The sequence below is a fragment of the Carassius carassius genome, chromosome 1 (assembly GCF_963082965.1).
Source record: "Carassius carassius chromosome 1, fCarCar2.1, whole genome shotgun sequence".
In the NCBI taxonomy this organism is placed as follows: domain Eukaryota; kingdom Metazoa; phylum Chordata; class Actinopteri; order Cypriniformes; family Cyprinidae; genus Carassius; species Carassius carassius.
The window spans coordinates 18605303-18749481 of record NC_081755.1 but is presented as its reverse complement, the minus strand read 5'-3'; the positions used below and the strand labels follow the sequence as shown (position 1 = coordinate 18749481).

At 37.9% G+C, this 144179-nt stretch overlaps 6 protein-coding genes across 11 annotated transcripts in view; 2 read left to right on the top strand and 4 right to left on the bottom strand.

The window, feature by feature from the left end:
- LOC132140764 (NACHT, LRR and PYD domains-containing protein 12-like) overlaps positions 1-35977 on the bottom strand; it is a 52833-nt gene extending 16856 nt beyond the window's left edge. The window contains exons 1-7 of one of the 4 annotated variants that reach the window (XM_059549726.1): positions 35439-35977; positions 32305-32388; positions 30159-32096; positions 18491-18664; positions 9931-10089; positions 8605-8778; positions 6845-7003 (exon numbers count right to left, since the gene is read on the bottom strand). In XM_059549726.1, the coding sequence (XP_059405709.1) occupies positions 6845-7003; positions 8605-8778; positions 9931-10089; positions 18491-18664; positions 30159-32096; positions 32305-32388; positions 35439-35962 (3212 nt within the window). In that variant the 5' untranslated portion in view covers positions 35963-35977. The remainder of the gene's footprint in view (positions 1-6844; positions 7004-8604; positions 8779-9930; positions 10090-18490; positions 18665-30158; positions 32097-32304; positions 32389-35438) is intronic. The other 3 variants (XM_059549735.1, XM_059549752.1, XM_059549743.1) reach the window with 3 other exon arrangements.
- Positions 35978-77072: 41095 nt separating this feature from the next.
- On the top strand, positions 77073-93401 carry LOC132140930 (serine/threonine-protein kinase SBK1-like). The gene is made up of 4 exons (XM_059550010.1): positions 77073-77294; positions 84430-84657; positions 88974-89176; positions 90404-93401. The coding sequence occupies exons 2-4, from the start codon at positions 84483-84485 to the stop codon at positions 91256-91258; spliced, it is 1233 nt and encodes a 410-aa protein (XP_059405993.1). The 5' UTR covers positions 77073-77294; positions 84430-84482; the 3' UTR covers positions 91259-93401.
- A 7515-nt stretch (positions 93402-100916) lies between these two features.
- LOC132140854 (uncharacterized) lies at positions 100917-109640 on the bottom strand. 3 transcript variants are annotated; one of them, XM_059549887.1, is made up of 6 exons: positions 109435-109640; positions 106135-108041; positions 105680-105773; positions 102862-102911; positions 102603-102691; positions 100917-101746 (listed from the first exon to the last, which is right to left on the bottom strand). In XM_059549887.1, exons 2-5 carry the CDS (start codon positions 108037-108039, stop codon positions 102647-102649), a joined length of 2094 nt encoding a protein of 697 aa, XP_059405870.1. In that variant the 5' UTR covers positions 108040-108041; positions 109435-109640; the 3' UTR covers positions 100917-101746; positions 102603-102646. The 3 variants fall into 3 exon arrangements, with proteins under 3 accessions (XP_059405870.1, XP_059405886.1, XP_059405877.1); XM_059549903.1 differs by having other exon boundaries at positions 100917-101750; positions 102617-102691; XM_059549894.1 differs by lacking the exon at positions 109435-109640 and adding an exon at positions 109289-109429.
- A 1241-nt stretch (positions 109641-110881) lies between these two features.
- mfsd13al (major facilitator superfamily domain containing 13a-like) lies at positions 110882-121151 on the bottom strand. The gene is made up of 6 exons (XM_059549928.1): positions 120752-121151; positions 115108-115836; positions 113870-114024; positions 112621-112704; positions 112379-112522; positions 110882-111838 (listed from the first exon to the last, which is right to left on the bottom strand). Exons 1-6 carry the CDS (start codon positions 120896-120898, stop codon positions 111697-111699), a joined length of 1401 nt encoding a protein of 466 aa, XP_059405911.1. The 5' UTR covers positions 120899-121151; the 3' UTR covers positions 110882-111696.
- Positions 121152-121276: 125 nt separating this feature from the next.
- Positions 121277-129562, top strand: cdr2a (cerebellar degeneration-related protein 2a). Its single transcript, XM_059549996.1, has 5 exons — positions 121277-121503; positions 122665-122777; positions 125007-125155; positions 125232-125399; positions 126666-129562. Exons 1-5 carry the CDS (start codon positions 121422-121424, stop codon positions 127468-127470), a joined length of 1317 nt encoding a protein of 438 aa, XP_059405979.1. The 5' UTR covers positions 121277-121421; the 3' UTR covers positions 127471-129562.
- Positions 129563-132159: 2597 nt separating this feature from the next.
- LOC132140917 (putative short-chain dehydrogenase/reductase family 42E member 2) lies at positions 132160-141821 on the bottom strand. The gene is made up of 11 exons (XM_059549984.1): positions 141453-141821; positions 140924-141019; positions 140660-140717; positions 140208-140326; positions 139304-139379; positions 138292-138374; positions 136497-136634; positions 136316-136381; positions 136160-136223; positions 135981-136054; positions 132160-132411 (listed from the first exon to the last, which is right to left on the bottom strand). Exons 1-11 carry the CDS (start codon positions 141795-141797, stop codon positions 132193-132195), a joined length of 1338 nt encoding a protein of 445 aa, XP_059405967.1. The 5' UTR covers positions 141798-141821; the 3' UTR covers positions 132160-132192.
- Between the last annotated feature and the right edge of the window lie 2358 nt (positions 141822-144179).

Below are 144179 nucleotides of genomic sequence, written 5' to 3'. Positions count from 1 at the left end.
TTGTAAAAGTGCACTTTCAGCATCATATGACCCCTTTAAGAGATTCCTGTCCGTTGCATTTACAGGGGGTGAATTCATCAGTTTCTAAAATACATGTAAGTTGCCAGTGAACTGCATGGGAGAAGAATACAGTCAACTTTATAGTTACACTATCTGATATAAACTGCAGAAAAAACACGGCAGAAAATTATATTTGAATTAATTGTTATTGCTGCTTCCACAGTGGTGGAAAAAGTACTGAAAAAAATATACCTTAAATTACCTTAAAAATATACCTTAAATTACCGTAAAAAAAAAAGTAGTGTGAGTCGACTAAAAGTACTTGTCCAAAAAACTACTTAAGTAAGAGTAAAAGAGTAGCCTATTTCAAAGTACTCATGAGTAGTGAGTACTGAGCTGTGGATTCTACCCCCTCATAATAAACACTGTACATTGCAAATTTATACATTAAACAGTGTACATTCTGTAATTCTCATTATCTTGTTGTCATAAAGAATGAAGAATATCTATCATCCAGCAGTTTTTTTTGACTGCAAACTCTTTAAAATACATCAAAACAGGAAATTGGAAACAAAACAGGAAAACAGTATTCAGTTAAAGAAAAGATGAAAGTTATCATCTGTACAATCATCCCCATTTAAATTAAAGTTGGAAAAAAAATATTTAAAATCATGTGTAAGGCCACTTAAGGGGGTCGCACACCGGACGAGAAGCGTAGCGCCACGTCGCGTCCTTAAAATTCGAACACATTATTCTCTATGAGTGTACACACACCGCGACGCCCAGCTACGACTCAGGACTTTGTTCAAATTCCTGCCGCGCCACAGAGCACCATCTGCATAGTTTTATATTAAATAACATCATATTTGTTTCAAATCGTTCATACATTATACCAAGATATCATGTCGTCGGCAGCCACCGACTGGATTTACCAGGTCACAACCGTCACAACATACTTCAGGTCATTTAAATAGCGGAGTAGGTGACTGCAAAAGACGAAAAACTAATCAACGCCGCAGGGAAATACCCAGTATTATATGCAGCCAACAATAGATTATTCAAAGACAAAGTGAGGAAGTCATAAACGTGAAGGAAGATAGCGTTTGTCATCGTTTTTTTAGGTAAGAATGTCTAATTTTCGATCTGAGGTTAAATGTTCAGTGATAATCCTTGAAAACGTTAAGAAATAAGCATACCTATAAAAATATGTGTCTTTGTTTTTATTGAGCAATCAAATCAGTATTAGTAGCTACAGCATTAGAAATGTTGAAATTGCTTAGGCTATAATACAAAACAACTGATAAATGGCAATCTAGAATGATAATGATAATCTAGACTAAATTATAACACAGATTATTTTAATTAATTAACTTTCAAAACTCAGCTATTATCAATTAAAATAATATATGTAAAATAATAATAATAATAAATGAAGTTAAATCTCATTCATCTTGCTGCTCAGAACTTGATTCGATATTGAGCTCCAACGTATAGAATGTGCGCGTCTGGTGTGCGATACCTCGAGTTGTCCTACATGTGGCGCGACGCGACGCTTCTCGTCCTGTGTGCGACCCCCTTTATACAGTATGCTGTTGTTGCACATAAAATATTAATGTTTAGAACAGTGCAAATACAAATAGCATTAGAAACTCATAGCTCAGCATCACACACCATGATATGAGTTTAAGAATGACTAAACTTGATAATTTATGTTACAATTTTAACAAATGGATATTGTTCTAGAAGGATGGCATCATGCCACAACTTTTACACATTTACTTGAATTGTTAAGGCGATAAAACAATTTGTAAGGAAAAATTGATTAAAAAGTATTACTTGGTAAACTTTTTCAAAGGAAAACACACACACGCATGTCTCTTTGCGGAGAATCAGCAGCATCCACAATTGAATGGAACAAAAAGTGTTGAACTTGAAAATAGTTTTTTCAAATTGTTTTTTGGGCGAGTGCACTAGCTAAATGAAGGCAGATTGTATAATATGGATATAAAAATTAAAATTAAAAAAATGTTTATTAACAATATTATACAATAATAATTTTAAACAATAATATTTTTATTACATCACGTGCTGGCACAGATGCTGTAAATTAACACCACGGGTCATCAATAAGGTGCAGATTGGTCCTTAATTTGTGTTTCCAACAGTGTTTCCAACACACTTTTTCACATCTAGCAGCATGCTCTCAAACTCATCAAAAGTCAACAAGTTCAACTAGGGATGTAATGATAACAGATTTGACGATAAATCATGAAAAAATTCCCCATGGTTAGTATTACAATTTCATATTTTTATTATCATTAAAACCGTATTAGATTACTGCGATTTGAACAACTGGCGATAAATGAATACTGTCCAGCAGTTTTCAGTAACAGTCTCAGGTGAACAGCAGAGTAGTTTCGTTTTCAGTCAAGACTGGGCGGAAAAGCTAGAAAGTTGTAAAAGAGTGATAAGGAATTTATTCAAATGAATATATGAATTAATTAATTATATGAATGTACTTCTGAAGATTTTGACTGTCTTCAGAAACAATTTGATGTCATTTTGTTTTCATCTTTGTGCTATGTAATAGCTTACCTAAAGCAGCGGTTCTCAATTCCAGTCCTCGCGCCCCCCTGCTCTGCACATTTAGTATGTTTCTCTTATGACTTCAGACATTGTTTCTGTTCAAATATAAATGCCCTGTGAAGTGGACATCACATGATATTCCGCCATGATTCCGGTTCGAATCGAACGTACTGTAGGCTATATGTTCCATTCAAAGTGCACTGAAGTGTGCGAGTATGAGTATGTGAGCAGAGCGACGTGATTTTGTCTGGAGCTATGAGCAGATTTTTTGAAAGTCGGAAGCATTGAGGTTTTCACTCGCTCCAATGACGCTCCGCTACCGCTCCGTCACGAGCACAAATTATGCCAACTCACGCATTAAATATAATTATGGACGAGTGTACGAGGTTTTTTGAGAACTGCTGACCTAAAGGAAGTGTTCTTAATAGCAATGCTGTTGTGATCACGGAGGCTTATTAAGCAATTATAATTTTTACATATCTCTTCTATATTTAAAGTCTGAAATGTGAGGTTTACCTTTTTATGAAACTTTTTCAAAGCTTTATTTAAACATTTACATTAAATATCTCAATCTTGAAATCTTGAATGCTATTAAACTGTTGTCAGTCAAGTTGTCATTTAAAATCCGAACACCATTAGTAATGTTATTGTTTTAGTTATTATGCAAACAAAAAGTCATTTTATTTGTTGTTTGTCTATTTTTAAACATAAAACTTGGTTAAGTGATTTATGTGTTTGTACTTTTTTAACATCTCCAGTACATTATAACAATACCCTGATAATACTGATAACTGTGATAATTTTGGTCACTATAATTAAGAAATTTTCATACTGTTACATCCTTAAGTTCAACAAGCAACAACAACTTATCCAAGTGACTGCTGGTGCAGATCGTGAATCTCATAAGTGAGTGGGAATTTACAGAACGTGGCAATTGACGCAGTTAACACTGTATGCAATACCCGCAATCTCACATCAAATTTCAGGCTGTATATACAAATCATTTAGTAAGCAGAAATCTGAAAATTACCTTAACATAATAAGTTTATATTAAAAGGAAGATGCGACTGAATTGATACTTGAAGAATGTACTTCGAGAGGCCATGATAAACAGTTGGCGGTTAAAGTTTTCTATGCACAATTTAATTTGATGAAAGTCACGAAACCTATTACTATCTCTCTATCCAATCACGTTGAATAAGTGTATAAAAATAAAATTAAAATAAGCATGAAACGACCACAAATGGAGGAAAATTACAGTAGTCAAAGTACAGATAAATCACTTAAAGGTCCCGTTGTTCGTGATCCCATGTTTCAAACTGTGTGTGTGTAATGTTGTTGTTAGAGTATTAATAATATCTGTAAAATTCTAAAGCTCAAAGTTCAATGCCAAGCGAGATATTTTATTTAACAGAATTCACCTACATCGAACAGTCAGCTTGGACAACATCCCTCTACTTCCTTCATTAATGACGTCACTAAAACAGTTTTTTGACTAACCTCCCCCCACAGGAATACACAAAAAGGGGGCATGGTTTTGTTGCGCTCTCACGGAGAAGAGGAAGAGTTGTGTTTGTAGAGTGTGCTTGTCGTCGAAACGCTGTTATTTTCATCTCGGAGTCCAATCACCTTTTTTTGGGCTTCCCAGGGACGCTGTACTTAGAGATCAATGGTTACAATTTATGTTTAAATCGGTTTTCGAAAATTATAATCCACATGTAAAACTATGTGCAGCACATTTTGCTGAGGTCGGCTTCCTCAATCTCAATCAGTTTAATGCCGGATTCGCACAAAGATTATTCTTGAAAGATGGAGCAGTTCCCAATTTGTCTGGAAAAGGTGTTGTTTATGGACCACAACCGGTAAGTGTATTTTATTATTTAAGTTGGTGCGTTTAACAGTTTCTGTAACTTATTACACAAAGGGCAACGCTGTTTAGCTTTGTTAACTAGATGGTAGGGCTGTGCAAAAAATCTAATGCGATTTTCATGCGCATCTCGTCAGTAAAATCTCCAGGACGTGTGTTCAGATCAGGATTGCCAGGTTTTTTAAAACAAATCCTGCCCACTTGCTTCTCAAAACTAGTCCAAAACTAGCCCAATCGCATTCAGGAGGGCAATGTACGCTAAGCTGCTGTCGAATCACAACACAGGAACCGCTGGCACAATACAATCAGAACTCATTACGTATTTCTGAAGGAGGGACTTCACAGAACAAGGAAGTCATCAGACCGTTTTTATGACAGTGAAAACAGCGGTATACAGAAAAGTAAATTGTGTGAAAAATACTGTACTGTGTTTTTTTACACGCGAAACATGAACATGTTATATTGAACAACATGTTATATTGAAGCTTAAAAAACCACCAAAAAAGGGACCTTTAAAATGACTTAAGTAAAAGTACTCAAAGTACAATTAGTCATAAAAACTATTACTGTAACGTGAGTATTTGTAATTCGTTACTTCACACCCCTGTGCTTCCACAGACATCATTGTGTACATGTTTTACAAAATTTTTATTGATTGTTTTACTAGTATTTATGTTTCTTTAAATATCTGAAACCTAAAATAAACATTATTTGGTTGAAAACACTACATATTTGTGATTATATGACAAGCTTAGACATGGCTCTAGACTTACTTTCACTGGTTGCACTGGTGCGCCTAACTTTTTTTCTTAACAAAAGTTAGGTGCATCCAAATTTTCTACCGCATCGTATTTAACACTCCATTTTTACAAGTTCACTTTTTTTTTTTTTTTTTTTTTTTATCGCTGTCCATATAGGCAATATTGACATGTAACCTAAATGATTAACTAACAATCCGGTCAACATAGTTCTTTATTTGAAGCACAATTCTACAAAAAAGGTAACTTACTGAAAAAATGTAGGTGCTTTTAAGTGTTTCACTGAGCTGAAATTTAAACTTAAAACATCTCAAGATAAATGAAATAAAAATAAAATCTAAATTAATTTTTTTAAGGGCTTCAAACTGAACATCTCATGGCTCAATGTCATTGCAGACACATGCGCCTCGAATGGCCATCTCCTGTAGTTTGGCCTTCTTGATCTTTGGCCTTGGCTAAACCAGCTGGCCACACTCTCTCTAGCAGCGAAGTCTTCCAGACTTGGCCCATCTACACTGATTCTTATCAGATCTAACACTGTGTCTAAATGAAAGGGATGCTCTAGTGTCTGATTTGAACAGCTAAACAGCTTATACTACTGTTTCAGCTATTAAAATAGATCAGTTTTGTATGTAATAGCAAAGTGATTATGTTTCGTTTCATTTTTTAAGTTAATTTAGAAAACGTTTGGAGCATTTTTTGTTTATTTAAATATAAGTTTTAGTTTGTTTTTTTAAAGTAACGACCAAGCGGCCAGCGACAGACAGTGAGCCTTCTCAAATCATCACGACCTGCCTAAAATAAAATCTATAGATATAAAACAGTTCAAGCATATAACAATGTTTAAACGTTAGACCCAGATAAATATGCGCTAAATCCAATAGTTTGTGCGGAGCACTTCAGTACAGACGCCAGCATGATCACTTGCACTTTTTTCAGTGGATACGCCGTTATTTTTGCTCATAAAGTTAAGAGTAATACATAATTCGTAACTGTAAAGGGGCTTTGATTTGTGCGCACTCACAATATCAAGTCCCAGCAGCACGCTCTGTTTTGTTTCCACCAGCGTGGCAATTTAGTTTTATCACTAATGAAAGGATGTCTAAAATATAACAGTAAGGAGAAGTCTAAAACAGGCGGGAGGCCCGGCCCGTGTCTGAACTATGAAAATTGGCCCGATGGGTGGCTGAAATGCAGGGCTCTAGTGTCTGTTGTTGAACCACAGGGATACTTTCAGAGTCGTGAAGACTTTTTCCCCCCTCGAACAGTTTCGACCTATGATTTTTTTTTTGTCGCACCATTGAGAAATTAGGTCGCACTCTAGAGCCCCTTTTGGAGCGTGTCCATCTCTGGCTCAGTGCCGGCCAAAGTGAGAAACCACAGTTTGACTCTGGAAGTTATGAGATATCACATCAACATTATAAATCACATATGTGCGACCATACTTCCAGGGCACAGAAATAAAAATCCCATATTTGGGGCTGTACCACTCAAAAGTTTAAAGGAAGTTGGGCTTCATAATTTTTTTTGTGAGAACAAACCAGCATCTCATGCCAACTATCAAAACAATGACAGATTCTCTCATCAAAACCACTTCTCAATCACAGAAGATGTCTGTTAATGCTCAACTTACTTGAGTTTGTCCAGATGCTTGAGTGTATCAGAGAGCTTTACTCCTGAATCTCTTGGGTGATTGTAGCTCAGATCCAGCTCTCTCAGGTGTGAGGGGTTTGAACTCAGAGCTGATGCCAGAGCAGCACAACCTTCCTCTGTCACCATACAGTAAGATAATCTACAACAACAGTGCAAGGGTTAATGCAGTGGTCCCAACCATGTTCCTGGTTTCTTTTCAGGCCTTGGACTCTCTACTAATGAGTTGATGATCTGAATCAGATGTGTTTGATTAAGGAGACATGGAAAGCATGCAGTGTTTGTCTTAAATTTGATATGTCCAACTGGATATCACGTCTTCGTCAAGTTTTAAAGTGACTGCAGCATAATAACCAAGCTGCTTTTGTAATTTATTTTAATCAAACAACAAAAGAAAATTAGAAAAATCACTCAATGCTCTTGACTGAATAACATTCGGAGCTTAGGCTTTTGCATATTTTCCATATTTCCAGAATTTTGAAATTAGACATTTAAGTTAGACAAACTTAAAGCACTGTTTACAAGGTGCCACAGTTTACAAGGTGCGTTTCCACTGTCAATTCCAGGGCTTTACTGTGCCGCTACAGGGCTTCTTCAATGCCAATGGCCAGGGATTTTTGGCCTGTCAAATACCTCAGATACATTTAATTGACAATTGTAATTGATAAACTCACTTTAAGACACCAGTGGGTGTATAAAATCAGTTCATGTAACCAATTGCTAGACCGAGCCTTTGCAGTTGCAGCTCCTAAACAGTGGAATGCACTTCCAGTTGTTGTGAGATCCTCTCCCACTTTGGGCACATTTAAATCTAGACTGAAGACTCTTATGGTGTAGCCTGAGAATAAAGGATTTCCCTTATCGATAATTCACTCATACTGCGTTGCTAGACACCTTTTCTTTTCACTAACGCAGTGTAACCGCATGGCCATTAGTTTGTGCAGTGAATAAAAAACAAACCAATGGCTCAGCAGCTTAGCTGCATGAACCTATGGCCATGAAGCCAACCAGAATGGGTGGGGCCATCTGGCTATATAAGCAGGCAGGGCCTAAAATTAACACTCGCCAAGTGCCAGATGCGAGTACAAATCTGCATTAGTGAGTATATGTAACAGTCTTAAGTCGTTACCAGTTGGTGGTTAAAACTTATCAGAATTTTGTTGGATGAGGGTCATTCTCCCTCCACACTCTATATACAGCTATATGTAGCAGCTATCACAGCTTCACATTCTCCTATGGCCGTCCAATCAGTGGGCAGGAACAATGAATCCACCTCACCCCTTTACTGTCCCTACATGGGATTTGCTTATGGTCTTGAGGGCTCTTAAGAGCCATCCCTTTGAACTGCTACAGTTAACAAGCATCTTCTCCTTTTATGTGAAATAATTATAAATATCAGTTTGATTTAGCATGCTGACACAAATGAATAGATTGCTATTTTTAGTGTAAATCACTGGTATATAAAATATCAATTGCTTAAGTTAAATCTGTATGTAAGGACCGAACGTCTTTTTCTGTTAATTCCGTATTAGAATATAGTTTTCACTCATTTTCCCCTTGCTGGTGAAATGCTGGGGTTGTGTGATATTTTCTTCAGAGAGGCATGTTAAGAGGCGTTTTAGAGTAGAACTGGTCTGACAGTGGAAATGCAAGCCTGGTTAACACTAAATGTTAAAAAATCCTGCAGGTACTGTATGTGTCCAAGAATTCTTGACACTGTGATTTAAATACACCATTAAATACCCCAGTATGTTGAGTTGACAATTTGGACTCTTCAGTCCAACACACAGCAGCTTCACTCCTGAGTCCTGCAGGTCATTGTGACTCAGGTCCAGCTCTCTTAGTGGGGAGTTTGATGATTGTAGAGCTGAAGCCACAACTTCACAGTGCTGGTTAGTGAGATTACAGCCTACCAATCTGAAAAACATGACTGTTTAAAAAGCTTGCTTTTGTTCTGGTGTCACGTCAGGCTGCCATAAGAGCAGTCAGACCATAAAAGATCAAGCTGGTTGATCATTCACTCTCTGGTCTTTATAGAACAAAGGTAAAGCATTTAAAGGGATCGTTCACCCAAAAATAAAAATTAGCCCATTATTTACTCACCCTCAAGCCATCCTAGGCATATATGACTTCCTTCTTTCAGATGAATCCAATCGGAGTTATATAAAAAACTGACTTTGATCTTCCAAGCTGTTTAATGGCAGTGTTATTCATCAGTCCTAAAGAAGTGAAATAAAGTTCATCCCTCCATAATAAAAAGTGCGTAACATGGCTCCAGGGGGTGAACAAAAGCATCCTGTAGCAATCGATGCTATTTTATAAAAAAAAAATATCCATATTAAAAACTTAATAATCACATTAATCTAGCTTGCGCCAACAGTTGTAAATGGAAGCAGCTCCGATAGGATGAAGTAAGATGTCGGCATTGTGCATGTGCCAGTGAGCCTTATGAAAACCTACATTTGTTTACAGGAGCAAAGGAAAGGAAAACCAGTCTCCTCTTGGCTTATATCAAAATCCTCCGACATTCTTCTTTACAAATCCTCATTTTGTCTTCTAAGTCGTGACCGTTGTTTTGTTTTGATTTCTCCCCTGCACTTCCACGATCATCACTTCTGAGCGGCGCATGCACAACACCGACAACCTGCGTCATCTGCCCGGAGCTGCTTCCGTGTACAACAGTGAGCGCAAGCTAGATTAAATTGTTATGTTTTAAATATGGATATTTTTCTTATAAAAACACAAATTCTTTACAGGACGCCCTTTGTTCACCCACCCAAGCCATGTGAGGCACTTTTTATTATGGACAGAGGTGCTTTCTTTCACTTCTTTTGGACTGATGAACTACAACACCTGCTGACTGCCATTAAACAGCTTGGAAGATCAAAGACAATTTTTAATATAACTCCGACTGGATTCATTTGAAAGAAGAAAGTCATATACACCTAGGATGAATTGAGAATGAGTAATTCATGGGCTAATTTCCATTTTTTGGTGAACTAACCTTTTAAAAAAAGGCATAAATATGAACATCAGACAGGATTATTTTCTACATTCTGTTTAACTTACTTGAGTTTGTCCAAATGGATGATTTTATTTATCAGCTTCACTCCTGATTCTCCTGGGTGATTGTAGCTCAGATCCAGCTCTCTCAGGTGTGTGGGGTTTGAACTCAGAGCTGATGCTAAAGCAGCACAAGCTTCCTCAGTTACGAAACAGCCAGACAATCTACAAAAGTAATTAAAATGTTGGCGGCAGGGGGTCTAATGCTATTTCATGCATTCAAAGTTATTTACACCGTAAGAGTTCGATCCTCATGTTAAACATGGTCAAAGTTTCAAAAAAATGATTTGGACGTATGATGGAGTATTTCTGTTCCAAATATACTTTTCAGAGTTTGTATAAGTTTCCGATTTTTTTTTATCATGATGTCATGAAGGACGGAATTCCTTGTATGGGCACTTCTCCTGGAAGAACATGCCCATGTGTTATATTGTTCCTCTCATTTCTGTGATGAATACTTTATAAACGAGGCCCAATGCACATTGTTTGATACTGAAAGAGTATTCCAAGCGATAAGAGATGGAACTGCAGATGGTAAGTGAAACTGCATTAAATGTCTGTGTTTTGCTGGAAATCAGCGACACCCCGCAGCATGGTTCCAGGAGCTCGGCGGTTTTTAGAAAGAATCGTAAAGCAATATCTTTCTTTTATAAATCTGATAAAACTAAAGACTTTTTGGAGATATGAAGAATGCAATACTACTCTATAGGTTCTCAAGATTAACATGAGATTGGGTGATGATCATGCTGAATTTCTGACACTGTCAGAACATTATCAAAGGCTATCTTTGGTTGCAAGACCATGACAATGGCTGTCTTTGAACCTCTCTCACTGTACGACATAGCACCACTGATTAGAAGCCATAATCATAGAAATTGCCAATGCCAATCTTTCGCCAAAAATCGTGCAGAGTGTCCTGGGCTTTAGAAAGAAAACTGGAATCTGCAAAAATCTGTATCAGCAAGTCACACAAATTGCAATCGGCGCAATGCATCTCTGATTTAAATGTTACTTAATGGTGGGCTATAAATCTTTTTATTTTGTTGTTTTTTTGTTTTAGATAGTTTAAATTTTTTATGTTCATACCAATATGCAGGCATGTGATCAGTTAAGTAAAAAAAAGAAAAACATGCCCCCCCCATTCAATATGACAACACAACAACATTAAACACCAAAAGAGGGTTTGCATTGGCACAAGCTGTAAGTAAATCCGACTCTTAATATATATATATATATATATATATATATATATATTTTATTTTTTTTTATTTTTATTTTTTTTGCAAATACTGGCAGAGTACTGGAGCTTTAAGGCCAGGACACACCAAGGCAACTTCAAAAAACTAGTGGCGACAAAAGCAGACGGTGTTGTCATCTCGTGCCGGCAACATCTGGACCAAAAAGCCGCACTTGACATGTGCATTCTGCGTCTGCGTGAGAGCAACTACCTGTTTATTTCAGCAGCTATCAATAATATATATTCGTCATTTAAAAGAAGAAACCGAATATTTACATATATAAGAAACAAACGTAGATACAGGTGCATCTCAAATTAGAATGTCGTGGAAAAGTTCATTTATTTCAGTAATTCAACTCAAATTGTGAAACTTGTGTATTAAATAAATTCAATGCACACAGAAAGAAGTAGTTAAAGGCTTTGGTTTCTTTTAATTGTGATGTTTTTGGCTCACATTTAACAAAAACCCACCAATTCACTATCTCTACAAATTAGAATATGGTGACATGCCAATCAACTAATCAACTCAAAACACCTCCAAAGGTTTTCTTATCCTTCAAAATGGTCTCTCAGTTTGGTTCACTAGGCTACACAATCATGGGGAAGACTGCTGATCTGACAGTTGTCCAGAAGACAATCATTGACACCCTTTACAAGGAGGGTAAGCCACAGACATTAATTGCCAAAGAAGCCGGCTGTTCACAGAGTGCTGTATCCAAGCATGTTAACAGAAAGTTGAGTGGAAGGGAAAAGTGTGGAAGAAAAAGATGCACAACCAACAGAGAGAACCGCAGCATTATGAGGATTGTCAAGCAAAATCAATTCATGATTTGAGTGAACTTCACAAGGAGTGGACTGAGGCTGGGGTCAAGGCATTAAGAGCCACCACACACAGACGTGTCAAGCAATTTGGCTTAAGTCGTCGTATTTTCCAAGAAATTTTGGAGCACTTCATGCTTCCTTCTGCTGACCAGCTTTTTGAAGATGCTGATTTTCTTTTCCGGCAGGATTTGGCACCTGCCCACACTGCCAAAAGCACCAAAAGTTGGTTAAATGACCATGGTGTTGGTGTGCTTGACTGGCCAGCAAACTCACCTGACCTGAACCTCACAGAGAATCTATGGGGTATTGTCAAGAAAAAAATGAGAAACAAGAGACTAGAAAATGCAGATGAGCTGAAGGCTACTGTCAACCTGGGCTTCCATACCACCTCAGCAGTGCCACAAACTGATCACCTCCATGCCACACCGAATTGAGGCAGCAATTAAAGCAAAAGGAGCCCCTACCAAGTATTGAGTACATGTACATTAAATGAACATACTTTCCAGAAGGCCAACAAATCACTAAAAACATTTTATTATTATAATTTTTTTTTATTGATCTTATGAAGTATTCTAATTTTTTTTATATTTGGATTGGATGAATTGGTGGGTTTTTGTTAAAAGTCAAAATCATCACAATTAAAAGAACCAAAGACTTAAATTACTTCAGCCTGTGTGCACTGAATTTATTTAATACACAATTTTCACAATTTGAGTTGAATTAATGAAATAAATGAACTTTTCCACGACATTTTAATTTACTGAGAAGCACCTGTAAACGAAAAGTAAACAAAGCAGCCCTTGCTAACCATTTTGAATATCAGTAACATTGATAACTTTCATCATTTTAAGTGGCTTTCATCACTCAAAGCTGTTGATACTGCATTATTTTGTACCTCCGTTTCCTCTTCTAATCTCTCTGATGTCTTTGATATCTCCTCACCCTCACTGATACTATCTAACTATAACTCCATAATCTCAGATATCTTAGATAAGCATGCTCCTGTCAAGACCAAAAGTGTCCCTTCCACACATTCATCTCCTTGGTTCACTCCTGAGCTCCGTATCTTAAAGGCCACTGGTAGACGGCTTGAGCGTTACTACAGGAAAACTGGCCTGACTGTTCACCATTTGGCATTTACCGAACATATCAAGAAATACAAATCGGTCCTGAACCTGGCTTGTTCCAGTTTTGTATCTGCTACAATTAAAAAATCAAGCAACAGGCCAAAAGCATTATTCAACACAATAAATAAACTTACCAAACCTCCATCTCATGTTGCTCTAGCTTCTGATGAACTTTGCACTTCATTCTTGGCTCACATGTTAGAAAAGACAGGTGCCATAAACCAGTGCCTCTTTAATGATGCCACTAACATTAGTTATCTGCCGAATCAACCTGGTCAATCCCTGCCTCTTTTTTCTCTGTCTACTCCTTCTTCTGTCTCTGAGTTAATCTTGAAATCCAACCCTTCATCTTGTCATCTTGACCCTGCTCCTACTACTCTACTGAAACTTTGCCATTCAGTTATTTCTGCACCTATCTCTCACTTCATTAACGCATCTCTTACCTCTGCTTCATTTCCTCTGTCACTTAAAACTGCAGCTGTTACCCCTGTTCTCAAGAAACCCAACCTTTATCCCTCAGTTTTATCTAATTATTGTCCCATTTCAAATCTCCCCTTCATAGCTAAATTACTGGAAAGTACTGTTGCCTCCCAGCTTCAGTCTTTTCTAGTTGAAAATAATCTTTTTGATCCTTTTCAATCTGGTTTTCGCCCTTTGCATAGTACTGAAACTGCACTAGTTAAGGTACTGAATGATCTGCTTCTCTCTGGTGATTCTGGTTCTCTGTCTATGCTCCTGCTGCTTGACCTCAGCTCTGCCTTCGATACCGTCTCCCATCAACTACTCATTTTGCGCCTATCGGATGTAGGTATTTCTGGTGCTGCTCTTTCCTGGTTCTCCTCCTATCTCTCTGACAGACAGTTCTACATTTCACTTCAGAATTTTCGCTCACCCACTGTCCCCCTGAAGCAAGGTGTCCCTCAGGGATCCGTTCTTGGGCCATTATTATTTATAATCTATATAATACCTCTTGGTCAGATCCTCCGCCGTCATGGTTTTAATTATCATTTTTACGCTGACGACATTCAATTATATACTACCTGTACTTCAACTTTATCTCTCACAACTGAAAAAATCTCTGCTTGTGTACATGAAATAAAAGATTGGCTTCATTCAAATTTTCTAAAACTTAACATGGACAAAACTGAGATTATTTTCACTGGACCTTCATCACTCACTAATAAAATTCCTACCAACTTCACCTGTGAGATCGCTGGCTCTCTTATCAAACCATCTAGTACTGTTAAAAGTCTTGGTGTAATTTTTGATTCCTCTCTATCCTTCCACTCTCACATTAATTCCATCACTAAATTGGCATTCTTTCATCTACGTCGTATCGCTCAGCTCCGTCCCTTTATCAGTATCTCAGATGCTGAAACTGTCATCCATGCATTTGTCACCTCACGTCTTGATTACTGCAATGCACTTTTCATTGGCCTATCAGCTAGCTCCATTTCCAAATTACAATACATTCAAAACTCTGCTGCCAGACTACTCACCCACACCAAGCGTTCTGCACATATTTCCCAAATTCTGCATGATCTTCAATGGCTTCCTGTGGCTTACCGTATTAAATTCAAAATTCTCCTTCTCACTTTTAAGTCTCTGCACGGCCTTGCTCCCCCCTACCTCTGTAACCTGCTTCTCCCCTACACCCCTACTCGCTCTTTACAATCCGCTGATTCCAGCCTTCTCGTTGCCCCTCGGCATCGCCTTGCTTCAATGGGGGGCAGATCATTCAGTGTTGTTGCGCCCAAAATGCTCAAAACACACCTATTTTCTGAATGTTATAGTTCTTAGTTTTTTTTTTCTGCTGGTTGCTGCCCCATCTACCCAATTCTCACTACTGTACTTGCACTCTCAATTGCCTACTGTTGTTCTGTCTGCTCTCTTTGTCAACTGCCTTTATTGTTGTTTGTTTATTGTAAAGTGTCCTTGAGCTCTGGAAAGGCGCTATATAAATAAACCTTATTATTATTATTATTATTATCACTCAAGCTTTAATTCTAGGGCACTGACTCGTATGCTAAACTGAACATCCAATCAGAGTTCTCACTCGCGCCGATGATCCCGACAGCCCAGATGAATCGGGCAAACTACCGCCAATGTGAGCCTGACGAGAGTCGACTTGTAGAACATACCAAACAAACTAACCATGGCAGGAACCAGAAGATTGAACTGCTTTCATTGGTTCAACATAACTAATAATAAAAACAGGACTGCGACAATATATGGTTTATCTGAGTTCTTATAATAATTTTCATAATAATGAAGTATATTTATAATGCAATTCTAAGTGAGAATGGATTAAGACATGTTATTCACGAGTTCACGCTTACATATAATTAGCTGAGGTATGGTATGCGTATTTGGCGTGCTGTCCGGGGAAGGGCTCCGAGCTCGGGAATGGCCCGAACCTAGAGTACCCCCCCTTCCCCGTCTATTTATAAAGTGAACTCGAAGTGAGGAGATGGGGTGGAGGAGGGATGCTGATAAACCGTCAATGGATAGAGGTAAGCCAGCGATATTTATACTATGGTATTGATTACTTGACTGTGGTCCACCTGTGTTGATTAGACTAAGTATCTGACGCGCTCCTCCTGAATCTTGTTACTAAAACATCATTTAATGTGGAATTTTGTTGGATAGTTAATTTTTTTTGGGGGGGGGGGTATTTTGTCATGCTTGGAAAGACGCATGTTGCTTTTACAAATGCCGTTGACTCAAGCTCGTCAGGTAAAGGCTTGATGGTATACAAAAGCGGGTTAAGATGGAGCAGCTTTTACTACAGAGAGCTGTAATTCATTGACAAGCTACAAAAACTGTTTTTATAATAATAGAACAATTTAATTGATTTCATAATCACTCTATTAAATTGGTCTGTGATTATGAAATCAGTTTTGCGTAGCTTGTCAGTGAACTACAGCTTCATTTTTAGTTTCTGGCTGCAGTGTTATCTCTTCTAGCTACAACCCTGCAACAATGCGCATTACCTTTCTTCTGTGAGGCATTTTTGAAGTTTCAGCATGAGAGCAGTGGATGGAGATTTACTACTGATCACAGAACCATGCTAAAAGGGTTAGTTCACCCCAAAATTAAAATTCTGTCATTAATTACTCAGGCTCATGTCATTCCAAACCCAAAATCTGAGAGCTCTCTAAGCCTCACATCGTCAGCAATGCAACTGTAATGACCCCAGGTCCAGCAACGACATCAGTTAAACAGTCCATATGACATCAGTGGCTAAACATCAGCTTTTCAAAATGAGAATAATTTTTGTGTGCAAAAAAACAAAAAATTAAATTTTAAAATAACAAATTTAACAATTCTTCTCCCGCGTTACGTTTTCCACTATTTTGGAGGACGCAAGAACATAATTAACATTGTTTATGTTCGAGGGGGAAAGCGCACACATGAATGTAATCAGCGTAATCAGCATTGTTTACTTCCGTGGGGGAAAGCGTGTGCATGAACGTAATCGGAGATTAAAAACTAGATTAAAAACGCATCTCTTTCGCCAAGCATTCGAATAATGCATCTCTTAAATTGTGAGACTGCAGTTGCATCTGATTGAATACGCATTCTTATTCTTTAGCTCAGGTTAAACAAATTAGTTTGACTTTGTTGGAACAGCAGCTATACTAATGATGTCTCTATTTGTTTCTCTGTTTTGCCACGAGATTTACCTCCTTGTGGTAACTAGAATATACACAAGCTCCAGTCTGGATCCAGAACACCTGAGAAGAGATGATGCCAACCCCTCAGAGGACCTCAGATGATGCTAACCCTGAATCAACAAACAGAACTAACAAATTATGCTACAAGTGTGACTGCATCATATAATAATTGCTGTTAATAATGTTCATCGTCTGGCTGACTACGTCTTGTATTAATTTTTCTGAAAAATCCTGTCATATGCTCATAAACTGACAGTCACCACTTATAAGCTACTACTAAATATTGTAGAAACTATTTTCTGTAAAGTTGTTTTGTAATCATAAAAAGCGCTATACAAATAAACTTGAATTTAATTGAATCGCGTAATCAGCATTGTTTCCGTTTCAGGGGGAAATGTCTGAATGTAATCGAGGAGCGAGGAGCAGATTTCTTTTGGGAAAAAAAAGTCGGAACGTCATGGTTTTCACTCGTTTCAAGAGCGCATCACCACCGCTCCATCACCACAATATAACTGCATATTTAGCAAGAATTCACGCTGAACATATTTAGCTAGCTTGATAGAAAAGGATCACTCAAATCAGAAATAATGTGATGGCTATGATGAAGGCAATGGACATGAGAAAGAAGTTATAGTTCTCAAAGAATTTGTTGGTTCCCTCTAGATACTGAATATTTTCTGGTGAAAGAATGATTTAAACAGGTATAATACTTATTTACATGCAATCGCCATCTTAATAATGCATTCAAACAAATGTAATCTTACAGTGCTACTTCATCTGTAATTGACTTTGAATGAGCAGAAATTGAAGAAATGCAGCAATCCGTGGGTAAAATAACTGACAAAAACACTTTTATTTTCATCACAAACAAAATTTGCACTGCAAAAAGCAGCAATTATACCTTTTAATGCTAACAACCATGTTATTAGCTTGTCATGTGGTAGAAAAAAGCTTGCACACTAGAGTTCCAATAAGCCATGCTCATGTTTTTTTTTTTTAATATATATTATGAACAGAACTGTGGTATTTTAAACATACTGTTATACTTTAGACGCAGAGCGATGACGGAGTGGTGTTTCTGATATCAGTGAGCGAGGAGTGGAGCAAGAGCGGAGTGATTATTAAATGCTCGGAGGGGAAATTGTTGCTGCTCCACTCCACTCCACTCACATCATCTGTTGCTGTCTATGGGAGGGTCAGAGAGCTCTCAGATTCCATCAAAAAAATCTTAATTTGTGCTCCGATGATGACCGAAGATCTTATGGGTTGAGTAACATGATGTTGAGTAATTAATGATAGAAATTTCATTTTTTTGGGTGAACTAACCCCATAACTGAAAGATGCACATGACAATTGCATTCAATTAATCACGCACACCTTTTTTTACCTAGTGTCAATTTAGTTGCACTCTTTGCATGGCAGAATTAAAATATTAAACTACGTGCTTCCGATGGTGGGGCCATAATCTGCACTTTGATTGATCTCTGGCCAAGCAGCCACATACAAAGGGGAGTGTGAATAATTGTTTTTAATTTGAATTGGTTCTTTTAAATGTAGAAATTTATGGAGACCAAGGCAGCAGAAATTACACCCTGACTGTTTTCTTTATATTACTAAAGCACAATGTTTTGTTATTCTTGTGAGTGAATACAAATGAAAGTAGATACACACTCGAAGGGGTTAACATATTGTAAAAGTCAAACCTGAGTATGTTGAGTTGACAGTTTGGACTCTTCAGTCCAGCACAGAGCTGCATCACTCCTGAATCCTGCAGGCGATTTTTACTCAGGTCCAACTCTCTCATGGTGGAGCTTGGTGATTGTAGAGCTGAAGCCAAAATTTCACAGTGCTGATCAGTGAGATTACAGGATATTAATCTGAAAAAGGGAGAACTGTCATTAAAAGGCATGCTGGTTTGCTGATGTCTTGCTTCATTAAAGTTGTATCTACAACAGGAAATAAAGATGTAAAAGTCATATTTTATTAGTATTATGTGCTTTGTTTCTTCTTATTTATACATAACTTTATTGTGGAAAGTCTTGTTAGTGGAGTGTCATCACATATATTTTTAAAGTACGCATGAAACATAAGTTGTGATTGTCTTTTCTTTTCTACTGTGAAGTCTATCCAAGTGAAACAGCATTTAAAATGAGAGGGCAGGAATTGATTTTGTTCTTTGGGAATTGTTTGGAGATTTGCAAGATGGCCATTGCTAACAAAATAAAAATGTGACGGAACGTCAAAGGCATTTTTTTATGTTTAATAAAAGCCTCTCCGAGGCCTGATGCCACACCCACTATGTCTGTCATTTGCTCCTCCCGGCACAGGCAGATCTGAATGCCAGTTTGCAGTCAGCTGTAGCACATTTCTCTCCGCGAGACTTACCTGTCAACACCCTCACATAAAGATTTTTCTTTAATTATTGAGGATGATGACAACAAAGACTACTTCTTGTTACAAGTATGGTAGAACAAACTCTTCTACCACAAAAGACTGCTTTTTAAGTTATCTTCCTGATGTATCCAAATTCCTTAGCATATCCAAAACCTCAGAACAACTTGATGATGTAACAGAAACTATGGACTCTCTCTTTTCTAGCATTTTAAATACAGTTGCTCTTTTACGCTTAAGGAACGTTAAGGAAACCAGTCTGACACCATGGTATAATGAGCATACTCGCACACTAAAGAGAGCAGCCCGAAAAATGGAGCGCAGCTGGAGGAAATCAAAACTAGAAGTATTTTGTATTGCTTGGCGGGTGTAATGCCACGCCAGCAGAGGGAGCCCTCACAGGAGTATTGACTGTCCACCACTCCATCTGCTTCTACAGTCACTTCCTGTTTGGGACTATTTAACATGTGCTAGCACGTCACTTCACTGCGAAGTATTGCCAGTTTACCTGCCTTACCGAGCGTTTTCCTTGTGAGTATTCTGACTGCCTGTTTGATTACGATTCTGCCTGTTATCTTGTTCACGTCTCTTGGATTGCCCCTTTGGATATATTGCTTGATTGGACTGATGTTTATGTGTTTGACCTGTTCGCCTGCCTAATCGTCTCTGCCTATTGGATAACCCCTGTGTATGTTGAAAGATCGGACTGCCCTTACGGTATTGACACATTGCCTGGTAACACGACTCTGATTGTACGTTCTTCCTTTAATAAACTCCTGCAAATGGATTCACATTCTGCCTCAGCCTCTTCGTTACAGCGGGAAAGTAACCTATCCTACAGAAAAGCATTAAAAACGTCTAGATCCGATTACTTTTCTTCTCTTTTAGAAGAAAACAAACATAACCCCAGGTATTTATTCAATACAGTGGCTAAAATAAGGAAAAATAAAGCCTCAACAAGTGTTGACATTTCCCAACATCACAGCAGTAATTACTTTATGAACTACTTTCCTTCTAAAATCGATACTATTAGAGATAAAATTGTAACCACTCAGTCGTCAGCTACAGTATCGCATCAGACAGTGCACTATAGACCCCCTGAGGAACAGTTCCACTGATTCTCTACTATAGGAGAGGAATAATTGTATAAACTTAAGTCATCTTAACCAACAACATGTATGTTAGACCCTATACCATCTAAGCTCCTAAAAGAGGTGCTTACAGAAGTCATAGATCCTCTTCTGACTATTATTAATTCCTCATTGTCATTAGGATATGTCCCCAAAACCTTATTAAGCCTGTCATCAAAAAACCACAACTGGACCCAAAAGAACTAGTTAATTATAGACCAATCTCGAATCTCCCTTTTCTGTCGAAGATACTAGAAAAGGTGGTATCCTCAAAATTATATTTCTTCTTTGAGAAAATGGTATATGTGAGGATTTCCAGTCAGGATTTAGAACGTATCATAGTACTGAGACTGTTCTCCTTAGAGTTACAAATGACCTGCTCTTATCATCTGATCGTGGTTGTATCTCTCTATTAGTTCTATTGGATCTTAGTGCTGCGTTTGACACAATTGACCACAACATTCTTTTGCATAGACTTGAACACTTTGTTGGCATTAATGGAAGTGCATTAGCATGGTTTTAATCGTACTTATATGACCACCATCAATTCGTAGCAGTGAATGAAGAGGTATCATATCAATCACAAGTGCAGTATGGAGTACCTCAAGGCTGAGTACTAGGGCCGCTACTCTTCACGCTTTATATGTTACCCTTGGGAGATATCATCAGGAAACATGGTGTTAGCTTTCACTGTTATGCTGATGATACTCAGCTCTATATTTCTTCGCGGCCCGGTGAAACACTCCAATTTGAAAAACTAACGGAATGCATAGTCGATATAAAAAACTGGATGACAAGTAATTTCTTACTGCTAAATTCTGAAAAAACAGAGGTGTTAATTATAGGACCTAAAAACTCTGCATGTATTAACATAGAACACTGTCTAAGACTTGATGGCTGCTCTGTCAATTCTTCGTCATCAATTAGGAACCTAGGTGTGCTATTTGATAGCAATCTTTCCTTAGAAAGCCACATTTCTAGCGTTTGTAAAACTGCATTTTTCCATCTCAAAAATATATCTAAATTACGGCCTATGCTCACAATGTCAAATGCAGAAATGTTAATGTCGCTGTTATGTTGCACTGCGGAGCTCTGTCACGAAAACAAATTCCTCGTATGTGTGAACATACCTGGCAATAAAGCTCATTCTGATTCTGATTCTGATTCTGTTAATCCATGCATTTATGACATCAAGGTTAGATTATTTTAATGCTTTATTGGGTGGTTGTTCTGCACGCTTATTAAACAAACTACAGCTAGTCCAAAATGCACCAGCAAGAGTTCTTACTAGAACCAGGAAGTATGACCATATCAGCCCGGTCCTGTCAACACTGCACTGGCTCCCTATCAAACATCGTATAGATTTTAAAATATTGCTTATCACTTATAAAGCACTGAATGGTTTAGCACCTCAGTATTTGAATGAGCTCCTGTTACATTATAATCATCCTCGTCCACTGCGTTCTCAAAACTCATGCAATTTGATAATACCTAGAATATCAAAATCAACTGCGGGCGGCAGATCCTTTTTCTATTTGGTGCTTAAACTCTGGAATAACCTACCTAACATTGTTCGGGGGGCAGACACACTCTTGCATTTTTAATCTAGATTAAAGACCCATCTCTTTAACCTGGCTTACACATAACGTACTAATATGCTTTTAATATCCAAATCGGTTAAAGGATTTTTAGGCTGCATTAATTAGGTAAACTGGAACCGGGAACACTTCTCATAACACCCGATGTACTTGCTACATCATTAGAACAATGGCATCTATGCTAATATTAGTCTGTTTTTCTCTTATTCCGAGGTCACCGTAGCCACCAGATCCAGTCTGTATCCAGATCAGTGGGTCACTCTAGTCACCCGGACCCAGTACGTATCCAGACCAGATGGTGGATCGGCACCTAGAAAGGACCTCTACAGCCCTGAAAGACAGTGGAGACCAGGACAACTAGAGCCTGTAAAAATCTTATCTCAAACGACCACCGGGACAAGACCACAGGAAACAGATGATTCTTCTGCACAATCTGACTTTGCTGCAGCCTGGAATTGAACTGCTGGTTTCGTCTGGTCAGAGGAGAACTGGCCCCCCAACTGAGCCTGGTTTCTCCCAAGTTTTTTTCTCCATTCTGTCACCGATGGAGTTTTGGTTCCTTGTCACTGGCTTGCTTAGTTGGGGTCACTTCATCTACAGCGATATCGTTGACTTGATTGCAAATGAATGCACAGACACTATTTAAACTGAACTGAGATGATGACATCACTTAATTCAATGATGAACTGCCTTTAACTGTCATTTTGCATTATTGACACACTGTTTTCCTAATAAATGTTGTTCAGTTGTTTTGACGCAATGTATTTTGTTTAAAGCGCTATATAAATAAAGGTGACTTGACTTGACAATCAACAACACTAAACAAGCCTAAAGAGCAAGCAGGGGCGTATATTATACCCCCCCCCCCCCCACACACTTTTAATATCACGTAAATTCGTCCCCCACACTTTTTCGGGCAAGTGTGTTCGCATAGAGGTTTTCAAGAGCTAGTGTGAATAAATATAGATTTAAACTTAAAGATACAGGATAGTCTGCACATGACCTGATATTTCATTCGGACCCAGAATAAAGCGAGATGAACATCATGGAGCGATAAACACTCGATAGTCGAAGCCGGAGGGCACTCTTATGCAAACTAGGAAATGGACAAAAGCGATTCACAGAAAAACTGAAACGTTTGGAAACATGAAGACATTAAACAAACAACTGCGACAATATATGGTTTATTTGTGTTTTTCACGTCATCTCCAGGTAATAAATAAAGTATATGAACAATGCAATGATAATTGACACAGCATTTATTACATTATAAAAACGATTCTGCCTTTTTATGTGATAAAAAAAGTGTTTGTAGTATATAAACATTAACAAATCATCATTATTGATAGGGATGCACGATCATGATTTTTCATGGCCGATTCCGATACCGATTTTTTTACAAGCTAACTGGCCGATTCCGATACTGATTTCCCATTTTTTTTATTATCTTTAAGCAACAAACAAGAAAGAAGGAAAGTGTGCATAAACAAAATGTTTATTTGGTATTTAATAGGCCAAACTGGCTTTTGGCTATTGAAAACAATAACCGTAACCATCTGAAATGAACGGCAGTAACTGCACAGTAAGTAGTCTACATCCAATACAAACACAGATGGTACAGACATCAGTATTTAGCTTTTGTTTTTGAATTGGGTTGAAACTACAGAGAACTGGCCTTAAATTAAAAGATTAACTGTAACCATGTGAAATTAAAGGCAATAACTGCATAGTTCTACAATCCAAACAACAAAATCAACACACATTCAATAAGATGTTTCTTAATCAGCGTTCAGTATTTGTTTTATTTTTTACATTTGCTTTTAAATAAAAAAAAAGGTCTTTACGAGTGAGACTAAATAAAAGTATGCTATATAAATACATTATTCCAAAATATTAAAATCAAAAAATGTTGGTGCGAATAAAACAAAGATGCAAAAAGTATTTCATTCATCCCATAAAAAAATAAAAATAAAATTAGGGTAATGATTCACATCTATATTTTTTTTTACTTGAGCCAATGAAAAATAAATAATTTATTGTCTCAAGTAAAAAAATATAGATGTGAATCATTACCCTAAAAAAAATTTTATTGGATGAATGAAACACTTTTTTTGAGTGTGCTACAACAGGTGATTTTTTAAATCAAATTAAGTCGTGTAATTTCAAGGTAAAATAAAAAATAATCATCCTAATGCAGAGCTGACATTTACTTCTGGATTTTCAAATGTGTATGCAAGTTCTACTTTACAAAAAAAAAAAAAAATTCAGTTTTGTCACAGTTTAGTTCGTTTCGTTTCTCATCCAACACGTGAGAAGTTGAGCTGAACATCTCTTCACGGTCTACTTGTGTTCAGGGTGCGGACCGGTACAGTATACGCTTGCGCAGCTTCAGTGCGCGCAGGAAAGGGACTCATTTGTGCGCCAGTACACCAACGGCTGATCGCTTCCTGCTATCTGTGCCTCATACATGAAGCTCTGCACTTCCAGTGCTGAACGGCTGCCCATGTCCTGCGCACAGATTTCGAAATACATCCACACAAATGACATAGCAAACAATTACAATGTATTCTGTGCATGCGAGCGCACTTCTGGAAAAATCGGCCGACAAAAAGACCAAAAACCGGCCAACTGCCGATTGCGTATTTTAATCAAAAACCGTCCGGTTCCGATTTATGGCCGGTCAACCGATGCATCCCTAATTATTGATTATTGTCCAGCAGTTATCTGATTTCTAAGCCAATTACAGTAAAAGCTAGATATTAGAGAAAAAAATGAAGTTGTCTATACACTACAAGTCAAAAGCTTTTGAACAGTAAAATTGTTAATGTTTTTAAGTCTCTTCTGTTCACCAAGCCTGCATTTATTTGATCCAAAGTACAGCAAAACAGTAAAAAATTTAAATATTTGTAGTATTAAGAAAAAAAATTCTATTTGAATATATTTAGGGCCCAAGCACCACAGTGCGAGGACCCTCTTGGAATTGCCCTGTTTCTTCTTCTTCTTTTTCTTCTTCTTCTCCAAAGTGAATCACATTTTTGAGGGCCTAAACATGCTCCAAAACTCACAAAACTTTGCACAACTGGCAAAATGTACATCTGATATAGGTTTCAGAAGTCAGTGTGGCAAAATGGCTCGATAACGCCACCTGTAAAATTTCAAAGGAGTGCCCTACGTTTTACGAGCTACGTTTTACATTCATGCATTAAAATCGGTACACACTTGTAACACACCATTACCTACAGAAAAGTCTCTTGGTACAAAATCCAAAACCCAACACAAACTATGTCATTTTGAATTTCCAGTAAGATTTTTGTGCAGTTTTTGCCATTTCCATGCCTCGTACATTGACTAACTCCTCCTAGAGTTTTAATCGGATCATCTTCAAATTTGGTGAGGGTCATCATAAGAACTTTGTGACATTAAATTGCGAAGATCTTGGTTTTCGTCAAGGTGCGTGTCCCTGGTGGCCTGACAAAATTTGATGTTTCGCCATGAAACAGAAAGTTGCTGTAACTCAGGCAAACAATGTCCGATCTGCCCCAAACTTCACACGTGTGATAGGTGTCCTGTTCTGAACAAACACCCATGCCCAAATTCAGTTATAGTCCTGGCAACAGGAAGTGACATTAGAGTCCTGCATGGGTTTGGGTACCCACGGGTACCCAACAGGTGACCCGCAAATTTGGCTGAAACGGGTGAAAAATATCAAACTGTGTCGGATACGGGTGCGGGTCGGGTTGGACACGGGGGAAACGTCAACAGTTGACGATGTGCTTTTTTTATACAGCAATTTAAAACACCACACCACAAATAGGATCTAATCTAATCCCCTCACACTGGAAAAGGTAGGCCAAAATGTCCAGATCTTGGATTCATAAACGGGACAGTGTCACGTCTCAGCCCTAGGTAACCTATACCAAGGCTGTATAGTTAAGTAGCATAATTCACAGGCCGGTGTATGTAGTGTTTGTTAGGATTCGCATACAACTGGACTTTTCTTTCATTTAAAAGTAGCCCATCACATAGCCTACACTGTTGTTATTGTTTAACACTGCTAAGTAGCCTATGTGTGCTGTGCAGGGCGTGTTTGAACCCGAAATTGTCTGATGTATGCTAGACGAAATTGCGTTACTCAGTTTTGTGGTAACGTTAGTCATGTTCTTTATGTGCTGGCGTTTTGACAGCTTCGGCTGAGGTTGTCCTTGTGTTAAGGGCAAAGGCCGTGGTAATAACTTCTGTATGACCTGGCAATAAAAATGTAAAAAAAGTGTGTCAATAATGTGATTGGCTTAACTGATTTGATTTCGGGTGCGGGTCGGTAGTCGGTTCTATTTTAAGTGGGTCGGGTCGGGTCGGGTCCGGATTTTAATTAGTGCTGCTGTCGGAAAACGGGTCGGATGCGGTTTTAAGCACTTCGGGTATGGCGGGTGCGGATTTACAAAATCGGACCCGTGCAGCTCTCTAAGTGACATGGTTAAGACTGTTATAGCACCACAGTGCGAGGACCCTCTTGGAATTGCCCTGTTTCTTCTTCTTCTTTTTCTTCTTCTTCTCCAAAGTGAATCACATTTTTGAGGGCCTAAACATGCTCCAAAACTCACAAAACTTTGCACAACTGGCAAAATGTACATCTGATATAGGTTTCAGAAGTCAGTGTGGCAAAATGGCTCGATAACGCCACCTGTAAAATTTCAAAGGAGTGCCCTACGTTTTACGAGCTACGTTTTACATTCATGCATTAAAATCGGTACACACTTGTAACACACCATTACCTACAGAAAAGTCTCTTGGTACAAAATCCAAAACCCAACACAAACTATGTCATTTTGAATTTCCAGTAAGATTTTTGTGCAGTTTTTGCCATTTCCATGCCTCGTACATTGACTAACTCCTCCTAGAGTTTTAATCGGATCATCTTCAAATTTGGTGAGGGTCATCATAAGAACTTTGTGACATTAAATTGCGAAGATCTTGGTTTTCGTCAAGGTGCGTGTCCCTGGTGGCCTGACAAAATTTGATGTTTCGCCATGAAACAGAAAGTTGCTGTAACTCAGGCAAACAATGTCCGATCTGCCCCAAACTTCACACGTGTGATAGGTGTCCTGTTCTGAACAAACACCCATGCCCAAATTCAGTTATAGTCAACTGGACTATACAACTGGACTTTTCTTTCATTTAAAAGTAGCCCATCACATAGCCTACACTGTTGTTATTGTTTAACACTGCTAAGTAGCCTATGTGTGCTGTGCAGGGCGTGTTTGAACCCGAAATTGTCTGATGTATGCTAGACGAAATTGCGTTACTCAGTTTTGTGGTAACGTTAGTCATGTTCTTTATGTGCTGGCGTTTTGACAGCTTCGGCTGAGGTTGTCCTTGTGTTAAGGGCAAAGGCCGTGGTAATAACTTCTGTATGACCTGGCAATAAAAATGTAAAAAAAGTGTGTCAATAATGTGATTGGCTTAACTGATTTGATTTCGGGTGCGGGTCGGTAGTCGGTTCTATTTTAAGTGGGTCGGGTCGGGTCGGGTCCGGATTTTAATTAGTGCTGCTGTCGGAAAACGGGTCGGATGCGGTTTTAAGCACTTCGGGTATGGCGGGTGCGGATTTACAAAATCGGACCCGTGCAGCTCTCTAAGTGACATGGTTAAGACTGTTATAGACTCCAAGGAAAATATTAAATACACTGGCAACATGCTAGAAATATACTAAAACATGCTAGCAGCACTTAGCTAAGTGCTAAAACATGCTACTAATGCAGTGAGACAGAAAGTTGCTGTAACTCAGGCAAGCAATGTCCGATCTGCCCCAAACTTCACACGTGCTGAACAAACATCCATGCCCAAATTTAGTAATAGTCATAGTGCCACCTGCTTGCAACAGGAGGTGTTATGTTTAACACTGTTATGGACTCCTAGGAACATATTAAAAACCGGCAACAAGTGTTAATAGGCTGCCAACATGCTAGAAACATAATAAAACATGCTAGTAACACTTAGCTAAGTGTTAAAGCATGCTACTAATGCAGTGAAAAAGGAAGTTGCTGTAACTCAAGCATACAATGCCCAATCTGCCTCAAACATCACACATTTTATAAGAGTCCAGGCCTGAACACATCTAAAGGCCAATATTCAATTATAATTATAGTGCACCTGTTGGCAACAGGAAATATCTTGTTTCACACTAACTTAAACATGCAATGTCTGATCTGCCCTAAACTTTACATGTTTGGTAAGAGTCCTGGCCTGAAGACATCTGCATGCCAATATTCAGTTATAATCATAGCACCACCTGGTGGCAGCAGGAAATTTGGCACAATATTTACCAGTTTATAAGCGTATTGTCCAACGTTCGCTGTTCTCTTATGGTCACTGTGTGGCAGTGAGCCCGGGTGCAAGGGCCCTTTCATCGTTGCTTGAAGCTTTAATTTAAAATGTAATTTATTGTGTTTTCAAAGCTAAATTTTTAACATCATTACTCCAGTCACACGATCCTTCAAAAAACAGGTTGAAATTCTGATTTGCTGCTAAAAAAAAACATTATTATGATGTTGAAAACATCTAAGTATAATTTTTTCACGTTTCTTTGATGAATAGAAGGTTCAGACAAAAACAGCATTTATCTGAAATAGAAATATTTTGTTACATTATAATGTCTTTATCATAACTTTTGATCAATTTAAAACATCCTTGCTAAATAAAAGTAGTAATTTCTATAATTTCTTTTCTGAAAAATAAAAATATAATGACTCTAAGCTTTGGTATATGGTATAGTGTATTATGTTACAAAAGTTTTTTTATTTCACATAAATGCTGATCTTTGGATCTTTCAATTCATCAAAGAATCCTGAAAAAAGTACTCAACTGTTTTAAATAATAATAATAATAATAATAATAAATAAAAAAGGTTTCTTGAGCAGAATATCAGCATATTAGAATGATTTCTGAAGGATGCGACACATTCAAACAGAAAGCAGTTATTTTAAATAGTAAAAATATTTCAATACATTAATACTTTTGCAGAGCTTTGTATCAAATAAATTCAGGCTTGGTGAACAGAAGAGACTTCTTTATAAAATATTAAAAATCTTACTGTTCTAAAAATGTTGACTGGTATATAGATTACAGAAATGTTATACTGTAATGTTTTATATATATATATATATATATATATATATATATATATATATATATATATATATATATATATATATATATATATATATATCTGTCCCCTTCACTTCTAAACTGATGGCATGCCCCTGAGAGCAAGAGAGAGAGAGAGAGAGAGAGAGAGAGAGAGAAAGAGAGAGAGAGACTGACTGACTGAGAATGTTCTCGATCGGGTTGTCATATTAAAAAAAAAATTAGATTGCCATGTCCGAAGAGTAATGTTGTAATACCCTAATATCCTTTTTAAATGTTTAAGGGTACTATACTTCCCCATGACTGGCGTCTGCGCTGGTCAATGCATTGATATATATATAAAGTGAAGCATAAGCTTCAGCATTTCCCCGTTTATCCCAGTGTTTACCCCTCATGTCACCGACATCACAGCAGCTTCTGGCAGTTCCAGACAGCTCCACCCTCAAGTCATAACTTGTGACAGAAAGAAAAGATGAGTTCTTCTACCCTCCCCTCCCCCTCAAAATGAGTTAACATTGAATTATTACAGCATGGACACAACTGAACTAAAATTAGGGAATTAATGAAAATAAACAATCCCCTGTGAAAATATAGGGTAAGTATAAAATATATAAGTATAAGGTAAGTATAAAATATAGGGTCCTAATTTGGGAAAATAAACAAGAGGTTTCAGTGGAATAATTAATGGAATATTCTTAATTTGTAGAAATTTGAGTCACCAACCTGCAAATCAGAACACAAAGTCATGTTTGACTTAACTCTTTCAGTCATGAGTTTGAAATACTCTAGCTGGGCCCCAGTGGTATATGACCATTATTTCAGAATGTATCGCCTTACTTTTTCCTTGTGGATGTGTCATGCTTGTCATGTGAAAAACCGCAGCCACAATAGCTGTGTATGAGTGAGATATGTAACTGTTTTGTGGCACAAAACTGTGTTTTGCATACCACTGCAGTGGGTCAGGTTTCACACTGACGGGCACAGCCTAACTTCAGGCAATTATGTTTTATGCTTGTGAGCATACACAAAGAAAATATTCTGCAAACCTCCATCACAACTTCTTTCAAATTGTGTTAATATAGCAAATATTATATGATTTTTACACTCACACAGCTTTTCTGCAGTTCCTCACAGCAGGTACCAGTCTCCCTTTGCCCTCTTTTGATTTGATGTTGTACTTATTGAAGTCCAACTCATCCAGCACCTCCTCTGACATCAGGATCATGTTTGCCAAAGTTGAACATTGTGCAAGAGAAAGACTTTTGCTTCTTGTTTTAGATTTTAAAAGAGCCTGCACTTCTTCAACAACAGAATTATCCTTCATCTCAATCAAGCAGTGTGACAGATTCATCCATCTTTCAGGACTGACATTGTTTTTTTGACCTCGTTTGAGGTTTTGGATTATTTTATTCATGCTCTCTGGTTTGTTCTCTGTGTGTATCAGTACATCCTGTATGAGTCTCTGATTGGACTCCAGTGAGACGCCATGAAGAAATCGAAGGAAAAGATCCAGGTGTCCATTTTTACTCTTTAAGGATTTATTCATTGCTTCCTTCAGAAACACATCCAGAGGTACATTCTCACACTGATTTCTGTTCTTTCCTGTCAGGAACATTTCCAGAATCTCACTGTTCTTGTGTAAATAGCAGAAAAACACATACAGTGCTGCAAAAAACTCCTGAAAGCTCAGATGTACAAAACTATAAACCTTCCTCTGATAAATCACAGATTCCTCTCTAAAGATCTCAGTGCAGATCCCAGAATACACTGAGGCGTCAGTGACGTCTATACCGCTCTCTCTCAGGTCCTCCTCATAAAACATCACATTGCCCTTCATCAGCTGATTGAAAGCCAGTTCAGCAAGTTTCACAATCACTTCTCTGTTGGACTGCAGGAGTTTCTCTGGATCTCTCTCTTCATACTTCTGGTTCCTCATCTTTGTTTGAATGAGCAGGAAGTAGATGTACATTTCAGTCAGAGTTTGAGGGATTTCTGCACTGAGATCTTGTTTCAGGATGTTTTGAAGCACAGTGGATGAGATCCAGCAGAAGACGGGTATGTGACACATGATGTGGAGGCTTCTTGCTCTTCTGATGTGTGAGATGATTCTGCTGGCTTGATGCTCGTCACTGATTCTCTTCCTGAAATATTCCTCCTTCTGAGGGTCATTGAATCCCTGAATCTCTGTCACACGGTTGATGTAGTTGGAGGGGATCTGATTGGCTGCTGCTGGTCTGGTGGTGATCCAGATGAGAGCAGAGGGAAGCAGATCTCCTCTCAGGAGGTTTGACATCAACAAACCCACTGATGAAATCTCAGTCACATCAGAAACGTTCTGACTGTCTGAAAACATCAGTGTAATTCTGCTTTCATCCAGACCATCAAAGATGAACACAACTTTACATTCATCATAAATCTTTGAGTCCAGATCCTGAAGTTCAGGATGAAAGTCAAGCAGAAGTCTGTGAAGACTGTACTGATGATCTTTAATCAAGTTCAGCTCTCTAAATGTAAGCACAAACATGAAATCTACATCCTGATTGGCTTTTCCCTCGGCCCAGTCCAGAATGAACTTCTGCACAGAGACGGTTTTTCCAATTCCAGCGATGCCTTTAGTAAGAACTGTCTTTATTGTGTCTTTCTTCTCTCTTCTCTTCTCCTCATATCCTGGTTCAGGTAAAGGATTAAAGATGTCATTGCAGTTGATTGGAGTGTCTTGGAGTGTCCTGTAACTTTTCTCCATCTGTAGCACTTCATGTTCTTCATTCACTCCTTCACTCTCTCCCTCTATGATGTACAGCTGTGTGTAAATCCTGTTCAGGAGGGTCTGATTCTCTTGTAGTTTGACTCCCTCAAATAAGCTCTCATACTTGTTCTTCATGCTGGTTTTGTGCTGGTCTTTGACTCTCTGTAGATCATCATGCTCTAGTTGATGAGAATCACGCTGCAGGTATGCTTCTGTGTCATGATGATTGATGTGGTTCTGATAGTAAGAAGATGTGAATGTCTGACAGGATGCATATCTGATCTGGTTAGCTCTCCCAGCACTGAAAACACATTACGATGAACAGAGAGACAAAAACAAACAGAACAGAGCTTTATCAAAAAAGACTATATATTTAAAATGTCTCTAATATTAAATAATCTTATTTGAACTTTATTGCAGTTAAAAAAGAAAGATTTACATTTCTCTCATTATTTCTCAAGATTATTTGCTCTTGTGTTGAATGTCTCACTTTACATAAATATACTCACACAGAATCAAAAGGATCTGATCCATCACTGAGATCAGGGGGCTGCAGTGGAGAAGCTCCTCTCTTTCTCTTCCTGCTGATGATGCTGAGAAAAAGACTCTATAAACTACTGGTCTGCTCCAATAAATAAACAAATATGGATGTGAACAGTTCTTGTTAACTTATGGTTGAAAACTAGGAAAATAGGAAAATTATTCTTTCAGATGGGATTAACTACTTCCTCCTGCATGTGCTGTCAGTCAAGATGCTCTGTGATGCTGTTACTATCAACCGGTAATAGTGCTACAAACCTGTTAACCTGCACCCAGACGCGGGCATCCTCAACTCCCCGTGTTCGCACGTGGCAATATTTATGAATAGATTAAATGAAACGGGACAAATTTAATCTTGATAAACTATGTATCATTATAAAGATCTAAGTCTTAAGCATCAACGACAGATCGCTGTTTTTTAACGGAAAGCTTATAAAGACTGTATTTGCTACATTTGTGTAAGCAGTACACATCAAAACTTGAAGAATGAAAACGCAGTACATACCAGATTCGTCGTAATAATGAGTCATAAACAAATCCACAGCTGTACATCTCGGTTTAGTTAGAAAGGTAAGGGGGTCCACTGAATGACATCTCATCGAGCACGTTAAGTCCAATGAAGCAATAATGTTGTAATATGGATGATAATATGGATGATAATTCCTTTGTTTACATTTCAGTTTTTCAAGGACAGAACTGTTCGAGTCCGTTATGGAATAACTCGCGCTCAGAAACTGCATCTTGGTAGTAAAAAAACGGCATGGTTTTGCAGCGTACAGTGTCATGACAGAATGAGATGATCCACAAAAAAAAAGTGAAGGAACCTGGTCAAACCTGGTGAAAATTTTCGGCTGATATAGGATTCAGAAGAGGGTGTGGCAAAATGGCTCGACAGCGCCACCTATACTAAGAAAATCAACAGCCTTCCACCTATGTTTCACGTACATGCACGAAAATTGGCACACACATGTAACACACCAATACCTACAAAAAAGACTCTTGGAGCAAAATTCTAAACCCAACAGGAAGTCGGTTAATTTTAATATTATGAGCAAATTTTGTGTAATTTTTGTCATTTCCATGCGTTGTATTTTAACGAACTCCTCCGAGAGATTTATTCAGATCAACACCAAATTTGGTATGCCTAATCTAAAGGCCTTTGCGATGTTAAATTGCGAAGATCTTGAGTTTTCGTTGAAGGGCGTGTCCGTGGCGGCCTGGCGAATTTCGATGATTCGCCATGAAAAATGAAGTTGCTATAACTCAGACATACAATGTCCAATCTGCCCCAAACTTCACATGTTAGATAAGGCTTCTGCCCTTAACAGATCTACATGCCCATATTCAGTTAAGAGTCATAGCGCCACCTGCTGGCAACAGAAAGTGACATTTTACGCTGCAACAAACTACTCCTAGAAATTTTTTTACATTCATGTATTTTTGTGGTCAGTCTTATCTAGCTTTAATTCTTATTGTATTTTTCTAGTGTTGTTTAATGACTAAATAGTTTGTAGAAGCCTTGAATACAGTTGGTAAATATTTTTCTTTATATTTGGAGGGGGGGGGGCACTAGACAAAGTCTCAAAAAATGTTTGCAGGAATCTCATTTTTCATGTTATCTTCTTCAGATTTGAAATAGAAACTCATGAGACATATGACCTTCAACCCATTACTTTTCTAGATTGCTCCAGGACTGATTTCATGTGCTTTTACTGATCTGAATGCTATCTGGTTTGTTAAATATATTACACTTCCACTTGGCAGCATAAATGTGTCTTCACAAAACAAATTTCAAGAGTTCACCCTTACATCTAATCTGAAGGCGAATAGTAGGCATATTTTGGCGTGCTGTCCTGGGGGAGGGGTCTGGGCCCAGAGCATAGCCCGAACCCAAATAACTCCCCCTATCCCTAATTTGGGATAAATAGATTAGAAGTGAGGAGTTGGGGTGGAGGAGGGATGCCGAAAAACTTTCGTGGAACAGGAGGTAGGAAGACTGGATATATATATGCTTGTGTGCTAGTTAAGATGATTAACTAAACGAGATGCACCTGTGCCAAATTGGATGATTATCTGATCGTGCTTCTCCCGAACTTCGTTAATAAAACCACATTTAAATTCATTCTTGAATTCCCAAGCTTTATGCAAATTTAACAGCATTCACGTCAAAGAAAGCAACATATATGTACCACATTTTATTCATCATCAGCTAATTTTAAGGTCAATGACCGCAACAGGAGAGAGGCTTTAGTACCGATAAGATAATTGAATCGCACTACTTTTAATGAGGATGACTGTGTTGAGAGTCTGCAACTGACTTTCAGTTTCATTTGTGGCAGTTTGTCTGTTGGCTTGCTGAAGAGATACTCAGCTACTCCTCTGTGGTGATACATGAAGCATTAGCACTGTCATATATGGCTATGACATGTTGTCTAGCCAATAACACACTCTCACATGTTTATTTTATTTTTTAACATTTTGGGAGGAGTAAATTTACATATGTGGTTTAAACAACCAGATGCATTTACACTTGTGCAGTTTCATATAGAATGTGCCTCAGACCTCCTGAAGTGGTTTGAGTGATCAAACTTAAATCCACCTCGAAAGTGTTCAATAGGACATTTACACCCAGTATTTTCACGGTTGGATAGCTACCTGATCAGAGAAAATGCAAGAAGTGACCACTTGTGTAAACAGGACCACAATTGTGATGTCTGTTGATTTTTTAAAATTGTTTCATAGAAACTGTAAATCTACAGATAATCACAGATACCATATTGTATCAGACAATTAAAAATTTGTCAAAATTTCACACTGTGACATTCCTAATATGCATTACTTATTACCTAACATTATTGCTTATAACCTAATATTTATATATTATTAACATAATATTAGTATTGCAATTTTTGCTAATTATAATTATTACATTACAATAGGGAGTGGATAAAGTATTTCTTTTTTAATTTCTGTATTTTTTATTTATTTTAGTTTTCAGTGATCATGCAAGTGTGTAAGGAGTTTTTATTATTAAAATATTCAAAGAGAAGAACTCAGTGAGTGCAGTTTAAAAAAAATTCACATCCAAAGTCATGATACTCACACAGGGTCGAAGATAGATGCTGTAGATTCTGCCCTCTGAGCATCAAAATCACTGAGATCAGGGAGCATAAACATGGAGTTGTTACTCTTCATAGACACACAGCTGAATCCTGGAGATGCTGCTCTCTGAGCGTCAACATCACTGAGGTCCGGGGGCATACCCATGGATCTGTTGCTCTTCATAGACACACAGCTGAATCCTGGAGATGCTTCTCTCTGAGGGTCAAAATCACTGAGATCCGGGGGCATATCCATGGATCTGTTGCTATTCATAGACACACAGCTGAATCCTGGAGATGCTACTCTCTGAGGGTCAAAACCACTGAGATCCGGGGGCATACCCATGGATCTGTTGCTCTTCATAGACACACAGCTGAATCTTGGAGATGCTTCTCTCTGAGGGTCAAAACCACTGAGATCCGGGGGCATACCCATGGATCTGTTGCTATTCATAGACACACAGCTGAATCCTGGAGATGCTACTCTCTGAGGGTCAAAACCACTGAGATCCGGGGGCATACCCATGGATCTGTTGCTATTCATAGACACATAGCTGAATCCTGGAGATGCTACTCTCTGAGGGTCAAAACCACTGAGATCTGGGGGCATACCCATGGATCTGTTGCTCTTCATAGACACATAGCTGAATCCTGGAGATGCTACTCTCTGAGGGTCAAAACCACCACTGAGATCCGGGGGCATACCCATGGATCTGTTGCTCTTCATAGACACACAGCTGAATCCTGGAGATGCTACTCTCTGAGGGTCAAGACCACTGAGATCCGGGGGCATACCCATGGATCTGTTGCTATTCATAGACACATAGCTGAATCCTGGAGATGCTACTCTCTGAGGGTCAAAACCACTGAGATCCGGTGGCATACCCATGGATCTGTTGCTATTCATAGACACATAGCTGAATCCTGGAGATGCTACTCTCTGAGGGTTAAAACCACTTAACTCAGGGGGCCTATCCATGGATCTGTTAATCTTCATAGACACACAGCTGAATCCTGGAGATGCTACTCTCTGAGGGCCTAAGCCACTAAAATGAGGGGGCATACCCATGGATCTGTTGTTCTTTGTTGACACATAGCTGAATCCTGGAGATGGTGCTATCTGAGGGTCAGTACCACTGAGATCAGGGGGCATACCCATGGATCTGTTGCTCTTTGTGGACACATAGCTGAATCCTGGAGATGGTGCTATCTGAGGGTCAAAACCACTGAGATCAGGGGGCATATCCATGGATCTGTTGCTATTCATAGACACATTGCTGAATCCTGGAGATGCTGCTCTCTGAGGGTCAAAACCACTGAGATCCAGTGGCATACCCATGGATCTGTTGCTATTCATAGACACACAGCTGAATCCTGGAGATGCTGCTCTCTGAGGGTCAAAATCACTCAGATCAGGGGGCAGAAACATGGATCTGTTGCTCTTCATAGACACACAGCTGAATCCCAGAGATGCTGCTCTCTGAGGGTCAAAATCACTCAGATCAGGGGGCAGAAACATGGATCTGTTGCTTTTCATAGACACACAACTGAATCCTGGAGATGCTGGAGTGTCAACAGGAATCTCTTCGTTCTCTCTCCTCATACACACTCATTTTACATGCTGTTCTTCTGCTTCTCTTCTTCCTAGATAAGAAACTTGAGTTCAAGCCTGTATGTGGAAATAAAGAAATGAAGCTTTAAGCATAAGTTCTGCTAGAAAGGTTCTTATGCCACATCATTCATTCATATTAACAGGTCTGGCCAATCATTGCTTGACACCTTGAGTATAAGCAATGAACTAACTGCTTCATTTTTGCAGCAGTTAGGGAAACTGTCCCTTGAAACTTTTGCCCAATTTTTTTGTGGTTTATAAAATTATTGACATATAATTGAAAATCAGAGGTGGGTAGTAACGAATTACATTTACTTCGTTACATTTACTTGAGTAATTTTTTGGGGTAACTAATACTTTTCGGAGTATATTTAAAGATGGGTACTTTATACTCTTACTTGAGTAAATTTGGGGGGAAAAATCTGTACTTTTACTTCGTTACTGTGGGCGACGCTCCTCTCGTTACTTTATCTTAATGCAATAAATGTTATAAATGCTTCAGTTTATTCCAAACGCGCCGTCTACTTTTCTCTGAACAATGAGCGATGCCCATTCGCGAATGATTCATTCTTTTGAGTCAATTCTGTGGCTTGATCAAACCAATTGGCAAACGAGTGAATTGGTTCATGAATCAGTTTGAATGAGTCGTTCAGTTCCCTGCCGCACGCGCTGAGCATCTGAAGTGGTTCACTCGGAGTTGTAACGTTTAAGAACAGAAAGAGCGTTGAAAACGTGGCTGGAACTGCACTGAATTGAAAGCAAATCTGCAAAGGCTATTATTTGCTAGCGATGGAGATCCTTATTAGATGAACACCGCATGTGCTGTCTACTGTTTAACAGGTAATAACTTGGGCTACATTCGATTACAGTACACGATACCACTGTGACATTAGTTTGTTGTACGTGTGTGGCTTATAACAGAGGGGGAGTCAAGTTGAATGCAGCTTCCAAAAGACAAAAAATAGCCGATTAAGATTTTATTAATTTTAATACAATCACACTGGTGCGAGTACGTTCAGCAAGTCAAATCATCAGCTGCTAAATTCAGATCTGTGATTGCTTGCTGGCGCTGAGCCAGAGACAGACGCATTTTTACAGCGCTGCGCATTATAACCAATCACACATGATTCTTTTGAGCTTATTAAAGCATTGGCCAATCAGAGGTGTTCCGATGAGTCATCGCTAAAATGCCGGTGCTTCCTTCACTCGCTCACTGACTGAATACCTCTTTCTGGCGAATTCTCTCGTCAGAAACAACAAAGTGCAGATGTGTGTACGAATCTTTAATTAAGATATTGATTTCACGGTGTTAACAGTTTCAGTGATTTTAATGGGAGTTTCTGAGAGTGATTGAAATCTAGACTGTCAGTGAAAATGATCTTTAATAATGTAAATGTTATTTGCTCTCTTTCTGAACAATGAAAGATTAGTAGCAATATTTATATCACATTAACTTTCAATGTTAAATTCACATTTAATATAAAGTCAGTCGTATTAAAAATATGTTATGGCATGACACCTATATCTGTTACTTAAGTAAACAGACAGGGTTTTATAATAAATTACATAAATTGGAGTAAAGGCTGATGAAATATATACATTTATACACACACACATACATTACATACATTTTATCTATATATCTAAATAAAAATAGGCTCAGTATATATGACCCAGTAACTAGTAACTAACAACTTGAGTAGATTTTTTATCCGATACTCTTTTACTCTTACTCAAGTAACTATTCAAGACTAGTACTTTTACTTTTACTTGAGTAAATATTTCTGGAAGTACTAGATTGCATAAATGACCTCCCTTTCACATTTCACACTATTTTATTAATATTATGCACTGAACTAATCACGCAGAAAATGTTTGTGATTGTTTAATCGTCCTCCTACTATGATTCTAAAGTGTTAATAATTTTATAAACGGAAAAAACACTAGCAGGCCTTAGAAGTTTATGTCAGTTTTCATTCTGAATGTTTATTGAGCTGTCACGTGAACTCTACTGGCATCTCAATCATCAGTTTACGTGGCAAGTTCTTTTAGCAAATGGAGAGCTATATCTTACAATTCACATCTCGAAAGCATGCCGCATCTAAACATTTGTTGTTTGTCCATCTTCTATTTTTGTTTGAATGCTCACGTAAACTTTTATCAAAGACTTTCTAAAACATATTTGCCAGTCGCTTTTAGGTAGGGGTGCTCCGATCACGATCGGCCGATCGTTATGCGCATCTCGTCAGTAAAGCCGGTTCTCTAATCAGCGGTAAATTGCCTCAGGTGCGTGATTTCACATATAGCAGCTGTTACTACACAGAGCCGTTGTTAACTGAGAAGATGCGCAAATAAACGCTGAAAATGAAGTGGATTTGCGCATCTTCTCAGTTAACAATGGCTCTGTGTAGTAACAGCTGCTCTATGTGAAATCACGCACCTGATGGAATTTACCGCTGATTAGAGAACCGACTTTACTGACGAGATGCGCATTAACGATCGGCCGATCATGATCGAAGCAGCCCTACTTTTAGGATTCTGTCTTCATCACTACATCAGCCTACACAATGATAATTATTTATATTGTTTTATGCACTTGCGGTGATTGGGTGTAGATTATTTTTCTTTTTTTTGCAAGGCTATTCACACATGTGTTTAGACAAATGCTTGGTTATACAAAGTGAGCACTTGTTGTCATTTATGAGGTTAATCTAGCATACTAGAGCTGCATGATTTAACCTAAATTGGGCCTGCTTTGCACATTGGCTCGGTGTAATTTTAAATCATAAAATATCTAATTAGATATTTGTTTGCTGTGTTTATTTGGTTAAGTACTATACTGAGATCAGAGTGCATTGATCGGGTCGCATAATGCTGCACAATCAATCTCTGCAAACTCAGTTTTCACCTTTAACGTGCATCTAATAGAAACAAGACCCCAATATATGTTTTAATATATTTTAATTTAATGAGGAGTGTTTAACCAGTTTTCCAAAAAAAGAGAATATTTAATTATATGTTTTTACTCTGACTCATTCGCATCCAGTGTTTGAAACAGCTCCCTTTAGTTATCTGATGTAGCTTTATATCCTGTGGATTAATTATTATAGACCTCTATAATATTTTACACTGATAAAGACTGTCATTTGCATTATACTTTCTTGTGAACTATCAAATGACTAGCACACCTTTAAACTATCTGTTGTCTAATCATATGTTTGTCTTTGTTACTTCAGTCATTTTGTTCTATTTGTGTTTATTCTATGTAAGGGAAACAGGTCAATTTAGCTCAAAGGGAATCATTTAAGATTTTAAAGGGAATTTGAACAGAATCACTGTTTCACGGGTAATCACTGAGACGGCCAGCGATTCAATGAACAAGCCGTATAACATAAAATCTGCAATGGATATTAATATCCAACGTATAGTGACAACACTATCAATTAGCACAGTAACAAGATTGGCAGTTTAAGACTAACTTGTAAGCAGATAACACAAGACACTTCTCTTTTCAATATGAATAAAGCTTTATTAGATAAACCTAAGACATATAAACTAATCTAACACAAGCACACGCACTCACACATTTACACAAGGTGCAGGAAGATCGAAAGTTAGGAAAGAATGAGTTCAAGAGAATGTAAATGTGGAACCCCAAGTTTACAACAATACATGAAATTGCATAGACATGAACAACCATCAGTCATTTAATTAACCCTCGCATTGAGCTCCTCAATGAGGTTAAAATTATATTAGATACACCAGTACAGATCAGAGTCTGGATTAGTGTTGGGCGATATGGTCATTTTTCAAATCGTCATATCGTCAGCCCGTGAGATCGACGATACACGATATTATCGTGCATGGGTGGAGGAAGAGAGAGACTCTTTGTTCTTGTCATAGCATAACTATTTGGTGTTTTAAACCACGCAGGTGCATGAGAGAGAGCCTATGGAATCACCAATAATCAAAAAAATATACTTTAAAATAGTGTTGTCACGGTACCAAAATTTCAGTATTCGGTACCGATACCAGTGAAAATCCACGGTTCTCTGTACCAATTTCGGTACCAAAGCAAAACACAAAAATATGCTAATTACACACTTTTTATCACTTGAAATAAAACCAATGCCATTCTTTATACTTATTTACAATTGTGTTTAAAGTTTTCTACAAGTAATATAATCATGAAAAACAGTAAAAAAGTTTCACCCAAATTTAATTTGTCTTTTAATTACTGAAATCTAAACACATTTTATTTTTTGGTAAATAAAGGGGATTTGCTATTAAAAATAAAACATGGAAGAAATATTGTGTGATCTAATTTAAATTGTTTAAGTTTTATAAATTTTTTCAACAGTAGTAGCAGTATCATTTTACTAAATAATAGTAATATTCTAGCACAAGGCCTTTATGTAAAAATTGACTTTTATTTTGCAACCCTCTACGCACACCTTGGCAATATAATCGCCAGTGGCTAGTAAAATTTTTAGTTTACTTACCAGCTCTATTGTGTTTTGTCAAGAATGAGTCATTTATACATTTGTTAACAATTTATTCATGACTAATGTAGGCTATAGGCCACTTGGAAGTGGGAATGAAGAAATAAAATAAGTCCTCTGTAACATCGTTACTCTAAATAGGCCTAGACATAGGCTCATTTAGCCTGTAAATAGGCCAACGCACCAATAAAAATGAGTCTTTCTTAAATTAAATTAAGAAAAATTCTAAATTATTAAGCTGAAATTTAATAAAAGAATAATGCCAACATTAGCCTATATACTCTGTCTACATTGTGCATTTAAGACTCAATTAGTATTTAGTTTTCATTTGAAAAACCTTTGCTCACCAAAATTAAGCTAGGCCTACATGTTTTTTGTGGAGGAAAATGATTGAATCCACTGTAGATGGTTTCAGCGCGTTCCTGTGCTCACTGATGGTGCATCCAGCAATATAACCCATTGGCTCATTATTCTCATTATAAACTTGGTAAAATTTTCCACACTTCAGACTTTGCTTTAGTTGCTGGTGCAATCAAAACATAATCGCCAGAGGCAAGCCTATGTTTCACCTACTCCGCATACATTTTCGCATCTTTCTCGCGCTAATCGAAACATCAAATGACTGCTCATTTACCTGACAAACCGGAGAGCAAACCGGCCGAACCCGTTGGTTTCGGGCAAAGATCTTCAGCACTATTTCTGAACTAAGAAACGGATGTATCCTTCAGGCTGTAGATCTGGTGAATATCAAATTCTATCATAGCTTCATGTCTTTATTTCTCTTCTCTTTACTACCAATTGTGGACAGAGGATTTGGTTTTCATGCCGCTTATTGTTGAAATCAGAGAAGGTTTCACCTACATACAATTTGATTTTACTTTTCGTTTTGTTTTCACTGTGAAAAGCCTGATATCTTTGCTTTTTTCCTCCTGGTAAGGTCTTTTTTTTTTTTTTTTTTTTTTTTTTTGCAAAATGTTCTGTAATGTATTAGTCTATAGGCTACACCATGCCCCTCATCTTATTCAGTTTTTATTTATTTTTTATATATATAAACGTTATATAAGCTAGTTTGTCATTGTAGCCTAGTTGTTGTTGTTTTCAATTAAAAGTAGCAATGAATCCATCTTTCAAGCATGTGTTTTAGTCTTAAAAAGTGATAGGTGTATCAATGTAAGCACAAAAGACAATTATGTTCTTTTTGTAAAACGTAACACATAGCCACATGCTGTTAGCTACACATTGCAAAATTTCTGCAGTGACAAGAGCAAATGTGGGATTGAATCTGAATAAGCAACAGTGATAACTGTGGCAATGGACAAGACAAAAACATTTTTTTTTATGTATAAAATATAATACATTATGCGCATTAGCTCAGCCCACTACTGGAGAAACCGGCATATCTTCTGCATAATAGCCTTTAACACACAAAATCTAAGAATTTATTAGCCAGTGGCTAACGATAGACATCATTTAGTTGCCCCGAGTAAAATTTAGTCGCATATGCGAGTAATTTACTAGCAATGTAGAGGGTTATAATGATTTATGGGAATTAAAAAAAAAAACACACATTTGGTGGATTTGCATCATGATAGGGTTGGTTGTGTACACACACTGCCAAGACACATTTCAGTTTAAACAACATTTAAAAGTGAATTTTGCATTGGATAACCCCTTTAAAAGAACTTGTGTTGTTGCAATATGTAATGCCTGTAATTAGTACTTTTAAATCAATATGCTTAAACATGATCCTTTTGTGTTTATTCAGTAAAAAGCAGTATAATGGCGAATGTTTGAACAAAACATGCTAACTGCTCCGTCTTTGGCTGCACAGACAAGCATAGAACACTATTTAGAGTCCCTTGCCTCAGAGGAGACAAGAGAGCAGTGGATTTTAGGGTTGTGCCGATAGACGGTAGTATCATGTATCGACGAATCGGCGATATATCGACGATAGCAAATGTCTTTGTCGATAGTCAAAACAATATTAGGCTCATTCTCCAATAAATGTGTTAAATTGTTATTTATTATTAAGCAGTCTATTATAATTTCGCTATTTTCTAATTGCCTCGCTACTTCTCTTCAGCAGGGCATTTCACACTCGCGCGCAAATGAGAATTAGAGCCTGTAGTCGGTGAATGAGTCTCCAACCACAAACAGATATACATTGTCTGCTGATAAAAGGTATTCATTGCATTTTAACAAGTAATCTGAACGGCCTATATATATGTGCAATATTTTCACTGAGCGCTCACTGAGTTTAATGCCACAGTTATGTTAGAATGCATTTCATTCTTGTTTCTGTGGCAGTGCGTCAGGCTCGTCATGCAGCGCGCAGTCTGGAGCGCTGTATGACTGATTTATCCGTTCAGTTGAACTTTACTGTAAATATATGAACTTACCTGTTTTAAATACTTTTTTAACATGTTCGTTTATGTCCAATATTTAGTGTTAAACTGTTGGTCTTTAAAATAAATCTACTTTTGATTTTCACCATTGACTGCAGACTGATAACTTTGATGCGGCAAACACGTCACAGAATGTGCGGTCCTAATAGCGATATGTGGCTGTTGTATACGAATATACAGTCTATGAAATAGCTGTTTTAAATATTTTTTTAATATTTAACGTTAGTTTATCAGTAGCATGTTTGAAAGTATATTATTTCCATTATTGGTGCTTTCATAGGCTCTCTCTTGTGCGCCCGTGTGGTTTAAAACACCACATAGCTATGAAATAGCCTATGATAGGTACAGAGAGTCAGGATAATATTGTGAATCGGCGATCTCACGGGCTGGCGATATGAAGATTTGAAGAATGACTATATCGCCCAACATTAGTGGATTATCTTGATTTATTTACTGTATATTGCTGCTGCCACACAGATCTAAAATAAACATGTAATTTATTTTCCGTTTTCCTTCACAGACACAACCGACTGTTTTTGTAACTCGTGTGATTTTAACGTAAACTTGTGTGTGAATGAGAACTTAGGTTAGAACTCACATGCCGTGTGACAGCCACTTTCAGGCTGCTTCCACGTAAAACAGACATTTTCAAAATGATATTATAAAATATCTGTGGGGTATTTCGAGCTGAAACTTCACAAATAAATTCTGGGGACACCTGAGACTTTTATTACACATTGTAAAAAGGGGTATAATATGTCTCCTTAATGCAAATGAATGCCCATACATCTGCCCCAATGCCAAAGCGGTTTCAAATGTTATAAAACTAGTAAATTTTTCATAAAGCATTTTTCTTACAATGTTACAGTCGAACATTTGTTACATTTGTTACATACAGTCGCCCTATGTTATGTCAGTTTTTATATTGTTTGTAAACATTTAGTTTTCCCTTATTTTTTAAATGTATGTTATTTATCTGCATCCACTAATCTTCCTTATTCCTATACTAATCTTCCATCCATAATGATGTTAGACCCAGCAACCAATGTATTTTAAGCAATAGAATATGTGAAATATATTTTAAATATAAATTATTAAATATTAAAGTACATAACTATATACAATTGCAAAACAAATGCACATTCATTATCATTCAGTACTTTGTACTTTTAATAATTACCTTAAAAATCAAATACTTTTGTACTTTCACGGAGTAAAATTGAAAAGGAGTAGCTACTTAATACTTTTACTGGAGTAATATTTTATTATGGTATAAAATATTATACCATAAAAATGAATGTCTGTACTTTTACTAAAGCAGCCTACGATTATTTACTTCGTCCACCGGTTATCAAGTTCGTTTGGCGTGAGTAGGCCTATGTAATACAAATTTCCGCGAATGTCAGACGAATGTCTAATATAAAACTCAAGTTAACCACATTATTGAACCTAAGGTGTGTCTGATTATGATTAAGTAGGCTGACATAGAATATATGCGATAGATATATTGGAAGCACTAACGTGACAGGCCGGAAGATTGTTTGTGTCCTAAACGCCCTGCTCTTCTCGTCGCTATCAGGAGAATAACGAACATCTTTACGGTGTTTGAGTTCGACAAACGGCCTGTTTGTACGCAAAAGATCCTTATTGATATTAGGCTACTGCTGTGAAAAGCTTTAACGAACTTACCGCAACATGTGAAAACATCGTTGATCTCGACTCGTCTGAAATGGCGTCGATCTTTGGACGTGATCGCTTTCGGTTTCACTTTCACTTCCGCAAAATACAGCAACACCAAATCAGATGTCTGAACGTGATGAGGTTGGAATCCAGGCTACGTGCTGTGCTAGTACTTGCTAGCAGGCGTAAATAAATAAATAAATAAATAAATAAATAATAAAAATGTTAAAAAATAATAATAATAAAAAAAACGTACAAATCACAGTAATCTCAAAAGCAAAAATCTAAATAAAATCCCTTTTTTAACTGAGAGATAAAGTGACATGAGTGAATTAGAGCGATGTGAGTGCACCGATAGATGCAGTATTGAGACCACCGATCTATATATGATGTTATATTCTCTATTTTAGACATCACCACACAGTGCGGAACAGAACAACAGACGGCGCTGTAATAATATTTATTCATCTGTCACATCTGACCAGCACCAACTATAGCCTTAGATCCTCACATGACCTAACAGTTAGTCTAACTACCTAAACTAAGATAGATAGATACATCTGTCTAAAACGTACAATTTATTGTGCCATTCCAAAATCACTTACACAGACTTTTTAATGTTCCCTCCTGTTGGAATGACCTGCCCAACTCATTCCGAGTAGCTTAGCAGAGGGTTTAGCAGAGTCCTTAGCCATCTTCAAGAATCAGCTAAAAACACATCACTTCCATATTTATTTGACTAGTTATAACACTCTGTATTATAATTCTATTCTTTAAAAAAAAACTTATCCATAATTTATTTAAAAAATCAGTGGGAAATGATAGCAGATTAGGCCGGTGACACACTGGCTGTGTGGCGTGAGCGTGGCGTCTCTAATGCGTGTCAGTAGCATGGCGGCTGCCTCACGTTTTCTGTGTCTTTACACACCAGAACCGTGCCTGACGCTCCGCTGGCGCGCTGCTGCTGCTGTAGAGGGAGGCCACCGACAGACCAGGCTCTTGTCTTAGCGACAACAATATCTATATTTCATGTTGAGCATAAATATAAAGCCTACTGATAAAGGACACCGTCAATAGTATTGACGGCAAAATAGACTATGTTTAGCAGGTGCAATATTTGAAAATCGATAATAATTAATCTATTTTTTTAATTACATTTATATCTGAATTTATGTCAACCTATAGACTTTCAAACATCAAAATGTCATGAATTAATATGTATTTGTGTACAAAATGACATATAAACATATTTTCCTATTCTACCCAGCAAACACAGAAGGTTGTGAGGACGTCGCCAGTTAGTCGTCATTTGGTCAGCGCGACATTACTTTATGGCGACGTTGTGAGGACGTCGTGGTAAAGTTCCATTTTTTGGAATCTCGGCTAAAATTTATAAAATTCTAGATTTCTTCCCAGAAACGTCGTGGGCACGTCCTCAAAAGACGTCGCTAGTTAGTTCCATTGGGGACGTTGTAGCGACGTGGTCAGTTGGTCTTCAGATAACTTTTAATATTATTGCACTACATGTATTATTATACCATTTGAACAGCCTATTTTTTGGGAAATAAGTTATACAAAAAATTCATCAAGCATGTTAAAAGATGGCATGAATTATAAATATATATATATATATATATATATATATATATATATATATATATATATATATATATATATATATATGTATGTATGTATGTCATCAGTTTAAGAACAAAAAAAAAATTTACTTAGCAAATGGTGATAATGTTTGTTAATGAAAGTACAGGACAAATGAACATTTAAACCTTAAACTAGCAGCGCACGTCACTTTCTAAATGAAGTGCGCGACGTGCGCGTGCCCGTCATTTTGTAACGGTCAACTTCCAGCGGACGGACACGGAGGAAAGGTAAGCGCTATAAATCTACTTTTATTCATAGATTTTAACTGATATAACGTTAAATGCCATCAAAGAGGAGTAGTGTTTTGTATTTTTGTAGGTTTTCTCAATTTAATAAATAAATGCTTTGTTTCGTTAATTAGCTCAAAAGCAGTCTCAGAGGTGGTCTAAGGTAACGTTAACTGTTAAAATCTAATATAACCTTACCTGTTTTAAATTATTTGAAATTTAACACGATAAACTATACAGTATTCACTTTCTAATTATATATATATTTTAACCGTAGTAACGTTAATTAGTTTGTTTGAATGTCTGCTGCTCGCTCTTGATGATGCTCATGCTAGCCATGTTGTGAACTTGAATATAAACCGCTGTATGAAGTTTAACGTTAATTAGACCGAGGCTGCCGAAATCATGTTCAGTGTATGTGGGATTAATAATTTCCCCTTCTCTCCCTCAAGTGGCAGGCTTGTACATTCTGTCATCTGTTCATTATTGGTGTTGATGGTGTTTTTCACATGCATGCTTTTTAATGCTAGTTTAATTCTCAAATTGATCTGATACTTTCGTTTTACAAAAAGTAAACAAATTGTTCACTTTTTTAGTCAATGATTCAGTGAGTTCCTTATGAGGAAATATATTTGTTACCACCTAGTAATTTAAATGTATTATTTATTGCTTTTATTTATCATCAGGTGAAGAGACAGTTTGGGCAGTAGCAACAAGACAACTATTACAAGTAGAGATGGGTTTCAAGAACTGGTACTAATTTGGTTCCTGACTTGTTTGGTACTGAAAACATTTATATAAGCTACAGGATCAATAGTGCTGCTATCAGTATTCTTGTAACATTGATTCATTACCCTTAGACACAACCACATATCATGCAAATCATCTCCGAGTGGATGGCAGCAAGGATCCAGGATCAAGAGATCATTCATCATGGAGACTGTTCCACAGGAAGCAGTTTATCCTGGGTGAAAAACTAAACCTGGTTGTTTCAGCATCACTCAGGCAAGACTAAATACATTTAAATTGATTTCAGTTGGTTATGTGTTTCAGGTCATCCTGACCATTCTGCTGTTCTGGATGTAAGGCCGTACTGGAACTACATTTCTCATGGGTGAAAGATTTGTGCAGCGGTATCCAGACATATAACGCCCCATTCACACGGGGAGTCAACGCCTCTCGTTTACTTTTAAATGGAGTGATGTCAAGCATGGTGAAATTAATTCTGGGTCCGTTGGTCGTGGCAGAAGTTGAAAACTTTTCAAGCGCCAATGCAGCCGTCCTCCAGTCAGAACGTCTTATGCAAATACCCTAGCGCAGACGCAAGCCAATTGAGTGCATGCAATACAAGAAAACTAATGTGATTGGCTGTCACTATGAGAAGAGACAGTAATTCCGATCCAATAACAGTGTCGTTTTTTGCATTTTTTTAAAAATCAATGTAGCATTTCTATACTTCATTGTAGGGATGTCAATTGTCATCGTTTAAATTAACGATCAACAAGTCTATTGCAGCAACATCCAGTCACTGGTATGACAGGATGTGCAAAAGTGTGTGTGTGTGTGTGTGTGTGTATTTATGTGTGTGTATATATATATATATATATATATATATGTGTGTGTGTGTGTGTGTGTGTGTGTGTGTAAAATACATTTCTTTTAAATGTATAGCACAGTAATGAAGGCAGCAACATGTGGTAGATGGGACAGAACAAGAAAGACTTAATAATCTTTCATTGTGCTAATTTAGTATAATACGAAAGGGTATGGCTCTTATACAGTGCACAGTGCTTATAAACAACCAGTGCGCAGAATGATGCACTTGAAGCAACACAAAGTCACAGCGTGTAGCATTACTCATAGAAATGTTCAAAATGCCAAGGGAAGAGATATTGATGTTGTGTATTATATGTGTGCAATATTGTGAGCATTTTCTTTTAACAGTTTTAAATCTTAGTTATTGTGCGCTCTTGAAGAGAGTTTCATTGTTTTGACTGTAGTAACTAGGGCTGGGATGATACGCTAATCTGCCAATTCAATACTATCCCGATACTTGTGTGCCGATTCAATGTATATTTATAATTATATATATAATTGAGTATTGTGATTATAGTTATATAACTATTGCAATTCGTGACTTATCCAAATTGTCTATACAATTTTTTGTTTGTTTCTGTAGATTTGAGGGAAAGATTAAAAACAAGGAGGTCTGGGAATGACTGAAGGGAACTGACAGCAAGAATGCATAAAATTGAATACCAGTGGTAGAGAAGACTTTTGTAATTTTACAAAAGATTACCTTTTTTTTCAATGTTTTGAACTTTGTGTTTATAAAATAATCATGAAGAAAAAAATTTGACTCTCCAGAAATGCTAAGTTTTCTTCCCCATCATTTCTATTATGGGGAGCGTTTCCCAAAACAAAATATTGGTCACAAGTTCCATCGTTACCAATAGAGTTCAGTGGACCTAATGACCGTAGTAAGCTAACTGCAGATGTGATTCACATCATGTACATCATGAGCAGATGTACACTTTGATCAAAAAGTTTTTACCCTTTTGAGTAAAGTTACTGAAAAATTCAGCTTTGCCTCATAATTATTTCAATAAATAAATTGTAAAGTATATTCGAAAAAGAGTATGAAAACTGTTATTTCTTTTTACAATTTTTTTTTTTTTGTAATTTTGATTAAATTAATTTCCCTTTCATAGGTCACTTCGATGCTGCGGTGACGTCACCACGTATGGGAACACCTTCGGTGTGACGAATGTCTGAAGCCCTATACCATCCCGCCAATCCTATTGGCCAAATAGCGCGTGGCACCGCCCATGCATGCGTACGCATATATATACCTGGTGCCGCGCGCCATTTCACTCAGATTTCATTCCTTCAGTAAGAAGCGAATCTTCTGTGCCCTATTATCTCGCGTTCTCAGCGATCATCTACGAGCAGTATACTCCTCTCCGCGGACGCGATGAGTCAACGAAAGGTAGGAGCCGTATGATGGGTTATCACGAGGAGGCACTTATGAGAGGTTCGTTGCAGCCTCTCTACAGGTTCTCTCCTTGATAGCCTATGGCTACAGTAAAATATGCATATCGCCGAGGCCCCGCACGAGGTGTTGGTTAAGGGCGATATGTGCGGCTTGACTATGAATACAGTGATGCACTGGAGTTCCATGTGCTCGCTCTCCCCCACTCGAGCGCGTTAATCAACAGTTTTGCTCTTCAAATGGTGGATTACGGCTCACACAGCCGCCGCGTTTTCGCTAGCGGCTTGGCCCGATGTTATCTTGTTGGATTGAATCCTGCCGTGGATACGCTTCAGGATTATATACAACGAAACGCAGCGAGTTTGACGCACACGCTTTTCTTCATGTTAATATGCCAGGGACTATGCCCTTCACTGAGAGTGCTGTTAGACAGCTAATGCACATCTACCCTCTCACTGCAGTCCCCATACTCTAACTTTGACTGTCTCGCAGCAAAGGCACCTCGAGCGTCATTGAACGGAGCTATCATTCGCGCGCCCCCTCAGACACTCTGCACAATTCAGCCTTCAGAGTTAGAGGGACGGCGCGGAGGCTGGCAAATATGGCCAGCGTATGACGGTTCACACAGCCGCCGCGTTCTCGATAGCGGCGTGGCCCGATGTTTATCTTGTTGGATTAAATCCTGCCGTGGATACGCTTCAGGATTATACACAACGAAACGCAGCGAATGTGACGCATGCGTTTTTCCTTCATGTTTGCCAGGGACTGTGCCCGCCTCCAGAGAGCGCTGTTGGAATGCTAATGCACATCTAAGCCTCTCACTGCAGTTTCCACACTCTAACATTTGACTGTCTCGCAGCAAGGGCACCTCGAGCGTCATTTAACTGAGCTATCATTTGAGCGCCCCCTCAGACACTCTGCACAATCCAGCCTTCAGAGTTTGAGGGACGGCGCGGAGGCTGGCAAAGATGGCCAGCGGATGACGGTTCACACGGCCGCCGCGTTCTCGCTAGCGGCGTGGCCCGATTTTATCTTGTTGGATTAAATCCTGCCGTGGATACGCTTCAGGATTATACACAGCGAAACGCAGCGAGTTTGATTCATGCGTTTCCTTCATGTTCTCTAACATTGACTGTCTCGCAGCAAAGGCACCTCGAGCGTCATTGAATTGAGCTATCATTCGCGCGCCCCCTCAGACACTCTGCATAATCCAGCCTTCAGAGTTTGAGGGACGGCGCGGAGGCTGGCAAAGATGGCCAGCGTATGACGGTTCACACAGCCGCCGCGTTCTCGCTAGCGGCGTGGTTCGATGTTTATCTTGTTGGATTAAATCCTGCCGTGGATACGCTTCAGGATTATACACAACGAAACGCAGCGAGTTTGATGCATGCGTTTTCCTTCATGTTCTCTAACATTGACTGTCTCGCAGCAAAGGCACCTCGAGCTTCATTGAACTGAGCTCTCATTCGCGCACCCCCTCAGACACTCTGCACAATTCAGCCTTCAGAGTTTGAGGGACGGCGCGGAGGCTGGCAAAGATGGCCAGTGTATGACGGCTCACACAGCTGCCGCGTTCTCGCTAGCAGCGTGGCCCGATGTTTATCTTGTTGGATTAAATCCTGCCGTGGATACGCTTCAGGATTATACACAATGAAACGCAGCGAGTTTGACGCATGCGTTTTCCTTAATGTTTGCCAGGGACTGTGCTCGCCACCAGAGAGTGCTGTTGGATTGCTATGCACATCTAAACCTCTCACTGCAGTCCCCACACTCTACATTGTCTGCCTCGCAGCAAACGGTGCTTCGAGCAGCATTGGATTGAGCTGTAATGCCAAACGTTCCCTCAGACACTCTGCGCAACCCAGCTTTCAGAATTCGAGGGGCGATTCAAAGGTCCTGCACAGACGACCCATTTATGATGGCTCGCACAGCCACCGTTTTTCGCTAGCGGCAGAGCCCGATGTTCAATCTGTTGGCCTAATTCCTGCCGTGGACACGTTTCAGGATTATACACAACGAGACGCAACGGCTCTTATACATACACTTCTCCTGTGCACGAACGCCACGAGCTTTTCGTGCCCGGACATTTTAACATGTATGACAGCGTTGCAGGAAGCGGAAATTTTGAGACCGCTAGTATGGTCTCGGGCCATGTGTGAACGCTTGCCCGACATTTCTCTATGGGTGTTACGCACGATTTGTCACGGATACACCATTCAGTTTCAATAAGGCCCGCCTCCTTTTCCGCAGAATTTTTTCCACGGTGGCGAAGCCGATGGAAATAGCGGTGCTGCGACAGGAGATGTCAACTCTGCTGAGCAAAGGGGCTATAGAGGAAGTACACCCCTCTCAGATGGAGGCGGGGTTTTTTACAGCCGTCATTTTGTGAAAAAAAAAAAAAAAACACGGCGGATTACGACCCATTCTGGATTTACACCATCTGAATCTTGCACTCAGGCTGAGGAAATTCAAGATTTTGATGATCATCAGGAGACTCAGGAAGTTCCTCAGATTCGCTTTAGAGAGCAAAGCGTATCAGTACTTCTCAAAGTGCATGGATGGATCTCTGGCCCCGTTGCGGCCCCAGGGCGTTCGTGTTTGAACTATTTTAGGCGAGTGGCTGGTGTTTAGCGCAATCGCAGACTCAAGCACACTCTCATGGGGATCTTGTGCTGGATCATTTAACAGCCTGGGCTTACGCATGGAATGTTTCACCCAGTTGTACGACTGGGGAGCTGTTTGTCAAGGGAGTTGGCACATAAACAGGTTGGAATTACTGGCTGTTTTTCTGGCTCTCCAGTATTTCTCGAATCTGCTGATCGGCCGTCATGTGCTGCTCAGATCAGACAACACAGCGGTTGTGTCATACCTGAATCATCAGAGAGGATTATGCTCTCGCACCCTGTGTAGGCTGGCGAAACATGTTCTTTGTTTTCAGAACTAAATTCTATCGATCCGAGCTGTTCATGTCCCCGGACGTTGGACTTTGGAGCGAATTTGCTATCCAGGCAGACTCTGGAGCAAGCGGAGTGGGGATTGCACCCCCAAACGGTAGTCTCCTATGGCAGATTGTCGGGGAAGCGAAGGGGATTTCTTTGCGTCAAACACGACTACGCATTACCCGCTTTGGTTCTCCCTATACCCTCCAGCACCCCTGGGCTTGGATGCATTAGCCCACAACTGGCCCAACTGGTGCCGCGCGCCATTTCACTCAGATTTCATTCCTTCAGTACGAAGCGAATCTTCTGTGCCCTATTATCTCGCGTTCTCAGCGATCATCTACGAGCAGTATACTCCTCTCCGCGGACGCGATGAGTCAACGAAAGGTAGGAGCCGTATGATGGGTTATCACGAGGAGGCACTTATGAGAGGTTCGTTACAGCCTCTCTACAGGTTCTCTCCTTGATAGCCTATGGCTACAGTAAAATATGCTCTACAGTAAAATATTTCTCTATGGGTGTTACGCACGATTTGTCACGGATACACCATTCAGTTTCAATAAGGCCCGCCTCCTTTCCGCAGAATTTTGTCCACGGTGGCGAAGCCGATGGAAATAGCGGTGCTGCGACAGGAGATGTCAACTCTGCTGAGCAAAAGGGCTATAGAGGAAGTACACCCCTCTCAGATGGAGGCAGGGTTTTTTACAGCCGTCATTTTGTGAAAAAAAAAAAAAAAAAACACGGCGGATTACGACCCATTCTGGATTTACACCATCTGAATCTTGCACTCAGGCTGAGGAAATTCAAGATTTTGATGATCATCAGGAGACTCAGGAAGTTCCTCAGATTCGCTTTAGAGAGCAAAGCGTATCAGTACTTCTCAAAGTGCATGGATGGATCTCTGGCCCCGTTGCGGCCCCAAGGCGTTCGTGTTTGAACTATTTTAGGCGATTGGCTGGTGTTTAGCGCAATCGCAGACTCAAGCACACTCTTATGGGGATCTTGTGCTGGATCATTTAACAGCCTGGGCTTACGCATGGAATGTTTCACCCCGTTGTCTCCGCATCGGACGATTCCGGTGACACGGCGATGTGTGATGTCGCTAAAACTATGTACGTCAACCAAATTCTCCTGACCGGAGTCCGGCTGGGGATTTGCGCTTCCCGAGAGACTGTCAGGACGGATGCGTCTTTGACCGACTGGGGAGCTGTTTGTCAAGGGAGTTGGCACATAAACAGGTTGGAATTACTGGCTGTTTTTCTGGCTCTCCAGTATTTCTCGAATCTGCTGATCGGCCGTCATGTGCTGCTCAGATCAGACAACACAGCGGTTGTGTCATACCTGAATCATCAGAGAGGATTATGCTCTCGCCCCCTGTGCAGGCTGGCGAAACATGTTCTTTGGTTTCAGAACTAAATTCTATCGATCCGAGCTGTTCATGTCCCCGGACGTTGGACTTTGGAGCGAATTTGCTATCCAGGCAGACTCTGGAGCAAGCGGAGTGGGGATTGCACCCCCAAACGGTAATCTCCTATGGCAGATTTTCGGGGAAGCGAAGGGGATTTCTTTGCGTCAAACACGACTACGCATTACCCGCTTTGGTTCTCCCTATGCCCTCCAGCACCCCTGGGCTTGGATGCATTAGCCCACAACTGGCCCAGGACCAGTTTGTATGCGTTTTCCCCCAATCTGTCTGATTTTGGCGGTATTATGCAGAATACGGGTGGACAGGGTGGAACAGCTGCTGCTGGTGGCTCCGCGGTGGCACACACACAGCCGTGGTTTGTGGATCTGATCAATCTGTTAGCGGGTTCTCCATGGGAGATTCCCATCAGACAGGATTTATTATCACAAGCACAGGGACTGATCTGGCACCCGAGGCCAGATCTATGGAATCTGTGGTCGTGGCCTCTGAGCGGAGTGAGTTCATATGTCCCGGTCTTTCTGCTGAAACTACCGAGACTATACTGAATTCTAGAGCAGCTTCTACGAGACGCTTATATGCTTTCAGGTGGAGACTGTTTACGGCCTGGTGTGAAACTCATAATATGGATCCAGTTTACTGCCCAGTGCGTCAGTACTGGAGTTCCTTCAGGAACGTTTTTCGGATGGAGTGACACCAGCTACCCTAAGGTTTACGTGGCAGCCATTCAGCTTACCACGAATATATAAATGGTGCCTCAGTGGGCTGTCATCCACTGTTTCTCGTTCATACAGGGTGCGCGACGGCTGAGGCCTTTCCGCCCCGTGCAAGTTCCTTCATGGTTTTTCCATTGTGTTGCATGGTTTATCAGGGCATCTGTTTGAGCCCTTGGAATTTGTTCCGGATAAATCCTGACTTTTATAGCACAGACTCTGTGGAAGTGTTGTTGCGACCAAGGCCTAATTATGTCACTAGGTCGCATCTATCCCTTTCGCTTTCAGCAGGTGGTCCTGGAGGCTTTTTCCCCTGCTGTGGCGAAGTCTGGAGATCTAAGTCTTTCCCTGTGAGAGCTTAAGACTTATTTGGATCGTACTGCCCCATGGTTGAGTCTGACCAGCTGTTGTCTGTTTGGACAAAGGAATAAAGGCCATGCGGTTACAAACAACGCATGTCCCATTGGCTGGTGGAGGCAATATATTTAGCCTATGAGGCGCGTGGCCTCGCTTCGCCCTTAGGAGAAAAAGGTCATTCCACGAGAGCAGTGGCTTCTTCTCAAGCCTTTCTCAGTGGATCTTCTATGGATGATATCTGTGCTGCGGCAGGCTGGTCCTCACCGAGCACTTTTATCAGGTCTTACAGTCTGGATGTGAGGATGGCTCCTGGCTCCCGGGTTCTCTCCGCTTGAGCAGATGCTTCCTTGGATCCAAGCTATCAGGTACGTCAGGCGTGATGGTATAGCGTTCCCATACGTGGTGACGTCACCGCAGCATCGAAGTGACCTATGAAAGGGAACATCTCTGTTACATATATAACCTTGGTTCCCTGAATAGGGAACGAGATGCTGCGGTTCTGGCCGTGCCATACCTTGATAGCTTTCTTCTTCTTCTTCGTCATGAAATATGAGTGAAATGACGCGCGGCACCAGGTATATATATGCGTACGCATGCATGGGCGGTGCCACGCGCTATTTGGCCAATAGGTTTGGCGGGATGGTATAGGGCTTCAGACATTCGTCACACCGAAGGTGTTCCCATACGTGGTGATGTCACCGCAGCACCTCGTTCCCTATTCAGGGAACCAAGGTTACATACGTAACCGAGATGTTAGCCTTGGTGAGCAGAAGAGACTTGTCTTGAAAACCATAAAGAAAAGATTCCAGATTTTGACTGGTTGTGAACATACATGAGCAACATTAACAAGATGATTCTTCCTTTCAGCTGCCAGAGAAGGATGTTGACAGTGCAGGCCCAGGATGAAGAAGAGGAGGAAGAACACATTTAACAATTTTCTCATAAACTTTCCATGTGTTATAATAAAAACAATGAACATGACTACAATAATATGCTAAATGTTATTAAAAGATTCCAGTTTGCAAGAAATCTGAGTGTCTGACTCTACACTAGAGGAACTCTTTTCTGAAGAACATCAGGTGCTGAGAAGAAGCATTGTTATTACAGCAAAACACTGCATCAAGCCTCCTGTCCTTCCCTCAGAAGAGCCTGTTTTCTGCTGCTAGGGTAAGAAACACACTCTTCCTCTTCTCTATCGGCTGTCCAGCACCTAACTCTGCCTCCTCAGCACTGTCTGAAAGAGTCTTCTCCACAGTCAGTAATCAGAGATCACAGATTCTTCTGAGAAAGTCAATACGCTCAAATAATACAGGAAAGATGCTAGAAATCTCTATATTGTTCATTTTTCATATCTTTACGCTTTATGAATGTTTTTCTTCTGAGAAGCTCAAAAATTATGGTTCTTTGGTAATTGCTATATTGTTTAGGTTTATCCTCTGATAGTGAGCACAGAGCCCTGATCATGACATGCAAGAAAAATAAAAAAAATAATGTCCATGATTTACTAATTCGTTCCCTCGATGTACTAAAACGTGCACAATTACTTTTACATTTCATTGATTTGCTTAATCGTATGCACAATTTACTAATTCGTTCTCTTGATGTATAAATAGTGTACATGATTTAGCAAATCGAGGGAATGAAATAGAAAATCGTGCGCATGAATTAGCCTATATTTTTTCCTGCATGCCGTGTAATTAAAGCACATCACCACCAGACATTTATACCAGGAGCCTCATATACGACGCTCATTGCAGTATCTGCTGAATTGTTTCATAACTATTTATCATGTATTTTTTTTGTTGCACCAAATTATGTAGAGTTGTATCAATAAGTGTACTGATAATTATATATAATTTTCACTGATAACGTCGTTAACTATCCCCATCCTTAATAAGACAAACATTTTCTATTGTTTATATTGTGTAATCTGTGAATTGATGTGTTCAGTTTTCTGTGCTCATGACTTAGAAACACTTTGCATGGTTAAAGAACAGGTGCAATGTTCAAAATGTTTTGGCTTAGTATTTGTAGAACGTAGTGCTGAATAAATGTTGATTTGTGAATGAATGCAGTGTTTTTTTTTTAATATTAGAATGTAATGTTTTTGTATTGGTTTGCATTTCATGTATGTAATTGATGTATTTACTATGAATCCCCTATAATTAGATTACAATTCGAATTCATAAGGTTTATTTTTTGCACCAGAGATGGATTGAGTTTAATAGTTCTTTATGTATTTCAAGGTAATGGTGAGGTGAAAATACGTTGCTGCGACCAATATGATCCGGTAATGTCACGTCCTCAGTTTGGTCGTTAGGACATACTCATCACGTCCCAGCGATGTTCCACTATAACGTCCCCACGACGGACATGGGAATCACAAAGTTACTTCACTGGAACTTATTTGGTATGTCGCTGCGGCCAATATGGTACTTTATAGTAACGTTTTCATAACGTGCCAGTTTGGTCGTTAGGACGTACTCATCACGTTCCAGCGACGTTCCACTGTAACGTCGCCACGACAGATATGGGAATCATAAAGTTACGTCACTGGAACGTTATTTGGGACGTCGCTGCGACGAATACGGTCTGGTCCAGTTACGTCGTCACGACGTAACTGTGTTAGCTGGGTATTTTGCCTGGAAACGCCTCCAACACGCTTGCGTGTCGCGTGAAAAATAGGCGTCGGTTCTATTTCTAGCATGCACGCGTTTTCCGCTCGCGCTCGAGCTGCAGGCAGTCTCACGCAGGCAGTCTGCAAGCTCTTAACCTGTTAACATGGGAGCCGAATTAAAAACGGACACGCCATGCAGCTGAGACGCTTACGCCACGCATCCAGTGTGTCACCGGCCTTATTAGATAGATATTTCCTGAAAAGTTATATCTCAATACTGACTGGCTGATTGGAATGCTGTTCCAGGATCAACAAGGATGTTGATATTTATTTCAGGTTTATTTGTTCCTTTTTTCCAAACTAAAGCAGTCACAGTTATACTCAATTGATCATTTTCTTCTAATTTGAGCACTACAGCACGATGAAACATACTGTATACAATGTAGATGCATTCTACTAAAACCTAATGTTCTTCAGTCATCAGGTATCTCCACAGCTGGAGTGTCTGACTCCTGCTGCCATGATGGCAAAGATGTAATGACTGGGTGAAGGAGTGGCAGGAAGCAATTGCGAGTTAAACACGGTTTAATGAGAACAATGATACAGGACAACAATAAGACACAAATATGACTCTGAAGGGAAGACACAGTCCAGGATGGTGCAGGTGGGTGAAGGATCCGGATGGCGGAGATGAGTTGGCAGCAGGAGAGGGTGACACAGGAACTGCGGTGAAGCGAGCCGAAGGTAAGGGATGTTGCTTGTTGGTGATGTGCGTAGTGTGGACGGGGTTCCGGGGAGACACGGACATCCAATGCAGAAACACACAAGAAAGCAAACATAAGTAATGTACATGAAACAACGCTCTCACGAACACAAGACGCTAGACAAGCCAAATATATAGGGATGAGTAATGAGTGACAGCTGTTGCTGATGACAATTAGCAGAGACGCCCACAAACTAATCAGTGCTGACGCGTAACACACAGACTTCACCCACATAGTGCAAAACCCTGAGATCATGGTTTACCAACAGTGACAGTGATATGGTTGACACTGTTATAGAGTCCTAGGAAAATATTAAAAAGTGTCAGTGTTTAATACACTGGCAACATGCTAGATGCATAAGCTAGCAGCACTTAGCTTAGTGCTAAACCATGTTATTAATGCAGTGAGACAGGAATTTGCTGTAACTCAGGCATGTAGTGTCCAATCTGACCCAAATTTAACAAGTTTTATAAGACTCCTGTCCTGAACACACCTACATGCCATTATTCAATTTGATTATAGTCATAGCGCCACCTGCTGGCATCAGGAATTACATGTTTAACACTGTCATGGAGTCCTAGTAACATAATAAAAAGAATCAACAAGTGTTAGATAAGCTGACCACATTCTACAAGCATGATAAAACATGCTAGCAACATGTAGCTAAGTGTTAAAGCATGCTATTAACGCAGTGAAGCAGAACATAACTGTAACTTGTGCATACAATGTCCAATCTGCCTCAAACTTCACATGTTTGATTAGAGTCCTGGCCTGAAGATATCTACATGTTCATATTTGGTTATAGTTATAGCTCCACCTACTGGCAACAGGAAGTGACATGTTTTACACTGTTATGCACTATTAGCAACACAGTAAAATATGCCATTGTGTTCTAAACATGCTAGAAACATAATAAAACATGCTGGCAGCACTTAGCTAAATGCTAAAGCATGCTATTAATGCATTGAAAAAGGAAGTTACAGTAACTCAGGCATGCGGTGTCCAATCTACCCCAAATTTAACGTTTTATAAGAGTCCTGTCCTAAACACACCTACATGCCCGTATTCGATTATAGTCATAGTGCCACCTGTTGACAACAAGAATTGACATGTTTAACACTGTAATGGACCCCTAGCAACATAATAAAAAGCATCAACAAGCGTTCAATAGGCTGACAACATTCTAGAAGTATGCTAACACATGCTAGCACCACTTAACTAAGTGTTAAAGCATGCAATTAATGCAAAGAAATAGAACATTACTGTAACTTGTGCATACAATGTCCAATCTGCTTCAAACTTCACAAGTTTGATTAAAGTCTTGGCCTGAAGATAGCTACATGTTCGTATTTGGTTATAGTTATAGTGCCACCTACTGGCAACAGGAAGTAGAATGTTTTACACTGTTATTCACTATTAGCAACACAGTAAAATATGCCATTGTGTGCTAAACATGCTAGAAATATTCTCAAACATGCTCGCAACACTTACTAAGTGCTAAAGCATGCTAATGATACTTCGAAACAGGAAACATGCTTTATAAGAGTCCAGGCCTGAACACATCTAAAGACCAATATCAAATTATAAATATAGCTGCAAGCAGCAATGGCGGGCTCAAGCCGTCAGTGCAAACGCCACCCCGGTGGCATCGGGAAAACTGTGCCCAGCGGGCATAAGCATTTACAGTAACCCTCTGGCAATCAAGTTTTAAGGGATACGGCAGTTAAAGGGTTAATCCGACCCATCTAGACTTTGAAATCACATACACAGAACAATATATATAACTTTAGTAACACTATTTTAATATATATAAAAAATGTATAAGGTGTGCATCGTAGCAGACACCTAAATGAACACATTACAATTGTTTTATGACTGCAAGTCTTTCTCCTCAAATGCTATGGAGCTTCAAATTTGCGTTTGAGCCCATGTGAAAAAGTAGCATAATTTACATATGACTTACAGTTTGTTTTAATAAATATCAAAGATTCAATTTAATTGTGCATTATAGCTGTCACCTAGATGAACAATTACAGTTGTTTTTATGACTGTAAGTCGTTCTCTTCAAATGCTACTGACGTTAGAAAAGTGTATAACAATATCACATGTAACTTTAGAGACGGTCCCTAAATTTGAGACTCTCGAATGTCCAATGTCAAGCCAACTTTATGCCTGTTTTTGTTTTGTTTTTTACTTTCTTTATTTTTCTTTTCTCTGTGCCGGATTGCTGATGTCTTTTACATGGGCATAGATGTCCATCCATCAATAACGAACATTCATCCGCAAACATGAGGTGCGAGCGGTCGCGAGCGCGGATGGGAGAATGGCGCATGTTTTTTTTTTTCTGAGCAACTGGGATGGTGCCCCCTCTGGGAGTTGGTGCCCTACGAAGACTGTGTACTCTGCATATAGGGAGCGGCAGTACTATCTGGAAGATATATTCCTCAAACCGTCGTACAAGAGGAGGTGATGCTAGTCCTTCAAGAATCTCTCAAAACCTATCTGTTCATAAAGCCTATATATATAAAGTCTTAATATAGTATTCCACAATAAGTTGTGCTATTCTAATTAAGTCATTTTTTGGGATCTTTTTACATCTCTCAGAACCTGACACATTGTAATTTGTAGACTCCAGGAAAGTTGCAGTTCTGGAAAATGGTGGCACTGTAGACTAAATGCTCCCTGATTGTTTCACACCTAATTCTTCACTTTAATTCTCAATTCTTTTGCAGTTTACATGTTTCTGGTCTTCTCCACCTGTTTTTTTTCTGACCCTTCTGACCCAGTAAGCATTTTGCTATCCAGTGGTCATGTCTTTACTTTGCAATTAATGTAGTGATCTAATTTTGAATATTTCTCAAAATTTTCAAAAAATATTTTGTTTTTTTTTTCAGTCTGAGTGAAATGTCTTTTTTTGGCTCATTTTATCAGTAAAGGAAAAAGTGCCTCATAATTCTGCACAACTGAATATAAGGAGTTTTTTTTCTCTTCCAGTCTTTTTTCACATCCCATTCGTCAATATTTGTGTTATCACAAATCCCAAAAAAAAGCTTGTTGTAGTCCAAACAATTTGTTCATTGTAGTTTTTAAAAAGTGATTTTTGTTAAATAAAATATCTCCTTTTGAATTGGACTTTCAGCTTTGTAACTTTGCAGAACTTTTTTATGGTGAAACAGCAACATTACAGACTAACTAAAGTTGAAAAAGTGAAAAAGCCTAATAGCACTCCTTTAATAGGCATTATTAAGCAGTTCATAAATACAGCTATAAATATTTTGTTATTGAGCATATCTATAAAGTTCAATCATTGTATTTTTTTCATACTTTAAGGATCAATTTATCATTTATAAATTATTGCATTATTTACAAACCAGTTATTAAGGAGTTGTCAGTGGTTTATGAGATCATTAAGAAAGTGAAATTAAATGATTAATGAACTTTTTTAGTGTAAATATATAAATCTTATTATTTAGACACATGATAATAGTTGGTCAGTTTGCTAATAACTGCTTTATTGACATTTATTCCAGCTGTAATTCATGATAAAGTCAGGTTTTTATAAAATATTTAGTGATTGCCAGCTATCTATTTTTGTGAGCTCATCTAAAGTGAGGACTATTTATACATTTAAAGCATTCACAAAGGAGATTTAAAGAAACATTGATCTTCCAAACTGAAAAGTTAAACACAACACAAAAATGAAACCGTACAGCTGTACATTTGATTAAAAAATGTAATATAAACGTATGCAATTATATTATATATATATATATATATATATATATATATATATATATATAAGTGTACAGTTTTCTTTTATTGCATCTTGAAATAAATATTTCTGAGTTCTGTGTTTGTTTATTTATTTATTATTTATTAGTTATTTATTTAATTATTTATTTATTTTTTGGAAGATTACAGCCTTTAATCTCCTCAAAATAAATGTGCATATAAACCATGAACAGTTTAATTATAGCTGTATTTAAAAATGCTTACTAACTACTAATTTTGGGAGAAGGCTATATAAAGCATGAACTGACTATTTACTAATGCTTAGCTAATGAGTGCAGCTATTATGAAGTGTTACCAATGCATTTACTAATGTTAACAAATGAGACATTATTTTAAAGTGTTACCAGATCCTTAAATAATTTAAAAGTGTTTTGTTATGATTTTATTGACCTATAAGCATTTGTGAAATAGTTTTGCTTGCATTAAAGCTTAGTCTTCATCTGTGAGCTGAACAGTTTTACTGTTACATCCATGAGATTATGTAAAATCAGATAAATGTCATGTCACAGGGTGTCAGAGGTCAGTATCAAATGAGTTTGAAATTATTATTTGCAGCACAAATAAGTATTTTTTTTTTAATTCCTGAAACTGTCAGAAAAGGATAAGGACTAAGAGATTTCTTAAGCTGTAATGAAAACAGCACAATTAGCAACAACAACAAAATAATAACAATTTAAAATACAGTTTTTTTTCTGGTGATTAAAGAGATGTTTAAGTCTCTCTCTCTCTCTCTCTCTCTCTCTCTCTCTGTCTGTCTGTCTGTCTGCCACTCAGCTCATGCCCATCCCCCACTCTCACACACATACACACACACACACTCAGTCAGCACACATACATTCCTCAAACAGAGTGAGTTGAGATGTCTGACAGTTTTTTAATTTTCTTTTAATCATACAGTGTTGTAAAGTCATGAAACTATGCATATTTCCTCAGAATGAGTTGATCTCTGTATGAAAAAATGATTTTAAGTGTTTGGAAGCTGCCATTTAAAAATACAAGACAATTAATGATTCCCTTTTTACTGTCATTTCAAAAAATCACCACGACAAAACCGTTCAAGCTAACCAAAATCCGTTCGCAATTTCAGTTCCTCAATGTTTTTTCTTCATGTAGACAAAGTTTGGTGTGTAAAGTGTACTTCCCCTGTGAGGAGTATGAATTAATTCACAACTGTAAAATCTCAAAAATACACATTCAAATCAAAATAGCCGACTTCCTGTTGGTCGTAGCTGATGACTGTGAATTAGAAAGTTGTCCGTCTTGATAAGAACAATATACGTACCGAGTTTGGTGTCTGTAACTAAAACTAACCCCCCCACTTTTGACAAAAGGTGGCGCTATAGAGTGCCTCTTCTACACCCTTTTAAAAGCTTTTTCCATTGTCTAGCTATCAATAATACTGATATGTGTTTTGAGTTTCATGTAAATCTGAGGTTGTTATCTGCCTTAAAATCACCATAACAGAATATTCAAGTTTGACATGTTGCCATGGCAACAATATATAAGATATCAATATCCCCACAACAGATTTACATCGGCCATGTTTTGTCATTATTTTGACGAAGTTTGAAGCAGATCGAGTAAAAATAAGATGCTGAATTCAAAGCATTTTGAAAATGACTACATTCCTGCTGCCAGTTGGTGGCGCTATAACTTTGACTCTTAATATTCACATATTTACGTTCGGTATCATACAACGAACAATCCGATGAAGTTTGATCAAACTCAGGCAATGTATGTGGATGTTATTAGGCATTTCCTGTTTCTCATTTTTTGCCCTAAATTCAACGCCATGCCACGGGCAAACCGTTCGAGATATCAAAAATCCCCTGGCAATTTTTCATCCCCAATGTCTTGAGATCATGTTGACCGAGTTTGGTGGCAATCAAGTAAAAAACCTATGACAAGTATATCAAATTCCAGAGCATGCTTTTTTTAAACAGCCCTGAATAGCTGACCTCCTGTTGGGCGGAGCCTATGACATAGAGTGCGAAAGTTGTTCAGCTCAATGAGATCTATATGTGTACTGAGTTTCATATAAATACATGTAAGTGTGTGTGAGCTATGGTTCAAGATTTCTGACTGTGTTCCAGGGGGCGCTGTAGAGCCCCTGTGCCACGCTCGGGTCCCAGTCTCTGTGGCGTCCTGATGGCCGCAGGTTCCAATGTGTGTGCCAATTTTCAAGAGTTTTTGAGCATGTTAAGGCCTCCAAAAAAACCCTGAAGGTTTAATAAAAAATAAAAAAAATAATAATAAGAATAATCCTTAGGGGAACAATAGGGCTCTTCGCCCCTTCGGGCTTGAGCCCTAATTATAGCGCTACCTGCTGGCAACAGAAAATATCTTGTTTCACATTAACTTAAGCATGCAATGACTGATCTTCCCTAAACTTCACATGTTTGATTAGAGTCCTGGCCTGAACTCATCTTAAGGCCAATATTGATTTATTGTCATAGCACCACCTGCTGGCTACAGGAAATTTGGCACAAATATTTATCATTTTATAAGCATATTGCCCAACGTTTGCTGTTCCCCTATAGCCACCGGGTGGCGGTGAGCCCGGTTGCGAGGGCCCTTTCATTGCTGCTTGCAGCTTTAATTATATATTGCAACTGCTTGTGGGAAACAAAGGGAATAGAGGGTCTTAAGTCTGAAAAATTACACAACAATGCCAAAAACATATGCTTATTTTTTAAATATAATGTATTTATTTTATTTTAGGGCTGAAAAAAATTATCCAGATCTCATGAAATACACCCATAAATTGTCGGTGGTTTTGAAATACTGCTAATAGATTCAGTATACTAATGCTGTACAGCTGCATATTTGCACATGTGTACATGCGTTTCCTCTGTATAAACTTCAAGTTTGATGAAGGAAATGTTCTATTATGTTTCAAGATTTCTTAAAGGCTAATATTTCTTCAAAGAAGTCAAAACAGATTCCTTTCCATCCAGCCCACTTTTACCTATAATGAAGAAAGCAAAAGCCCTGACAGAAATACTTACAGTGTCTGTGGAAAGATGATCTGACACAAACAAAATCTGTTCCAAGTTTTCTTTCTTATTTCTCATTCCTAATCAACCAATGTGTCAGATTTAGCTCAGTTCCTACAGCTAGTACTGCCTCTGCCTTGTCTTCAATAAATAACATGCTCTTTAGTGCTGTCTGTTACTCTGTTGTGTTTGGAGGATGTTTCTAATCTTGCTCCATGCACATACTTTAATCTGGAATGCCATGAACACAAACAAACTGAGTGACATATCCCAGTGCTGTTGGAATAAATATCAGCACTCTTCGAAGGCTAAACAGCCAATGGCATCAAGAACTGTCACTAACTGCAGTATAATGAATATTATTCTATACAAATGTTGAAACAATACCAATAGTGAGTGAGTGCTCAATACACAGAACTTCAATAGAGAGCGTATGCCTGAAAATGTGGCAGGTGACAACAGTTGCTAAGGATGGATTGGTCAATATTGTTTTTAAGACAGTCTGGTCAATTCAGCTACAGCGGTGAGTAGGGATGGGAACCGAATTCAGAACCGGTTTAGTTCTTGGAAAAGAGGAGAGTGTGTATACGTACATGTTTAGGTTTAATCGTTTATATTTAATTAATTAAGGGAAATTAACAAGTGTCTCAGCCCTCAAGGGACTATTTGGCCAACAAGCTTATTCCTGCTTGAAAAGCAAAACGTTATTGATAGTGTAAAAAAAATCAACTTTGAAACACATGCTGATTGATGGACTAGCATTACTCAACATTACTTACTACCTTCCAGCAACGCTACATTCAGTGAAGGTAAAATAGTAAAAAACATAGTTCATTTACATGAAACCAGGAGCTTACTTATGAAGTAAGCTCCTTATACCTTATACTTATACCCTACTTATGAAGATCTGTACACTGTACTATATGTTGCATTTTGACATTGCCAACCTTTAAATTAAGTTGACAGTAAGTAGTAAACAGTATTGAGCATTGAGTAGTTGAGTATTGTGCATTTTTCCTTACCACTAATTCTTAATAATTGTTTAATGATTTTAATGGAACCGGAATCAGAACCGGAACCTTTAGGTGGAACCGGAATCGGAACCGGAAAATTTCTAACGATTCCCAACCCTAGCGGTGAGTATAGGTTGTTGCTCTCCATGGTACTGATCTCCAGTCAAGGTTGGAATACACTATATGACTTTTCAAGTAGGAACAGATTTTAAACCAAAAGGCATCATACATTTACTCTGACTGCCTAAAAACTGCAGGCTGGCTTTGACTTTCGGCAACTAGCGTCGACTCACTCAGACTATAGATCTAAAGGCTGGAATATGGTAAATTATTTATTTTTTATTTTATTTTTATTTTTTTTTACCAGATCTTTGCCCTGATTTACAGTCTGAACAAGTTGATGCTAGTTGCAAAAAGTCAGAGCTAGTCTGTAGATTTGAGCTGACAGATTTATCAGAAAATTGCATAATGTATGATCATTTTTAATACACTTAGCAAGGAGGCATGTGTTTCTGCATAAGTTTGTTGTGATTTGGAATGACATTTATGTCTGTGTAGTGTAGTGCATGATCCTCAGCGTTAAGTGTATGATGCCTAGTTTTTCTCTGAAATTATTGACAAACTTTGAAACTATTTTTTTCTGAACACATGGCGGAAACTGACACAGAAGAGAAGAAATTGGTCAATGGATTGTTTTCTTTGCACACAAAAAGTATTCTCATAGCGTCATAACATTCCAGTTGAACCACTGATGTCACATGGACTATTATAACAATATCCTTACTGTGCTTCTAGGCCTTGTACGTGTTAGTTGCGTTGCTGTCTATGCAGCATCAGAAAGCTCTCAGATTTCATCAAAAATATCTTAATTTGTGTTCCGAAGATGAATAAAGGTCTTACATGTTTGGAACAACATGAGGATGAGTATTTAACGACAGAATTTATACTTTTGAGGTGAACTATCCCTCGGCAAAAGCTGTGTAGTGGTCCACATCTTCACCTCTTCTGCGAAGTGAAATGAAAATTCATTTGAATAGATTACTTTTAAATATATTTTACATACAGTACAGACCAAAAGTTTGGACACACCTTCTCATTCAAATAGTTTTCTTTATTTTCATGACTATGAAAATTGTAGATTCACACTGAAGGCATCAAAACTATGAATTAACACATGTGGAATTATATATGGAATTATATACATAACAAAAAAATGTGAAACAACTGAAAATATTTCATATTGTAGGTTCTTCAAAGTAGCCACCTTTTGCTTTGATTACTGCTTTGCACACTCTTGGCATTCTCTTGATGAGCTTCAAGAGGTAGTCACCTGAAATGGTCTTCCAACAGTCTTGAAGGAGTTCCCCGAGAGATGCTTAGCACTTGTTGGCCCTTTTTCCTTCACTCTGCGGTCCAGCTCACCCCTAAACCATCTCGATTGGGTTCAGGTCCGGTGACTGTGGAGGCCAGGTCATCTGGCGCAGCACCCCATCACTCTCCTTCTTGGTCAAATAGCCCTTGATGCCTTCAGTGTGACTCTACAATTTTCATAGTCATGAAAATAAAGAAAACTCTTTGAATGAGAAGGTGTGTCCAAACTTTTGGTCTGTACTGTAGGTCAGATCTCTGATGCCTATTTACACTGTTTCTTTGTTCATTTAAAAAAGAAATAGTATTATTTGTGATTTATAATCATTCACTGAGGCCCATCTTGCAGTGTTTTATTCCAGCAGGAGGTGGCGCCCTGTTCCACCAGTCGCTGTTCTTGTCATTTGTTTACCTCTCACTGTGTCTCAATATGCTGTTCAAAGGTTTGTCTCTCTTTACAACACAGTAGGTCAGCTGCTCTGGCGTTTCAGTACCAAACCTGTCAGTGGCAGATGGCCGGCATCGCTCCGAGAGCGAGTCAAGTCATATTTATTTAGTGCTTTACACAACACACATTTTCAAAGCTTTGAAATTGAAAAATTCAATTTCAGCTGTCAAGCAGCTCAACAAAAGACGGTCTCATTATTCAGCTCATTAACAAAGGCATTTAGTTCAGTGTTAATTCATTTCAGTTCAATAACTGTGTCACTGCGGCAGTTATGAAACAAACCCAATTCAGCTCTACAGAAGACAATAGTGTCAATATTCAGCTCGGTTTAGAAAATTAAAAATACATAGAATTGGTTTTGGTTAATATGTAAATAATTAGTTCATCCAAACATGAGAATCGTGTATTTCTAAGCTTACTTACTTTCAGCCATGGAACACAGGAGATAATTAAGCACTATGTTTATGCCAAGTGATATACCAAAAGTGAGCCGTGCTAAGCTTGGAGCTATGACAGAAGAATCATATTACAGAAGTAATATGGGTCCTGAAATGTGTCATCTTAACATCTAGAGCAAGAATCTCCAACCCTGCTTCCTACAGATTTCAGCTCCATCCCCAATCAAACACACCAGAAGCAGCTAATTAAGGTGTTCAGGGCTACTTGATGGGAAGTGTTGGAGCAGGACTAGAACTGAAGTCCCCTAATCTCAATCAAACTGAGGATCCATGGGGCCCCATCACACATCCTGCAGGAGTTAAAGGTTCTGCTGCTAATTTCTGCTAACTGTCTTGGTGCCGGAAACCACAGGACATACTCCGAGGCCTTGAGGAGTCCATGCCCTCATGCACGAGTTGGACCTACACAATATATTAGGCAGGTAGTTTTTACATTGTAGAAAGTGGGAGACTCCAACAGAAAAGCAGTACGGCAGTCCAAACCTGAAGTGAAGTTTCTTCTAAAAAGTTTCTTCACATTACTCACATTCAGTTGAATCAATGTCCTCACTGATGTACATCAATAATGTCTCTCTATAAGAACAGTGAGCTTATTTCTTTTGAATGGAGTACTTCACTCTGCATTTGTCAAGACAGCTCAACTACTGTGTTTCTCTCTTCAGTTTGCCATCTGCACTTCGGTCTATATATTTTCGATCAGCTGTTAACAAATGATGAAAGGAATAAAGTGAAAAATCCCTTGATTCAAACGCTTGATAAAAGTTTCTCTCCCTTCTTGACCTAGTTTGTCAGCTGTTTTTCTTGTCTTGTTCCAGAACTTACCCACTTCAGATTTCTCAGTGTTTTGCACGGAAGTCTCAGTTTGATCAATGAAAGAGAAATATCCTGTCTATCATGTCACGTGTGTCGTCTCTCAGCAGCATGACAGCCAGCTCTCCATGAGGCTGTGCTCGCAGAATAAAGACACGCTTGTGTCTTTTCAAACCTCCTGTGATGCAGCACAAGGGCTGTGTGAAGCAGATGGGATTGAAATTAGAGGACATCCAAGTCTGCACTGGATCTGGCTGATTGATCATGTATTTCCTGTATTTGTGAGCAAAGTTGGATCTATAATTTCATTTTAAAAGACAGAGGGATAATATTCTGCCTCCATGGCCCAAATGCATGAAAACTCACCACTGTGTCATTCCAAACTCTTGTTATTTTCTTGCATGAAACGTACTGTAAAAGGAGATGTTGAACAGAATATCTGTTTTCTATGGAGAAAATGATTTATACTGCAAAGATCAAACCAATAAAATTGCTTTGTGTTAGGAACAGATCCAAATTTAAGTCATTATTAAGTCATTATAAAATTAGTTTGCACTACTGGACATGATTTGGTCTCAATGATACAAAGCAGCACTGACAGCCCTGACTGAGGGGAAGATTATTGTGAATACAATCTGTTTTTAATCTGTTTTTTTTTTTTTTTTTTTTTTTAAAGTGGGACAAAACATGGTGCAATATTAAAAAAAAAATGTTTATTTTAATGAATGTTTGAAAGTTACACAGATTGTGTGTATTTGTAATTTGTAATTTCTTAATTTTTTTATTCTTTTATTATGTGTTTTTTGTTCTGTCGCTGTCATTCTGATGCACTGGAGCTTCTGTCACAAAAACAAATTCCTCGTATGTGTAAACATACCTGGCAATAAAGCTCCTTCTGATTCTGTTTCTGATTCTGAGTCTGACAGTGTTGACAAAAAGTGGGGACACAGCTTGTAATGAAACACATATGTGCCCTTGAAAAACAACCTTGCTTTGATATGAGATATTATTAATTGTTGCTTTTTATTAAACAAGCTATTTTTTATCATTAAAAAATCATTTTACTGTTTTAGATGCATTGAGAAACCAATAAGTGTCATAGATTTTATGTAATAATGATAAAATCAAATTTAAGGGGACTAATTGTGTTAAATGCATTGTTATTAATCCATCTTAACATTTGCAACTATTTTCATTTTTAGACCTAATACCACTTACAATTGCTGGACATGCTTTCATATGCATTTACCATATTTGAGCCAGTTGATGTATCATTATATTTATGGTGCTTTTTTTAAATGGAAAGACAAACCTCTTAAATTTTCATTTGTGTTCCGAAGAATAACATCAGTCTACAACACAAAGATGAGTGTGAATGACTTATAACCAGACCTCACACGTCTGTTCATCTCCTGCCGTGCTCACTAAAGATCCCGGATCCTGAAGGACAGCTCCTCCCATAGCATCATCCTGTATTGTCTATGTATCCGGCACATGGCAGAAGCTTCAGGAGGAACTGCTGCCAAACGCGGAGCTGCAAACGTGTTAACCTCTCCAGCTCACATGTGACAGCACTCGCCTCAGGTGCCGCTCTCTCTCTCTGATTTCATGCTGTGGCTTTAAACAGCCCATTTTACAATATAATCCTGTTTCATGTTATACACAAATAACACTTTTGTCTGTTTTCTGTGAGTCATCCTCAGGAAACGCTGCCATTTGCACCCCATTTGTGTCCTCATGACTTAAAGTGTTACAGTTAAAAGGTTACATTCCAACTTAGTCACATTATTTGATACATTGGGCTGGGTTTAGTGTGTAAAGTACTGTAAATGTTAAAATAATTTATAATATCTTAATGTTTTCTGTCTGAATACCTTCCAATCTGCATTTAACCAATCGTTTTAACCATAATATCCTAATAAATACATGCATATTTAAATATTTAATATCTTAAAGGGGTCATCAGGTGCCCATTTTCCACAAGTTGATATGATTCTTTAGGGTCTTTATGAAAAGTCTATAACAAACTTTGGTCAAAATTTCAATGGTATTGGACTGTTTTTACCTTGTTAAAATCAGCTATTTTCACATCAACCAGTTTTGTTGCATTTCCCTTTAAATGCTAATGAGCTCTGCTTACCCCACCCCTCTTTTCTGTGGAGAGATGAGCCATCCTGATTACTTTAGCTGCATTTAGCTGCATTTAGCTGTGAAACTTGCTAACTAGCACATTATTAGGAAAGGCAATTTGCACAGATTCATAAAATAACCTTATACTCACTTCTTCTGTATTTTATATCTTACTGTTATATCTTTCTGTTTATATCTAATGAGTTATGATTGGGAGTCATAGTTATAAACATCAGGAGTCATTATAACTGAAATATATACATACTTGCTGACCACTAATTCTCTTATGCTGGTCTGCCAATATGTATCGCAGAGTTATGCCCTGTTACTTCATTCCTGTTGTGGGAAAATATGACTCCTGAAAGTTAGTAACTTGTTCAAATGAACTGCTGAAAATAAAAATAAAATGGCACCATTTCCTGATCTCGACCCCTGTGCTCTACATGGGTGGAGTGTAACAATTGGCCATTATAGCTATCAGATGCTTGTTTTCAGTGGAAGTAGCTCTTTCACAGAGATTGCTCATTGTTCTCGGCTCCTGAGTGGTGAGAGTTGGTCCCAGAGGGAATTGATGTAATTTGGGGACTGTTTTTTGAACCCGTGGGTCTGAGACGAGGAGAACGTGCTTCTGTCTTGGATTCCATTGTTGCTGGGCGCCACATAAACAACAGACCGCCAGCGTCACAGTCTGTCTGTCTGCTACTCACAAAAAACAGCCAAGATATTAGCCGTCTCATTCCCTCCAGAGTGCCCTTCCACTATCCAAACACTCATGTGCCAAGGCACCATTATGTAACATTTATCTTTACCAAATCCATCACTGGCAGTGAGAGAAAGCCCAAGATGCGGCCTTTTCATAATCACCAGGAGACTATGCGCCACAGCAACGTAAAAGATAGGAGAAAGGAACTGACAAGTAGTGAATTTTGCACTTGGCAAAACTGAGGGAGTCACCGCTCAGGATTGCTGTCATGAGTTAATGGGCATTCGGAGTGCAGTGCACCCTGGGGGTTTGGGTCTGACACCTTGATGGGACTGAATTACAGCCGATGACAGCGACGCTCTGGGAAACGCCATCAGAGCTAGTCACTCACACGCTGAGGATTTAACACATAAATCATCATCAATTTAACTGACAGTCAAAGCCTCAAATCCATTCAATGACTATTCTTGAGAATTCCTTACTATTGTAGAAAAGTTTTAATAGCTGAAGGTTAAGAGTGTTGTTTCTTTGTCACCCTTAAGTTTCTACAGGGTATTTCACAGCGGAGGAACCTTTTCATAGTTCCTAGAAGTTTTGCCGATAGTTTGCCATTTTCTTTTTTTTTTTTTTTGCCGTGTTTGCACCGCAGGGACTAGGAACACATTTAGTTTAGGAAGGGGGAACTAAATTAGCTCTTTCTTCAGAGTAGGGTCTAACACAGTTCTATAGGAACTACCAGTGACATAAGTGTACGCTGATTGGCCAACACATTTGAAACACTGGCTACCCGCTATTTTTCAAATTTACATTTTTTAATAATCTAAATAACCTTGTATGATTGAAAAGATTCCATGGATGTTAAAGGTTCTTCATGGAACCACTGATTTCAGTAAAGAACCATTGTTTTATATTGTGTATATAATATAAATTCATACTTTTGTTCAGAAACGATCCAGTAAATTAATATTTAAAATTAATGCTGTTCTTTTAAACTTTGTATTTGTCAAAGCATACTGAAAAAAGGAGAAAAAAAAATGCTATTATCTACTATTATAGATAATAGTAAGAAATGTTTCTTGAGCAGCAAATCAGCAGATGATTGATGAATGATTTCTGAAAGATCATGTGACACTGAAGACTGGAGTAATGATGCAAAAAAAATCAGCTTTGCATCATCGAAGTAAATTAAATTGTAAAAAATATTACAGTAAAATAGAACTCACAGCCTTTTTGAGCAGGTATGAAATGGGCCGACCCCAAACTTTTCAACAGTACAGAAAGAACTGAAGATGAACAGATGATTTCAAATAGGACTTGAGACTGAAAGAGCAGTCTGGCTTTGCACACACAATACAGTATTGATTCTGAAGTGTTTCGAACAATGCAATCCAGCACAGTGTTCACCTTGTGCTCCATGTGACTGTTACACAGTGCACGCTTACTGGCAAAAAATGCTTCATCAAGCATAAGAGCAATGGAGAAATGCATTGTTGTTAAGGCCAGTGATGTGCACATTTAACAGGTGACCTCACAGGAGACATCTTCATCATTCGAAGCAGAATCTCCAAGTGTAGAATTGAAAGGCACACTGATGCTCATTTAAGCATGCTCCCAAGGCACGTTTGTGAACGTGTGTGTGTGTGTAATTCTGGCTCACCATGGCTACAGCTGACACAGGTGAGGTTGTGGAGCCTTGGGAAGCTTATTAAAAGATTTTGAAGGAATTTATTTTGCTCTGTTAAGGACAGTGTATTGATAACACACCAAAACTTCATTAATAACACAAAGCTGAGTACTATTCAAAAGTTTGGATACACTTATTAGCTGGCAAAGATGTGATTAAATCAGTCCAAGTTCAGTATATGAAAATATAAGTCAATATTAATTCAATATTCCAAGTGGTAAAAACATGCAAGCATTTGTGTAAATAATACAACAGAATGATCTAAAAGACGCAACACAGCTTTGGTGTGTTAGAGTAAAATATTTAACCAATGCACGATGTTCTTCTTTCTTGAGTTAGTTCCATTATAAAAATGTGACTGGCAGAATCCAAAAGTTGAATTGTCACTGTTTGTATCATTCAGTTTGTCTGAGTTTGTAAATTCCAGTCCAGTCTTTAAACCCAGTCTATTCCAGACCTGCCATTAATCTGGTTTTTGGTGACACACAATATAAATGGTCATGGTCAAGGTCATTTTAATTTTTACAGAACCTTAACACAAATTCAGACCAAGGCGATTTACACTAAACTATAAAAAGATAACAAATGCTTTGTCTTCTGTTGGAACAGCAGTATTTTCACTGGTGACAGAAAAAACAATGCATAAAGCGATTAACCTTTTGAGGACTTTTGTGTGATATTGTTGTGTTTGTGTGAATTAATAGAGGACTCTGAGTCCTGCATAATCTATTTAGTCAAGCACACATGCATGTACTATATTATTAGGCTCAACATAAGCCGCCTTTGCTGACAGCCCTCATCCTGAGTTATTCAGCACACACACAGACTGATCACAGAGTCAGAATTAATGTACTTTCCGTGCAGGACATAATTAAATGTTCACAGATAAAACTGTTAAAGCGATCTCCTTCATGGCCACCCGGCACAAAGCAACTATAACTTAGTTTCCTGCATTCATTTTTTGATGCTGAAGCATCAGCATCGCCGCTTCTGGTGAACTCACGTTTTCCACTGATTTCACTGAGAGTTCTTCCTAGCCTTAGAGCACTTTACTCGGTTTAATATCAACCCACAGCAGAGTATGAATGAGTTGATTGAGTGAATAGCACATTACAGCATAGCAATTAATCAGAATAATTTGGCGTGAGTTAAGCTGCTTTACATCCCTCACATAAGCAGAACGACAGGATTCCACAAGGACACATGCAGATGTACAGGCATACACACTCTTTTTATATAGTAAATGTAAGTATATGTTATTATATACACACATTAAAGACTACAATTTTTCATATTACATATATCTTGGTGACCGTCACAGAAACTATATCTCATTAACAGTCTATGGAAAAAAAAAAAAACTCTATGAAACATTAACCATTGTAAAAGTGTGGCCTATATATTTGCCACGTAGATTTTAATTGAAATCCTCATTTGTAAGTCGCTTTGGAATAAAAGCATCTGCTAAATGACTAAATGTACATTGTAAAATGGAACACAGTTAACTGTAAATGAGTTATTAAATTATTTAATCAAATATTTTAAGCACAAAAAAGGACATATTTATTTATTTATTTGCTTTTTTATTTTTTAAACTTAATATCTTAAGTAATTTCGCTTCTCAAGTAAATGTCGTTATTCAAGAATGTTTCGATATTTATACTAGAAACAAAGACAAACAATACTAAGAATATTGTTTTGAAGCCTCCCAGTCAAAATCCAACTCACTCACTCTTTTCATGCTCCAAATCTTGTAAATAAAGCAGTTTCTAATCTTTGACTAAATTCTTTTCTTTTCTTTTTTTTTCTTCGTTTCTTTAAATTGTTTTACATTTTTTAGGAGGAGATTATTTTTTGACAAAAAAGTTTGAAAAAAGTGATCTAGATAATCCAATTATAACCGGCAATCAATCAATGACCAGGACTTCAGTCAGAAGTGCCTTTTTTCTCACCTAGCCTACAGTAGTTTCCAGTTTAAGAAAGCCTACTAAAGAAATATTTAATTAATTGAACATTTATTTTCCCGTCTTTTCCATTGCCTATTTATCTAGGCTATGTGTTGAACAAGTGTATATACCCAGGACTGTCTTGAACTATTATCTCTGTCTGTTCCTCATGTCCTCTATGCACCTCCTCATCCGAAAAGAAATCTGTACGGAGACAGAATGCACCAACCTGAGCGGTCCATCGCTTTCTTCTCTGATTGGTCGGTTAGCGCAGCGGACTGGTACATCGCTGTCTCATTCCGTTCTCTGATTTGTTGAGTTTTGGAGTGGGCGTGTGCAGGGCTCCCTCCGTCTGTTCTCTGATTGGTCGATGACTCGGTGGGCGGGGACAGCGCTGTCATTACAGACATCCACGACCAGCGGAGAGACAATAGGGCAACAGCAGTCTCTCTGTCAAACGCATCCGCGCGAGGTGCACAAGAATCAATATTAGTACATCAAGGCTTGAAGAAAATAACAGCGAGAGCTGCAGAAAAACACTGCTCCTGATGTTCTAGTTATTAACACTGACCACAACGGAATGACAGCGGGGGGTTTGCGCATCATCTGTTCCCTAAAAGGTAGGTACATTGTATCATAACACTAATATAATGGAGCCTATAATAAAGCTGTATATTGATACGCAATGTCGTTTTTATTTGCCATTGCATATCCAGTAAAAAACGAGAGCTGCTATTTTAAAATGAACATTTGCATAGGATACTGTTCAGATAATGCAAATGCCTTACTTCCATAATATCTTTCTTTACTTCTAAGGTTTATATATTCATTATATTTATTATATGTGTTATAATAACACATTGGTTTGTTGATTTGGCACAGTACATGTAAACAGACAACAGCATTCATCTTTTTCTTATTATTGACATGAAGGTCTCAATGCAGCTGAGCCCATCACTATGTAATCTGCATAGGAAGCAATCCACTGAAGAACAATAGACTGCCAGAACACATCTTGAGCTGCTGTTAGGCGGGTTTGACCCAGACTGATGGCATGTCATTCGAGCAGGTTGTCATGTATGGATGTCAGTTGCATATCAAAGAGAGATGTCTGTTTGTGCATTTATGTATTCTTTTTGTTTTGCACACATGGATAGCCATGCACCTGGACACCCACATGCACGCTCACACAAACCCAAAGGGCTGAAGTGTGCATTCAGTGCACTCATTGAACTGAATGTCTTCACACTGCTTTCATAACAGGTTTTGTCTGGGCAGGATTTAGCAGGAGAGATGAGAGCATGTTTATATGCAATCTTCACGAGTAACACTCTGATGTTTAGGGTTATACCAGGACGGATGTAATGCCAATATATATGTGACATACATAGTTTACATTTATCTTTTGAGATTTGACATTGAAAAAGTGCACAATATATACTCATAACTTTTTATTACACGTATTTAAAAAATGGCTGATGCCAACAAGTTTAGAATGCCCAAAATACTCACATTTATTGGCATTAGTCTCTCACTAAGTGTGAGTATTCAGACACACACAGCTCTGGCGTTTGTCTAAATGGGCATTATTTGAATTCCAACATCTGATATTCAAAACTTCAGCAATCTTTTGGAATAGATCAGGAGTCTAGTCATATATACTGTATATATTTCTTATATCTAATAGTCTAGTTATATTTAATGAGGTTTAATTTTAGGGCCACATTATTTTATCCTGTAGTTTAAATTTCATAAAACACTGAAAATGACATTGCAACATTTTGGTCAAGCAACCTTGATCAGGCATGCAGCGATGTTTGAAATAAGTGTATGTATCAGACCTATAATGAGAGCTATAAAAGTCCTTTTATGGCATTATATGTGCAGACAGTACCAGTTTGCTTCCACTATCTGACACATTTGCGAGTGAAATAATATAGCACACTCAAAAGACAAATGATGATAAGATTTTATTTAATAAGAAATAAAAAGTCTTTGAATTAGTATATGCCAGGAACTGAAAGGATTGTTAAAAGTGGGTGTTACATCTCAGAATGGAGGCAGGTGGCTGGAGCGGCTGGTCGGGGGTTGTAAAAGTAAGGGGCTCTTCAGACAGAATGCATGTTTCCATTCTAATGTGCTACATTTCCATAGTTTTCATAGCATCTTGCGTCTTTTGCAGCATCGCACAGATGAGCATCACATTTTTAAAGAAGCTGTGTCAAGTTAAAGAATTCCAACTTTTATACGCAATATCACTCATCAATGTCATTTCCAAAACAGGCGTTTCACGTTTTAACATGACACAAACTGCATCCTAAATGACAGAGTGTACACTATGCACTTATACACTATGTACTTATGTACTCAGCTATGTGAGGTATGAATCTTAGAAGGTTATTTTGTCATTAATAATCAGAGTCTGTTAGCCCTTCCACATCCGCAATGTAATTAAAGCTGCGACAGTTGAGTGCATGAAGTGTCCAACATTCCACACCTCACTTTTTTTTCAGTTATTTAAGTGCATATTCAAAGTGCAATTTTTTTATTTTTGGAATTTTCAGTGTGTGCACACTACTCACACTATTTATACTATAAAACGTTGTTTTATAGTATAAAACACAAGTGCGTGATTTGCGATTTGTTTTGTGTGAATAGAGAAGATGGCATTTGTGATGTCAAGCTTAAAGAAAAGGTAAAATATAAATTAGATAACACCAGGAACATGCATAAAAAGTAAATATGGTCAATTTTGATTCAATGTTGACTTGAAGCTTGTGCCCTGCCTGTGTCGCCTGACCAGCGGGGAGCGTTGTGCTTGCTGTGAAAGCAGCAGAGAGGACTACAGGACCGAGCCTCGAGCCATTGGTGTCTCTGCTGATTTGTCTCCAAGCGTGAACACAAAATGCAGAGACTTGCCAAGCCCACTGCCTTTGAAGTGCTCCATAGCACTGTGAGCAGTGTGTGTGTGTGTGTGTGTTTGTGTGCAGGAAACAGAACCAACACAACCAGCAAACAGACCAGCACTAACAGGGCTTATGGGGTTTTCTGGAAAGTCTCAGAAAGCTCAGCACCGTCACAGAACACAGTAGAGCGTGCTATTGCAAAGTGTTGGACTAAAAGACGAACAACAAAATGGTTTATAAGAAATCGAAAGTGCACAATAGGACCTTGGAAGATGCAGCAGGATGTGACTTCAAAGCAACGGATTTGCAAATGATTGTTCATCCAAAAATGAAAGTTCTGTCATCATCCCAGGGTCAATGGGGTCTGGACTTTAGTGTTCTTTAAAATATCTTTTATTGTGTTCCACAGAAGAAAGTAATGTGCACAGGTTTGGAATGAGATGAGGATGAGTGAATGATGACAAAATTCCTTTATGGATTGGAAAATGAATAGTTGTCCAAGAGTCTCTGGACGTTCCAGATGTTCATTAACTCAGCGCTCCCGCTACACGTGATTGGCGTGGTTATTAATGGTAGAGGGATTTGTGCTGCTAAACCACTGGACAGGCTTATATATCTACCCTCCATACGCTGATTACTCCATAACTCCAATGGCAATTTCAATCTTGTTTTGAATCCTGTCTCGTTCTGTTTTCAGTGCAAGATAAATCGTCTTCATTACAGAGACTGATGGCAAAAGGTTTTCTGAAAGCACACAAAGTCCAAAGACCATTTCAATTTCCTCTGGTGGTTTATCTGTCTGCTACTCGATTTCCATGGGAACAGAGTAAATTAAATGCACGGTCTTCCATGCTGGCATACAAACCCAGTCCACTGAGCATTAGCTGTCAATATCTGTGCAGGTTTCTCGTGTACGTTGGAGTGAAAGGGTAATGGCTTTTTCACAAATAAGAACTACCCTTATAAATAAGAGGTGTGCTTCCTTGTATTGAATGTGTACTGTTAGTGTACTTCAATTTTAAAAGAATATACATTTTAAAAATACGAGACTTTAAGATATTATAATAAAATAAAAGGCTATTTTCAGTTCACTTTAGTTACTCCAACACACTTAAGTACACTTTTAAAAAGTGCACTTTGTAGGAATGTCATGTTAAATTTGTTTTATCATTTTATCAAATTTTTTAAAATCAATCATACGAAGTTTAATAGAAATGACCATGTATAGTTTATTATACCATAAATGTTTAAATGTCAGTAGATCTGGTAGTACACTTTCATAGACAACAGAAGTAATTCTTAAAATACACAAAGTTGTGCTTATGTTAAAATCCAGTCTTAACTAATTGAATTTAATATACATTTATAATACAATGTAATGTATTATATGTACATGTATAATATGTAATGTAATGTATATGTACATGTATAATATGTAATGTAATGTAATGTAATGTATTAATGTACATGTATAATACAATGAATTTAATTGCAAGTACCTCACATTTAAGTATCCAAAAACACTTAAGTATACTATTCTAAATATATATTCATTATTCATTATTTAAAATCTACTTAAAAAAATGTATACTTCTTGTGTAATGGCTTTCAATGTTTCAACAAACATTATATAAAGATGAAATAAGCTGTAACATTTTTAATTAAATGTGAGTGATGATTTTCTGTGAAAGAGTTGATGAAATTCAATACTAAGGTGTTATCAGTGGTTGCCAGAAGGTTGCTGTAAGGTTACTAAGGCATCTGAGTGTTTTGTGTGTGTGTGTGTGTGTGTGTGTGTGTGTGTGCGTGCGTGTGTGTGTGTGTGTGTGTTGCAATGCAGTTACTCAGAGTATATATATATATATATATATATATATATATATATATATATATATATATATATATATATACAAGGCTATATATAGCTTGGATCCCTCTGACAATATAGATTTTATTTATTTATTTATTTTCTCAGCCATTATTTTGTCCACCAGTCAAAATCTCAAGTCAGATCGATTCAGAAACTAGCAGCACACCTCTACCTAACAAGCTGCCAACTTGACCTGTTATGTCAAAGATTATGTTTAGAGGTTGTTTGAATCCTTAATTCTAAATATGAGAAATCGTGATGATTAAGGTTGTACAGGAGTTTTCATTCTTTCATTGGAAACATTTCTTAATGGCTGCAAATTGCAGTTGTACAGCTTATACAGCTTTACAGCATACGTAAATATTAAGTGCTGGTGCTCACCTCTGAAGGAGTTAAATGGATATTTACAGTGCGAGTGTTAAGTGTGGTGGCCGTAAGAGCCCATACAGCATTGATTAAGCTGTTTGCTGATGATTATTACCTTTTAATGGCTAAGCACAGGAATTTGGCAGCCACTCCATCTTTGGCAGCATTGCTTTTTCTGTAAAAAGCTGGAGGAGGAGAGCCAGAGAAATAAACAGTGAGCACAAGATGATAAGGAACAGGTCAACAAAGCACTGGGCTCAGCACATTGGCAATGGAGAGCTGCATGGAGAAAACTCTGGTAAAACATGCCACATTTACTCAAGAGATGAGAAACCGTGTGGGCTGTTGTCTGTACTGTGTGTCCACTGGAAAACGACATCCAGCCACTGCTAATTATACTCGTATTATTGCAACACCCTAGCAACTACTAAAACTCTTCAGAAACTGCCTGGCAACCACATAGTGAATACTTTCGAACTATATAGTTAGAAAAAAATGGTACGACAAAATACCATTTCAAAATTCATAGTTTTCAGAAAACAGTAGGCGAAACATAACCGAAAGACCAATACTTCCGCATGGATTCTAAAGAGCGCATTCATTGGACACTTTACTATCCCATGAGGCCACTGGAGAGAGGGTTTTTGAATTGTAGTAAAGTACTGAAACTGATGCTGATAGGTCACATGGCCGTAAAAACATGGAGGTCATAGTATGTACGAATTTCATTCATACTACACTAAGTAGAACGTTCTCTCTTTTTTTTTTTTTTTTTTTACAGTTGTGAAGTTCAAATTCGACCTACTCTGACAAGTGATTTCGGATGCTACAGAGGTTTAATTTTAGTTTCAACTGTTCAGTATTTCATTTCGTAAATGCTTTTGATGTTTTCTCTTTGGAGGATGACGCTTATACACATATCTGTACCAACCAATTTTACAACTCTTTTTTATCATGTTACAAAATTTTTAGGGATTTGCTTTGTTTACATAATGTGCTTATCACTCTCTTTCATAAGTAAATTGTTTGTGAACTGAAATTAATTAAGCATTCTATATATTTGTTTTCTGCTGAATGTTTCCTGTCAGATCAAGACTTTCTTATAACTGACACAGTCCTCCTTTCATTTTTGTTGTCAATCGTCCATCCTTGAGATGGGAAGCAGAATGAGCCAGTTTTGTGCAGGGGGTTCAAAGTGTTTGATGAGTAGCCAAAAAAAAAAAGCTTTCCGGCAGCTCAATCTCTCTCTCTCTCTCTCTCTCTCTCTCTCTCTCTCTCTCTCTCTCACACACACACACACACACACACGCACACAAACATACAGAGACATCTTCAAATTTACACAGATGGTGTCACTGAACAGGAAGTGCTGTCATTCTGTCTCATTCGACACATTCTTCTCTATTAATGAGCACTGGCAGGCCTGAAGTGCCATCAGGACTGTAAATTCATTCAGAAATTTCATTAGACAGACTGTTATATTAACAGAAATTCCACCGAGCATTCTTCGAGCAGGCCATTATGAAATCTAATATCTCACGACATTCTAATTTTATGCCACAACACTCATGATGCCTTTTATACTGTATTCCCACATATGCTAAAACAACAGATGTTCATATAAATAAGAGTATGCAAATCTTCAACTACTACTACTACAAAACTTTGCGAGTTTGCTTATCCAAAAGTGCACAATTTTAGGCAGATTCTTGAAATATTTTTATATTGGACCAATAAATGGGTCTGCTTGGTCGATTAAACGGTCATAGTATCATCTTTCATAGTATTATATACATTTACTAAATCGTTTTTATCGTTTTTTTATTATTTTGATTGTGCATAATTACATGCAACAAAGACATCTTAAAATCAGGACAATTAAATGTTTTTACTATATTGGAATTATATTGGCCACTGGAAACCTTTTCTAAAAATATTATATTGCTTTAAAAAAATTATACAGTAGCTTCAGCAAGCTTCATATTTTAAATATCATACATGCTTGCAGCACAAATGGAATCAGACACTAATGAACAGCACTTTAGACTGCCCTAGTTTTTACTATTTGTTGTGCATTGTGACTACATAGCCTGTACTTCCTTTATGAATGATGTTTTGTTCTTACACTTCTCTTGTATTCATCTCATTTGTTGAATCTATATAGTGCATGTTAGCCAAAAACTATGAAAGGTGTTATGCAACATGCAAGCTAGTTTGCCCTCTATCACCTTTTGGAGAGGTTTTGTGGTGCGGAAATAAATAGCCCTATGGAACTATGCGATTTTAGCTTTACAAAGGGGATCGGTCAGGGTGTGTGTGCTCTGATCTTTTGTTCAGCTCAGTTCCTCAAATACCTTCTCATTTCGGATACAGCCTGTGATGTCGTGCACATGAAAGAGCCTCCACACAACAGAAAAAAAGATCAGTGAACTGTAGGTTACATAAGGACTTGTTTAGGAAGCCCCGCAATCTCTGCAACTTTGATGTCAGTGATAAAGTGTCCATCCAATGCAAACATGTTCCAAATCCCAAGTTGTGAAAATGATTGTATTAGAGTATTTTATCATGTACTTTAAAAACTTTTTCCCTTCTTTTCCACTTTCCTACTTTTAGATTTCTAAATCAACACTGTTCTCGTGGAAACTGGTCCCTCCGTCTCTGGAATAATGAGCTCCTCAACCCACCCAATGTCCCGTTCTTCCATTGATGTCCTGGAAGAGCTGCAGCTCATCACTGCTGAGAACCTGGAGAAGCTGGACTTTAATAAATACTATGAGGTCATTAGGGAGCTTGGCAAGGGCACCTACGGCAAGGTGGACCTGGTCATCCACAAGATCAGAGGTAGGTTGAAAGAGAAGGACAGGATGGCTAAGTTGGGTAGCATAGAATACATTTTGACAGGAAAGAAAGCCAGGCTGATTGGGTGTTCAACAACATGCCAATTGTTCAGTTGATGAAACTACTTTCTAAACCACTTTCAGTGGAAAAAACTCTATTAAAAGTTTTGAATGATATAGTGTATATGGATGCTATTTTGAAGATTGTTAAATCTGTCCCTCACGACCTTATTTTCATCCATGTAAAATTCAATGTGGTGCATACCCTAGGTCTCTTTGATCGTTATATATTTATATCTTGACTATGATTAAGTATTTCAAATCTTTAGTCTATATTAATTGATGTGTAGGACAAACAGTTGGGATATGAAAGAGGTCTCATTTGTGATTTACTATCCTGTGGGGAATTTTCTCATTAAAGCTGACAAAGAATGTTTGTACACAAAAACGAAATCCACCTACACTCACAAACAAACACAAGAACACATTTCTCTCCTTCCTGTGAAATCATGCATTATTTATGAGTCATCTGTTATGTTTTCAAGATCCTGTAGATTACCGCAGCTCATAGCTATTGTGTACGCTTTCGCACTGGAGCTTTTTAAATGGACACGAGCCAATCTGACATCAAAGTTTAATGCGTTTATAGTGCAAAAAAGATTTAATGAACCTGAGTCTGCTGAATAGATGGTCTGGCATGCAGTTCGTATGAACTCCAGTATGGTTCAGCAAACAAACGCAAGTACCATTCTCTATGTAGAATTTGATGGCAACTCCAAATAGACAAATATTTTCAATAACACAGTGAAACCTATAAATTACTATAGCTTCAGTTGTAAACAAATGCCGCTTGTATTAATGGTTTGCTAACACACACACACACACACACACAAAACTGCAGTTCAAGAACCAATAGTACAACACAAATACCTGCTGGTGTGGAATAAAACTCAATATCCTTACTTACGTCTCTCATGAAAAAATAGCTGATGAATCTAGTCAGCCAGTGCTGATGAATGACCAAGTAAGTCTTACTGGTTTAGCTAATCAAGAAACCTTGGAAAACCAGCAGTCTATTCTGAAAGACAACATATTGAACGATGGTGATGATCATGAAGGCATACCTATATTAAAAAAAAACAGCCATCTCCTAGTTACAATTTTAGCCTCTTATAAGATGTCCAAAAGTTCAGATTAAGACATTGTTTAAATCTTTTGGACGTGTAATGATGCTCTTCAGCCTCTAAAGTGCCCCTATTTGGCTTGTGCATCCTCCAGATTTCAAAGAGATGCAAAACACACCATCTGTCAATATCCAAAATCCCCATTCATCTACACCTCATTTATTATTCACTGAAGTACCGGACATACTAAGAGGATGAATGCTGCAGTGCACTGTGGGGGCAGTTCCAGGAATCCACAATCCTGCTTGGTTCAGCACAACTCGTGTGCTGTCATAACATTTACATTTCAGGATATCTGCTCCGATACCTGACAGTTATTGCATGTACTGTATATAATGGGATGCCCCTCAGAGGAAGAATGTGTTTACCAGCTAGGATATCTCCCTAGAGGAGTAAACTGAATTTGTGTTTGCCATTTTCCATTTGTATTTTGCTTTAAGCGTCCCTCTGATCTTGACGGTTTCATAATGTTTGTGGGAATACTCAGTATATGTAATTAAATGCTGAAGCCTGGAGGTCACAATCACAGCAGATGTTTCAATCTATAAACCAGTGTAATCATGAAAGTTGCCAAAATTTACTTTTAGCATATATTTGCATTTAAAATGTGCAGTTTGTCTCCTCCAGAAAATGTCAAACACAGTATCCACTGCTCAGTGTTGTATAATACTTATATTCTCTATAAATGAGAATGACCTCTTTCTTTAATACTGCATTTCCTCCAAATGTGGGATAATCCTACATCTGACTTGTGGCTATTACAATGTTCTATTGCCCGATGCTTGTGTAAAGACAATAGATGTCTATGGTATCACTAGCATGGACATCTCCTAGCAACAAAACATGCAGAGGATAAACAATGCATTTGTTCAGCAGGTGTACTGTTATCAGCTGAGAGAATCATTTACCGTGTTTTACACACCTGTTCATGCAAACGTTATATTAATATAACAGGTTATCTCATCTTGTAATGTAGTAACGTTGACTCATTGGTGCATTTCATTTGCTTAAAAGTGAATGTTTATCATTAACTGATTTCAGACACCTGCAACTTGGTGAAAATGAGAGTTGTGGATTTCTGCACAATTTCCCAAGTCAAAAGTCTGAGTTAAAGTGGTGCTACAGTAAATAACATGTTACACAACTGATGATGTGTTACACTGGTGTGAAGATCTGGTTTTGGCTATTCCTCTTTATATAAATACCTATAAAAACAATAAATGATCCATAATTACATGCAAGTTAGACTAAGCCAAACCCTAACCATATAGTAGGTACATGTAGTAAATTAATTTGATTCAGTACTTAAAAGTTGAGATTGCAATCTGTGCTCACGGTTCTCCATAAGGTTCCACCTACTGCAGCCCCAGATTGCCTGTCATGAGTCTAAGCAGGTGCAACTGTCAGCTGTGCATGTTATAATGAAGGTCCTTTGTGAAGGCCTTTATCTTAGCTATAGAGCTTCTGCTGTCTGTTGTGTTATGTAATAACAAAGCTGGGGGCGGGGGTTCCTATTGCCATTTGACCTTCCTTTCAAGTGCTCAGCAGCTGCTAACCCTCTGCAGCGTGTTATGCAAAGGACCTTCAAAATGTCTTTTTTGTTCAAGATGTTGCTAAGACCATGTGAATGACAATCACAGTTTGTGTCTTTTAGGGGTGAGTAAATCTGAAAGATGATGCCTCTCTAATAGACTGGCAGTTAACAAAATATGCTACGACAGTCTCTGTGAACGGATGTTCAGAAAACACTGGAGAAATTGGAGGAATTCGAAATATAAAAGTACTGATTGTTTTACAGACAGAAAGTGGAATACACATCTCTACACATGGATATCTAAGTTTTTCCTTAGATGCACCTAGTAACTTATAAACATGATTCTGTTTATTGATGCACTAATGCAGGGGTGGACAACATTGGTCCTGGAGAGCCACAGTCTTGCAGAGTTTCACTCCAACCCTAATCAAACACACCTCAACCAGCTAATCATGGTCTAAGCCAGGGGCCCTCTGGGGACCTACGAGATCCACTTTCCTGCAGAGAGTAGCTCCAACCTGGATTAAACACACCTTTTTGCAACTTGTAGTAATTCTGAAGACTATAGCTGCGCTTACACTTGGCATTAACCATGCGATCACCGTGATCCGATCAAGCAGATCGGATCATCAGTCAATCAGAACATGGCACTTTACAGTTGCCAACATCAGGTGGATAACCAGTCAGATCTGTCTTTCCCATGCAATATTTGAATAAGTCTGCAGAGAATGGCCCGTGCCATCAAAGACAAGTGTACGAGTCTAGCTAGTGCTCCACACGAGTGTTCTCCGTCTCTCTTCAAACAGTTCGCTAAAGAGGGGACGGGTTTTGCATAACATCCACCTGTGAATGCAGACACCATGGCTGAATTGCGTTTACATTAAACTGAGATCCGATCACAATGTGTCCCCGACTACCTCTGGACCAGGACATGATGATCGAATAACATTCCGATTAAAAATGTGCATTTACACTTGTTTTTTCAGTGTGTATGTGGACAATATCTGGATAGAGGTGACATGTTAATGCCAAGTGTAAACGCAGCCTCTGATTAGCTTGTTCAAGTGTGTTTGATTAGGGTCGGAGCTGAACGCTGCAGGAAAGTCAATCTTAAGGTCAAGAGTTGAGGACCTCTGGTCTAACGGTTACCAGAAAGTTACAAGCACCTATATAATAAAAGGTTTTACTGAAAGGAGTGCTGGTGGGATAAATGACACTGCAAAATAAAAATGAGTTTACTGCATTTGAACAATGCAATTCATCAAACTAGTGTAGCTAGAAACATATGCATGCTTTCATGGCCAAATACTTTCAATAAGCAAAAAAACATTATTGCAGAAACAACAGAAAATAGTGGAACTTGCTTCAGGTTTTCTTGAACCTTTCAAACTTGCTTTAGAATTTGTTAGTAGAAAATTGTAGTTCCCTTGTAAATTGATTTCTCACATGAATACATGACCTGACATTGTCATGACGTGACATTTAAAAGAGCATGTTCAGATCTTGCAAGTAGGCCATTAGCTTTGTGTCAGCAACAGAATAATCAGGAATGCATTAAAAGCCGAGAAATGTCAACCTCTACCTATCTCTTTTTATCTCCAGGCACGAAAATGGCCTTGAAATTCTTGCGGAAGAAAACCACTAAGCTGAAGAGCTTCCTACGCGAATACAGCATCTCTCTCTACTTGTCGCCCTGTCCTTTCATCATCAACATGTATGGCATTGCCTTCGAAACTGATGAATACTACATCTTTGCTCAAGAGTACGCACTGGCAGGCGATCTCTTTGACATCATTCCTCCCCAGGTGAGACTACAAGAACTCAGATCTCTACTTAAAAGATATATATTAATATTGTGTTACTTTTCACATATGCTTAGGCAGTCAATTGAGTCCTAGAAGAAAACATTAAAATTATTCACATCTAAATTGAAATCTAGGTTGTAACACCTTTGAAGAAATCCTAAGTTGTGTAACGTGATCTCTATTATGATTCTGTTGGTTGTTCTGGGCGGTCGAAGTTTCTGCGACACAATATTACGTAACTTATTACACATTACGTAGCAGTTTCAGAGTGAAATGTCCAGTGAGTAGCACTTACATGCGCAGTCAATTGTGGAAATATTTTTATTATGTTGCTTTAGGCGCGTATTTCTGGAGTTCAGAACTGTTTTGGAAAATGTCATACCCGCTACACCAAACTCAACCCTAAACCTACCCGATACTGTCAACAAAATTGAAAGTGATTTAAAAACTTGTTCGCTGATGCAGTCCTGTTGTTTTGTCAAATTGTAGTTTCACTGGAGTGCTTCACTTCACAAGTACAACGCCATATCACGTAAGCCACCGAGCAAACCTACTGCATTAGAAAACCCATACATATGAAGCTGTGTATGCGACACTAATGTTCAATAATATTCTTTTTCAAATCTCCCAGTGTATTAGAATATTATGAAGTCATAAAATAATAAATGTGCAAGGAATTGTCAACTTTTATTATACCTAACTTTCACACAGAGTTTTCTGCCTCTAGTGTTCATTTCAACTGGAAATGCGTGTACATTTCATACATGTATATTTTTACATTTACATTTTGCAGAAACTTAGGGAGAGGCATGCATTTCCAGTGAGCCTGGCTGTTGCTAGGTACTTGCTACAATGTTTAACCTTATCTAGTTTCCAAAACTCACCAGTACCGTCCCACGAGCCTGAGATCTTGCTTTCCAACCAAAGGCACGTCTCTTACTAAATCTGTTCCATTCAGTGATTTCCTGAGAAGAGCAGCCGTGTATTCAGTTGAGGATGTGCACTGTGTTCATCACATGGAAATAATTGAGGACTTTATGTTCCCTGCACACTTTTTGCTGCATTACAGAAAGCCTTCATTTTATGGTGATCAGGTTTTCTGTTGTAGGGGCTCATTATGCTTCAGATTTGGCTGTCTGTGAGAATTATGATAGCACCCATTATGTAACCATAAGGTATTTAGTCGTAGTGTCTAATCCCGTTTTCTTTCCGCTCTCCTGTGCGTAGGTTGGACTGCCGGAGAACGTTGCCAAGCGGTGTGTGCACCAGGTGGCGATTGCACTGGATTACCTGCACTGCAAGAAGCTGGTGCATCGTGACATAAAGCCGGAGAATGTCCTCATCTTTGACAAGGAGTGCCGGAAGGTGAAGCTGTCGGATTTTGGCATGACGCGGTGCGCTGGCTCTCCAGTGAAGCGGGTGAGTGGAACCATCCCATACACGGCTCCAGAACTGTGCGACACCAGCCGGCAAGAGGGCCTGTGTGTAGACTACAGCACTGATGTGTGGGCTTTCGGTGTACTTCTGTTCTGCATGCTCACTGGGAATTTCCCCTGGGAAAAAGCACTCCCAACTGACGCTTTCTATGAGGAGTTTGTGCGCTGGCAGCATCGGCGGAGGCGAGCCAGCACGGTGCCTTCACAGTGGCGCCGTTTCACTGACGAGGCCCTCCGCATGTTCCGATGCCTGCTGGCCATCGAGCAGGACCGCCGATGCTCCGTGAAAGAGGTCTTCAACTACTTCAACCACTGCTGGATGCTCGACACGGAGAACGGCAACACGACCCATGTCTCGGGCAGTAACGGCAACAACGGAACGGTGATGAATGGCCGTCAGGCTGAGCTCAACTCTTCTTCCTCTGAAGAAGATGAGTTGGTGGACCGTTTGAAGCAGCAGAGCTTGTCGCCTGTGTGCGGGGTAGCTAAAAGAGGCATTGTCATGGAGCCAGTGACGGCGCACTACTCCTCTACGTCCACGAACAGCCCTGCTTCCTCCACTGGTGGCTATGAGCGCATCACCCGGGATAACAACGGCAACAATGGTCGAATCCTAGTCACGACACCAATTGAAATATGCGTGTAGACAGGTCACTGCTTCATATTACCTACCATGCACATATATTTGGGATGATGCAAACGCGTCTGAGGAAACGTTGTTAGCTGACGCACAAATGCTCAGCATTCCAAAAAGTGCAGACAGCTTGAAACACTTCCTGATGACGAGTATCTCTGAGGGAAGTCTACAGATTGTGTCTCAACCACGTTTTCCACGTATAATTAGACCAAAACAAAAGCAACTTTAAAAGAATAGAAAAAAAACTCTTTGCGAAAATGTGAAGCAATATGTTGAATTTTTGTGAAAAAGTGATTCAGTCAAAAAAAAAAATGATTTGGAACTTGAGAGGGAAAGAAAACTGCAAAAACATTTCATGTGGAGACTTGGTTTCAGAAGCACAGTAAGAACTGTGTTGGTATTGTTTCGTGCTCGTGCATACCTGTGGTCAGTGGATATGACTTTTGAAGCTTATTGGTTACTCTATAAGTGTGTTGTATTATTCATTTCGGTCTTTATTTATTTAATGTTTTAGCATTGCAATGTTAAATTATAATTTGCTGAGAATCTGCACTGCCAAATCTTAGTTTGCTCACTATTAAACCAAAACTGGCAAGAAAAATTCACTTGATTTCAGAAGACTGTTAAGGAGGTTTGATGGTAGATTGAAATATATATTTTTTCTTAAGTAACATATAGATGCAATCCATATACAGTGTGTAATTCCTTTCTGTCAAGGAGATATTTTGCCCTTCTTGCATTCAGATACAGTTCTTTAAAAGGATGTGGGTGTGTACAACAAAATGCAAGAGTGATTTAGACATGATGGCTACCGTAAACACGCTTCAAAAACCATTTAGCCACTGTGTGTTCATATATATTTAGACAGTATGGAACGATACCACATTATGTACTTTACATTATTTCCTCTTTTTGCATTCTTTCTAAACATTGGAATGGAATCCTGAAAGCACATGTATGCCACCAAGATGTTTTTTTGGTTTTCTCTAGATGATGTCAGTTTTGGATTCTCAGATTGGAGAAGTTCCTGTTGGATGTTAGTATGAAATTTAGCCAATGTGAGATTTAAATTTTTTTTTAGAGAAATTATTAATATTTTATTATAGAGAAAATATGATGCTTAAAAGAGAATGTTATGCTTTCCAGATTTGCAATGATCTCTTTCATAGATGTCTTGATGACATACATGTGCTTACTGGGTGAAGGATTTCTCAGGTATACCATACACTGTGTAATATTTAAAAGTCAAGAGGAAATCTGAATCTACCCCGTTTACTTTCCTAATGCATGCTCCTAGTCTCACTGTGCACTTACCAGTGCACATTTTTAAAAACTATTTTTTTTTCCCCAAAAAATTTCTGCTACTAAACTGATTTTCTTTTTTGATGACTTAAAATACTTTCAAACCTTCCCCTCCCACCACTTGTCAAAATAGATCAATTCAGTCTACCGCCTCCATTTTTTTTCTCACTGAGTATCCTGTTTTACATTAAAGTGTCAAGTGATAGTTATTATTAGTAAAATTATTTGTGAAATGGTTTCAAACACCATTTAATGTTGTCTTTAACACCTAATATGTTACTTGATGCGTAGGAAGAATCTGTTAAATGAAAATGTCATATTTATGTTTCACGACTAATAAAAAAAAAATGCTGCTTTGGTCCAAAAAAAAAAGGAAGAAGAAAAAAAAATGTCCAGTTGTATATCTGTACAAGATTTTTTATTTGGACTATAAATTACATATAAAAAATGTTGCCAGCTGCTAAAATGTTATACTTTGTGGTTTTATTAAATTCCAATAAAGTGGAATGTACCCTGTTCCACAAAAAGTCTTGCGCAATTAAAAAAAAAAAAAGTTTTTCATATTTTATTTAATATTTTTTACATTTTATGACATTTGTTCAATTTCATACTCTTGTTTAAAGAAAGGTAGCAAAAGAAGCTAATTTGTCGCAACTGTTATGATCTTGTGTTGTTAATAGGAAAAAATGAAAGTGTCAGCAATGTTTGAAAGGGCATTTTGCATGGGTATAACAGAAGACCAATGTTAGAGAATGGTATCTACTTAGAATTGTTACAATTATTGTGTAGGGATATTTTAAATTAGCACAAGTTTGCATAACTTTGCAAGTTCAGTGAAAAAAGGACAACGTGAAAGTTTTTTTAATTCTTCATGTGCAGGACATTGAACTTATATGGCCAGCCAACAACGATGGGGCATTACAAAACATGTTGATGTGCTCACACACAATAACCACGAAGAAGCTGAAAGACATTGTAACCCTGCAAAATATGTGAAGAAAACAAGTCAAATGTGAAAAGTTTTTTGTTAAAACGACAAAAGCAAAAACTGACATTTTAATGTGTTTTGTTTTCCAGAAATATTTGCATGAATCAACATTGCTCTGGAGAAACATTGTAGAAATAAACATTAAAAGTACTGAAAGATGTGGCTTTTGTGTCTTTTCTGAAACAATGTTCTAACTGGTTTTCACATACGAATCATCCTATGTGCTCAGCAAGATTCCAGGTGTTTTTTAGTTTTGTTTTTTAATGCTCCAAATGCAATATCTTTTTCATGTCCTACCATACTTATCTGATATATCATCCTGCTCATGATATCTGAGAGCATTTCACTCTCTTTACCAGTCAAAAATCTTGAGTATTGCTGTCCACATGTGTCACAAAATACATGTCTACTGGAAAAGAGGTTCTATTTTAATTAGTTTATTTTAAAACATGTTTAGTTAAACAATATTTGAATTCATGACTAATGCAGTTGTTGATATCTGCCAATGAGCCAGTGAACAATACCTGGCCAAAAATGTTAAACATGGTTAGCTTGCCCTTTTTCCTCACATATTTTAAGGCAAAAACCCTCTTTCTTTATATATTCCATTAAAGTGTAGAAGTGTATTCTGTCCAAGTACATTTGTTTTCAAGCAGCCATGTCCATGAGAAAAGATAGCAGCATCCTGGTGATGCAACTACCATAGAAATTACAGTTTTTTACAGACGCTAGGACACATTTCTCAATACTTAGGTCACTTTTGCAAAACTCTTCACACAGTGAGCACAACAGAAGTCTATGTGGGCTAAACTGAGGATCAATTATCATTGCTTTGGCACAAAATGTATTCAATGACTACATCTCTCAAATTTCATGAATTCTTTTCTCACTCAGACACAACAACCAAAACTCTTTGTACGCAGAGGCCAGTTTACACATGCTTACATACTGTTTTCAAAACTGTTAAACTTATGTTCAAAACATAATACAAACCTGAATAAGACAGCAATTTGCTACATTTCTACAGTAATGTTTGAATCAAATATATTTAAAATTCTTAAATGAAATGCTATAAAAACAATTGGACAATTAGTAGATTAGCATTACTATTGTATCTGTATCAGTGGATGGTGTGGATACAAATTCCTCTATTTTGGAATTACTCAGTGCAAAAAAATTAAAATAAATAAACAACATAAAATATTGATGAATTCTGCATCATGTCTGATTCATTCCAGTAACATATATTGCAGTGAGTTATAAACAGAGATGTGTCCACAAGAAAAACACTGTATAATGCTACATGTTGTTAGTGTTTTTTAGGTCATTGTTTTGTTGTGTTTGTCGGCTGTCAACCTTTGCTAGTGTTCTGGAAGAATGAGTTGATTTGAGACCTGAAGAAACGGTTTTGGTAGTTGTAGTGCATTTTGAATGTGAAATGTACTGCTTTGCCAAGCTGAAAGTCGGTTAGGAGAGTTTTGCAAAAGTGTAAGTATTAAGAAATGTGTCCTAGCATCTGTAAAAAACTGTAATAGAAATGCTATTAGATAATTCTCTTCTAATAAATAAAATCTATTAGTTAAGTACATATTTAAATGTTTGCATTTTTATGTTTTCTTTTAATAAATCAAATAATTAGTTACAGTTTTTCTCAGTCGCTTTGGTACATTTCTCGAATCATCCTTGAGATTTGCAAAACAGTAAGTGCATTTCTCAAAACAACTCGTACAAATAGCAAAACCCCATGGATTACCTGAAAAAGCCAGTCTTTTGCTCAAAATCCTTAGTTCATCTCTCAAAAATAAATATCTGTTTCAATGAACATGTCAGTGCCATCGAATGACCTTGTGAGTCCTTGTGTCATAGTTTACGGATAAGACAGTCAAATTCCTTAGTCATGTTGTCAATATAACAGTGTACTCTGGAGGGATGTTCTGATGTAAACCATGGCAACATTTTGGATGACAGTTCATGACAAGTGCAAACATAGATACAGAACAATATGCATCATATGACTAAACATACGTCTTCATTTTCAAATACCTCTGTTTTCACAATCCACCCTACATTTTAATAACGGCATTTGCAAATTTAACTATTTGGGATGGCATCTTCAGAAAATGTTGATTTGTATCAATGAAGACAAAAGGTAAAATAGATAATTAATGTAACTAAAATATGCACAGAGAGATCAGAGAGTTGGTGAAGACTAGAGCATGTGCTGACCAGTTCCCTTCCACAAATTAAAGTGACAGAAGTGAGCTGACTCATTATGGGATGCTAATGAGAAACAAAGAGGCGATGTGAGAAACACTGTGTGAGTTGGTTTGTGCTGGGTAGTTTAGTTTAACCCTAAAAACAAACATAAAAGGGAATACAAATGTAATGATAATATCTTTGTGCCATCTGGACAGCTCAGACTGCGAGACAGAAGCAGGAAGACAAAACAACAGTTATGTTGTACATTTTGTTCCCACGATTCATGCAGGATAAGAAGAGAATGTATCAAACTCCCACCTTATTACCATCCCTCCTCTTTCACAACTCAGAGCCAAACTCGGTTTCTCAGGATGATATAGCTAAAAATCACAACCCAGTAGTGCTTTTTTGGACATTTAGAGAGGTGATTCAGTGGCCGTTCTTGCACAAGCAGGATTTATATGGATATGAATAGGAGATCATGTTCAATGTCGACCATCTAGCAGTGGGAGGTAGTGAAATACAGCTTCGTACACACAGAAAGAACAGCTTGATCTATATTCATCCTATTGGATTTTAACGCTTAAAGCTTCAAGAGGAACTGTAGGATCTCGACGTCAGCCACTTTTAAAGCTTGCAAAGGCTGAATTTCAGTGCAGTTTTCTGGTGGCCAGAGCTATTCATCAGACAGTGTTTATGTGCGGTAGCATATTGCTTTTAAAGTGATTCACACCGAACACATGGCAAAGCATGCTGATTTGTGGGATCATCTGAGCACAATCAAAAAATCTTTTGCTGCACATTAGTGGAGCTAGCTAAAGCAAGCATCATCATAACTATTTAATTCATTATGATTAATAATTATCACTGAGATCTGTGAGACAGTTAAGCAGCTGACAGCTGCACAAACACTTACTACCACATAGTAAATATCTTATTCCTTTTTTTTTTTTAATTCCTTTTTTATTAACAGTTTCTGAAACTAGTTTCTGTTTCCCATTGCCCTGGAAACACAAAACTTCCTTCCCTACTTAGAAAAATTATTATGCCTAAGTGCATTGAATCTGCCATTTATGAACTACACTTCCCCGCCATGTTTGCACTGTTATACAGTAGGAGGCGCTATCACACATTTTCTGAAAGACTACAGAATCTCTGGATCAAAACAGGGTGAAGAAGAAGCAGAAACAAGTAACAGCATAGGTAAGCAGATGCACGTGTAAATTAGCACAATCAACAAGAATTAAACAGCATATAAATACAAACTTCCTAATGTTATGTTTTTCGAATGTGTGCACTCATAAAACCATATATCAGATGTTTAAACATATGGTTTAAAACGCATCATTTTAGCGGACATGGTAATCAAAACCAAACAGATGTTTTTTTGGCAGAATATCTGAGGTATGAGCTGTAAAGAAAAGGGAAAAGGGGGCGGGGAGAAGCAGCTCATTTGCATTTAAAGAGACATGCACGAAAACAGCATGCTTCTGCTTCCACTCAAAACAGGCATATTCAAAATGATATAATAAATGATCTGTGGGGGTATTTTGAGCTGAAACTTCACAGACACATTCTGGGGACACCTGAGATCTAAACTGAAACTTGTAAAAAGTACCATAACAGGTCTACTTTAAACTATAATTTTCATTTAATTGTAAATAACATACAAATAAGTATATGAAAACACTACATTCAATTTGCATTTAATTATAAATTATAATATTGCTATACACTTTTATGTACTTTTCCTCCCACACAGGATACCTCACAACAAAATGAAGATGACACTGAGGTATATTTCAGGACAAACGTATTGCTAGAAGGTTTACTCCTACAGTACTTCACTTATTAATAAGGTTAAGAAAAGATCCTTAACCACTGAAAGAGAGATGCAAGATGTGGATAATCCAGAAAACCTTCGGGCAGCACTGCAAGTTATGATAAAGACAGAAAACAAATTATACTGTTGGATTTCTGGGTGCTGAGATAATGTTAACGCCCAGAGCAAAGGGAAGCCGAGCAGAAAGCAAGCCAGCCATTAGCTGCAGGCATCAGCCATAAAGCAACGCCGGCATCTCTCTCTCGCTCTCTCATCTTCTCACGATTAATCTTTGAGATAAACAGGACAGATTAGTCAACACACAAGCAGATAGCACCAGTGCTGTACTTAAAAAAAAAAGTAAGGCCATCATAACCTTTCCACTCTATTAACCTGACATTTCAAGAGTTAGGAAATTACTGTTGCCATTTGCCACTTGTATGATTAGAAGGAAAATCTCTATTGGAACATTTTTTAGTCAATTTCCTACTTTTGGACGAGGAAATATGACTTTGTTGCAAAATTGTATGAAACCAAAAGGAGCTACTGTAATTGACCGTGAAAACAGAAAGACTGACCTTCTGAGATCTTTTTAAATGTACTATAGAAATGTGCAAGATTAGTTGACTATTAATTAATAAAAACGTAGCTGCTGCTATAGTCGACAAGTTTTTTACAAATAATACATTGCTTTAAAAAGAGGATGACTGAAGTGGAAAAGCATTTTTGCATTGCATTTTCTTTGCATTGCATCTCACTGGCTGTAGGCTGAGAAATGTCCACTTGGAAGATACGGGCAAAGTTTGAGAGCATTTACAGATTTAAAAGGAGATGAATGAAAGGGAACTGACTTTTTAAATGTTATCATTACATTACTTTGATGGAAAATTAACACAATTTAGATAATGTAATCTGAAATTATTTGACAGTTTAGATTGTCAGTTTGATTCATAATTAAAGTATTTCAAATGAGTTGCATATCCACACAATGCTTTTGATTGTCTTCTGAGGATTTCTTACTTTTAGACTAGTCATTTTAAACTAAAGTGAAATTAGTCGTAGCAAAAATCCCTAGGAAACATTGTCTGTTTTCCAAAAACCTGCACTGCAACTCCAGATCAACCCCAATTTGAATTTGTATTACTTTTAAAGGGGTCATATGAAGTTGCTAAAAATAACATTATTTTGTGTATTGGGTGAAGTGCAATGTGTTTATGTGGTTTATGGTTCAAAAAACAAATTTTCCACATACTGTATAGTATTGTTGCTCCTCTATGGCCCTTTTCTTTTTTTTTTACAAAGCTCATCATTCTGAAAAGTGAGGTGTGCTCTGATTGGTCAGCCATCCAGTGTATTGTGATGTCTGCATTTGTAGAGAAATAACAAAACAACAAGCCTAGTCTGCACTGCTCAAAACTCATGTTCAAATCGTCGGTGGCAAATTCTTTAAATATGTAAACGTACTTACAGACTTGCAATGTTGGAACTGCCCCACTTTATAGAAACAGAAACCGGCATTTTTGGCTACTCTCACAGGAAACAGTCTCCGTCCTCCATAAAATGTGCTGCACACATCGGAATATTTGGGTCGAACTGTTCTGAAACAGTGTTTCATAGTAGATACAACTTAACCACTGATTTCTAGTTGTGTCCTCTTTTGGAAAGCCAAACAATGTAGTTTACATAGCTTTCACATGAAACAGTGTCTCCCTAACATGGTGGTGGAATATCTCTCTGGATTTGGGAGATTAGTCTTTGCAACTTTACAGATCTTCTTTATGCACCAAGAGCTTGTAACACTCCAAAGAGAAAGGAAAAATTGAAATCGCATCATATGACCCATTTAAATAAATAGAAATTAAATGAAATATTTTTTACAGTTTTCCCCCCCTCCACTAAACTATTTAAAATTGATATTCTCGCTTTTTCTGCCATCTTGGATGGATTTTTTGCAAAGCAAAATAAGATTGTATTGTCCATGACAGATAGCGGCGATTCTGCCTTAATGATGTTATTTTATTGTTTTTAAATCATGCTATAGAATATTCAAATGTTCTCAGTAAAATCTGATCAAATCTAATTATCAGTTAATTCTTGGACAATCACAGAACAGAGATCATCTTCAGGAGCTTGATCGAGGCTCACATAATAAGTAATAGGCTCAGTCAGGTAGAGGTCTGAGCAACAGCAGCACTGTTATTGGATCAGTGAATTCACACACTGCTAAGAGACAAGCACATTATTTACACCACAAACACAGCGGATCAGCAGGGACCTTGGCAGCCTGGTACAGCTAGTGATCTGATTGGGTAATGAGGGGGATGAGTCATAAGATTTGACTAGAGGAAAAATAAGGACATTTTAGAGACTACTCAGACTTTGAATAACAGGATGTCAGTATCTAAACTTAAACTAAGGCCAGAATTATTATTACTATAGCTTTTTATTTTTTTTAAGGATTTGAAAAAATGTATAACCCCACTAAATGTGTAACTAAAGATTGAAACTCATCCACAACTAGAGACACATTAGACCAGGGACAGGCCATACTGAACTTTACACAAATGAAAATAGTGCTGGATAGATTTGGTGCATACTGTATAAAGATCCTAAAATTCACAATTCTTTACCTGTTTTATGGAGTTCATTTCCTGTCAAAAGCTAAATATGGCACTACTACCCTGATGAAGTATATTATTTTTCCAATTAGGCTAAATTCAAACTTTACTTTTTTGGGATTGACAACCGTACTTAAAGGTGTAAGTATCAAAAAAATAACGTAACCAATAATAATCCAGTAATGGCTCGAGTACTGTGGAGGACCGACAACATTTGAATTTACAAAAGTCCAGTGGAGGCAAAAGTTATTCTTCTGCTGTGGGAACATGGCCGTAGTGATTTGGACCAGAAACTAAAGTTAAGCAACCACACAGCAATACCATGGTAACATCCTTGCAGTTGAAGAGAATTGCAGTAAAAGCCACTCAAAACAATTTAGCAGCTGCTGCAGAATGCCCTATTAACCACACAGCATGTCCTCTCAGAAAACCTTATCAAATCGTGACACCGCTGCAATCACCCACCCACACACCTGTAGCATTGTGATGGTGTGTTTTCCCAGGAGTAAGTACCACTCACAACATAAACGTCTAGATTGCTTTATTCTGCTGCAGTGTGCACTCACTGCTCTTTAATATGAGATTCATTTAGCCATAACAGAGGCAAAGACCATCTTTAAAAAACGAATGCTCACACAAGTTTGTGTGCCATCTGAAGGTTGTTTAGCACCACCACCAGGACAAATGTGCATCGACAGATGCCAAAAGTGCCAAATAAAGCACGCTCACACAATCGAGTTTTAGGAATGTAGAATAAAAACATTTATTGAAAGAAACAGAACTCGAAACATCACAAGGCATCGGGTGAAATGGAAAATCCTACAGACGCTGTGACTCCTTGATTCCCAGGCCACGAGTTGCAACATATAACTGAAATCAGATTCATATTTAAAGCACCCTGTAGCGGTTACAAACATCAAATTATAATGTGCCTTTTTTAAATTATAAACACTCTCTGGCTGTTCATTGGCAAATAAATATACACCTATGCATTAAACATAAATAGAAATAAATATGTTCACATAATAGTGCATACTGTACCACTGGAGGAGACTAGTTCATTCAGCACTTCAGTTTTATGTAATAAAGACATCACTGTTACAGAATGGACAGTTGGTGTTACATATTAAATGAATAAGACACATAAGTGCACATAAAATGAAAATAAAGGAGAAAAATCAAGCACTTCTGCTCAATATGCTTGCACTGTCACTTCAAATGAAACGGGGCTCTTGTTTTTATCTCCTCTGTTGGTTAGATTGCTGTAACAACCTTTTAAAAGGTTTAACGGGATTCAGCCTGAAGCAGACGGGAGATATCTGGAATATTTGAAATGGAGATGTAAAAATCTGCAGCGGTTGAATTTCTCGGGTGTTCAGAGGAATGTGAAGAAAATCATCCAGCATTGTTCAGGGGTTAACAGGTACAAGGCAGCGGCTGTCTGCAGTGCATCCAATGGCGAACATTCAACTGCCTGAGAGCACATGTAAACACTCAATACGTGAAGTACTAATTCAAGAGGAATAATCTGTAAACACATTGGGGATCCACCCAACGTCTGTCGAAATCTACCTGCAGAGGAAGAGCAAAGAGAGAATAAACATCACTACACCATGAAACACTAGTATTTCATTAATGCTGAAAAACTGACACCAAACAAGAACAAGAGTCTGTCAGACTTGCATTAGAAGTGTTATTATATCTACAGTATGTTACGGTTTTCCAAACCTATTCCTGGATCGTATTTATGTAATACAGTTACCATAAATATCAAAATACTGTAATTTGTGGATTTTTATAAAAAAGGCAGAGCTAATTGTACCATGATCTATGAATACCTCTAATACATCAATTTAGCATTAGGAATTAATGAACTGAATGATATTAATGTAGTGTAATGCCATTAAAAACTATACAGACTTCATAATTAAATGTAAACAATAGTGGATTACATGTGAAAATGTATGTACATCTGATGTTTTAATGTAACTTTCCTCCTTTAAATACTTTGGCCAGTTCAAGAATAACTTATAATATTTATTTTAAACAGTTAAAAGAGCAGTTTAATGTCTATCCATGAATTGCTCATCTTGTGGAGTTTGATGCAGGAAAGTAAGAGTAAGAGTAATTAGTACAATGTAGTTACATTGTTACAAATATAATTAGTATATCTAGTAATGAAGTACTTTTTTATTCAGCAACCTACCCAACAAATTGAAAAATTTGCTTAACGTTCATGAAAATAATTTAAGTGAGACAGATCGTTATAATTACTACTCACAAATTCTCACAAAACCTGTCAAGAACATGCCCACATTTTTTTAAGCAAAATATAACTAACGTAATTAGTCTGATTTTGAGGTGAAAAAAATAAATAGCTCTAAAAAGCTAAATAAAATGTCTAAGGCTGGATAGGTGAGATACTTGCCATAAAATACCTTCAAAGACATATCAGCACCTCTCAAATGTCATCTGTTCTTCAACCTGCTAACGCTCATTCTGGATGTTTTATTCTGAGAAGACAGAAACACGAGTGATCATTACCAGCAGCGAGGATGATGCAAGACCAAGACAATAAGAATATGAGAAACCCCGTACTGAAATCTATTATGCTGCAAACTCATGTCATTTCAATAACTTAAACTCATTGTTTCTGAGAAACTCCAGCTAAATTAATAGCAACCTTGTGCTTCGGGCATCTTATGGTGAAGTTCTCCTCATTGAGCACACTGTCTGTGGAGAGAAAACAGCGAAGATAAGCACCTCGACAAGATTACCAAAAACAAGCATCAGTGCAACAAAACAGAGATGAGTAAAAACTCCAGAACAGTTAGAAATGAGAAACAAACCGATGCCTTACAGGGAGCTAAAATCTAAACAGGGCTTTCAACACTACGCTTAAACCAGGGTTATTGTCACTGTAAACCCCACTCTTAAACGCAGGTAAACGTATGAAACCCTGCTTCAGAGCACAGGAGCCCTGCCTTTTGTTTGTACAGTGTTAGAATCATGTGGTGTTCGAATGTTACAGCTAGATGCTTAGCAACAGAGAGCAAATTGTGCGCCTCGTATTCATGTGCTTTGGACAGTCACAGGAACAGCGTGTGTTGTATAACAGTCGTTTCATCTTTTGTGTGCGTGTTAAATGGTGGTCAAAAACACAAGAATTGGAATGAAGAAGAGATTGCTTTATTTTCACGTTTACAGTCCACTGAAAACTCCATTTAGGAAAGATAGTACGGTCTGTAATACTACGATGAGGTGCAATGCTAGAGCAATTCGCAAGCTCTCGATTCTCGATTTTTTTTTTATTGCATTGAGTGAATATAGTTAGTGAATACAAATGCTATTGATATTTAAAAAAAATAAACAGTAAACATCAGTTTACAAATGGTGAATTAATAAAAAGAAATCAAGAACCACGGGCCTGTATATTTTAAACCTATTCTTTTTTTTATAGTAATATATTCTGACGTTTCTTAACGTTAAACTAAACTTTTATTTTGACGGGTTGGCGTGATGAACTTTCAGCTGCTGTGTGTGATATGACGATAGTTTTCTCAAATGAAACGGTGAAATGCTAATGAAGTGAATCTCAGAGCAGCTGGAGGTGATATCAGTCTATTCACATCATCATAGAGAGACAGCAGAAGCTGAAAACACTGTGAACATCGTCCGTACCTTAGTATGTGTGCAAGTTAGTAAACAGTGCACCGCGCCATCCGCCATTCATTCACTGATTGTAAAAATCATGGCAGCTTATGCGTGATATCAAAAGCTTCTGCAGATTTATAGTATTACTATAGCATTTCACCTGAGCATTGTAAATCATGCATATAGCTTTGTTCTTGGTTCTCATTAACAGCATCTCCGCCATAATAAGTGCTGAATGAATAACAGACTTTCCGTCGTAAAATTGCACAAGGTAAATTTGAGGGTGACATCTAGTGGAGAGGAGTAATGATAAGATTCACTTTAAAAAGATTGCGTTTTAAATGTGTGCAGAAATAAATACCGGAAAAGATTGGTTTGCAGCTTTTGAAATCGAATTGTTGTCATTAAAAAAAAAAAAGATTAATCAAGGGAAAAAAAATTGCCTAACCCTATTCAAATTCATGACTCGGATTTTGTTTTGTTCTCTCTCTGCTTTCGTCACTAATCACGCAATGCCGATGTCCTACATCATCCGTCGGAACAGCTTCCACTTACAACAGTCAGATGAAGCAAAGCGTTTATTAGGTTTGAAATATGGTTATTATTCTTACATTTGCATGGATTCGCTACAAGTGGTCTTTATTCACCCCTCAGAGCCATGTGAGGCACATTTTATCACGGACGCACACACTTTATTTGACGTGCTTTGGACAAAATCAGCCACCCACTGCAATAACACTTGGAATAGCCAGGACAATTTTTTCAATAACTCCGATTAGATTCATCTGAAAAGAGAAAGTCATACACACCTAGGATGCCTCAAGGATGAGTAAATCACTGGCTAATTTTATTTTTTGGGTGAACTAACCCTTTAATTTCTTCCTGACTGAAGAAAGGAAGACATGCACATCTTGAATAACATGGATTAAATTTTCAGGTAATTTTTACTTCTGGAGTGAACTGTTTTTTTAACCCGGGTAAATTATGAGCAGAATGAAAGGTGAAGCTAGATAAACAGGGTTTACAATGATCAATGGTTAACTATTTCAAGTGTAAAAAAAAAAAGACTTCAAACAGTATCTCCCAACCCTGTTTCTATTTTTGGTTGTAAAAACAGATTGTTATGTGGCTTGATTTTGCAAACTGGCAATTTTTATCACAGTTTTAAGGTTTACTGCACTTTGTTATCCTTCTAGGTATTTATCTACAGCGGCCGATCAATCAGAAGTCTCAAACATCCTCAAAAAAAAAAAAATGCTTTCCCTTTGCAAAATAAAGAGGTAGGAAGGGACATCCAAATCCAAAGATCCTGTCACATCAAGTCTACTGAGATACCTTCAAACTGTACATTTTTGAAGGCAGCATAAATAGGTCACTGCCTATGATATCCTGCGTGTTCAGTTTCATGACAACTGAGCTAAAAATAAAATGCTGCCTGAAAGTTCTGATTAGTGGAAAGTTTTTGTGTCAATGTGTGATATGAATTTGTTTTTTGTTTTACTTTTGATGTCATATTTTGATAAAATTGTTTTTATCATAATTTAATATTCAACTAGGAATCACCAAAGCCATTATGCTGGCTCAAAAATCTGTCTGGAATCAATTTCAGGGGGTACCCTTTGTACCTCATTGACTGATAGGGCAGCAAGTCAATGAGCCAGCAGCCCAAGCCTTTGGACGCAGCCCTGAAATGCATTTATCATTCACTACTCCCTTTTTTTTTCAGAAGAACCATCAGTTCAGCCAAACTGACGCTGTAGTTTTGTACAATGTACATCGCATTATTTTTGGTGTCAGTCTGCATGGTCTCACGAGAGAGACAGTACAGGCAAACTTAAGACCATTACCTGACTGCAGGGCACAGGGAAAGTGGTACTTATTGGGGCAATCTTTGAAGAAACATCCCAAAGTGGCACCAACCATGTGACAGTACGAACACACCTGAAACAACCAAACACAGCAGCAGTTTACAGCTTCTGAAGATTCAAAGGCTGAGTAATTAGCTATATATAAATATTTATAAAACTATAATAGCCAGACAATATTTTTATATAAAATAAAGAGACAAAAATCTCACAGTATCTGTCAAGCACATGTCCAATCACATATTCAAGCAAAAACCAAAAAGAAACCTACGGAAAAGGATTAGGGCCAAGTGTGTTTGAGTGCAATTAAATAAAATAGAAAATATATGTATTTTAAGCTAATAAAGAAACAATGTCACAATGTAAAAAATAAAAAAATAAATGACCCAGAGATTTCTTCATAAGGTTCACCTCGACAGGGGAAGAAAAATACTTACTGTTTCTTGCGCAAGCCGGATGGCTTCCTCCAATCCGTAGAGTTTCCCTTTAACCAAAAAGATGCCTGCAGTCCAAACACTACAGTCCTCATGTATCCAGTATTCACTACACACTCCAGACACCTCAACGCTTTCTGAGCAGTTCTCCTTCCTCTGCCGTTTGACAGACTGGGATGCACCATCCTCCAAACTGTAGACCGAGTCCAAATCGCTGCAGTCAGGTTCCTGCTGTTGGGCAGGAGTACTGCTGTCAGATTTACAGATGGCCTTGGCACCACTGTTGTGGTACGGCCCATGCAAGTCCCCAAGGCCAGAAACATTGCCCACCCTTCCGCACAGACAACAGAAATGCTTGACCTGCAACTTGGCATCAGAGCTAACACGGCCCAGCTGTAGACAGGACGTCTTTGGGATGACCCCTGAGACAACCTGCTGAGACCCTTTCTTTGTCGAATAAACATCCTCTTCCCTAAAATTGATGATTGTGCAGGATGAGAACTTCATGTGAATGTACGGGGCGAAGCTGTCTGGCCTGGCGTCTTTCTTCTCTTCTTTGTGGTTTGCATATTTTAGTTTGATCTCCGGCTCTTCGGGGGAAAACATAGATGAAGGTCCAGATGATCTAGGTTTTCTTCGTCTTCTCTTTGCGGTGCTAGTTGCTGATTTGCCAGCAGGTGGCGCTCTCACCCGCTTAGCAGGTTTCTTGGGTTTGGGTATCGGTTTGGATATCGGTTTAGGTTTCGGTTTTGCCTGTTTCCTGCTCTTCGAGGGGGGTGTTTTCCGCGGACGGCTTGACATTGAAGACGAAGCCCCACTCTGTGGAGACTTGAAGACGCTTGTGTTTTCTGCATCTGAGGTAGATGGGAAGTTTTTGGGAAAAGCAGCATCTGTGTCTTGATCACTGTCTTCTGGAGATATGGGAATACAGACCGACTCCATCCACGACAGCAAGGACTTGGATTCAAAGCCAGCCCTGCCATCATGGGCTTCAAAAACAGGTTCATCCAGGGCATGGAAATTGTTCACAATTTTGGGAGAGCATTCCATTTTAACTTCTTGCTTTACAGAGGAATTTCTTTGCGTTCCATGATTTCTCTTATTAACTATAACGCTTTGAGTTCGGAAGCAGAAGTTCGGAGTCGTCTTGCATGGCACCTCAATGATGTCACTGTCATGGTCACTAGAGATGTATTCGATGGAGCATGGAGATGTTTTTTTAGCGGCAGAACATTCGGATGCGAGCGTCTCGATGGCAGTTTGCTCAACCACTGAGTCAGTGGAACGTAGTGTGTATGCAGCTGCACTGGTGTCCTGAGGTAAACCCGATGAGCCCTTAGTTTGAGACACGCCTGTGTCACTCAAGTATGTTTCACCACAACCGGTCAAAATGTCTTGTGGGTGTGTTTCTAATACACTGTGCACTATCCTACCTCCCAATGTGCTGTTTTCTAATACAGAATCTGCTTTTTTGTGACATTTTTTTGTTTGCGTCAACACATCGTCCATTTCAACACTGTAATCACTGTCATCTGTAAACACTTGGTCTGTGGGTGGGCACTGAGACAATGTCTGAGCCACAGATTGCAAGCCATTGATCAGTGGTAAAGGTATAGAATAGGGGCCCTGGGATGACGTACAACAAGTCCTTGTCCCATGATGCTTCAATCCTGGTTCTGTGTGATCTGGAGAACTCGGTTTGCTAGGCCGAGTGACGTAACGAGACTCAGATATGTTAATGCTCTTGCTCCCTGAGGTAATGCCACACCAGCTGGGCTTTTTCACCAGGTCCAAAGCCTCCATGGAGTTTGTGTTTAACGGACTCTGCCTGCAACCCACGGACAGATCCAGAGCTGAGGAATGAGACTCCTGAAGGTGCATGACATCAGCCTGGTTAAGAGGGTCCATAACTGAAAGAAATCAAGCAAATTTAGGTGACATTAACCTGGTCAATGTGGACTTTGAAGACTCTGGTAACTGTACTATTCTTATATTATTGAACCTGAGAGCTGCTTTCGAAACAGTAGATGACCGCATTCTGTTAAAAAGGTTTTCATTTTTAGGTTGACATTTGTGATACTGCATTAGACTAGTTTGCATCGTATCTTATGAAGGGTTATTTTGTGTGTGTGTGGAAATTTGTGAATTTTAATCAAGCTCATTTCCCATCACTTGTGGGGTACCCCATGGCTCTATTTTAAGTCCAATTTAATTATTAATGTATTTGCTCCCTCTTTTGATTCAGTGTCCCCTTTGCTGGCTTGTATTGAGGACATCAAGAACTGGATGGCAATAATTTATTTTGTTCAGCCCTTAACACCTTTAAAATAATTTAGCCCTACTCTGGGCCCCCCTCTGAAGAAAACATCCGGGAAAAGTAAAAAAAAAAAAAATGTATGTCCTAATGTTTTTTTTTTATGTTTTGGTTGTGCAGCATCTTGGTCAGCACACATTGCTTTTAAGGTGCTATATAAATAAACCTTACCTTGACTCTGTTGGTGAATTTTTTTTTTAAATGAACATAGTAGAGTAAAAAATATAAATACATTATAATGATGATGATGATATAGAATTATCCCATTTAGCTAATAATTTAATAAACTGATAAGTTTGGAATCTGCTGGGTATATTACAATATGTTAGTTAAGTACAAATTAACATAGCAAAAGGCAAAAAAAAAATTATAATATCATCAATTTATTATCATAAAATTAATTACATTACCTGCCCAATATGGTCTCTACTGAGTGTATTGCAATGTGTCAAATAAAGAAGAAATGAACATAAAAGTAATAATATTAATGATCATAATAAAAATAAAATAATTGCACTGCAAAATAAATTAATTATATTATAAATTATGCATCATGCTAATCACTGATTCATACTAAGTAGATAAATCACGGTTCTATAATTTCGTATAGAACTCAAAAGTGATCCGGACATGCTAGATGTACAGGTGTTCAATATTTAACCAGGAAGTAAACTCAAAATGAAGTGCTCCTTAACAAAATACAATCTCTTCTTAATGTGCTCCCCAAGTGTATCTGAAAGCAAACGCATCCTACAGACTGACACAGATTAACACACAAACCCAAAAGTGAAAAGCAAAGTAGTGCTGTATGGCCATATTAATAAATATGAGGCACAATGGTACCTGTTGACACTGTTTGAATCGGTTTTATGAGTTGTACTGCGCCACATTGTGATCGATCTCTTGATTGATACTGATGAAGTCCGAGGCTGACTCATTACCACAGCTAACGCTAACCAGGTGTCAATCTAACACTGCCAGACACTTACCACACAAATAACGCGTCCCTTTAATACCCAGAGTCACTGTGCATATTATCAGAGGCACGGCTATTTAATAAAATAATTTGGTCTAAAACACATGTGTATTAATGATATAAAAGAGTAAAACTGCTGGCGAAAGCTGAACAAGGCAGTTCTTCGGTTGAACTGCGTGAATCCGGCTGAACATGGCGACCGGAATACGAAACACAATAGAACTGTTTCAAAATAAAAGCGATAGTTCGGTAAAAACATAATCAATTTAAAATTTATTGTGTGTCTTGTGTCATCACTTGGCGTTCTCATCTCCATTAATATATAAGAGCATACGCTGGAATTTTTTTTTTTTTTTAATATATATATATATATATATAAACCGCCGTACAAAAGTTTGGGATAAGTAAGAGTTTGATGTTTGTTTGTTTTTTTTATGATAGTTTCTAAGGCTGTATGTATTTGATTTTGATTTTTTTTAATTAGTTTTTTTTTCTTCAGTATACTTTAAGATACAATTTATTCCTGTGAAGCAAAGCTGAATTTTCGAGTCTTCAGTGTTACATTCTCCTTCAGAAATTAGTTTTACAAGCTGATTTATAATCAATGTTGGAAACAGTTGTGCTGCCCAACAGTCTTTGGAACCAGTGATATTTCTTTTCATGATTCTTTGATAAATAAAAGATAAAAAACAACAGTGTTTATTCAAAATAAAATAGACATTTTGTTTTCCAATATTCAAAAGTTTGGTTTCAGTGATTCCTTTTTTTTTTTTTTGGTGAGAAAGTGATACTTTTATTCCGTGCGGATGTGTTAAATGGATAAAAAGTGATAGTAATGACTTACATCGTTAGAAAATATTTTTATTTTGAATAAAAGCTGTTCTTTAAACTTTCTATTCAACAAAGAAATCGAAGGAAAAAAGTACACTTAGGAACTATTTTAATGGTGAAAAGCGACGTGAAGAATGTATATTTCAACCCAAATCCACACTGATATAACTATAATGGTGCAGCTATGGCCTAATGGTTAGAGAGTTGGACTTGTAACCCGAAGGTCGCAGGTTCGAGTCTCAGTGCTAGCAGGAGTTGGGGGTGGTGAATGAACAGTGCTCTCTTCCACCCTCAATACCCATGACTGAAGTGCCCTTGAGTGAGACACTGAACACCCAGTTGCTCCCCTGGCGCTGGATGTAGCTGCTCACTGCTCTGGGTGTGTGTTCACGGTGTGTGCACTCGGATGGGTTAAATGCAGAGCACCAATTCCAAGTATGGGTAACCACACTTGGCAAATATCACGACTTTCACTTTCATAATCCTCGGTACTTTAATAAATTAGTTGATGAAAAAAATTCACAATTAGATTTTATTGCAATCTTTAATTGCATCCTTTGTTTCCTAATGCTCCTAATGCACATTTCAGATCTAATTATGAAATTATGACATGTCACACATTGTTTGAGCATGAGGTTAAGTTTATTGACGTATAAAAATAACAACAATCACTAAACCTTTCCCACAGACTAATCAACTGATAAATATATACAAAAATAATGTTCTGTGTGAATCAACAGGAAAGGCATGAATATGCACTCATCATCAAATTCACTTTAAAGTAATACAAAAAAAAAGAGAGAGAAATGATCATGTTTATTTTCTGGTAAGAACAAAACCTTTAGTTGATAGCTTACTCTGTCTTTAAAATTTTGATTTGGTCCTTTACAATTTGTAACCGCATTCACAAATCACAAAGCTTTCAAGAGAATGTGTCACTTATTACACGACTCTCTGAATTACTTGATTCTGATTGGTCAATTACAGCATTCCACTCCATGCTCCCTTTCCTCACACAAAATTAAACAATTTACACTCAAACTTATTTTACACACATTTTTTTATTTATTTAAGTAGAGTGGAATTAGTGGGATCATGTTCTCTCACGACAAACCTCTTTAGGGTGATACAACACCCCTCAACTTCACTTTACTGTTTAGGTTTGTTTTTTAAAAAGGACTGGCTGACTATATATTTCCTTTACATACATGGCATTTTCCAACATTTCAGATAATGGATCTGATTTCCGATGATCAGATTTGTGTGGTACAGTACATACAGACAACCAACAACCACCAAAGAAACAAACCTGCTTTACAGTACAAAGAGATTCATCTAGAATTCCCTTTCTCACTACGTTACAGTGTGTAGCTTGACAAAAATTTTTATCTAAATCTAAAGTGCTGCAAGTGAGCGCATACAAATGAAATAAAATGAGCCGAATTCACCCATCAATGTACTTTGAGTCCATTGTGTGGGTCTCTCGTATGGAGAAAGGCCTCCACGCGAGCACCTGCAGAGCTGTGACACACAACGGCACCACACACACCAGGTAGAACATGGCACTGTGAAGGGACTGAAGAGCACTAGGAAAACAAAAAGTCAGACAATATTTCCTTCAATGCAATGGACCTTTACCACCACTAGAGGATGACAGACCTTTGACTGCTTCGATGAATGTTATGTAGCTTTATGAGAGTGTGCATGATTAAAAAAAGCTGAAATAAATGATCCAAAACACACTTTTAAATAGATATAAAATCAGAATTGTGAGATATAAAGTCAGAATTGCAAGACAAAGTAAGAATTGTGAGATATAAAGTCAGAATTGTGAGTTATAAAGTCAGAATTGTGAGATATAAATTCAGAATTGTGAGATATAAAGTCAGAATTGTGAGATATACATTCAGAATTGTGAGATATAAATTCAGAATTGTGAGATATAAAGTCAGAATTGTAAGAATCAACAAAATTGTGAGTTTGTATCATGCAATTATGAGGAAAAAAGTCAGAATTGTGAGATAAGAAGTCCCAATTCCCTTTATATTTTTAATTCAGTTGCGGAAACAGGCTACCATTGTTATGCTTTAACAAACAGTATTGGGATATTTGATAGGTGATGTTACCTTGGATCTGCAACCTTCCCAACATCTTTTATTTCTGCATAACCATATTGGTTTAGAACTGCCACGACCAGCATAGGAGCCAAAGACTGTGCCGGCTTTGTGAAAAGAGCATTGGTCCCAAAAACCATAGACGAGAGAGGAGAGCTGGAGACATTAAAAAAAGTCATTTTTCAAAATCACTTCATAAAAAAAAAAACTTTATTACACTGTATTTATATATCTTTAAGCAATGGCGCAAATACCTGCGTTTGTATTTCTGCAGGTCAGAGTCAATGATGTCAGCTAGAGGCAAATTGAAGAGACTGAAGGCCGCCTGAACTAAGACCCTAAATCACCATCAGAAGGCAAAACATCCAGAGACAAGGTTAGCTGACATTCATAATGTATTTTTTTCTGAACATTTTTTGACATTTAGTAGTTACTTTGTCATATGCAAAGTTTTTTCTTCTTCTTCTGTCTAAGGTCATTATACTATTTATGGTCATTTTTTACCCACTACCAGAAAAAAAAAAAAAACGACCCATTTACAGTAAGTAAAAAAAAAACAGCATTAATAATTTAACTGATTCAAAATGCATTTTATGGAAATGTGGAAAAGTAACATTTTTCAGAAATTGTATATTTCTAATATAACATATATATATAGTTTTATATAAAATTATATTACTGTTTACTACTACGCATTATTATATTATGGCTTTAAAAATTTTAATTATTAATGTAATTTTAGTGAAAAACATGTGGAAAGTTCAATAAATAACTAATTCATATTTGATCATTAAAATATAATTTCTTTCATTAAACATTACAAATTTACATTCGCTATTTGGTGGATGGGAAAAAGGTCCTCATTTTTAAACCACTTAAGTAAATGCAAGAAAATATCTGAAATTAACTGAATGATGTCAAAAGTTTATTTATTTTTTTTCACATCACCCAGCCCTATTCAAAAATTGAAGTCCAGTTAGTATAAAAAATGCTTTATACTCTAATTAGTCAAAAACATAATCTGGCCTACATTTTTAAACTTCTATTCACTGGTAAACACTGACTGTAACAACTAAATACAACTATTGTTCAAATGTTTGTGGTCTGTAAACTTGATTAGATATAAAATAATACTTTCAACAAAAATTCCTTTTTTTTTTAAGTGACAGTAAATGTAAAAAATATTTATATTACAACAACTATGTCATTTTTCAATTGTATGTAATAATATTTTGAAATACTGCTGTTTTTAGTGTTTTAAAGTCATATAAATGCAACCTCGTTAAGCAGGCTGTCAAAAACATTTTAAAAAATCTTACCGACCACAAAAGTTTGAACAGTAGTGTAAATCTCTAAATGCGGAAACTTCACCACTGTAGATACTACAGACGTTACATAGTCTTTCTCTCGCTGGAAGCACATATCTTGTTCTATCTTAACATATTAATTCCTTTATCCCAATGGAGGGCAAAAGGAACAGCAGTGTGCTGTGTAATTACTCACATGTTGGAAGTGAGGAACAATGCAAGGAAATAGTAGTTGCCTGGACCCAGGAGTAACATGAGCACAGCAGCTCCGGCCTCAACGTAGAAGGTGATTAGAATGAGTCTGTAGTAGCCAAACTTCTGGAGCAGATTCTGGCTGCACAAAACCAACATCTGTAGAAGAAAAGATAGTTTAAGATATTAAAGTGTTAGTTACTGTTATTTATTTGGCTCTTGGTAATGATACAAGGCATAACATTATTTTATACTTAAAACAGGGGTTTATTATATTCCACCAAAGTATGAATGACAATATTAGTAAAACTTGCCACAACTAGTGTCAGGGAAGGCTACTTTTAAAAGTTCTGCATTACAATACTGGGTTACTCCATAAATAGTAACTTGTAAATAATTACGTTACTTAGTTACTGTTAATAAAAAGTGATGTGTTACTTTACTTTTGGGTTACGTTCTCTAACCTGGGATGGGCTTGCTAACAAAAAAGAAATCAATAAAAATAAAAGTGTTTGCACACATTAAAAAATAAATATGTCCTCACGTTGTGTCAATCATGTTAACACTGCCTCACACATTTTCATCCAAAAAACTGCACTTAACGCATTGCTGTGTTGTAATGCACAGGGTTACAGGTTATTTTTATTACAAAAACGCACCAATTCACTACAGGAGGCCTTTTATTCACCCCTCAGAGGCATGTGAGGCACTTTTTATTATGGATGGGTGCACTTTATTTCACTTTTTTTTTATTTAAGAAACAACAACACCCGCTGGCTGCCATTAAATAGCTTGGAAGATCAAATTAAAGGTTTTATATCACTCTGATTGAATTCATCTGAAAGACGGAAGTCATATACACCTAGGATGGCTTGAGGGTGAGTAAATAATCATTTTCATTTTTGGGTGGACTATCCCTTGAATCAGTTTTTGAGCAAGTGAAGTGAGATGAGTAAATGTGTTTTATGTCTATAACTACAGTAACAATATGTTCACACAGCGCAAACAATGCTTTTATACATACTCCTGATTTCTCTCAATCCGTAATTGGAAAACAAAATAATTTGTGCTAGTTAAAGTAACTAGACTTCTAACTTTATAGACTGTTGTGTGTGCTGTGTGAACATGATTTTACTGTAGTTCCAGACTTATAAAATAGTTATTTGAAAAAAGTAATCTGATTACATAACTCGAGTTACTTGTAATGCGTTACCCCCAAAACTGACTACAACTATGATGCACCTGAGGACAGATGAATCCAGCTCCATACATGAAGCTCTTAGCAAGCGATGGCAGGACATCCTGAGGAATGAGGTGCTCTGCAAAAATCATGGTGAAGTTATTGCAGAACGCCACCATGAACACCTGGAAAAAGTTCATGATGACGAACAGCTGGAAGTCTCTATTGGTAATGATCTGCCAGGTCATGGACATCACGGATGACAGCGAGAGCGGCGGCTTCTGTGGACTCTCCGAATCTTCTTCAGAGGCTTTACTGTCAAACCGACTCTCGCTGTTGAAGCCCGTGTACAGCATGCAAACACAGGCCAATATAGCCACAACCACGCTGAAGCCCTGAAAGGCAGCAAAGTCGTCCATGTTTCCGGAGACGAGACCACAGAACAGCACACTAGAGGAGCCCACCAGAGACGCCACCTGGCTGTATTTAATCAGCCTCAGTCTGTTCTGATGGTGACCGGAGATTTCTGCGAAGAGGGCGCACTGGGCCAACAGCACGAATGTGAGCATCCCATCAAAAGCACAGAGAGTCACCATGAGGTGGACGCCGCTCAGCCAGTCATCCGGCTCGTACGTCCTCCACGGGAACCATGCCAGCAGGAAAGACAGACAGTACAGCGGGGCTCCGTATAAAATGGAGAGCCTCCTCCGTGAGCAACACCCCATACGAGAGTTGTCTTGCAAATATCCAAACAAGGGGTCATTCAGTGCATTCCAGATCATAAAGACAACCTGCGGAAACATAACTGTGGGATCTTTAAAGGTCCAAATAATATTTTAAATAAGCAGATTTATATAAAGTGTATAATAGCAGGATATAAATAAACTTAAGACGCCAGGAACACATAATATGATCAATGCTTTAACATGTACAGTCATGGCCAAAAATATTGGCACCCTTGATTAATATGATCAAAGAAGACTGTGAACCCCCCCCCCCCCCCCAAAAAAAAACCTTTAATTCATAATGATACCCCCCCCCTTTTAATTTCTCATCATCCAATGAAAATCATCCAAAATTGTAAATTCTACTTCTTGTTACAAGTATGGAAGAACCATCACTTCTACCACAAACGACTGCTTTTTAAGTTATCTTCCTGATGTATCCAAATTCCTTAGCATATCCAAAACCTCAGAACAACTTGATGATGTAACAGAAACTATGGACTCTCTCTTTTCTAGCACTTTAACTAAAGTTGTTCCTTTACGCTTAAGGAAGGTTAAGGAAAACAGTTTGACACCATGGTATAATGAGCATACTCGCACCCTAAAGAGAGCAGCCCGAAAAATGGAGCGCAGCTGGAGGAAAACAAAACTAGAGGTATTTCGTATTGCTTGGCGGGAAAGTAACATATCCTACAGAAAAGCATTAAAAACTGCTAGATCCGATTACTTTTCTTCTCTTTTAGAAGAAAACAAACATAACCCCAGGTATTTATTCAATACAGTGGCTAAATTAACGAAAAATAAAGCCTCAACAAGTGTTGACATTTCCCAACACCACAGCAGTAATGACTTTATGAACTACTTTACTTCTAAAATCGATACTATTAGAGATAAAATTGCAACCATTCAGCTGTCAGCTACAGTATCACATCAGACAGTGCACTATAGACCCCCTGAGGAACAGTTCCACTCATTCTCTACCATAGGAGAGGAAGAATTGTATAAACTTGTTAAATCATCTAAACCAACAACATGTATGTTAGACCCTATACCATCTAAGCTCCTGAAAGAGGTGCTTCCAGAAGTCATAGATCCTCTTCTGACTATTATTAATTCCTCATTGTCATTAGGACATGTCCCCAAAACCTTCAAACTGGCTGTTATTAAGCCTCTCATCAAAAAACCACAACTGGACCCCAAAGAACTAGTTAATTATAGACCAATCTCGAATCTCACTTTTCTGTCCAAGATACTAGAAAAGGTGGTATCCACACAATTATATTCCTTCTTAGAGAAAAATGGTATATGTGAGGATTTCCAGTCAGGATTTAGACCGTATCATAGTACTGAGACTGCTCTTCTTAGAGTTACAAATGATCTGCTCTTATCATCTGATCGTGGGTGTATCTCTCTATTAGTTTTATTGGATCTTAGTGCTGCGTTTGACACAATTGACCACAACATTCTTTTGCATAGACTTGAATACTTTGTTGGCATCAGTGGAAGTGCATTAGCATGGTTTAAATCGTACTTATATGACCGCCATCAGTTCGTAGCAGTGAATGAAGATGTATCCTATCGATCACAAGTGCAGTATGGAGTACCTCAAGGCTCAGTACTAGGGCCGCTACTCTTCACGCTTTATATGTTACCCTTGGGAGATATCATCAGGAAACATGGTGTTAGCCTTCACTGTTATGCTGATGATACTCAGCTCTATATTTCTTCGCAGCCCGGTGAAACACACCAATTTGAAAAACTAATGGATTGCATAGTCGATATAAAAAACTGGATGACGAGTAATTTATTTCTGCTAAATTCTGAAAAAACAGAGGTGTTAATTATAGGACCTAAAAACTCTGCTTGTAATAACCTAGAACACTGTCTAAGACTTGATGGTTGCTCTGTCAATTCTTCGTCATCAGTTAGGAACCTAGGTGTGCTATTTGATCGCAATCTTTCCTTAGAAAGCCACGTTTCTAGCATTTGTAAAACTGCATTTTTCCATCTCAAAAATATATCTAAATTACAGCCTATGCTCTCAATGTCAAATGCAGAAATGTTAATCCATGCATTTATGACCTCAAGGTTAGATTATTGTAATGCTTTATTGGGTGGTTGTTCTGCACGCTTAGTAAACAAACTACAGCTAGTCCAAAATGCAGCAGCAAGAGTTCTTACTAGAACCAGGAAGTATGACCATATTAGCCCGGTCCTGTCAACACTGCACTGGCTCCCTATCAAGCATCGCATAGAGTTTAAAATATTGCTTATTACTTATAAAGCCCTGAATGGTTTAGCACCTCAGTATTTGAATGAGCTCCTTTTACATTATAATCCTCTACGTCCGCTACGTTCTCAAAACTCAGGCAATTTGGTAATACCTAGAATATCAAAATCAACTGCAGGCGGCAGATCCTTTTCCTATTTGGCGCCCAAACTCTGGAATAACCTACCTAACATTGTTCGGGAGGCAGACACACTCTTGCAGTTTAAATCTAGATTAAAGACCCATCTCTTTAACCTGGCATACACATAACATACTAATATGCTTTTATTATCCAAATCCGTTAAAGGATTTTTAGGCTGCATTAATTAGGTAAACCGGAACCGGAAACACTTCCCATAACAACCTATGTACTTGCTACATCATTAGAAGAATGGCATCTACACTAATATTTGTCTGTTTCTCTCTTGTTCCGAGGTCACCGTGGCCACCTAGAAAGGACCTCTACATCCCTGAAAGCCAGCGGACACCAGGACAACTAGAGCCCCAGATACAGATCCCCTGTAAAGACCTTGTCTCAGAGGAGCACCAGGACAAGACCACAGGAAACAGATGATTCTTCTGCACAATCTGACTTTGCTGCAGCCTGGAATTGAACTACTGGTTTCTTCTGGTCAGAGGAGAACTGGCCCCCCAACTGAGCCTGGTTTCTCCCAAGGTTTTTTTCTCCATTCTGTCACCGATGGAGTTTCGGTTCCTTGCCGCTGTAGCCTCTGGCTTGCTTAGGTGGGGACACTTCATCTACAGCGATATCGTTGACTTGATTGCAAATAAATGCACAGACACTATTTAACTGAACAGAGATGACATAACTGAATCCAATGATGAACTGCCTTTAACTATCATTTTTGCATTATTGACACTGTTTTCCTAATGAATGTTGTTCAGTTGCTTTGACGCAATGTATTTTGTTTAAAGCGCTATATAAATAAAGGTGACATTGACATTGAAAGGATAATTGTTTGTGGGGTTTTTTTTAAACATTAAAAGGATTAACAATGCAGATGCATATTCACAGCCGCCTTTGATCATATTTACCAAGAGTGCCAATATTTTTGGCCACGACTGTATGACTTCTACAGAACACAAAAGAAGATATTTTGAAGAAAACCGGTAACAAAACAGTTTTGGCTACTAATAACTTTACATTGTTTGGACAAAAAACGACAAATAAACCAAAAAAGACTGGTAACACTTTACTTTGATAGTCACATTTAGATTACTTTCTTTAAACTTTCTTTAAAGTTGAAGGACCCTTAGATCTTCAGGTGCAAATTATGTGTGTTTTGTTTTAATTTCCATGTTTTTTTCATTAATTTATAATAAATTATTTACAAAATTATATTATCATCATTGGTCATTCACAATTTATTGAATTATGAAAAGTTGATAGTTTGTAATGTTTGTAATGCTATTTGTAGAGGAAACCAATAGAATTGTCTACGATGTTTCTATAGTTTTTTTCATCAGGGTGTTAACATGTAGTTTCAAAGTTACTTATAGTTAGTAGTATTATCAAAAATTTCTCAGAATATCTTTGTGTGTGTGTGTGTGTGTGTGTGTGTGTGTGTGTGTGTGTGTTTGTGTGTGTGTGTTTGTGTGTGTGTGTGTGTGTTCCACAGAAGAAAACAAACCACACAGGGTTGAAACAAATGATGGTTTGTAGCAAAATGTTCTATTTTGGGTAACTACTGTATCCCTTTAAAAACCTGAAAGTTAGTGTTGAAGAGCTGTTTTAAACCACAAAAATGCCTGTTTTAGCCTGTTTGTTAGCCTGTGGAACCTGTTCCTTCTTTGATTTCCTATATAGGGGTCTTCAGATGGTCTTTCGGCCCAGTCAAGCAGGTTTGTTTTGATGGTTTTAGAGAGGTTTAGGGCGTTTGTAAGGTGGAAGCTGAAAGACCAAACATTATCTTGGCCAGGCTGAAAGAACAGCTAAACTAGTTTAATCTAATTAAACCTGGTTAACTGGGTTTGCTTTTAATATAGTATAACTTGAATTTTTATTTATCCAAAATAGTACATGTTTATAATGTTCACAGAAAATATTCCTGATGGATGACCAATTGTATATGCAATTACGGGAAATAAGCTGAATTCAAACATTTTTTAACATGATTTTTCACAAATGTTTAAAAACAGAAACAATTACTTATTGACCTGCAAGGTTGTTATCGCTTATGAAGCTGGCAATATGACAGTATTTGTTGATGTTGTCAATACTAGCAGATGCCTTGATTATGGCATGCTGGCCACACAACAGTGTTGATATTAAGAACTTATGTTATTGCTTTGCTGTAATAAGGTCAAAACATATTAATATATAAATGGATTTGTTTCATCAATTGTGAAACAATATCAGCAATTTTATCAAATCTTCAATACTGAAACAGTCTCAGATCTCATCACTCTACTGTCCTCTCTTCAACGACAGTCCAGCCAAACATGTCAAAAATCCGCATGCGCAGAATGACTGACAGGCAGATATATTTTCTGATTGGCTGAAAAGTGCAGGCCTCTCCTACGACTCTGTATCGCTTTTTAAAGAGTCTAGCGCTTGTTCGTGTCATTTCTAATGCTTTACTAAATATATGTGGTACTAAAAATTAAAAATAGTTAACATCAACGTTAGTCAAACACATTTACTCCCTATGGTAGTTCAGATTAACAAGTTAAAATCCTACAAAAACTCACCTGTGACTGGTGGAAGGCTGTCTCTGATATTTGGTACTTATTTAAGAATAGCTTTACATAGTAGAAACTAAAAATGCTGTTCATCATGCCAGCACCAAGCGTTGTCATGGAGTAAGCCAACGCAGCTGGGTGAGCAAAGTGCCTCATGATGTTAATCGGATGTTTGATTGATGGAAGTTAAAGTTTGTCCACAAAGCACAAGCAACATTCAATATGAAACTTAACACTATAATAAAACCCAAGCAATCGCGGCGAAATAGTTAACTACCCGGATCCTCTAAGACAATGTTTCCAGAAAATAAACGCTTTAAGTAAAACACTTAAGTTTTAAGTATAACCACAACTGAGCTCATTCTACTTCAAAACAGTGCAGTGCGCCACTTCCTGGTATTCAAAAGTAGGCGTGGTTTGTGCGCAAATCGATCCACTACTAAGCCGTCATTGGACAAGACGCCACCATAGTCCCGCCCTCGCCCTCCTATTGGCCAGCGCAGAGACGCGTTCTTGTTGTTATCCAGTCCGCTCTCTAAAGCGGAGTCTGCCACGTTGCTGTAGAGAGACGCCGGGTCACACCGCTAGGGATAGTCGCTCACCGGCGTTTATCCATCAGACAAAGGGCGCTGATGTCTTAAAATAATCGACGGGCTTAAAGCTTTTCAGTGGAGTCGAGATGCTGACGGACGTGATAGTAGAAGAGGAGTTTGATCGCAATGAAGATGAGCTGTGGTACAGCAGGAAAGATCTGGAGCATGGTAAGACTCGACAATAATGTGTACATTGAGAAATGATAGTACATGCGTGTACTTTTCATTAAAACACGTTTCTTTGAGCTAAGAAATGCGTCCGCATCAATACGACGTGGCTTTCTCAGAGGTCAGTTGAAATATTTAGGGGAAGCGATAGTGTTTAAACCCTGAGTGAAATGAAAGAGGCATTTCTTAATAAAGGTAATGTGAAATGAGAGTAATGTAACTGAAGGTCACGCCCATGTGAAGCCTTTAATGCGCACTCTGACGTCATCAGCCGAGGATGATGACACATTTGAAACATACTAACATTTCACACACACAAACAGAGATATCTTAATTCATCTCCTATGTTAAATTTGTTTTGTCCTGATTTTGACGTTTATATTTCCTGTGTCTGTTTAAAGACAGGTTTAAAGATACTATGATACAATCTTCAAACTTCCCCATTGTGCTTTGTAATATCTATATTTGTTAAAGTTGAACGTGAGCTATGCTTGTTTTTTTTTTTTGTGTGTGTGTGGTTCTTTTTTATAATTTATATTGTTATTATTTGTATGTTACTTTTTCTGCAATTAAAAAAAAGGATTTGAAACCTACTTTGACACGTTTGGTTTGTGTATTCATATATTTGATCATTTGTTTATAACGTCGAACTTGTGATGAGTAAACCATTTGGTTTTAAATATTCAGGCATAAAAAATACAAATACACAAGGAAAGCCGAGTGTACTACATGATGTTAGCTTCTTTATTTTCTGCAATTTTATGTCCATTATACTTGTTTTATTATTATTCAGATCTTAATGTATTTTATTATTTCAGTGATGATAACTAGATTTTTTTTTTTTTAACATTTGGCAGATGCTTTAATTCATAGCATCTTTAATATTTCTTTATGTTCAAAGGACTTTTTTTTAGCACTGCATGTGCGTGTCAAACCCATGACTGTCTGGCTAGCATCATGCAGTACCAGTCAAGTTAGAGGAACTACTAGTTTAAACACTATTATTGTCCATTTGAATCATCCCTGAAAAAGGTTTTATTGTTCTTCACGTGGACCGTGCGTCTGCCGCTGGGCTTGGCAGGAGAACGCCCACTAGGTCTGCTCGATGTTTACTGTTCTGTGTTCTCCATGTGTGTGTGTGTGTGTGTGTGTGTGGGACAGATCTCCATTTGGCCGCTGAGCTGGGCAAGACTCTGTTGGACAGGAACCATGAGCTGGAGCAGGGCCTTCAGCAGATGTACTCCACCAATCACGAGCAGCTGCAGGAGATTGAGGTGACACTTCTCCCAAAGCTCCCCAAAATCCAACACATCTTCCCCCACGGCACAGATCTTATGTGCTAAAGATCTGAAATGTCCTGTTCTGGGTCTTTGTATTGTACGAGTAGTTGATATGGTGTATTTATGTGACACAAGTGGAAGGAGAAAGCGGTTCAAAATGGTCAAAAACTGGGATTACCTTGCAGTCACCTTAAAACAATTAATTTTCTCATAAATTGTGATCTTAAATCTTGATTTTAAAACCATCCATGGTCACATTATCTGCTTCCTATCCAGTTAAAAAGGTAGAAATTAGTTTAGTTTCACAGTTGCTGTACTCCACTGGTCTTTCCCTTCGGGGAAATGCGTAAACAGCGGGAGATTTCCTGTTTGATCCTCTTTCCTCGTCACGGTTAGGACATCGTGCAGAAGGGACTAGTGCTATTTCTGAAACTGGAACTGTGTCTGGCGTGACCCCAGTCGTTAGATAAGACATTAACAGTGTTTGTGTTGTCCCGTTATTATCTCATGTCAATCACTTTCTATGGATAATGTTTGAATGGGATACTATTCTCATTATTTTTGCTGTGTATACATAATATAAATACTGTGAACAGATGGCGTATGTTCTGTAAGAGCAGAATACCTTATCACATCACATTTGCCATAATTTGCATGTGTGCAACTAAACACACTGCACATAATATCCCACAGTGCAAACAGCTTTATTTCACCTCCTAGTGTTATTGTTGAATTGCTGAATTACAAGCGTGATCTCCATTCTTTGATTAGACAACAGAAAGAGTAAACATACATTGAATGATAAAAAAAAAAAAAAAAAACATTTACTTTAAAGATGATAACTGGATGCCTTGTTCACATGCTTGTGATGAAGGCATCTCAAACAGTGTATCGCATTACTGATTTAAATGTCAATTGATGCATAATGCATTGCATACTTTAGCATACCATAGAGGTAGTGAATAATTTACACCTTTCAGTACTCCGTAAGATAGCATTCGGCCTTTGATCTTAAATCTTTGTTTACTTGATCCTGGTTTTATAACTTTCAAATATAATCGATCTAGTTAAACATTGACTTGTCAGTAACAATATAGTGGGAAGTATGTAATTGCAACATGAAGTAACTCCTCTGTCTCTTGTAGTGAAACTGACAAAAGAGCAGGGAAATGTTTAGAAAGCCTCAGTTGCATTAGCTTGTGAAATGCCATTGTATCCTGTGAAAACTGGCCTGTGGTTTGCTTCAGAGCATCTTTAGCATCGGCTAGCTCTGAATGATGAAAGTCTGTGGCCTCCAGTATTTTTTTTAGCAATGTGGAAGTGAGCTCTGTGAATGTGTGAGACTTGTAGGTAAATAACTAGAAGAAGAACATAGTGCAAAGTGATCGGTAACAAATTAAAATAATAATATAAGAAATACTACTTTGCAATATTTATATATAAATGTAAAATTTTAGCGTTTTTCTGTACCACTACCAGTAACAACCAAATTTGGTCGACCATTCTGTGCATGTTAAGCTGGGAAATATCTAAAAATGGTTGAAAATGTTGATATTCTTCAGGATTTTGACCTTAATTGAAGAAAGATTTGGAATAACGCAGTTGTGCAATTTAGCAATCTTCTAAGGGGTCCTCAATATTACTTAAAATGATTAATAACTTCAAAAAAAAAAATCAAGATGTTGCTTATTTTGAAAATATTACCTTTTGAAGAACCCAAAGTTATGTAAATGAATCGAATATCAAAATTTAATTTAATTACAGAAACTACGAGTTTCCATAGATAAAAAAAAAAAAAATCGGAAATAATTTTTTTTGATTATGCAAACAAATTGTTGAATCCGTTATGAATCTATTACTTAAAATTGACAGTGTGAACCAATTCACAGAAATTACTCAAACTTTCCAGTCCCGACAGTTTTTGCTTAAAAAAAAAAAAGTGTTCCTGTGGCTCAGTAGAGCATTGCATTAGCAGTGCAAAAGGTTGTGGGTTCAATTCCCAGGGAACTCAGGTACTGGTAGAAAAAAAAAAAAAAAAAAAACGTGTATCCTGAATGCATTGTAAGTCACTTTGGATAAACATGTCTGCTAAATGCAAAGGGGTTATTAGGGAAATTAAATGTGAAACATAATTTTCCAGCTGTACGAAGTAATTTCTATATTGATCAGTCTGGTTGACAGAAATATCTGAAGACTTGTGTATGTGTATATTGCCTCTCGCAGTACCTGACCAAGCAGGTGGATCTCCTGAGGCAGATGAACGACCAGCATGCCAAAGTTTATGAGCAGCTGGACTTAGCAGCCCGAGACCTGGAGAAAAGCAACCAGAGGCTGGTGCTGGAGAACCGCACGGCCCAGCACCGGATCCAGAGGTGAGGACACGTCCAGATCTCTCTGCTACTACACTGAAGTCTGAACACGCGTCGATTCATTGTTCTTTATCTGCAGTCTAACCGAGACCATAGATGGGCTGCAGACTCACATGGAGGGTCTTCAGAAGCAGGTGGACGAGCTGAAGGTGTCTCAGTCCAAGAGAGATCTGGCAGCTGCGCGCCGCAGCCTCGGGGCCCAAAGCATGTCCTGTCTGAAAGAAATCTATGATCTGCAACGAGACAAGTGAGTCTGGAGCCAAATGACGCCAACAAATCCCTATCATTCACATCAGCTTCACGCAAACACCCATGCACTCATGTCTCAGCTTGTCACTGGAGAGCTCGACTTTGTGCTGAAGATCTTGCTTTTACTTATACGTTCTGTTTTGGTAGGCAATGCATCAGCTTCAGAAGGAAATTTGTGTTTGGGAAGCAGTTTTATGGAGACTTTAATTTCGGTAGAGCCTGTAATTATGCTAAGGGTTTGTGGCCTCATGCAGCACTAATTGAAGTGGGCTCTCTGTGACGTCCAGCTCATGATTGACCCCTCTGATCTGTGTACTCCAGAGTTAGTACGTGCTGACTGGGCATCTTAAGGACCTCTAAAACCAGACATCATAATCTGACCTGGCCCTTAATCCAGTAATCCCTGATCTAATCCCTCAGTGCTGCAGAGGCTAATATGGAGCTAGAAGTAAACTGTGTGCAATAGGTCCTTTGATGCAATTAGCAAGAGGTTTTCTGTGGAATCTATTGGTACCATATCTGTTATTTAACAGTATCAACTAATATTTGATTATATTCGTTTGTGTGTGCCAATTTTCCCTATTTTTACATTTCAATTACTGCTTTAGTAGTTATTAATATTACTGCTATTTCAAAGTTATTTTTGAAAACACTTATCATTTTTATAACACCCTTTCTCAAAATGAATATACATTCTACGTAATATATATTAATATTGTGCTGTCTAAAACCACTTGTAGCATTTCAAATGGTTAAATAAATAGCCAGAGTACAGAATATATTTGTAAAAATAAAATAATTATTCGCTTATACATAATATGCATTAACATTATGATGCCTACTTTCACTTGTAGCATTTAAAACAATTAAATAACTACAGAATACAGAATATATTTATATTTATAATACAATAATATTGATTATTATTCATTATCATTATTAAATATTCACTTATACATTATTTACATTAATATTGTGTTGCCTAAATTCAATTGTACCATTTAAAATGAATAAATACTATAATATAAGTAATAAATAAATACGTATTACAGAATATATTTATATTAATAAAATAGTCATAAAGTAATACAAATAAGTTTATTAATTGTAAAATATGAATAAAAGAAATATTTTGAATAAAATAATGCTCATATATGATGTTTATTATGGATCTGTTCAGTACCAGATTGGTCTATATATTCTGTCAAAATAAACGACTCTTGCAGAAATGGTTGTTTGGACTCATGCTCCTATCGTCTTGTAGGTACTTGAGCTCCGAGAGCCTGCAGGAGGAGAAGTCCTGGCCTGCACTGGATGACAGACATGTGGAGGAGGAGAACTCCACCCTGCAGCACACCCTCCACAACCTCAAGGTGCAGCTGGCATCCGAGCGAGCCCGGCGGCTGGAGGCCGAGCGCGAGACGGAGCTGACGGCGCAAGAAAACGGTGCTCTGGAGGAGCGTCTGAGCCTGCTGGAGGGAGCGCGGCGTCGACAGGCCGAGCTGGAGGCAGAGGTGGAGGAGCTCCGGCAGCTGTGGCGCTCCGAGTCATCTGGTACAAGACTGACAGACGTCATGCTGCCCGACAGCGTTTTCTTCGGCGTGGAGGAAAAAGTGGGGGTGGGGCATGTGGAGGAGGAGGAGCAGGAGGCGGAGCTCCCTCAGGGGAGGCGTCGCTGCAGCAGTGACAGCTACGTCCGTGGGGCTCGAGCCGAGGATATCCGGCGTGGACATGAGCGCACTTGTATCCGCCGAGCTCAAGCGGTGAAGCAGCGTGGGATCTCGCTTCTCAATGAGGTGGACGCGCAATATAGCGCACTACAGGTGAAATACGAAGAGCTGCTCCGCCGCTGCCAGCAGGGGGCAGACAACCTCAGCCACAAAGCCGTCCAGACGCCCACCGCTCCTGCGCAGCGCCGCAAAAGCCAGGCAACCATAACAACGGACACCATCTGCCTCGCAAACGAGCTCCATCAGCCAGAATACAAGGCCCTGTTTAAAGAAATCTTCACCTGCATTCAGAAAACCAAAGAGGACCTGAGTGAGAACAGGGCCGGGCCGAGTCAGTGAGCTGGCAGTATTATGCATCTTCAATGTAGTGATCTTCAGCACTTCTGAATTCACTTGATGGACGTGTTGAGAGTTTTAATAGCGCCATGGTCTTTGTTTGTGTCGATTGCACTATAAAACCTGTGCCTATACACCACCAAACCCTCCACATCCAAAACCTGCAAATGCAGGAGACCTGAACAGTGTTTTTGTACTTTTCTAAGTCTTATTCCAATGATTGAGGCACATGAGAAGTGTGGATCTCTGCGATACAGCCATATGTGACACCCGAATACATCTGTGCTACAGGTTTGAAAGCACATCTTGATTTCGTAGAACCACATCTGTGCGGAAGGTCAAGATTTAACCATCCAATGTGCAGTAGACTAAATTATTATTACTAACGCATTAACTTAATGTAAATCATACGTCTGAAAGGGTGAATCTCACAAAACCAAGAACGAGAAGTTTCGCACCAAAATCGAAATACATATTATTAAACTAAGCCCATTTTTAGAACCATTTGTTGACGTTATTTTCATGATAATTAAACGCATTCTATAACAGAATATTATGAACATTCTGATTCTCGTTACAGTAATGCACCAAAAATGTTATTGTAAAATATTAATGCATTGAAATAGTATTTGTCGAGCTAAATTTGGGGCAAAAACGTATAATAGTAATTAAAATCTGTTCTTTCTCAAACATGTTTTTGTGTGATTCATCTGATAAACCTTAAAAACTTAAAAAATAACTAACAAATATGATTAAGGAATTCAGTAGGACAATATGTAGCCTTATTCTCTAGCGTCTAGAAATATCACAAGCAATATTACAATTCTTTTTTATTATTATTTAAAAGAAAGACTGCATGTGATTTCAATGACATTACTAACAATGATATGTGAGGCAATACCGTTTGCTGCTTTTATAAACTGTCTGGTTACCTCAATGGATTGATGTGCTAGCCATATAGTTACAGTTAGCTCGTGTAAATATGCTTGAAATCCTCATGTGACTTTGTGTCAATAGTTTGTTTAGATTAAGTCGCAGTTAAAAGTTTGGCAGCCACATTCGCTCAAGTTCCCAGCACTTTGTTTTGACGTTCATGTAAACACCACTGTAAAACTATGCACTTTAGACGACAGGCCTATGGTCAGTTTTGTTTTTGTTTTAGTTCTATTTTTATTTATTTTATTTCATTTCATTCGTTGTTGCTGTCGTCCAGAGACTTTATTTCTATTCTTGTTTGGTATTCATTCATTGTTTTCCGATTTTGTTTCTCTCTCTCTCTTGCCTGTGGGATTATGTCAACAATAGATCGTTACCAATGTGTTGATGGATATGAAAACATTGAAATGTTGAAAATGTATTGAATGAGGGGGTTATACATTTGAGGATTGAAGGCTATTGAATGGATGATTTGACTACGTAAGTTACTTAAATGTTACACCAGCACAAAGTAGAGCATTTTATGTAAGTTGTAAGTAGTTCTCCGGTCAAAGTGGTTTAACTGGTCAGACAATAGCTAATTATTGTGGGTTTATGTCTTTGATGACGTGTATTTCATAACCAAACTTAATACTTAATCGGGATCAACCGTGTCCAGGTTCATTTTGTAACATTTTGAAGTTGTTAAATGCCTTGAGTTGGCAAGTATAAGTAGGCTTTGACGTTTTAAATCAACGTATTGCGTAGATGACTAGGAAAGTGACGTGTATAGAAAAAAAGAAAGAAGGAAACGTGTTTCTTGATATGACTGATATCTTAAATAGCAGGCGGAGATCACAGGGAAATGTTCATAGATGGATTGGACTTGACAAAGAAAAATAATTGAATATTGTCTTGAGGGAGCAACATATATTGTGGTGTTTTCCATTTCTGATATTATTGCTTTATTTCGGTGAAATTGTGCTACTGTACTTGAGCCGTTCCTTCGCTAAGAAAGTTTGCTTTCTATTTTTGGCATAAATTCCCGCCCTTTTCAAATGCCATCCAAAATGACGGCCTATGCTTCTTGGTCAGCGTTGTGTTAGAAGGCTATAAAGTGCATGATCAGATGTTAGTGTGCAGCTAAAATATAGCTCTTGTGCTCAAGATAAAAAGAAGGGGGGGAAAAAGAGTTTGTTTAAAAAAGAAAAAAAAAAGTGTTTCTCTTCAGCAGTTTCTTGAAAAGAGGTAAATTGACCAAATCTTAAATGCGGAGCAACTATCTCTCTGTTTAGATTTCTTTCTTAACCCTTCTAGTTAAATCTTGCAGATAAAACAATCGAATTTGTGATAGCCGCATTAAAAAATCGTGTTTATATTTGTTGAGAATGTACACAGTTGAATCTGTTACCTCTTAATTCCGCTCGCAGTTGATGGTTGTTTCAGCCGTGCATAAATCTTGAGTTCAGTGTTTTAAGTAAAAGACTTTGAATAGTTTTCTACATTATTTATTACTGTTAATCAGCTGCAGATTATCAAATTTGATGTGCTTAGTGCATGAATGCACAATCTGGTTCTTACTGGTGCTGAATAAGGTTCTTCTCAGAAATACAGATGCCTTTCTGAAGATCAGCGATCTGTGTATATAACTTAACGGCATTGCTAACATCTTACTTGGGTTATCCAGGAAATAAAACTGTATGAATGAACCAATTACGCCTGCTATGGTTTTATTTATCGATTAAATATCCAACATAACCGCTAATTTGTTACGTCTTTTTGCATAAATATTTTATCATTGAGATTCAGAAGAATAGCTCAAAGCAGGTTCCGGGGCTACACTTACTTACACGTACTTAGCTTCAAATAAGACGAAATCCTCGTGGAATTAAGTCGTGTATTCCGCATTTTTTCTATCTGTTTTAATATTATATGACTTCTACAAAACGCGGGTGTTGTTTTCTGATTTGTGGCGTCCTCTTGTGGTAGGCCTAGATTAAGTTTGAGAAAACCGTTCAAGAAAAAGCAATGCTTTAGAAGTAAGAGGATTCACAGCACGTTTTTATTTAACTTGTTAATTCATAACCAATGAACCGTTTTCTTATGTCACAGCTGTAGCTTACAAGATATCCCAAAAAACAACATATCCTAAGTCTAAAGCAAAATCTTAGATTATATCAGTAGACATTTGCCTTTACAAGTCCAGCTTCTGAATATAAAACAGTTAATTGGCATGCCATGCATGGCATACATATATGCTTCAGATGTGTAAATGCTGTTAAATATAGTTCCTCCAAACCTTTACAGACACCAGGGCAAATCAACAATGTCTCACTTTAAACATTTATCATTTCTTTTTTCAAACACACACTCGTCTATTATGTCTATGTCATATGTCTGGGTTGTCATTGCTTGTGTTTTGAAATATGAACACATATGACACAAATGTAATACTTCAACGATTTCAAGCACATACACACTCGATCTCACTCATTCCCCGACACACACCAGCACAGTTCATATGGGGTTCATTAACTGATACCAGAAACGATACTCTTTAAACTGTTTAATGAAAGAAAGAAAGAAGAATCATAAGTCACTGTAATGAGTGTACAGCTTCATGTACAGCCTCTCTCAGCATTAGTGCTCTAGTATTAATATACTTTCTTTAAAAGTCATCTTGTTTGAGTTTCTTTACTGAGGCAAAGACAAAAGTGTTAAATAGTGTTAATAAAAAGAATATGAATGAAAAAAAACTGTGTGCTGAATCGACATGTTTCGTTTTGCAATGCATAACATGCAAATACATTTAGGAAGTGCAACTGTAAATGCACTTCATTTTGTGGAAGACCGTGGGCAAACAATCAAAATGAATTAAAGACAAAAAAACTGGAGAATCCACCAACACTTACTTTTCCAGCATCACAAACAACATTTTTAATTTGCATTATTCTGTCTTATTCTGATGTGAATGATAGGGACATTATTCTGTCTTCCAAGATCACACTGCATTATTTTTTTGCCTATTTCAAACTATAAATAAATGAATTATGGCCTAAGTACTAACAAACATCATTTCAAAACATATCTACTATATACACTTGTTCTCAAGCAGCTCTGCGAGTTATATTTATTAAATTTAGCCCAACCCTAAATCACATGCCTCACTTCTCTTATAACTATATGGACAATCCATAATGTAGCAAAAGTGAGTTAGTTTCTGAGTCGGAGAGTGATATAGCAACTAAATATAAATTATTTTTTTCCCCCATTAAATGTTTTTTTTTAGTAATGGCACAAATTAATCGTTTTTTAATTGATTTATTGGCCATTTACTTAAATAGTTTTATACATATAAATACTCACGCTGAACTAAATGTTCATCACACATATTTAAACTTCCATATTTACTATATTTTATGTGCTCGTGTGTTTATATGCAAATGAAAGCCTTACTTAAATCTGATCACCTAAAAAACAAATACTATTCTTTCATAATACTTGGATTTGGATTTGTTTGATGATGTCTTTATGACTGTTTTGGATCTTCTAAGTGTTGGTTACCTGGACTTTCAACGGAGGGACTGAAATCACTCAGGTTTCATTCGAAAAATCATAATTTGTGTTTGGAAGACGAGTTTTTACTATCCCTTCTAACCCTCTCAAGCCAAAATGAGTTTAACGACAGTCTTAATAAAACTTAGTGGCAGAATAAAAAGGATAGCAAAGGATAGGATGAATTCACAATATCGCCCAGCCCTAGTTCAAACCCTACAAGTGATCCATTAGATTTCTCTTCGAGTGAGCTTCTCATTCCCGTCCTGCAGAGAGGATCACGAGGGTGATGAATCCCACCAGGAGCAGCAGGAAGAGGTACAGTGTGTTCGGGAATGACACAGCTGAACGCGGCGCTCGGCCCTGCAGGTACTGATCCACCGAGTCCGTCAGACTGTACTTCTTAGGACTGAAGCCCAGTTCTCGCTGCGCCTTCTCGATTTTAAAGGTGTGACTGACAGCGATGTTCCTCACCTGAGAGAGATGCAGAGGTCAGCTGAGACAGAGATGAGACGATAGGACGGATGTCTCTGTACACATCAAACACACAAGCTTTCAAAGCACAACCGTGCTGCTTTCTCTCAGCGCTTAACTGTGCCGAATGTCAACTTTAAATCTTAGAAGCATATTTAAATAAAACTGTCATACAAGTTTCAAAAGAAATTACATTAAAGGGTTCTAGTTTACTATATAAGCTTGAAATATTAAACATATTTCAAGGACAATAGTTATGAAATTAAAAAGTAGTTAAGGTAGTAGTTAAAAGTAGTTATGAAATAAAGATGCACAAGATAAATCATATAGGTGGGTCAAAAAAATGTAAGTTGCATTTAATATAAATTTTAACTATGATACATTTCCATTTAATTGTAAATAACATGCAGTTAAGAGTGTGAAAACATTACATTCAGTTTTTTTTCCCCAAGTCTATTATTGATCTACTGTCACTTTAAAAAGTGTCGCTGACAGGTTGTCTGAACACTGCGTTGAGAGATGCTCTCTGGATTTGACTTGACAGATCAGATTCTGAGGGCTTCACATTTACTAATGGCTTTAATGACCTCCTTTTACCTGGCATTACTTTTACATAAAGCCGCTCTGTAGCCGTGCTCTGCTGGCACGATGAAATGCCCCCAGAGTCTCTCTCCCCTTACCAGTCTGCAGATTGAGTATCTACATGGAAAATCTCCACTTGGGCCGAGAGCCACAGCAGATGCCCCTGACCCAACACACACTGCTGTCTAGACCTGGAGCCGTCTGAAAGTGTGTGCCGGGTGAGCTGCCACCATATAAACCTTATCAGCTGCGCTCATGAATATTAAACAGGTGATGTGTTTTTATCCAGGTTTGTCCAGTGGATTTTCTAAGATGTTTCCTATTGTTGAGTAGCCCTACATCAAGTTCTCAGTCACTTGAGAGAAACCCGTTCCAGGTCTCTCAACATTAAAACATCCTTCTCAGCTCTCACTTCGGTTGAAATTATACCACATCTCCATGTATTAAAACCAATTGCACTGCAGTAACAGTCACAGTTACTATACAGTTACTGTACAACAATGACATCCTGTTCTCCGACTGCTATAAACACAGAGAAGCAGAGAGATACAAACAGTGACGCGTTTGGAAATATCAGCACTACCTGGGGCTCAACCCCAATTTTTTTAAAACATAAATTAGTTTCATTCCTACTACTTTTTATACATTCAATTACATAATACACAGCTGTTTAAACAAATTGGTTAGCTGGGCCAGTTAAAAGACAACAAAACTTTGGTTCCATCCAACTATAGCTACTCCAAATTAAGGAAGCACTTTTCCAACAAAACAAGTTAATTGCGAAAACAATTTAATTGTATATCTCACAATTCTGACTTGAACTCGGAATTCTGAACTTGCAATTGATATACAACATGCATTTGTGATGAAAAAAAAAAACTATTTATATATCGGAGTTACATACAGTAACAATTTTGACTCGAATTATATTAAAAAAATTCAGAATTGTTGGATAAAAAGTCGCAATTACTTTGTCTTATTGTTTATGCAGATGTGAAAACGGGCTTCCATACCAAATCTATCTAGAGACTTCATGAGTCGACCTCTAGATAATCCCCGGATGAGAACATGCTATGAAACTGACTGGTGCCATCTAATGGACAAAACACAACAAAACACGGTTTAGACTTCTAACACTCTCTCCAAACAATGTGTGATATACAGGGACAAAAGCATTAATATAAATAATCAAGTGGCCAAGTATTCAGAAGTTCTGGAGGTTTGTTTGGTTTCAAAACATGTACACCGTATATTGTTCAAACAATAAAGAGAAAAATTAAATGAACATTTTGTAATTATGAAACGCTAGTGGTTCAAGAAGTGGGCAGAATGATCTCTCTGACACTTATCTGAAATCCAAAACACTATTTACATCAAATATAAGTTGTTTCTAAGTACACCACGTACATACGTTTGGCACAAGTTGAATTTTCTGCAGTCGTGCCAGGGGATTTAGGAAAAGGACTGGGATTTGATCAGTTTTCCAGGTTTGAGGTTTTCACAATCGAGAGTCGACAGAAGAGCTTCAGTCATTTCAAGAACAATGCCAACATTCAATTCACTATCCTAAAAATCGAATCCAGAAATAAACTGTTCACACAATATATTACTTAACTGTTATTAGTTATGGTTCCACATTTGTATTGTTTGGCTTATAATTGTATTTCTTTAAATCTGTGTATTTGGTAGACAAATACAAAAAAAAAAAAGAGTAATTCAGGGGGTAATTTTTTTGTCGACTAGAGTCCTTACCAGGTCAAGAAAATATGATCATATTACCCCAATTTTACAGTCTCTGCACTGGCTAATTGTATTGTAAAAAGTGCTATACAAATAAACTTGAATTGAATTGAATTTTTGGCTGAACTATACTTTTAGGTGCCCAAAAGTGTCCCATTAGTTTTGGGGTCACTGAATATACAGTACGATTTGATTTAGAAACTGGGATAGCTATAGCCATTGTGTTTGATATACCCATTTGTTACTAGTGTGTTCAAGCGCGCGTGTGTGTGTGTGTGTGTGTGTGTGTGTGTGCGTTTCTTTCCTCAGGTGTCCATCTCCAACTCAAAGATCCAGCAAGAAGCTGGCGTCTCATGTTTTATTCACAATGCAATCATCAAACCTGCCGCCATCTGACCAGAATCACCCTTCAGCCTGTGGCTTCTGTTTCTCATGACTAATGCATGACACAGCGCCAGTCCACACCCAGCTCCACTAACCCAACTCTTCTTTCTTGCTTTGCCTTTATGCCAACTCGTTTGTCACCCTTAACTACCCTCTCAGAATCAACTGGAGGAGATACAGTGTGTTACAGATACAGATGCTTGCTCGTGCCATTTATCAGACCTGTCTGAATACAGCACGTAAACTCTGTTCATTATGATAAGTTTAGGAGTGATAGAGCTGCTGTGCATGTTTAGGAGAGTTGATGGTAAACTAAGATGCCATACTCAGGCTATAGCTGTCACCATCACAACATCGTCAGTGTATCTCACACACGCACATCTGCCAGTAGCAATATAGCTTAAATTATAAAATTCATACAATTATATGTTTATATTTTGTTGGAATTCAATATAGATTCATCTTCTTTACATGCGCCTACCATTCATATGAGCTTGACTAGGGTTATTTAGGTAGTCCAGGAAGCACATTTTAGATTCTCAAACAATGCACAGTTTAATGTGAAACTATAAAACGGTAAAATAATAAATATCAAAGTTATTGTGACACTCACAAGTATCCAATATATCACCCAGCCCGATCTACTTGCATAAATAAATAAATGAAATAAAACTGCTCCTCTAGATGTGTTTCTTTTCCGTGAGCTCTCTGATTGTTAACACAGTTTAATTACCTATAAGTAGCGAAGTGAAATTGAAATGTCAAGCTGCTCTCAAGATGGCATCTAAACAACTTTACCAGGGAAAAGTGATTAGAGAAAACTGTAGACATGATGCAGTGAAGGCTGGAGGAAACATATTTACCTCGTTTCTTGTCAGAAGTAATGGAATTTCTATTATCGGACTCAGAGCCACATGCAGTCGCTCCATCAATATTGCTGGAGAAAACAAGAATGTGTGATACATTTTTATTTGCAAAACAAACCATAAAAATTTCCTTTTTTTAATCAAATTTGTACATTTTAATTACACTTTCTTCGTACCTGCTGAGTAGACCAGAGAAACAGGAAGGTGAATCAAAGGCCGACTATAACCTAGTCTTTCGAACTGCAGATAAATAAAGGTGCAGTTCCTTAAATTAGTAAATAATTGTAATATGCATGCATTAATTTTAAATACCTGGTTTGACTGCTACTCACCAGAGGTGTCAGCCATTCAAAGACATTGACAGACTCCCCATCATTGATAAAATAAACCTGTCCACTCTAAAAAAAAAAAAAAAAAAGTATAACAAAAACAAATTTACAACACATTGTAACTGATCTGGGTTCAAAACTGCTGATTGTAATATGAAAATAAATTCCATCATTCCACACATACCGCCACAAAAGCTTTATCTGCAGTGAGGGCTTCTGCTGCTAAAACATGAGCCATCACCAGATTATCCACATGTACCCAGTTCATCTTGGCATTAGGGTCCCCAAAATGAAAGCTGAACAACCTCCTCTCCACATTCACCTAAAAAAAAAAAACAAGAGAAGAGAGTAATAATAATAAAAAATAAAAAAAATAACTTTGTTCCTGTATCAGCACTTCACATAACAGACTCTAAACTGAGGGACACAAGAATGTGGAAGCACATGAGGTAGAGAAGATATGCATGTGTCTGTATGTACACAGACAGCTCAAGTACAGAGAGTCGTGTGTAGGGTTACAGCAGAAGTACAGACAGTCACATATCTGTAGAGGGGTTCAGGTCTGGTGAGTTTGCTGGCCAGTCAAGCACACCAACACCATGCTCATTTAACCAACTTTTGGTGCTTTTGGCAGTGTGGGCAGGTGCCAAATCCTGCTGGAAAATGAAATCAGCATCTTCAAAAAGCTGGTCAGCAGAAGGAAGCATGGAGTGCTCCAAAATTTCTTGGTAAATGTATGCAGTGACTTTGGTTTGCTGAAAAAACAAAGGACCAACACCAGCAGATGACATTGCACCCCAATTCATCACAGGCTGTGGAAACTTAAGACTGGACTTTGAGCTTCTCCACCCGTCCTCCAGACTCTAGGACCTTGGTTTCCAAATGAAATACAAAACTTGCTCTCGTCTGAAAAGAGGACTTTGGACCAATGGCAACAGTCCAGTTCTTCTTCTCCTTAGCCCAGGTAAGACGCCTCTGATGTTGTCTGTGGTTCAGCAAATTCCTTGACACATCTGTGTGTGGTGGCTCTTGATGCCTTGACTCCAGCCTCAGTCCATTCCTTGTGAAGTTCACTCAAATCATGAATAAATTTTGCTTGACAATCGTCATAAGGCTGCAGTTCTCTCGGTTGGTTGTGCATCTTTTTCTTCTACACTTTTTCCTTCCACTCAACCCTCTGTTAACATGCTTGGATACAGCACTCTGTGAACAGCCAGCTTCTTTGGCAATGAATGTTTGTGGCTTATCCTCCTTGTGAAGGGTGTCACTGATTGTCTTCTGGACAACTGTCAGATCAGCAGTCTTCCCCATGATTGTGTAGCCTAGAGAACCAAACTGAGAGATCATTTGATGAAGATGAAGATGAAGGCTCAGGAAACCTTTGCAGGTGTTTTAAGTTGATTAGTTGATTGCCATATTCTAATTTGTCGAGAATTGGTGGGGTTTTGTTAAATGTGAGCCAAAATCTTCACAATTAAAATAACTAAAGTCTTAGACTTCTTCAGTCTGTGTGCATTGAATTTATTTAATACACAAGTTACACAATTTGAGTTGAATTAATAAAGATAAATTAACTTTGCCACGACATTCTAATTAATTGAGATGCACCTGTATGTCTGTAGAGTCACAGCAGGTGCACAAACAGTCACGTATATCTATGGAGTCACAGCAGAAACACAGACAGTTACAGCTGAAGCACAGACAGTCGTGTGTCTGTATGCACAGGCAGAGTTTAAAGCACAGTCTGTCACAGGAGCCTCTCACAGACTCCATTAATATTGTACAGCTCTGGGCACAGTGGCACAGCTGAGGCCACAGAGTACAACTGTCTGAGACCTGTGTGTGTGTGTGTGTGTGTGTGTGTGTGTGTGTGTGTGTGTGTGAGAGAGAGAGAGAGAGAGAGAGAGAAAGAGAGAGAGTAAAGGGGGAAACGGGTAAAGATGGAACGGGGATAATTGAGAGAGAATGAGAGCACTCACCATCACCCTGTGTAAATGTCTTCTCTCTTCAGGACCATAGATACCAGAGGGGCGCAGGACACATGTGTGAAGAAGACCACCGCCTAAAACAACAGTACCTCAATATTACATAACAGATTGATCAGTGACCTACATTATTTTGTTTTCATATTCAGAAATAAATAAATAGATGCCTAAATATAATCTAAACAAGACCGGAGTTTGAGTTGCAGTTCGTGGTCCTGTCTCTCTACCGCTTTGTTTCTACATAATTCTGTCTACATAAAGGCAAAGTTTATGCAAAAAATGCCAAATATAATTTAAAATAAAACTGGATCTCACTTTTTTACTTGAATTACTTTAGCCTATTTTTTTCAGAATTTACTTATGAAAGCATAAGAGAGAACTCAATGAGAAAAAAAATATGAAAAAGCAAGAACAGATCAGTAATATTTCCAGATTTTCTGCTATAGGATTCACACAATACTTAAACATACTTGAAGAATACCATTGCACACGGTGTTACAGCACTGGCTAATATATACTATAGTACTTTTTTGGTTTTACTCATAATATCAAAGAAATATAATACTGATCTGGATGTGTTCAACAAATAAACCAGAAATAAAGTGATGAAAAAAAAGAAAGTATATTTAATTACATAATTTCACACCGCTAAAAATAGCAATGTTCCTGGTAAAAAGTTGCTTTTCGCTTTATGTTCTGATGTGATTATTAGCACAGAACCCAAACACACAAAATAAGCTTCACACCAGCTACAAATTTACTCAGAGCTTGTCTTTATGATTAAGCCTAGGTCTAAATTTAAAACAGTGTTAGCGGGACCGGTTGGCTTGGGTTGCAGGTCATTACCATAGCAGCCTCTACCTCAATACTTCATCAGCAGTGGACACACACACACACACACACACACACACAATATGAGCAGGGTACATGATACCACTTGCGCTTATTGCTATTGTGCGCAATATCAGGATCGACTTCAGAGACCAGAAAGTTTCCATTTCCGTACCTTTTGTTGATCTTCCATCGGCAGCGAGCACCAAGCGTTCAGCGATCGCTTTAGTTCTGGAGTAATGGTCTATGTGCTTGAAGAGAGAAACAAACAAAACCAAACAAAAATGAAACAAATCTCAAGACCTTATTAGCATTTCCAGACTATATGTACATTTACTTATGTTATAGTATAGTATAGTATAGTACATATGTTTAGTTATGGGACATCAGCTCTAAAATGAAATTTCTCAAGTTAAATTGATTAGACTATGAAGTTTCCACTGTAATATAATATAATATAATATAATATAATATAATATAATATAATATAATATAATATAATATAATATAATATAATATAATATAATATAATATAATATAATATAATATAATATAATATAATATAATATAATCACATGCCAGACAACCTCGGCTGAAAATGAGCACCAGTGAAATATGAGTGTGTAAGCTGTAGCGTTGTATGATTCATCAGATGTTATGTATTCATGTATGAAGTTTGCAGCACTTGGGCTTCATCACACGAGTGAGGTGTCAGGTGGACTAATTTGATTCCATTAACCTTCCTTAACTTCAGTCTACTGTTCTTCGGGACAGTGAAGCGGAGCACAGAGTTCATCAAACGTGACACACTTATCCCTAGTGAAAGTCATCCTCATCTGATGCCTATGGTCACTAATGTAACAGATCGGTCTGTGTTAATTAAAAATTGGATATGGGTAAAGGAAGATAAGATTTTCACATTTTCTGAAGGTGCTTCTTCTTGCAACCTTAGATAAGACTTGGGTCTGATGCAATTCAGACCGTCTAGATAGATCTAAATCTCCTGATGCATTAATATGAACCCTTCAGAAAATGACTGGAGACAGAATAAATCACAACACACTCAGCGTCCGTCTCACCATGTCCAGCGGCACACAGGGAACTGAGTCTTCATCTCCATCCTCGATGGGCCGGCCAGCAAACGCCACGTTGATTGTGCTGGTGTAGATGAGTCTAGAGATGCCCCGCTCCGTACAGACTACAACCACCAACCAAAACCAGATATTATTGGCCAAAATAGCATATTTGAAGTTGCATTCAACTCTTTTTACATTTCTTTGCTCTGTCCGCCTTCTCAGTTTTTTTTCACTGATCTTGTCTCAATGCATTCTTTGTCCTTTTTACGAAAGATACACATGATGTTGCCTGTGAATTTGGTCAAGCGTGGGCAGCTCATAATCTGCACATCAGAAATACACCTAGAACAATATTAGGAACATCTAATGGAAATTTTATGAATAGCATTTGACTCATTATTTGGATAAAAGGTCCAATAGTTGCAGTATCGGTAAATCAACTGATGACAGCTCACCGTTTATGACATTGTTCGTGCCGCAAACATTGACTGATTCGATCTGCGTTTTCTTCAGCTGCAGAGCATGAAAATACATAATTCACTTCAGCATGGTGTGACAGCAGGACAGTCCTTCACACTCAGACTAATACAAATGTGAAAATAATACTCATGTTATATTAAAAATCAAAGCTCAAGTAATGTTGCATGCAATTTATTTGATTGCTTCTGTCTCTGTGATATAAACCGAACTCTTATTAGATGCATTTTATTCTGACTGACCTGCTCAGGTCCTGACATCCCATAGGAAGCAGTGTGATATATAACGTCCACTCCAGCACAGATCTTATACAGGGCATCATAATCACGGATATCAATCTTTAAGTAAAACACACAGAGATATACAAAAATATAGCAATGCTTATTCAATAACAGCAATGTAAAAAGTATAAATCATTACTATTAGACAACGTTTCTAGATTTGATTTCTAGATTTCTCATACCTTTTTATTTCATTATTCTAAACAATGATGTTATTAGTTGTATTTAATATTGTTTTCCGCTCCTGCTGTAAGAACAGACCTGCCCCGCACTTTTAGAAAAAGCTGGCTTTAGGCTCATTAACTACAGCATGGTTCTGTTTGACATGGCAGTTTCAGATTCACTTTCACGAGTCATAAAAACTCTTCTCTGAAACTGGAGGCGGTTGTCCTGCATCACCTTGCGTATTCTGCACCTGGCACCCATCTGTTTCTGTTACAGTCCGCTGCCCGAACGTCCCTCAGCCCAATGCTCTCCAGTTTCACTTTACCTGCTGGAAGACGGCTCCATCAGGGATATCCCAGGGCGGCTTGTGGAGATCCAGGAGTAAGACCGTGGCCCCTTGGCCTGCCAGAGCGCGGCCCAGCCTGAATCCAAAGTATCCGGCCCCTCCGGTGACCAGGACGCTGCCGGCCCCGTGCCGCCCCTGCTCTGAGTTCTCCAGCCTGGCGGCCACCATGCAGTTGGGACTGTTGCACAAGGCGCCCACTGCCCCGTTGGCTCTGTGTCGGCTCGGGGCCCCTGCGGCGCTGCGGGTGTGGGTCTGTCGGTGGCAGTCTAGCAGACATGCACAGGGCAGCTGCTCCACCTGACACAAGGACCTGTTCTCCTTCATAATGCACACGTGGCTTCAGATACCTCCACTGCGTCCAGTCTGGGGATGATCAGAGACAGCGAGAGTCTAATGAATGAGTGCCTCTGTGAAACAGATCTGCCTGTGAGCGAGTGAATGGATGCATAATTCACCTCTCCATGTAAAGAGGCAGATGCCAAACTTTTCCTTACACACTGGGCGCTCACTTCAAAACCGTCACCAAAACTGAGACATGGGACAACACACGTCCCAAAACTATTCGACTATAGTAAGATTTACAATTGCACAGAAACCATGACTATGACTTGACCGCACAAAATTGCATAAAATATCCCATTCGCAAACTATAACTCAATTTGTATTCATTTAATAGGAATAGTTCACTCTTAAATTAAACACATAAAAATAATATTTTACTCTTTAACCTATATTACTTTTTGTCCATATAATACAAATCAGTGAAGGCCAAAAATATTTGACCCCACGGTATGGACAAATTAACATTTTTCCAAAATATCTTTGGTGTTCCACCAATAAAACACATACTAATGAGAGCAAATATATATATATATATATATATATATATATATATATATATATATATATATATATATATATATATATATATATATATATATATATATATATGTCTCATATATATAACTATGTCTTAAAAAAGATTTCACATCTGTGTCTCTACTTTTTTTTCTCAAAAAATGAAAAATAAAAAAATCTAAAAACATGGTAACACTTTAGTGTAGGGACCAATTCTCAGTATTGACTTATTTTATTAACATATTGGCTGTTTATTAGTACTTATAAATCACATATTCTGCCTGACCATATTCTACATCCCTAATCGTGTTCAATACCTACACTTCATAACTACCTAACTAACTATTAATAAACAGCAAATTAGGAGTTTACTAAGAATTTACTGAAGATGATGAAATCCAAATGTTCTTATTTCTCAAGCCTGACTGTCCCATGTCGCAATACTCAGTTTTTCACAATGGCATACATGTAAGAAAATTTAAATATGTAAATATGAAGAAAAATCATCAACATTGACATTTTCAACAAGTTATTGGAAAACAGTAATTGGGAACTTTTTCACAATTTCCAGCACACACTCACACACTGATATACAATTAAATCCAATAAACAGTTGAATTTAGTGTTTGTTAGTGTGACATTTTTATGGTTAAAACACACACAAACTTTTAAGAACATTTAAAATCACTTTTTATGACAACTAACAGAAATAAATGCCTCTGTAGGACAGCAAAGCTAATTTTAGAAATAGAAATTTTCATGTGCAGTTTACATAAACTTTCAACAAGAATAATGACAAAACAATGAATCTAATAGAATTCTAAGTAAACCTTGAAAGGTCCTTTACGGTTGCATTGCAAATTATGATTCAAACAACATAATTTGAAACTGTTATCAAACATGAACATGACTCTTGCACACATTCTTTAGGAACAGAACTTTTAGATGATATGGTTACACAGTATATTGTGCCATAAAGTACCTTGGAAAATATGGAATATTTACATTATGGTATAAAAATACTTATAAAGAATGTATCACAGATCAAATCATATTAGTATACTGGAGGCCACACAATATACCAAAACATTTTCATTTCTATAACACAAATTATTTATTTTACAGCGTTAGTGTTACAGGTTACTATAATTATTTACTAAATTGATAAAAAAAAAAAAACTATGAGTATTTACAAGCAAGATACAAGAAAATAATTACACACCAGTTGCATTTAGTTCATTAGAATTACTCTGTAATTAGTAAGAACATGGAAACATGAACTCCGCTAAATAAAGTATGAGCCAGAATGGAAACTACAGTCTTATTATTTCTCAAATACTGATATATCAATAATAAAATAATCTGTTTAAGTAGCTACCGGATATAAAACTTAGATAATAAAATTAAATTTGAACTGTAATCGATATCCGCTAATAGCTAGAATCTCATTAATTTTGCATGCCCCAGCTTTCTCTGCACCCGCACCCTGTATTTATTTAATAATAATAGTAATAATAATAATAGCTATAAAGCAGACGCAAACGGAGGTTGTTGTTGTTTACCTGTCAGTGATTGATCAAACGTGTGCTGTGTCCGTCAGCTGCGCGTGCATGGCGTCATCCCGCCGGTGTCTCTGATGAAGTTCTGCATCTGTCAGTCACCTGCGCTTCACCTGAGCGCGTAACCGTGAAACCCCGAGCTCTCAGCCAATCAGAACAAGCCTTCACGAGATAGCGTCTCTCAGTCTAACCATATATTATTAATATCCTATAAATAGTTTTATTTTATGTATATACAATATATTATTAATATCCTATAATATCCTATAAATAGAGTAAGATAAAAACT

Excerpts from the sequence above, each read along its gene's own strand:
- cdr2a (XM_059549996.1), top strand. The coding sequence starts at position 121,422 with ATGCTGACGGACGTGATAGTAGAAGAGGAGTTTGATCGCAATGAAGAT. Across the intron at positions 121,504-122,664 it reads CAGGAAAGATCTGGAGCATG|ATCTCCATTTGGCCGCTGAG; the intron begins GTAAGACTCGAC and ends TGTGTGGGACAG. Across the intron at positions 125,400-126,665 it reads TATGATCTGCAACGAGACAA|GTACTTGAGCTCCGAGAGCC; the intron begins GTGAGTCTGGAG and ends ATCGTCTTGTAG.
- LOC132140917 (XM_059549984.1), bottom strand. The coding sequence starts at position 141,797 with ATGAAGGAGAACAGGTCCTTGTGTCAGGTGGAGCAGCTGCCCTGTGCA. Across the intron at positions 139,380-140,207 it reads CCTGTGTGCCGCTGGACATG|CACATAGACCATTACTCCAG; the intron begins GTGAGACGGACG and ends TCTCTCTTCAAG. Across the intron at positions 136,224-136,315 it reads TTGAATGGCTGACACCTCTG|TTCGAAAGACTAGGTTATAG; the intron begins GTGAGTAGCAGT and ends ATTTATCTGCAG.
- LOC132140930 (XM_059550010.1), top strand. The coding sequence starts at position 84,483 with ATGAGCTCCTCAACCCACCCAATGTCCCGTTCTTCCATTGATGTCCTG. Across the intron at positions 84,658-88,973 it reads GGTCATCCACAAGATCAGAG|GCACGAAAATGGCCTTGAAA; the intron begins GTAGGTTGAAAG and ends TTTTATCTCCAG. Across the intron at positions 89,177-90,403 it reads TTGACATCATTCCTCCCCAG|GTTGGACTGCCGGAGAACGT; the intron begins GTGAGACTACAA and ends TCCTGTGCGTAG.
- LOC132140854 (XM_059549887.1), bottom strand. The coding sequence starts at position 108,039 with ATGGACCCTCTTAACCAGGCTGATGTCATGCACCTTCAGGAGTCTCAT. Across the intron at positions 105,774-106,134 it reads TCCGGCTTGCGCAAGAAACA|GTGTGTTCGTACTGTCACAT; the intron begins GTAAGTATTTTT and ends TGGTTGTTTCAG. Across the intron at positions 102,912-105,679 it reads TCCCTGTGCCCTGCAGTCAG|ACAGTGTGCTCAATGAGGAG; the intron begins GTAATGGTCTTA and ends TTCTCTCCACAG.
- mfsd13al (XM_059549928.1), bottom strand. The coding sequence starts at position 120,898 with ATGAGGCACTTTGCTCACCCAGCTGCGTTGGCTTACTCCATGACAACG. Across the intron at positions 114,025-115,107 it reads CTGGATTCATCTGTCCTCAG|ATGTTGGTTTTGTGCAGCCA; the intron begins GTGCATCATAGT and ends TTTCTTCTACAG. Across the intron at positions 111,839-112,378 it reads GGGAAGGTTGCAGATCCAAG|TGCTCTTCAGTCCCTTCACA; the intron begins GTAACATCACCT and ends TTGTTTTCCTAG.